The sequence below is a fragment of the Falco cherrug genome, chromosome 8, assembly GCF_023634085.1.
Source record: "Falco cherrug isolate bFalChe1 chromosome 8, bFalChe1.pri, whole genome shotgun sequence".
Taxonomy (NCBI): Eukaryota; Metazoa; Chordata; class Aves; order Falconiformes; family Falconidae; genus Falco; species Falco cherrug.
The window spans coordinates 29,607,437-29,751,615 of NC_073704.1; the positions used below are offsets into that span (position 1 = coordinate 29,607,437).

Sequence of the window (144,179 nt, forward strand, 5' to 3'; positions counted from 1 at the left end):
GAAACAAAAATATCCTGACAACTTGAAAGAAAAATGAGTGACTTATTAGACCAATTGATAAAGCTGGAAAGAATAGACAAGCTTCCAGGCATGCAGGTGCTTCTTTGGATCTGAAATAGAAACGGCAAACTTCAAAGCTAAATCCAGGTTAGGAACAATTGTGCTGAGTTAGGACATCTGCTTTGCTTCAAATGTTTATTAATTTCTTTTTTAAAGGCTATAAATGATGACCTGGGAAATAAATTTATAATAATATAGCCCAGTAAATGGATTATTATTTCTAAAGCAGGCTTCAATTAGAAAGGGATCTAAGGAGTAAAACTTACCCCAGCAAATCTGCACAAAATCACATTGACTTTCCATAAGATTTACAAACCTGTTTGCTTACATTGCTTTAGAAAATATTAATTGGATTCCTAAGTCACTTAGATGCTTTAGAAGATTTTACTTTCACTGAAAAAGGCAATAAACAAGTCAGGATACTGCCAAGGAGTGGATATAGATGGGTCCTTTTTGCTTATGCAAACCCTACTGTGGCTGCAGAGCCAGCTATGCTGGGCACTGGTGTATTTGCCCGAACAGACCTGGTAACAAGCTCAAAATTTAAGATCTGATATAAGCACAGACAACAGACAACGCCACGCAACACTAAGCAATGCTCTGAGGTGGCTCAGCTGTAACACATCTCTTACGCTAGTCCTGGTGATGATGTAAATATTGTTTTCTAAGTCTGTCATTTGTATTACTGAAACTTTTCACTAGAGAGGGTAGGGAAGGTGAAGCAGAAAAGTAATTTTCTGTTATTGGCCATTCAGGAATTTCCAAGCTGTTACTTTTTCAATTATCTACAACAGTTTCCTTGTTTTTAGAATGAGTGCATGATATCATATCCTGAGCCCTTCCCTTTTCTTCCAGCTTTCCAAGGCACTAGGAGGAGTCCAGCTACAGTCATCGTATGAATTGGTCTGTAATACTGCAGTGGGAGCTGCTTCTGCCATCGTCCGCTTACCTGCCTTATTCACACTCCTGAAGAAATTGCTGCTGCAGGACGAACAACCCTTTAAGCACAGTGAGTATCTGCTAAGAAAGCAAAATATCTATCTAGCTTGTGAAGTTGCATTGGAAAAAGTTGCATCGCTGCTCTATGTATTTACATGTATGTGCAGCTAGGGACACAAGTACAAATGAAAGGAGAACTTGCTGTCATTATCCATCACCGAAGTGACAAGGCAAAGGAGATTCCTGCCCCGGCTGGGGTGAGAAAAGGGATAGCAGTAATGTAGGAGGCTCTTGGAGTGCAGAGACTGGATTAAAGGTGTGGGGCGGGTCTAGGAAAGGGCGAAGGTGCATGCACTGTGTGAGGCCATGTACCCATTTGCTGTGGACAGACAGGAAAAAACAGCTGCTAAAAATGCACACAGAAGCAGCTGTGTGTGAGCACATGGCATTGTGTTAGTGCTGGATGGCAAGTACCTCTTGTTTATTCTTAATCTTGCTTGACTTGCTTGAATGCAATAGTACTAGCTAGTAATAAGCAAAATAAAAGGAGAATAAAAGAACTAGTTTTCTGCACTAATCTCCACTCATCCCTAAAGCATACAGGCCGAGTAAACATTAACAGTGAGTCACTGCTTCTTTTTAGTACAACTATATAACCCATGGTGGTGTTATTGTTACTTCTGCACTTCTCTGTCTTGGTCTTTGGCTCTGAAACAGAGCTAATGGCTCTGCCATTCTTGTTGGAGGGCCTAAGGTTTTGTCTAGATGTCTCTTCAATGTTAATTTATTAGAAACTGGTTAACTGTATTAACATTTATGGTTATATTTATAGTGTATAAATAACTTACTATGATCCAGAATTCACACCATAAAAATGTTACAATGAAAGCAATTAATTGACTTGCATTTATATCTACCAAATTATATTGTGGAAGTTATTTATTAAGCTAGGAACTTGATTTTAAAATAATAGAACACCTGAATTTTCCTGTGCATGTTGCTCTGGTGGCATACCAAACACCAACTTCATTTCAAAGTTGTAAAAGACTTACAACCATGCTTTACATAAAGGCCTCACTCTGTTTTGAATGGAACCAACAGAAATCAGTGGTGATATTTTTGTGAATATTCAAGATAACAACAACTGGCTTCAGAAACGTGCAAATTAGTTTTGTCCTTTCCCCAAATGGTCTTTGGTGAGGCAAGCAACTGTACAGGAAACACATAACCTTTGAATGTCATTGATCACACTACTTGATCCATTTTTTCTTTGCTCACTGAGGTTTTGAGCATCTCATTCATAGGGTCACAGCACAATGTTAGTAAAAATCATTTTTTGTTATCTGTTAAACTGCATTGTGAGGTAAAAACCCTTCAGTTAAAAGTTGCTGGACCCTTTTCTGTTGTTGATGTAGTTAATTTTATGACAGAACAAATCTGCCATTTCCTACAATATAGTTATTACAAGAGTAGCAGGATGCTAAAGATGTGCTGGTGCGCTGCTTAGTCTAGCCCCAGTAAGCACTGAGATTGCTGTGCTAGAGGTGACCCTTAGCCCACCGGCTCCAGGGTGCTGCCTCTGACAGCAACCTGTACTAGGTGCTTCTGATGCAGTTGCAATTAAGTCCAGAGTCAAATAGACTTCACAGGAGGGTTTTTTTAAACGCCTCTCAGCTATTAGTTGACTTGTACTGTGCAACATGAGGGTTTTTTAACTCTCTCATCTCATAGAGCATCATGGTGGATATTCACATCTCCATGTAAATGTTTGTTTCCTGAATTCACTGAGATCTTGTTTCCAACAATGTCATGTGGCAATGAGTTCAGTAAAAACTGGGTTTTTAAAAAAACATTATTTCCTTTCTCCAGATTTAAAACTGCTGCCTTTCACTTCAATTAGATGTAAATTTGCTTATACATCATAGAAGAGAAAAACTCACCTTAGTCTTTTAATTGTGTGCTTTACTGAAGAATGACAATGCAATTTTATTCTTAGTTATAGTTTGTCTGTCTAGAGTATGGCTATGCTTTTTTTTCAGTTTATAAACTCATTTCAAGGGCTTCACCCACAGTTTTAGAATCATAGCATCATAGAATAGTTTGGGTTGGAAGGGATCTTTAAAAGTCATCTAGTCCAACCCCCCTGCAATAAGCCGGGACATCTTCAACTAGATCAGGGTGCTCAGAGCCCCATCCAACCTGACCCTGAATGTTTCCGGGGATGGGGCATCCACAGCTTCTCTGGGAAACCTGTTCTAGTGTTTCATCACCCTCATCATAAATAATTTCTTCCTTACATCTCGTCTGAATCTACCATCTTTTAGTTTAAAACCATTACCCTTGTCCTATTTCAATAGGCTCCACTAAAATGTCCACCCCCATCTTTCTTGTAAGCCCCCTTTAAGTATTGAAAGGCTGCAACAAGGTCTCCCTGGAGCTTTCTCTTATCCAGGCTGAACAATCCTAAATTTCTCAGTCTTTCCTCATCGGAGAGGTGTTCCATTCCTCTGATCATTTTTGTGGCCCTCCTGTGGACCTGCTCCAACAAGCCCATGTCTGTCCTGTGCTGACAGATCCAGAGCTGGATGCAGTACTGCAGGTGGGGTCTCCCCAGAGCAGAGCAGAGGGGCAGAATCACCTACCTTGACCTGCTGGCCATGCTTCCTTTGATGCAACCCAGGCTTTCTGGGCTGCGAGCACACATTGTTGACTCATGTCCAGCTTTTTATCAACCAGAACTTCCAGGTCCTTGGCAGGGCTGCTCTCAATCCCTCCATCCCCCAGCCTGTATTAATATCAGAGGTTGCTCCAACCCAGGTGCAGGACGTTGCACTTGGCCCTGTTGAACCTCACAAAGTTCATATGGGCCAACTTCTGGAGCTTGTCCAGGTCCCTCTGGATGACATCCCATCCCTCAGGTGTGTGAACCCCACCACTCATCTTGGTGTCATTTGAAAACCTGCTCATGGTGCACTCGATGTCACTATGTTATTGATGAAGATACTAAACAGTACTAGTCCCAATACAGACACCGATCTCCATCTGGAAATTGACCCATTGACCACTACTTTTTGGATGCAAACTTCCAACCAGTTCCTCATCCACTGAACAGTCCATCCATCAGATCAGTATCTCTCCAATTTAGAGAGAAGGATGTTGTGGGGTACCATGTCAAAGGCCTTACAGAAATCCAGATAGACGATGTCCATAGCTCTTCCCTTGTCCACTGATGTAGTCACCCCATCACAGAAGGCCACACCTTGGTCAGGCAGGACTCGCCCTTGGTGAAGCTGGCTGTCTCGAATCACCTCCCTGTCCTCCATGTGCCTTAGTATAGCTTCTAGGAGGATCTGTGCCATGATCTTCCCAGGCACAGAGGTGAGGTTGACAGGTCAGTACTTCCCAGGCTCCTCCTTTCTACCTTTTCTAAAAACAGGTGCAGTGTGTCCCTTTTTCCAGTCACCAGGGACTTCACCTGACTGCCATGACTTTTCAAATATCATGGAGAGGGGCTTGGCAACTACATCAGCCAATTTCCTCAGGACTCTGGGATGCATCACGTTAGGTCCCATAGGCTCCTCAGGTGGTCACAAACCTGATCTTCTCTTACAGTGAGAGGGACTTTGCTCCTCCAGTCCCCGTCTTGCAGTCCATCCATTTAAGAGGTGTGGGAAATTGCCAGTGAAGACTGAGAAGGAAATGTTGCATACCTCAGCCTTCTCCTTGTCTGTTGTTACCAGTTTGCCAGTCTTGCTCATTGAGGCGGGTGCGCTTTCTTTGACCTTCCTTTTCTGGCTGACATACCTGTAGAAGCCTTTATTATTTCTTCATTGCATCCCTTGCCAAGTTCAGCTCCACCTGTGCCTTGGTCTTCCTGACCCCATCCCTACACAACCGGGCAATGTCCCTATACTCTTCCCAGGATACCTGTCCCTGCTTCCACTGCCCGTGCATTTCCCTCTTGCCCTTTAGTTTCACCAGCAGGTCTTGACTCATCCATGTTGGCCTCTTGCCTTGCTTTCTTGTTTTCTTACACCTAGGGATTGAGAGCTTTTGTACTCTGGAAAAGGTGCTTAAAGATCTGCCAGCTCTGTTCTGCTCCCTTGTCCCTGAGGGCAGTTTCCCTGGGGCCCTGTTGACTAATTCCTTGAATAGCTGAAAGTTTGCTTTCCCAAAATTCAGGGTCCTGACTTTACTCTTCACCTGACCCATATCCCACAGACTGCCAACTCCGGCAGTGCATGATCACTTCAGCCCAGGCTGCCTCCAAGCTTGATGTCACTGATTAGCTCACTTGCGTTGGTGACCAACAGGTCCTATAGTTAATTATTTTGTTGTCATGCTTAAAAACTTCAAAGATGAAAGAGATGTGAGTTTCCTCTATAGAAACCACCTAGCTCTGCTTTTGTATCCTGTTTATGTATGTGTTTAATAATAACTTTTCCACCACCTTTCATCCAAGAGATGTTAGGTGTACGGCAAAAGTTTAATTAATTAATCTCACAAAGAACTTGTGAGGTAGGTTCCCTCATTTTACAGGTGAGACAGAGAGTGACAGTTAAATTAAGTGACTTGCTTAATATCACACAGTGAGCCAGTGCTAATGCTGAAAATAGAGTTAATGTCTTCTGGTTCTTTGCCCTGTGTTTTAATCATCAAACCAGACTAAGCTGAATGAACCCCTTAAATTATTAAAATAATTGTTCTCAATTTCTTGTTAGACTATGATGTTTCAATCAACTAAGCAGCTGAAACACTTGCAAAAGCTTTCCTTGCTTAGGACTTTTTTAGTCTTTCCTGTTCAGACATTGCTTCAGATATCAGCTGAGTATGTTTGTTTACAGTAATCCTGACCTTCCAAAATAGACTGAAGCAGAATAAGGAACGCAGTTACAACTCACAGCCATCTCTTTGCTGTCAATGTAGCAATGCCTTTTTTCACACTCCCAACAGCCATTCCACTTAATACCCATAGCTTTAATTAATGAAGCATAGTAAAGTTATTGCCCCACAGAAGCAGAATATCAACTGCTGGTTATGCTGTCATGACTAAATGAAAATGTAGCCGAAAGCACAAAAGAGCAATTGTGTCTTAAGAAATCTCTGCTTAGAAGTATGGCTGTGAACTATACGCTGTGTCATGTCTGAATAAACTGGTACATAAAGAGGTGCGACCCTTGAAAACGTGTACAAGAATGGTACCTGTGTTCAGGCTAACGGTATGCTCCAGCAGCTTTATAGCTTTTCTGAGTATAGTCCACATATTTGTTTATGCTGATAGGACATATATAAATTTTTCCAACACTCACCACCATACCTGTTTGATAGTGTTTTCAGTATAGGAAAGAATAAATGGCCTAGAAAATATGTACATAGGCATAAGACTGAAAGAGGCTCAGAAGAGGAAATGAAGAAATAATATTACCATGGCTTGCTCCCTGTTAAACCTGGGTGTAGACCCAGCTGTTTGTTATGCAGCCTTACACAATGCTTTGTATCATATAGTATTTTTGGTGTGTGTGAGACAAGCAGCACAAGGCTGTAGTCAGCTCCAATATTTTTATAAAGACTTTTGCCATATCTAATGACTAGGGAATTGCTGTGCAAGCAGCCTTCCAACTTAATTGCAATTTAACTACAAAATACCTTAAAAATTCAACTGCTTCGTTGCTGAATGCAAATAAGCTCCTAGGTGGTAAAATCAGTCAGTAAGCACTGGCATGCTGTATTTATGGAAACAACTCTGAAGTCATTTAAGATGTTGTAATTGTAAAGAAAGAAGTCACATCTTGCCTACTGAACTGGGGGCTAGACAGAAGGTTCCAGGTAACGAGCCAAGGAGAGATGTTTCGAGAAGACCACCGTTTTCTCTGCAGGGTCAATACTTCTAATTTACCATGCTGTTTCCCTTTGGGGTTTATCTTCTCTTCAAAATGTTAACTATGAGCATATTTTACACTTTGCCACTAGGACTGTGTCATCAGTGGTCAAGTGTCCAATATTGGTCAGAGTACTGCTCCAACTTCACTTCCATTCTGTTAGAGGCTAAGGTGTTTTTCTCACAGACTTGAGAAAATGGCCTGACACCAAGTGATGAGCAGTTTGCAAGACAGTGCTGTGTCTGTGCCCATCTATCAGGGCTAAAGATGCTGCCTTTCAGTGGAGTTTTTGAAAACCAGGCAGGATTTGTCCAGCACCAAGTGGACAAAGAAGATACTTCTGTGATTTTCATAGACTTTGAAACCAAACCCAAGAAAGCAATGCAAATAATTGAAAATATTTCTGTGCCTCTTCAGTTGTGTCTCCTTTTATTCATAGTTTCTATTATTAACTCATCAAATGGGTAATGGTAATCAAGTTTGAGAAGTTGAACATTTTAATCAAACATTAAATAATACTTACGAAAAACAGGGTTTGAAATTATAATGTGCCTAGGTGTTCTCTTCCAGATTGGGAATAGAAAGAAGGCTTTGTGGTCTGTGTGTCTGATCAAAACTAACCAAAACAGCACAAATTAAATACATGCTCACACAGTTCATGGGCAGAGAATTGTTTTCACCAATGATTCACCTGACAGGTATGAAGAATGAGCTGGCTTGAGAAAATCAGAAATTGCTTGTGGATAATCTGAATGACAGTGGAGGATGCATAGTACAGTATCACATTTAGGAAGAGATCTGATAAAATAAGGGCCTTGAATTCTGGATGTAGATGTTATGTAGAAGTCATACTTGTTTCATCTATTACTGAAGAGAACAGAAAACAAGAGAGCCTTTATGACTAAATAGACATCATGTTATTTTACATAATTATTTAAGATCCTACTTTCAGTGGAAAACCTCAGCGTGTCCTGCCTACCTTAGTAATCGCATTACTAATCACTGCTCTTTAACAGGTCTATTGCAGCCTCGTTCTGTTGATTCAGCACAGAAAGAAAACATTTTAGGAATGTCTGTTATTCAAGCAGTGGGATTATAGGCATGGTAACAGTACATGTTTGTGAAAGGTATATGCTGTCTGCCTTCATTCCCCATTTGACAGTGAGAGAGAAACTGAGGTACAGCCATAGTGCTACTCTGAAGTTAATATAATGAATATATTATTATGGAGATTTGATTCGCAGAATTGAGAAAGCATTTGTGGTAATATGGTGCTTATACATTACAGCCAGAAAATGAAACAGAAAAGAAAGTGAAAAGAAATGCATAATGAGGGAGTTGGCCAGTTTAGTTCCATTTATGCAAGCACAACGAAAGGGAAAAAGCTAAGGAATGCCACAAGTAATAAAAAAGTCCAATATCATTTACCTTAAATTGTATTAATTATAAAAGGTGGAGTTAGTAATGCAGGCAAGGTACATTTTTTCCAACATTCCTTATTATGTGTTAATCATGGCACTTGTAAGGATCCAAGAATCTTGGATCACGCAACTTGCAAAATAGCACTAGTGTGTTTCTTGCTGGAATTAGGTATAGCAAGGCAAGTACAAGCTGAAACTGTAAATATGAGGAAGGGCTTTTCTGTTCAATAAATCAAGCAGTTTCTGCTGAAACTAGTTTTGCTTGAGGACTAATTTGAGGTTCCAAGTGTCTTTCAGTGCTGACAGCTGAAGAAGGTAGCTCTGGGCCAGATTGTAATGTTCACTCCTTGCTCTAATGGGCGGATGTGTTTAATTAACCTTTGTTTCTGCAGAAGCAGACATTCTAGCAAGCTGCAGGAATGCTAAAGGAGGGAAATCTAAACAACACTGAACCTAGGCACATTCTGTATATCTAGTACTAGGCAGAGAATGTTAATATAGCCAAATACTGTTTCCTAGGAGATAGGTTTGTATAAGCAACTTCTGTAAAAGAAATTTAACATGGTTCCCCCTGTAGGGCTCCACCCTTCCCATTAATTTCACAAGACCCAGCTATGATCCCGTGTCCTTGGGACTCTTGTGCCTGGTTAAAGATTGGACACAGTCCTCCCAATGAGGGTCACAAAAGCATGTATTCAAGGTGGAAATGTTCTTAGCATTGTTTGGGTAGAGTTGGACCTGACAGTCTTGCTGCCTGTTCCATGCACAGCGGTGATTTCTCCAGATACCATAGCTTGGGCAGATCCTTCCCAGAGTTTCCCGTAAAGTGCACATCTTAGGGATTATAGCTTATTCTTCAGAAGGCATATGGCAAGTCTAATGCAAAGCAGATATCCCTTGCATAAGTTGCTGAGGGCACTGTTTTTCACTTGAAAAACGAAAGCACTGTAGATTTCAAGTAATACAAATACAGCAAACTCCCGGCCACAAGGTCCCTTGGCCCTAATCTTTCACTAACAAACGACCAACTTTGCATGAGTGTTTTGAAAGCATGCAAATCAGAGCTTATCTTCCCTGACCTTCATCAACTCCCTGCCACAATAGCATCATTGTTTGGTATCTCCTCCCCTTAGTAAGCTGCACCCTCCATTCCTCTCGCTTCCTTTCCAGCCCAAATCTTTCCATCTGAGAGACTTTTTAAAGCTCTGCTTTGCCATCTAGTTTTGTTACTACTGTGATCTAAATGCCAACCTCCTTCAGTCCTGGTTGTGTCAGTCTCAGTTAGCCAAGACCCTGTTTTTACTCAAAAGGTGCCATTTAAACTTGAGTGATGGACATTCTTTCTACTCTTGTAGTTTTACAAACAGGGTGTATTTCAGAAACGTTTAGGTTACAGCATTTTTCTTACTGAAACTACACAGTAGCAACACAGTATCTCAATTATAAACAGTACTTTTCCCACCTCAGCACTGCGATGCAGAATTCTTCCCTTCATAGTACCGTGCAGCCATTTCCACACTGCCACAGTACACAGAAACTAGTGTTCAGGCTGCAATTAAGTTAGCGAATTGCTAATCCCATGCTTTGTCCACTGGGTTACTGTTCCAGAATGGAGAGGTGTACACAAATGATGTAACCAAGGAAAAATAAAACTGGCTACAGTTGTCAGGATCGTAAATTCAGTATAATTCTTCAGCTTGTTCATACTGGCCTCTGTATGTTTCTAGTAAGGACTGATGACTCCAAATACCATAAGCTGTGTTAAATTCTTGGGTGATGACAATTTCCTTTATAATGTTGCCCAGTGTGTGAGATTATAGAGATAGGATTGTGTAGGCCTGCTACAAGCAGAATGTCTTATTGCAGAAAGAAGGTTTGCACAGACTAAGGAGAATCTTTATGTCCAGAATGTGGACATAATAGACAATGATTTCCAAAAGCTCTTAGCATTGGCCAAACTCACAGCACAGTCCATGGATGTAGTCAGGCTGAGCTGACAGAGATTACTTTTGAAAATTCTTCACCAGCATGGTTCAACATGCAGCCCACTGACCAAACCTGGTGTGCAGGATCTTCTGTCTGGCCTGAACCATCTTTTTTATGGAAATTCCAAGGAGAGAGCTGCTGCCTCATCCCAAAGAGAAGGAATGGTGGGAGGATGATTCTTAACCATGCTTCTGAGAACAGCACCCTGATACAGATAAGTTGTTGCTGTGCTTCTGTCTGAATGAGTTTGTGAGTGCTTGGGCTTGTGAAAGAAAATACCCCTACATAGCCTGCTTCATTGTCTCCTTGTTGGGCAGGTAAGAACAGCAGCACTCCTCCACCACTGCCACTCTCATTTGCTGCTTGTTGGGGGCAGGGGGCAGATAGGACACACCGTAGGGAGCAAGGGACAGTAGTGTTCTGCTGCAGCCTATTGCTCCACTCAGCCTCCCCCTCAAACCTGCTTCACTGCCCAAGTATGAATGTATGAATAGTAGGAGGTATGAAATCACAGTCCTGAGTTGTTATTGATTGTCATCTCGATAGCCTGGCCTTAAACTGGGGTCTGACTCATACAGCCTCTGGGGCTTGACTAGCCCATTAATATACTTAACATTGCTGTAGGTGTCACTCACTGAGAAGGAATATATGTCAATACATTTGTATTCTTTTGTATTTGTGTGTGTCTCTTCTTTGGCCATCTGCATGTGATGCATGACTCAATTTCCCTGCACAACTGTGTAATTATGGAAATAATTTCAGTAAGAGTGAATTCTGTGTGCATACAAGGATACAGGATTTATGGGTTAATCATGCAGGCTTTTTATTCAAGTGAATACATTCAGCAGAAGTCCTATCTTCCTTCAGAACAGGAAACATAGTGCTGATGGGGACTGAAAAGATGTTGCTGTCCTTAGAGTTGACAGCAAAGCTCGTTCACTAGTGGGAATAGGCACCATTCTGAGCTAATACAAAGATTAAAAGCCAATGGAAAGAATTACAGTATCATCTTAATTTTAACATAATCTAAGTATGAATTATCAGAACTGAGAGCTCTCCCTTAAATACAAGTTTAAACAATGTCTTTATCTTCAGGGAGACTCGTTTAATTGAGATTGATGTAAATCTCAGCTGAAACTTCTGGAAACTTGAGGAAGAGTGCTCCCGGATGAGTCCATGGCTTGGTTTCAGCACATGCAGCCAGTACGTACAGTACAGGGGAAAGCTACATCAACTTTCAGTCAAGCTGAAAGGGTACCTCTTCTGGTTTTGATAGATGGCAGTTAATTACATTTTTCCTCTTTGGAAGAGGTATACACTTCTTTCTTTTGTTAGCTTGTCTGATAATGGCAGGGGATTTTTCTGAGGGTAATCTTGGAACAAAACAGCAGCTCTAGGCACTCTGTCAGAAGCCAAATACAAGGGAAGGGTGGAGTGAAGTTGCTATTTGCTAATAAGAATAGTCTACAAGAAAGTTTCCTTATCTCTCTTCAATACTTGTTCTTCAGAAAGTAACTATGATGAAAAGGCAGGAGCTATTCTTCTCTGCCATAAATTCTTTTCCGATAAGTCTTTTGGAAGAAATCACAATGCTATCTTCATTCAAATCCTTCCTAAGATGCATTTCTTCCATAAAGTGTTTCTATGCTAATCCACTAGGCGTTGCTATTTACATTTTTAAAAGAAACAGATTACTAAACCTGGACTGATTGTAGATTAAGAATTCCTAAATGCATGCATGTCCCATAGGAAAGCATAGTCCATGGGAAGAATCTATTGCCTCCTGGCAGTAGTTCTTTGTATTGTGTTTTTATTTCTTATTGTTGATTGTAATCTTTACAGGGAAGGGGCGTTTGTCTTTATGCACCTTTAAGGCATCATATATGTCTGTAACTTTATGCAAATTAGTGAAGATCAAGAAAGAAACAAGAAGTAATTTTACAATACAAATTAGCTTTGCCTTGAATAGCAGTTAAATTCTACTCCGTCATCCCAGTGTAAATCCAGACTTGGTGCTGAAGTCACTGCAACGTAATATTGTCATAGCTCTTGATGCAAAGAAGACTGAAAGGGAAAGGAGGCCAGTAATGCTGCATCTAATAGATTCATTCCCATTATCTTAGACTATGCAAACATTAAATAACCCCATTTGTCTCTTCAGGACATGTTGGCTCTATGCTGCTTTGTGCTATAGGCTGCTAATACAACTCAGAAATGTGTATCTGCTATTTAACAGTGTATGAAGCAGTGGTTCCTAAACCAGGTGCTATATTAGTGAGGTCACAAGTTTCAAATGAGGTCACAAGATACATGAAATTAAATTTGATCACATATTTATGCTAGTATTGGGAGTTGCATTAAATTCTTGCTCTACCATAGCAGTTTCTTGCAGTGAAAAAATTGGGGAACTGCTATGTTGTATTCTATGAAAAACTGGGTGGAGAGACTATTTCCTCTGAGTCATCGGTGGGAAAAGTCCATTATTACAGGGGTGAAACATGTGAACATGACAGCTGAAACTGAAAAAATCCCTACAACTCTGAACAAATTCAAATAAGTTGATACAGAATATTTCAAATCCAAAGGTGTCAACTCCATTGCTTTCCATAACTGTAATTAATTTATACGTCCAAAATATTATGTTGTTATAATAATTATCGTAACAAAGTTAATTATAAATCAGTCCTTCACAACCAAAATACACTCACTGCTACGTAAAACATGACAGTAATTTATGCATGATATAATGAGAAGATGAGAAGAAAGGAAAAAGATTGTTACATCCATCAGAAATAGATGGACCCTTTTTTTTTTTTTTTTTTTTTTTTTAGCAGTGTGTACATATCTGTGCTGGAATCTGGCAAGGAAGCCCTGCCAGTAAGGGCAGGGGATGTTGTAGAGTTAGCAAGCCCAGGAGCCAGGAAGGAAGGCAATGCTTCCTGATACTCATTAGCAAACTCAGAGGAAGGACAGCATCCTGCCTAGTCATGCTAAATCAACTAGAGAGACCCTGTTAACAAAGCAAATCCCTTACCCATCCTTGTTTAAGCAGAAGGATATTCAGACTTAGTTAGGAAAGAGAAGCCATGATTTTGTACATGGGTGTGCAAAGCACCCATTGAACTTCACTCCTGTACTGTGACTTCCTAATTTGTTCAAGGGAACTGTAAAATTAAGAACCTGAGGGCTGACGTCTCTTTGTTTTGCCTCCCTTTATCAAGCATACTTGGTCAGTTTTCACCTTTTTACGCTATGCCTCGCCTTCAGTATTTATGCCATGTCCCATTAAAATCCTCAGCTGGGAACTTCATTCTTTCGGCTGCACAGCTACTGCATAACATTTGTCAATCTGGGAATTTCAAATAGTGTGACTTAGTGTGATTGAAAAGCAAATGGTTTGTCTTTATACACAGAACTGCCATATCCCCTAAACCAATGCAATTCGATTCTGACCTGGAAAGGGACATCAGAGTTCAGTCTCTCATGCCCTCATGGTGCTTCACTTCTTGTAGTTACCAGTATACAAACAGAACAGGAAGTGTTTGTAATACTAATATTTTCAAGAACCAACCACTGTTAACCACATAGTTTATGGTTTTAACTGTTTACTAATGGATTTGGTTGTCTCACAGCATTTAGACAAATTGACACAAATGGCAGCTTAGATGACAGTTTTAAAGCTGTCATCCTTATGGGGCGATTCCACACACAAGTTACTATCAGCAAAATTGCAAAAACACTTGTAAAACCTTTGTTAAATAACTTAAATTGAAATTAGCATGTGCTCAAACCAATGTAAACAACAAGCCATACAGACCAGAATATATTAAAAACAAAAACAAGAAAAAACCCAAAATAAACCAACAACAAAAACCTTAGGAAGGGGAAGCATACAAAGAAGAATGCTGATGTTAGGCTAAATTCTCAGGCTATGTTTCATTACTGTAACCATTTATGAAGGACTTTCAAGCCAGTTGTGATATTTCTCCCCTTTGTGTTTATAACTCTGATATATCCTTAACTGTCATGTTCCTAGCTAAACTTTTCCTCTTGAAAGTTTCTTAGTCAACATTATTTCTAGTCAGATTTGAATCAGCAAAGCAGAACATTTCCTGTCCTTGGGAGGACAAATCTATACTGGATATTAGGAGCCTGTGTCAGCGCTAACAGGATGCAGGCCAGGAAGCTATGCATTTTATTAACAGGAACTAGAGCAAGAGTAGCAAAGTTTTTGCAGGATTAGAATGAAATGTTTGTACGTGGAACAGAGTAAGACGTGGAATTGAAAAATGTTTTATATAACTAAAATAAGGCTACCAGCAAAGTAGTTTGCTAGATTGGGAAATTATCAGGAGTTTACGAGGCAAAGCTTAAGCTCAAAAACTAGATTTCAATGAAAGTTCTAGCCGCCTAACTAACTGGAATCATGTCTCTGGCATGCTGAAAAAGGCCACTGTGGTGAATTGAGAGTCCAAATGAGTTACAGCCTGGAGCAACAAGCCATTGACACTCTACTAACAAATGAATAGTAAAAAATTTGGAAGTTAACAAAAATTAAGCTAGAATTAGCATTGATCAACAAGAATAAAAATTGACTCAACTTCTCAGGCTGGAACACAAAGCATGCTTCTCGGGGACTTAACTGTGCACATGGGCCAAAATGCAAATAGGAAGTAGCTCTGTGGTGTGGATTTAAAATAAGACCAGGAGTAGACACAAGTGTGGTACCATCTAATGTATTATAGCTGTCTGCTGGTCAGCATTTCCTGATCTGGACTAGCATGGATTCATACCTCTTCTGGCAGCGACCCGAGAGTTTCCTCACAATCCAAACCTGTGACAGAGCAAACTTGGTTGTTTCATATTTGCTAGGTGAAGTAGGAATGTGTGTCAAAAAAAAGTGACAAACATTTTATGTGTCAGCTTTACAGGCTGCTCTTCCTGTTAATTACAGCTTTCCACTGAATGAAGTCTCTGACAGGGATAGGTGAGCATCACGCTCCATTAGCTGGTTGGAAAAGCATAAAAAGCCTTATTTCTTCCATAAGAAGGAACGCATATTTAGCTTCAGGGATATAGAAACTTTCTTGAGAAATAAATCCACAGCTTTTTTCATTGCTGATTTGTGACCTAGAGATCTGTAAAATCATGAAGTATCCTCCTTTATGACAGCTGCAGATTTATTACAGCTAATGTGGCAAGGGAAGCAGCCCTTTTATTATAAGCTTTTAAATGGGAGGAGATGAAAGTTATTGATTAAATTGATGCTGTAGGTGCAGCAACCAAAGACAAAGCATGGCAATCACACCTACTTGTTTTCACACTTGCGGGTTTTGGGAACTGACAGGAAAGATTACTTTTGATTTATACCTATTTCTGAGAAGTAAGGCCTGATGATAATCATCAGGTAGTTCACCTGTCTCATGCAACAGCTATGTCAAAAGTCAACAGTTATACTACAAGGCAGAATGAACTTGTGTGTGGAGTCACCCCATGAGCACAGCTTCAAACCAAGCTGGAAAATTCTGGGGATGAGACAGTGTGTTTCCCACAGCCACTGATTTTCTTTTAACTAGAATAAACTCCTGTATCTGAGGTCTCTTAAGGCCCTCTGCAATGATTGGGCATATCCTTTAATGATAGGAAATGATTCCTATCTTTTAATGCAGATTCTTCTAACACAGGTAAGAGTCCTAAGTGAACCTTTTATGTCTGTTTGCAAAATAATGTCCCATCAGAAGTTTTTAATTTTCTTCATGCTGCAGTCTTTACCTGCTTCTACTTTTTAACTGCATTGTTTGAATGACAAGAATTAAGAAACAAGAATTCCATGAAGATACATAGAACCTTAACGGCAGAAGAGCTAGCTATGGCTTAGTGTACTGAAAATTTTTGTAAGAATCACAGCTCTCTCTGGGCAAGGAATTCTAAAAAGAAATATAAAGATGAGCTATTTTTATCCAGTTATTAAAGATGACCCCCAAAGTTTAAGGAAAACTGAACTCTACAGGCAGAGTTGCGCTCTATGATTCAGACTGTATTTAGAAATGGCAGCTTAGACCTATCTCTGTTAATACCATACAGCAAAGTAAGACAGTACGAATCGGCTAAGTGGAAAAGGAACTGAGTTTTACCATCTTTTCCTGAACTGAAAATTTCCCAAATTATCCCCAGAAAACCCTTGAAGCTGTTTTAAGAAAAGCCACAAGGAAACTGTTACTGAGCCTTCAGTGCTGAGAAGTCAAAGAAGCCCAGCTGATCCAAACAAAGGATTCTTTACATGCTAATGAAAAGAGAGATTCAGCAGGTGGATGCATTGCTTAGACTGTGAAAAACTGAAAAGGCAGAACAACATGAAGCTGAATCTAGCACAGACGTGACATGACTATTGCATTTTGCATTTGACATAACGGGTATCTTCAGCCATAATGGCCATATCCATTGCATTTCTGCTTTCCAAAGAGCATGAAGGACTGCCCTTCCTGGGAAGGAAGTGGCAGCTGCCACAAGACTATAATAATATCTCAGGCTTATTCTATATAAAGATCTTTTCTAAATTTACAAGGAAATAACTTGTTAATGCATTTGTCAAGAAAACAGAAATTGCTAAATGTTATGGAGCTTCCATTTACTTTTCCCTTTCCCAGCTATGTATCTGCCTTTTAGGTATCCTAAGTGTCTTACATCCTAAATTAATGATAACTGTTAAATGGAAGAGCTAAGATCATGATCTACCACCCTCTTAAGACTTTTGACAAAAGGACTGGGCAGACTTTGGGGAAAGTAGTGTCTTAAGCCACTAGAGTAAGATCTCTGTGATCCCTTCTCTGAACGTAATCTATGCAAGCCAATGAGTTCAGTGGGAAGCTGATAAGAAATGACTTAGGAAGAGGGTATCTTGTAAATCTTGTCCTTCTCCATGAAGAGGGAAGGACGGAAGGAGTACCAGTCTTTTCTTTGAAATCACAGGAAGAAGATTAATCCTTTGTATGTGAGGTCTTAGGGTTTTCCAGAAATAAATCATAATGAAATAACAAAAGTTGGGGATTGAAAAGAAGGTTAGGCTGTGGGCTTCCAGTGTCTGATGGAGTCCCATACATACACTTTGGTCAAGGTACATTACTTTTGCAGACTGAGGACCCCACAAACAAGTACAGCTCTTCCAAAGCTTTTTCAAAGCAATAGGAGGCTTAATGTAAATTGCATCACAAGATAAAATATATTTATGGTTAATTTACAATTTATTTATTAATGTGTTAACAGGTTAAATATTAATTACCTATTAATAAGTTGAATGGTGAATTGCTGCTACTGACATACTTAGCTTTTAGGAAATAGTCTTTTCTAAAAAGCTAATCTCTGACTCTTTTGACAGATCCTAAGTATGTGTTACTGTTCACTGAAAAGATAAAAGACAATACAGAAGCCAGAATGTTATAGGATACAATGGATGTTTATTTTGAAATAACTTTCCTTAATCCTCTAATGTAAAGCATATCGTACTCTTACCGATTTAACATGAAAAAAAAAAAGGAGAGGCTGTTTGCAGATTGTATTAGGTTATCAACCACAAGTAGCACATCTTTTCTAGAGAAGAATGTTGTGTAAACTAGCCTATGAACATTCAGCTGAATACTGAAATTTTTTTTCAAACGCAGCAATATCACACAACCTATTATGTTCTTAACGAGCTCTATAACTAACAATAATGTCATAATGATAGTTACATTAGCATATTCATAGACATAGAAACTTCCTCATAAACTTCACTGGTGGGACAAGTTCCTACAGGTTTCCTACAATACCTACTTTACTCCTTTTCTGAGGCTTTCACCTCTGGGTTGAAATATAGTGACTAATGAAAAATGAAGTGTTATATTGTGGAAGTTCAGGGAGTAAAGAATCTGTAGCAAAGTGCAGCTGAAGATGAATTTTGGCTGACAAATTTTGTAGCCATTCCTTTCACCATCCAAACCACTTCATACAGAACTTGGATTTCCAGAATAGATTTTCTATTCAAACTCACATTCAGACCTTCTTTAACTTGACATTTCCCAGCCTGATACTGCAAAGTTATGTGGTAGGGGCAAGAAAAGTCTCATTTTTTAGCCCCTGAGTCATATCTGAGTTTATTCTAGAAGGTGTGCCATTGATGAATAGGTAAAATACTATCATAACAATAACTAACTTTATTACAAAGTTCAGGTCCCAAGATCCCTCTAATAAAATGTGAAGTGCTTGAGAAAAAAAAATTTCTGTAGCCACTTAAATGGTAGAGGGGCATCAAAGCTCCCAAATGTTTGCAACAGATGTTGCAATTATACATGGAAAAGAGAAAACTGCACGCATAACAATGAAGATAGCAGACTAAACATGAAAGGCTTTTATGGCATAAGAATATGTTTGCATAAAAAAATGCTACGATTTAATTTGCAGAAAGACATTTTAATCTCATTCTAAGTTACATCAACTTAATTAGGGATTGTAAACAGTAGTACTTTAAGATTATATAATTTTAATTGACAAATCTTCTTCTTTCTGAAGTATTGCTCCCACCCTGCTGGAACGCTAGTTGCTATCAGAGACAGTAATTTTTTTTTGTTAATTTAATGTATTTGTCAGTAATTTCATCTGGAAAATTTGATTAAAAAATCAGAGACACAAGATCTGTTAGCATGAATTTTTTTCAGCCATGCACAAATCACCCTCCAACAGCAGCTATTCAACAAGGTAGCACTGTTCAACTCGGTAAGCTGAATTCTCAGTAATGTTAGCTGCCTTATTATTCTGGCAAAATCTCCTGCCTTATCTATTTCCAGAATAATTGCAGTTTTTACACAATGGTTTGATAATGATAATCACATTCAACTTTATCTGTAAGACACTAAAGTACACTTTCTACCCTACAAGTAACTGGTAAAGCTTTAGTTAATGTATCTGCTTCAGCAGTGCAGTTCAGCAAATGTGGGCCAGCTGGAGGGAGTCCAAAGAAGAGAGTGACTGGCAACTAGGAAACATGACCTATAACAAACAACTGAAAAAAACAGGTGTTATTTGAAGGAAGAAAAGAATTCTGAGGAGTGAAAAAATAACGATTTTTGAATATTTAGCAGATTGATGCAAAAAGGAAAAAAATAAATATCTGATTGCTATGTCCCATATGCACCTAATTAATACGCTTAAACTGCAGTAAGTGACATTTAAGCTAAATGATTGATTTTTTTCTTATGACAATTTAAATAAACTGTTATGATGTTCACACAATCTTAATTAAATTACATTAATTAAATGGTATTAAAAAATTACATGCAAAAAATTATATATGTGTAACTGATCTTGCCTTTGGGCTATGGTGTAATGCTATTTGACCTCTTATGACTCTCTGTAGACCCTTATTTCTTTTGATTCTTGGCTATCAAGATATTTACAATAAACTTAGCTCCTTCTGCAAAGACTCCAAGAACAGGCCCTAAATCTGTCATGGTGTTGATAATCATGATGATCAGAAGCGTAGCACTTGTAAAACTGGGATGTGAAATCCCTTACCTCGCAAAATGTCAGTCAGAATCTCCTTAAAAATGACCTTGTGATATGATCCTGACAAATCCCAGCTGTATCTGAAATGGAAAGGTTATTTAATAGTGAAGTTTATTTTACTTCCTGCTGTCTGTAACAAAAATAAAGTGCATGATATAGTCAAAACACTATAAACTCCTACAAGGCCCAAACCACAGTCATATTTCATTTACTATTGTTTGTTTCTGATATATTTTAGATTACTTCTTTATTGGTTTTGAATGCTGAAATCCCTAAATCATGGTGAGATCAGCTTCATTCTCTTAAGTATAGAAACAGTTGGTATAATGTAGTTCTTGTTAGACTATCCATGCCCAAAGAGAAAATAATCTTTGACTAAATTATTTTTTAGACAAACTCCGTTTGAGTACACACTATGTACATGTACTTCTGACAAGCTATCTGAGCCTAGATTAACTCTAGCATCTGAACTCTACACATACAAAAAAAAATATTTTGAGAACAAAAAGGACATCACAGCATTCTAGAAAATCCAGTGGGTTTCCTTCTCTTTTTTCCAACTAGCTTTCTTCCGTCGTCCCGTTTTATGCTAGTATTTATTTTGATTGAAAAATTGTTTAAAAAGTAGGTTTAAAAAAATACAGTATCTTTGGATTAAATAAATTAATAAAAACTTACAGGTCTGGTTACCGTCACTGAACCATTGCTTTGTGCTGCACAGGTGCTGTGAGGGACTGGGTGTGTGTAACTATGAATTCCTTCAGAAAGGGACAGCCCCCCCTGCTGCTTTAACCTCTTCTTACGTCACTGGCTCAGCCCCCACGCTGGAGATGTGGCAGGACCACTTCTCCACTGACTCCGATTTCTTTGTGGTTATTACCAGCAACAGTTTCTGTTCAGTCTCTTGTAAAATGAAGCTGTTCAGTCTCTTGTAAAATGAAGCTGGGTAAAAGTTGTGAATTAGGTACCTGTCCTGCAGCTGTCCCTCGTCAGCATTGAGATGTCAGCAGAGAAGAGAATCTGCCTCTTATTTCTGTTATTGCCAGTGACTGCAAATGACATCACTAAATCTGCAAAGACTGACTTCCTAGGTAGCCCTGATTCCCTTGCAATTCAAGATCCTCCCAAGTTCCTGATCAGTTTATATGCCTTTCTTTTTACCCCTGAGAATATTACATGATCTCTGCAGGAACAGAGTGGAGGTGGAATTCCTTCTGTCCATCACTGGCAGCCTCTGAGGCCTTATAGTTCCTCAAATAATTTTTTCCTGAACTGGATCCTTACCTTGTTCCTCCCGTAGTCACTTGTGTGAAAAAAATAGGCCAGAGATGCTATAAAACTGTCAAAGAAGAACTGGATATGCAGATGGTGGTTTTACACAAACACTGTACAGGCGTAAATGACAAAACACGGAGACCAAGGCACCTGCTAGTCCCATGTGTCATGAAATGATCAGAAAGATGAAGGAGTTAACAATGTTGGCTTCTCTCCCTTCAGCAGTGGTGGATATGGTAATCCAAGGGACTAGATCAATAGAACCCATAAAGTTTACACAGCTCCGCTTTTCCCTGCAGAACCTGGGCTAGGTTTGGTGGTCTACAACCCATCTTACTAGGAATGGGTCTATTACCATCTTTTCCATATAATTCCTCGTCTACATCTCCCTTGATTTTCTTTGTCAGTTACTTCCACAATAATAATAATGAAAAAAAAAAGGTTAAAAATCGAATAGAGATATATATCTGGGTTTTAAACGTTGCTTGTTACTAGTTTCTAGAACTAATTTCAGTTAATTCTTGTTTCAGCTAACCATCTTTCCAGAATACGTTTCTAAAATAAAACCGCTCAGGAGAGAAGTATGAGTCCTAATCTTTGCAAAGAAAAATATTTGCTGCTCAGTCATCCCACCACACTTACTGTTGTTCATGACTCTGGCAGTGACAGTGCCCTGTTACATTCTTAGTGGGCTAGAAACTAGATGCATGCATCAGAAATACTGTTCCTGTCTCTAAGAATTTGCAGTTTAAAACATATTATAGCATGATAAAGCAACAGCTAGAGGTAAATTTTTTCATCTCTACTGAAATCTTACTTGTTTAGAAAGTGAATGTTTACTGTCTGCAAAGCACTTAGGATAAAATACATGCAATATAAATGACAATGAAAACAAATTTTCTCCCCTAAATTGTTCTATAGAATTTTTCTTCATAAAGTACTGAAGCAAAAATACATCTGTAACCATGGAGATTATACCAGGCAACATGAATAATAATTCAAAATGTGGCATCAGACAAATGTTCTTGTCATCATGGCTATTACTACAAAGAAGTAAGTTTCCCCTAAACAATTTGCAGAAGCAGGATAGACGTTAATTTCTCAAGCCTCTTTTTTGCAAGGGGGAAGGGGAAGTGTCAGCACTGTGGTATGAGCAGCAGACTAGTATTGTGTTCAGTTTGAAAAGACCCAGCTTCCCAGGCTCTTGCTAGTTTCAACTCACAGATATGATTTGCTGAAAATACATATCTTCTGTGACTAGTTACATCAGAGCAACTAGTCCACCTCATTGCCTGCCCAACATAAAATATGGCCATGGAGACATACAGTTACAGAATAAATAGTAAACTATTCTCATTAATTTTTACTTTTTGTTTTTTAGCATTACATTCAAATGCCCAAAATCCATCTTAAAAACAATACATGCATAATCTTGGAAATACCAAGATTTGGGTAATTTGTTAGCTATGAAACAACATTCCTTCACATTTGGTGATATTTCTTTCTCTGCTTATTCCTTCTCTGCATAGATGGCATCAAACAGTAAATAGCGCTGGCTGCCAGGTTCTAATGCAGGATGCATATTGATGTGGTTCTTTAATCTGGTACAATCTATAACACAGAGGGGAAGAATTACTGCAATTGGGATCTTTCCTAATAAACAAACCCAAAAAGAGAAAGTCACTTTGCCACCTAAGGGGTTAACTAAAAATCTGGTGTTTTGAGTTAGGAGGAGAAACTGAAGATGATGCAAGGATGATGTCAATCCTGTTTACTTACAATGTATGAAACTTAGTTTTCTTCAAGACAGGAGAAATTCAGAAACTATTTCCTTTTTATGCAGTCCTGAAGTACTCAGCTGTTCCTCAGAGAGCCACATACCTACTTTTTTTTTCTGCCTCTGTAACTTTTTTCCAATTCCTGGCATTTTTTGCCAACCCTGAAATTACAGATTATACTAAATCTCTTTCCAATTCTTCTTCCTCCTCCATTTTATTTTGTTTTGGCAACAGGTCATTGTTCCACCTACCACTTTTATAACGCTGGATTGGTTTTTTTGGTTTATTTTTTTTTCATTTATTTCAAGTGACAGGCCTTTTTTATGCTCTTCAAAATACAATTACACCTAGCCATCAATGGATAGAGGTAGAAGGTAATTAATTATTTCCCTTTCTCTTCTGTAGAAGGCTACAAAGAAGCCCAATATAAAAGCAGCCGTTAACACAGCTACTTAACCTAGTGCTTCTGTCCCAGGAGCTCTGACCACCGGGGATCATCGGCAGTAATGCCTTCCACCATCCCCCAAAGCTGGTGTTTCCAGGCAAAGTGCTGGTTTTCTAGAAGGAAGAATTTTACCCAATGTGTTCACTCAAACTTCAGGATGCAGAATTTAAACAGGTTAACATTTAAATCTGGAAAAATTAACCACATTAAAGCAGCAAAAAACCGGTGTGTTTTCCTTTGCAACTGGCAAGACAGCTATGCCTGACTGTGCTATTACTGACGTTAGATTCAGCCAGAGATAATTTGATTTGGGGACTGGTAACGGTTTGAATAAAGAATTGCAGTAAATACAGCAACACAAGAAGCAGGGACATTTCCATTCCTTTGCCTTCTGATCTTAGAGTTATTAGTTTCTGCATCCATCAGTAGAATTTGCACTAACAAATATCATGTATTTAAGATAGAGTCTTTCTAACTTCCTCTGAGTCGAAGCGGAGCCTGTAGGGGTTACGGGCCCAGGCCCCCGCCGGGGCTCTCTGCAGGCCTTGGGGGGGCCCAACGCCCAGACCCCTTTCGCAGACACCTGCGGCGGGGCGGGCAGCCTCCTCCTGCTGGTCTGTGGCTGCTCCCTCAGCAGGACCGGCCCGCACACACCGCCACACACCCGCCCCACAACCGCCGTGCCCCGGCCGGCCGCCCCCACACCGAGCAGCGCCCCCGCGGCCGCCCCCGCCCCGCCCGCCTCAGCCCCGCCTGCCGCCCCCGCGCCCCGCCTCCCCAGCCGATTGGCCCGAGAGCACCACGTGACCGCCGGGCGGGCGGGGGAGGCGGTGCCGGGGCGGGCGCGCGCTCGCGCGGAGCCGGGGCCGGCGGGAGCGGCGCCGACGAGGGCGGAAGTGCGCGGCGGGGGCGCGCGGGCGGCGGCACCCCAATGAGAGCGCGGGGGGCGGTGGCGGCGGCGGTTAAAGCGGAGCCGGGTGGCAGGCTGGAGCCGCAGCGCGGAGCCGGGTCTTAGCCCCCAGGTGAGAGGGAGCGTGTCTTGGAGCGGGCCCGGCGCGCCCCGGGCTCCGTGGGAGCTTGGCTGTCCCGGCCCCGCTCCCTCGGTGGGGCGAGGTGGGAGCCGCTGGGTCCTGGCCGCGGCCTGAGCGGGCCTGGGCCCGCCGGGCGGGGGCTGTGGCTGAGCTCCCGCGTTCCTGCTTCTTCCCCTCCCACCCCGTTTTGTGGGGAGGGAGCGGGGGTGTCACACGGGGAGCGGGGCGGGCAGAGCCCGGCGGCTTCTAGCCCGGGGACGCGGCTCCGCGGCCACCGGAAAGCTCTGGGGGTGCGGGGAGGGCAGAGCCTCGCGTGTGGCCGGTGTCCCTCGGGCCCGAGGTGGGGCTGGGCTGCCATGCAGCCCCCCTTAGGGGTTTGGCAGCTGGTGCTGCGTCCCGATGGCGCTGGGGCTGAGATGGAGTCGTCGGAGCTGGGTGATTGCTGTGACTTGTATCTACAAGTGGGGCTCGGGGGAGCGAAGGGGTGAGAGGCTGGCCTTGACTGTTGGCTTCTCTGGCTTCTTTTGGCTGCCCTTGGATAAGTGATAACGCTTCATCTGTGCAAGATTAAATGGAGTATTTGGGATACTGTTGGTCTCAGCTGAACCAGAAGTTTCTGAGGGATCTTGTTTTATCAGGCCGGGTTGTCTCCGTGCTGCTCTTGGTTCTCCCGGCAGCCTTACTGACACGGATCTTGTAGGAGGAGAAAGGTGGTGTCTGAGCGCGACCTTACCTGGCGAAGGGCAGGGAGAGAGGCTGTCTGGCGGAGCAGCCCAGTCATGCTTCCTGAACGGCTGGTGGAGGCCTCACTTGCTCTTTCTGCTGGAGTCCTGTTGACTCAGTCCTGATCTTGGAACAGGGGATTGGGTCTTGACAACCTCAGAGTATTTTCATTTGGAAAAGGGAGCAGGGAGACTGTATCTGCACTAGGACCAGCCTTGCCTTTTTCCAGGCTTAAGTTTGCAGTGGTAGCTTTTTGTTTGTTCAACTGTCTAAACATTACTTCTCTAGTTCTGAGATCCTTGTTTCTCTTATGAGGGGCAGGGAAGTGCCTGCCTGTTCAAGGGCATCCTCAGAGCTCTGATTTTTCAGGAAAAACTGGCTTTTTTTTTTTATGCCTTCACTGTCTGTGCCCCCCCCCCAAGTTATCAAAGCTGAGAGAAGGAACTGACAACTGGGAACCAGACTCATGTTCAGCCTTCATGCAAATAACCTGCAAGAACCACAACTTTTTTGCAGAGAAATTAATAGCAACAGTTTACTTGGCAATAGCACCTTTACACTTACTCACTTACAGGAGACTTGTTAAAATAGTTTTATCTACTACTTTAATCACTTCTAGCCCCTGTACACTGAACTTAGACTTTTGCTTATGATTGGATGGTATCAGTTTACCTTGGTAAGTTTTTGCGTTTACTTTCAGTGTTAACTATTTAATGAGTAGGAAAGCTTTTAAACTACTCCTGTAAATAAGTTTCCTATATTAGATTTATAGCAGTAAATTGTTTGTTGTAGACTTTCTGGAGTAGGCCAACTTGATTGTTTTACATGCCTGGAGAAATGTGAAGCTGACCTGTTCTCACTGGAGTTATGTATGTGCTGCCAAGGAATGTCTAGTTTAAAGATTTAGCTGGAATGTGTTACAAAAACTCTTAACTGAACGCTTAATTTGATCAGACAATACCCTTTCTTGGTCACCCTTTAAGACTTTCAAAATTTGTCTCTCATTGTCAGTGCAGTGGTACTGGATATCTGGATAGAGGAGTAGTTGAGCAGTTGAGACATTTAGATCAAATCAAGGTAGTAATGATGAGACACTGCCTAGACAAATTGGATGTGTCTGCTGAAATCCTGGATGATATATAGATTCTGTGATCTAATGACTCTTTTCAAGGCTTTAAGTTTTTTCAGCTGCAACTTAATTGATTAAGCATCAACTGTTACTGACCCAATGCTGGATAAAATGGCTTGCTTCTCTAGGAAGTGTTGGTGTCCAGGCTATGTGAGCAACAGAACTGTCCTGTGAACAGAGCAGAAATGGCCAAGTGCTGTAGCAGAACAACCCCTAACATCATGGTTTGGGAATCTGGTTCATAGTTTGTTTTTGTCCAGTTGCATTGTAAACTGTTCGGTTTCTGTGCTGATACTTCCACTTCAAGTTTAACTTGATGATTTCATATTAACTGGATTTAAGCTCCACATGATTAAGTGAATTGCTTTCTATGACACAATGAAGTCATCTGAATTAATAGCCTCTTAGAGGTACTGAAGGAGCTTGTTTCTCATGACAGCTGTGCAGGCAGTAAGCACTCAAGGGAAGGCAAGTGCATAGTGGTATCAAGACAAAGGGTGTCTAAGGTCAGTAGGTGTCTTGTGCCTGGAACAAACAACTAGGGATGGCAGTAGTGGTCCCTGGGGGTTTGAGTGAAAGGCAATGGCTGGGGAGGTCACAGATGTAGATAAATGTGGGTGCTTGCTGCTTTTCATACCATGTGCGCCTGACTTCTGCATGATTGAATTATGAAAGGTGTGGATCCTAACTATCAGCCAGGTTAGAGAGCAACTATATTCTCAAACTCTGACTTGGAAGTACTATCCTGCTGAAAAGAACTGAAGCTTTTTAATGTTTTCTTTCTTCATCCACATTCCACCCCCATGTTTCTGGTAACTATTCTCCACCACCATTGAGCAGTGATAATGTTCCATTGCCTGGAGTGGCAAAGTTGGCAAACAATCTTGTCTGTTCCATTCTCCTAATGGTAACAATCAATTTTGTGGCTTTTGTGCTGTGATACCTGCCTCTTGATAAGAGGCTCAGGGAGTGGATAATTAAAAAGTACTTGATAATAGCTGCCAAGGAGCAATCATTTTGTTGGTAGCTCCTTTTAGCCCATTAAACAGGACTAACTTTCATCCATGCCTGCCCCAGAAATATCAAGTTGTCTTGTCATTTAAGCAAGATAAGTCTATATAACTCGTGCTTTGTCTCTTCATGTTCTTCCAAATACTGCTTTAATAATAATATTAGAGGATCTGTTTTGTCTTTTGTGCTTGAGATGTGCAAATGTGTTTTTCAAGACCTGTCAAAATGAAAGTCATGAAGTCATGTAATGAGAATGTTATTTAGGCTGCTGTGTAAGTAGCTACTTGAGTCTTTTATGGTGACAAAGTACTTGGAACAGTCACTTTCAACTGTTTATGACACACTGAGCATATAACATTCCTAATGTTTGCTGAAGTGGTTCAGAAAGTAGCAAATACTGGTTAATTACAGGAATATGAGACTTAATGGAAATGCAGTCCTGACTGGGAATTTTTGCAAGATCACAAGTCAAAAGACTGAAAAATCAGTCCTGGGATTATAAGCATTTGTTAAAGCCTTAATCCTGTCAACTGTTACTTTGTGAATTAGTGTTGCTGTCAGTTGATGTAATTAGCATGAAATTTCAGTCTGCTAAAAGTGCAATGGAACTGGAGTTTTTAATATGTTGTCCTTAAACTTGAAACGTGGCAGAACTAATCTGAAGCCAAAGCATAGAACTGGAAAGCTGAGAATGTGCTGAGTTAAGCAGGTGCTGTGATTTCTCTGGTTTCCAAGTCTTTTGGTATGTATCTTTACCTGTAGTGGGAAAGATCATTCTTTGTGAAAGTACTGGAGACCTAGATTCAGCCCCAACTTCGGGCATGGGTTTGTTTGTGTAGATGGACATGTCAAATCTAAATTGGCAATATTCTTTAATACTGATGACAAGGTTTTAGTTTTTGTAAACTTGTGATTTAAGCCACTAGCTTAACAAAAAAAATCCCATTTTACAGATAGAACTATAATGGAGTACTGCATTATAGGGTTATACTCAAAACATGACAAAGTGCTTCGAAAGCTCAGTTGTAGGAGTGACCTGGACTCTGTTGCAGAACACTGACTAGAGGGGTTTTTTTAAGGGGTTGGTTTACAAGGTGGTGCTACCCTGTTCAGCAGGACACTTGGGTACCACTCTAAAGCATACATTTAATGAGTGAAGTGTTCTTAGATAAAGCTGCATGGCAGTTACTTCAGCTTTTCAGAAGAGAGGTGTTTTTGTGAACTGGGGGAGCTGTTCCCTGATTAGAATAAACTAATTCTGAAGTATGTAGTGGTCTAATTCAGCTTTTCGGCTAAACTGCCACTGTGGTAAGAAACTCCTCCCCATGATGGTACTCTTCTGCTATTTAGTGTTCTTGGCTTACTGTGTGATCCCATTTTGGGTAGGTAAGGTATTCTCATTAGTGTAGTTACCAAGAAATCTCACTAACTGACTTGTATATCAGCCTTCTGCTCTTATCTACCATATCATAAAATAGACTAGCCAAGCAGTTTAAGTGGTCTCTCAAAGGACAGGAATGTGTGTTTGAAAATGGTGCTATTTCTCATTCTATTTTCATTTTCAAAACACATTTTAGGAAGCAATTCAATTTTTTTTAAACAATTCTGCAGGCTCATTGAGAATTTACTTGAAGGCAAACTAAAATCGAAGGAGGCGCTGAGTTGAATCTGTTCTGGAGCTGTAATGGAAGGAAACTAATTCAAAATTATTAGACATCAGTAGGCTGACCAGTGGTGCTACTGTACATCTTTATATTAATTTAGATTGTAAAATGGTGATCAAGCAGTGATCTTGTCCAACTCTTTAAGTAGTCACAATGGTATTCTAATAGTAGCCATCATCTGATAAGCATGCTTCCTAGTATACTCTTGTAAATAAATATTAGTTAAGATTTCTAATTAAGTGTTAGTTTTGAAGGACTACCTGCAAGTTGTCAACCAGGCTGATCACTTTCAGATTCCCACAAATACAATTTGCAGCAACTGTATTGCTGGGGCACAGACTTGAATCATAGCGTCTCTGAGGCTGGAAGACACTTGTGGAGACTGTAGCTCAGCCCACCTGCTGACTGTGCTAATCCTGACCCATAAACTGGCTTGTCTACCATTCCTAGGTAGAGCTTCATACATTTCTGCTTTTTCTCATGGGAAGAGTAACCCTCTTGCCTTGCCTTCCTGGCATGCCTGCCCTAAAGAGCCTGCAGCCATCCACTGTAGCACTTTTAACCGTGACAGCTATCCCAGATCATCTCTGTGATCCCAATGAGGTTATGACCCCTGCAGCTACATGCAGACTCCAAATGTCTCCTGTTTGCTTCCCTTGTGGCATGGATTAGTGTACAGAAGCACCCTGTTGTGCTCACTTCCTAGGGAAGGACACGAGAGCTGTGAGATGAGCCAGCTGTGTATCAGAATAGTAGTTTTTTCTTATTCTGACACCTGTGGAGAGGGGAATGTCTCAAAGAGCACACAAGGATAAATGTATAGTTTGTATTCTGCATTGCTTCTGTATTTTCATGTGACCTGGCACTTGCTAGGTCATAAAGGGAAGTATCCTGACCTAAATGTGTCCTAACTTCTGTGTGTTGGAAGTCAAGTGATTCTGAGTTAAGTCTGCCACCCAAAACCAGAGTTATCAACAAGAATGTTATTGTGCTGCTCTGCCTTCTGCAGTACTCTGGAGGCTCTGTGGTCAGAGAGCACGTGTTTGGCTGTAATTGCTTTTATAGTGGTAGGCAGAGCATTTTCCATGAGGGAGACCAAGGATAACACTTCTCCCACAAGGGAAACTCTCCACAGCTTTTCATTATCTTTACACGTTAGAATAGGGGTACCAAAACTGCATGTGATCCCTGTACTGGTGGTAATCCAGTTTCTGCTTAAAGATGGAAATACTGTTTTTGGCTTTGATATATAATATATGAATACAGTAGAGAAAAATAGATGCCTTTTTGTTATTGAAAACATCTGTTCTTAGTCCAGTAGAGAAGTAGCCTCTTATATGTGCAGAATATCTTAGTATGGTATTTATTTTTCATGACTGGGGAAACTGGGATGAAGAAATGTGGTTAAGGTGACTTAACACAGAAGCTGAATTATGGATAACCAGTAATTACCTGAAGTACTAAATGTCACTGTTGTTGCTTTGTGTGATGCAAATGCATTGATTGAAAGGTAGGGAAAAAAGCTTAGTGCTTGGCACTTCTGTGGTGTGTCTGATTGAAGGCGCTTAGTGACTCATTGTATAAATCTGTGAACCCTTCAGTTAAATGCTTAGAACAGTGGAAGTATTTTCAGAGGCTACAGGGAGATGATTGCCCAGTACCCTTGGGGAGTGGGACTCATGGTTAAGAGTAAACTCGGAGTAGAAGTTTATTACTTGCTTCTGCTCATCATAACAGTAGTTTGTTTCCCCAAATGGAGATGTGAACATGAGACTAACTTTGCTTTAGGAGCAAGGATTGTAATTGTGTGGGTGGATACAGTTGCTTTTGCTGGTACTAAGCCAAGCTAAATAGTGTTTGGACTCTTAATTTGTCCAGGCATCCAGTTCACCAGGGAAACTGAAGACATCATGATCAAGCAAGATCCATGTTCTGGGACAGCAGTGATAGCAGCTCATGACCTGTCTGTCTGCAGTGTCTTGTGCCATATTTGCAAGACCATTGAATTACCTCTGACATCTCAAGGACTGGGTAGGGATGAGGGGTGGGAACTTGACTGGGTTGCACTTCATGAGAACTGAAGAATTAATTTCTGCAATCTGTAGCATGTATATTTGTTGGAATTTTCTATATCAGTGTTGGTGGCAACTTTCTTGTGGATTATATAGCTGCAGGTTATCCACTGAAGTAACTGAAACCATGTTGTAACCTTGTACTGATGTAGGATATGAATCTTAGCTTTTGAACTAGTGTGCTACTTAAGACATTGTGTAAGCTCTTTGTCTTGTCTGTTCTACTTGTTATACTCCCAGGATCTGATTAAAGATTGGTAGTAGATGAATGATCTGGAGCATGTATGTCACTGTCTCTTAGCAGTGGTTTGGTGGATTTGGTGTATGCTGTGTGTTGGGTATGAGCATGCTTCTGCATGGATGAGCTTTCAAAGGAAACGTAGCTGAAATATGCTTTGCAACTCAGTGGGAGTGAGGATGTTGTGCAACTCCACCTGAGTGTCACTTTTCTGGTATGAGCCTAATTGAGTAGTGTGAGAAATGGTATAATAATTCACCTTAAGTAATTAGGCAACCAGACAGTTATCACCACAGTGACAAACTCTTAGCATAATACTGATTAATGGTGTTAACTTGGTCTTTGTGCTTATAGAAGACTTCTGTCAGGTTTCCTAGCAAGTTCTTTCTAGGATAAGAACAATATGGTAGATCATTCTCTTCTGTAGTCTCTACAGTGTGTCTTCTGGGTGTTAATACTAGACCTGGAGGCTCATGAAAGTACTTGGGGAGGTCTGGCTGCAGAAGGATGTAGAAGAGGTGTGTTTTGCTGTAATGACACTAGTGGCTATAATTCCCACTTCATGTAACACCATCTTGTTGAAATAAGAGTATGTTCTGCTTGGTGCTATGTACAGCCTACCAGTTGCTCTGCACTGAGTAATATGGAAAATGGGATGGTGACTTCTTTTTACTGATAAAACTCTATATTAAACTACAATGCTTCTGTAAGCTATCTGTGAAACAGTGAGGCAATTTTTATAACTGTATTGATCTGTAACTACCTTTATCTGAATACTAACTGTTGTGCTAGAGTTTAGGGGAACTGTGATGGACTGGGGCCTTCCTGAGGTACCTCACCTCTTGGGAGAAACTTCTCTTTAGGATGGTGCTGCATATGCCCCCACTGCAGGAGTGTGTAATGCTTGTGAGCCTGATGCACCTGTCTCCTCTGGCAAAGAGCAGTGATGCTGCTAGTTAGGGGAGCAGCATGTTTTATGCTTTAGTTCATTGCTGTTGACATGGAACAGATACCTGTGTGACAGGGTGGTACAACAACATGGCAGAGCTGGTGGGTTGCACCCAATGAAGCAAGTAGATGCAAGCCTATTATTAGAATCTGAAAGGACAGGTGTAGCATCAAAACTGCAGCTCTACTATGCTGTTAATATGGTAGATGTAGATACTTTTTAAAAGTAGTATTAAAAGTACTACCTTATAAAGTATCTGTAGAAAACAGTATGAAAAGCCTTTGAAGACTGGAACAGGTAAGAAACCAATTAAACATGGCCTCAGTTGCTGCACCGCTTCTGTGGACTTAAATGGACACTTTCACTTTAGTTCAGAGTGCAAAAATGGAGTAACCCAGCTTTACAAGGCAGAGTATTCTAAACAGTGCTTCAAATTGTCTTACAAAGGTTCTCAAGTGTGGTAGCATCTTAATCATCAAAGATGCCTGTTGTGCAAGTTCCTTACTGCTCTAAAAGGATGACTGTTCTCACTGGCAATGTTGTGGGGACCAATCTTCTTGGGTGCTTATCAGGAGGGATAATTCTAGATCTCTCTGCCTTATTGCTGTTGTCTTTGTTTTGTGTTTCTGTCACTGGAGGTGATGCTGCATGCAGGACAAATCTAGGCTTCCAGATAGTGATGATCCATCTGAAGGCATAGAGGCACAGTATCATTTTGGATCTCTCTGTGCCTTGGTAGAGTTTTAAGTTGCATTTTCTGACACTGTACCAGCATGAATACAAACTGAGCAATGTTACAGTTGACTTCACACAGATTTCTATGGTAGTCTTCCTGGAAAGCTGATGCATGGTGGAGTATTGGCAGTTTTCCCACCATTACATGGTCTCTTTGTTGGGGTTTTTTTTCTGATCCCCGTTAGGATCTATAAGGAATTCTGTAGGGGAAACTGCCAGTTTATCTCCTTCCCCCACAAGGAAGTCTGGGTAGAGATGCCCTGCCTCATGACTGTAGAAGTACAGCACTTGTAGACTATTTTCATGTGTCATATCCTAGAGGAGTTGACTTTGTGAATAGTATGGTTCAGTAGATAAAGTGGAACAGCAGTGGAGACAACCATTAGCTTCCGTCTTGCAGGTATTTCCAGTGCTCTTTATGCATTGAGTATAGAACATTGTATAAACGCACTTGGCTTAGCATCATCTGACCTCTTAGAACCACTTGCATAGGTGACTAGCGGATTGCAGTTGTCCAGATGCATTACTACACAACCAAATAGCTGCATTTCCACTTACGGGGCCCAGTAAGCTTTTTAATCTCTATTTTAAGATAAGGTATATGTTTTCTTCAAGCAGGAATCAACTTGGTATCATAGCATAGTCTTAGCTTGGTAGCAAATTAGAAAGGCTTTTGTGTAATTCTGTCCTCTTATCATAATAGTCTCTTTAATGCTGCCTTCCATGATTCCTCCCTTTCTTGGTTGAATAGTCTCTGTATCTATAAAGACTAAGGGGAAACACAGGCACTGCTTTATTGGCCTAGGAAATGGAGATGCCTACCTAAATGCTCTGTATCTGTGACAAATAGAATAATTGTAATGAAATGGATGTTTTATACAGATCTGTGTAAAGGTGCCCCAAGACCAAAATGAAGCAGCAGAAATAAGGCTTGCATTCTAGTGTCTGTATGCAGTCTCTAAGATGACTTGGAAGGCTTCGTGGCCTGCATATGACTGCAGTATTGCAGGACAGTACTGTGTTGGGGTGCCTACATGCAATAATAATCTTTGTACAGTTCTTACCTGTCTAAGTGTTAACTTTATATCATGACCTTTGCAATCTTATTTAGTCAAAGATAGATACAAATAATTTTTTTGGGTGCTGCAGTACCTTAAAAGTACTATTTAAGGCTAGTCCTTTTTTCTCTCACTTAGCTACTGATCAGAAACAAGTTACTGGGCTATCTTTCTTCCACTAAGGGAATTTTAAAAAACCAAAACCCTAACAGATATTTAAGTCCCTTAGGAACAGGGATATGTATACATTCCCCTGTATTTCAATTTGGCATAAGATCTGGCTTTAGTTTAAAGGGTTGCTTTAAACTGCTACCCTTCTGATGCTCAAACTGAGTTTTCCTGTGACTAGATCTTTGAAGGCTGCATTCAAATATGCAGCCTTGCTGTAAACTTAGTTAGGATTTGGTTCCAGGTTTTCTTTGGATGTCAAGATTATTACCTTGAAATTACTGCTCACAAGTAAGACTGTTTATTTGTAATAAATAATCTAGAGTGGTCCTTTACTGAATAATGTGAGAGGGCATGTATTTAGGAATTTTAACTAGTAAGTAAACGCCTGCTGCTGTCAGATTTGTTTTCTGAGTTATAATGATGTGTCTTTCTGAAAACTCATAAGCAAGTTGGGCTATGCTTGGCAAGGATGGGGGGGAGATGTGCTGAATACAGGTATTTCATAGTTAAAATAGGTCACTATTCTGTGATGGCTACATCTGAAGATAGCCATAAAAAGTGGGGTTGTCCAAGTCTAGCTATAGACTGTTGCAAAGAACAGTGTGCCAGACTCTGTAAGTTGCTAGAGTAATAAAGGTCAGTTAAAGTAGCAATGCTCCTGAGAGTCTGTTTCTTCATGATCTATTCTACACAACTGCACATGTCAGGAAAATACTTGAAGTCTTTGTATAGTAAGTCTATTCTTCTAAAGATCTCTTGGTCTTATTGAACAGTTTTAGTCTAAGTGGAGAGCTGAAGACATCTGTGCATGCAAATGTGTGGAACAGTGAAAAGTAAAGTGGTATGAGGATTACTAGCAGGGATTCTTAATCTTAACTGTCTGACATCCAGTGGCTGGATATCTGATGCTGTTGATAGTGTTAGAATACACTAGTGTAATTTCTGAGTCCCAGTGTGGAATGCTTGCTTCCCTGTGCACACATGCAGGGAGGACTCCTGATCAGAATGAATTATAAATACATGCTTTTATTCTGCATGTGTATGCTCCAGACAAGCAAGTCTTAGGGACTTGCCTGCAGTGCAAGTTCATCATACAGGCTGCAGTATTTCTTCTGGAAACTAACACTTCAGATGTTAATGAAATACAATTCCTGAATTAAAACTTCCTTGGTCTGTGCTTATCCTTTCCCCAGTCTGGTAGAAGATGGGGAATAGTCATGGTCTGGCTCTAGGTTCTGGCTTAACCTTGAACTGCTGCAACACTGCAGACCTGCTTGTCTTGGGTTTGCTTCTTGTGTCTGTTCTAGTAGTGTATGTATGGCTGCTGCTAGAGAGTAGTTGTGATGGCCAGTGTCTTTAAATGTACATAGAATTCTGTTTTTTGGATGGGATTAGTAACTAATTCTAACTGATGGAAACTAGTGTAATGATACACTGAAAGTTACAAGCAAATAATGTATTCTGCAGTTTTTCCCGTAACACTGAAAGGTATGGCTGTTGATGCCTTCCGACAACTCTATAAGGAATATACCCTTCACATGTAGAGAGTAAGGGAGTTCCTTGCCCTAAATTCTTCCTCTTCCTCCTGATGTTGTAAGTATTAAGTTTAGCAAATCCATTTCTAGCATTCTGTTTAGTGCCCTTATCCTTGCAACTGCAGGTCTACTAACAGGTTTTGCATGGAGAGAGAAAATGCCTGATTAGCAAAAGCAAATCTCAGGTTTGGGGTTTCATACCAGTGCTGAGCCCAGACACTACAGCAGGTTGTCAGCTGTACCAGCACACTTGTCAAGGGAGCATAGTGTGAGCAGGATCAGGGAACTTCCCTGTTTCTGCAGCAATGTAAGCAGCATTTTGGCTGCTATAGTTCCACCTTCTTTGGCATCAGTTGTGCAAATTGGCTTTCTTCCCTCACATCAGCACTGGCACTGAGGCATGTGGCCTTGCAGATGTGACTGGCAGACCCAGTCAGCCAGGCTGAATAGCTCTCCTGCAGGAGGAGATGGGCTTGAACAGCCAGGGCCAAGGGAGTGAGGGCAGTGATAGCAGCACTGGGTGATACAAATGGGGGCTGTGAAATTGCTGCCCCCATCTCTTCTGCAAGACATTTCAAGCTGGATGAGTTCCTTGACCTTATTAAGCATGGCCCAGAAAAATCTTTAACCACAGCTGAGAAGGTAGAAACACCCAGCAGTACATGGGGAAGGATATCCCTAGCAGGAATTTCTGCCAAACATATAATCATCTCTTTAACTTGAAAACCAATAACTGGAGACATGCTGAGAGGTAAGATAATAGCACAGCAAAAGAAGATAGAGTAGCATTTTTATTTTTAGCCTGCATATTCTAAAACTTTCAGTAGCATTAAATATGCTACTTAATCTCAAATGAATGGTTTTTTTATATAGTTGAATTACCAGTTCAAGCACTTACAGTCCATTGAAAGCTAATGGAATTTCAGTACTTAAATATTTTCTGGATAACCTCAGAACAGCTGAGGAGCTCTTACAGTTCATAGCTCAGTGAGATTGTTAATTAGTTTTGTGACCCAGGGAATTTCTGTGACTGCATTCTTGTTGGCATATGACAGAACCAAACACCTCAAAGTCTCTAATTCATATTCTGATAAATGAGGATTGTTAAAATACTGTTGCAAAACCTTGCTCTTTCTGTGCTTGCTTTTGATGACATCATATTTAAGTCTTTAATAGGTTGAATACTCAGATTTTCCTTTTAAAGTAGGTATCTTAAGAGTCTGACAAAGCTGCTCTGTCAAGCTATTGGGCTAAGGGTTTCTAGAATCCCATTTTAAAATGCAAAGAGTGGCTGCTTTCAGTGGCAGAACAGCAGTGAAAAGAAATGTCCAAAGATATCAGCTGCACAGCAAGAGAACAAGGGCTGATCTCAGCAATTTTGAGCTTAGAGCTTTATTTCAGTTTTTAATCGCAAAGTGAATTGGAAGAACTAGAAGCAATTTCAGTTAAAGACTTTGGAGGGGTCTAGAATTTTTTTATTATAGTAACAGAATAGTTACTGGAAAACAGGTAAACTTAGTGAAGTTTCTTATGTGTGTTTTTTCTTCTATGTATTTGCATCGGCTGTAGCAGAATAGGTTCTTTTTTGTGAAGTGGCAAGAGCTTTTTCCTTTCTGTAAGTGACTGTACAACTGTGAGGCCTTAAGGCAGGTGAAGTAAAAAGGGATGTGAAAATGCAATCTGGTTTGCACTAAATGTAGTTATTCAGTAATGGGTCTCTGAACCTTGGCATTAGGTAAACTAGTCCCGTTTGTTAACAATATTTGAAGAGTTTAACTCTTATGGCTAAGAGAAGGTGGAGAAATAGCACCCTAGTGGTTATGTTTGGAGGTCATGGAGCTGTTTATAAACAAGTGCCTTGAAGTGCTCAGTTTCAAGGGACCAGCCAAGAATGACACAACATTGTGCAGGTTTCTCTTCAGCAGAAAGCCTTAGTTAACCTGGAAAAGTTATAATCTGAACAGGTAAGAAAAGGGAAGGCTGAAACTGTTGGTAAGTTTAGGGTTAAATTTCTTATATTGAGGGTAGCATAGTTTGATTAGTTCTGAAGATATTTACTTGACCACAGAAGTCTAAATCTTTTTGGTCTTTAGCAGCTACTGTGTATGGCCTGATTTACAGGTCTTGCTGTGCTTTATGTGGCTGGCCTGTCTGCTGGTGTAACCTTCGTCTGAAGAGCATCTTTCACTAGCCCAACAAAATTCACATTGTGCATATGGCTTTGTGTAACCTATTATAAAACAAATCTGGAGTTACTAAAAGATAGGATTAAGCCATTGACCTGAAGCAGATGATGCACATAATTACTTCTAATATCTTAAAGATGAAAGACGGCCTGAAAAAGCTGTGACTTGGGCTCTGTCTAGCACTCTGTTTTAAAGCAGAATGAACTGTAACCAGGAGAACACCACCACCACCCACCTCTGATCTTTCAAAAAACACTATCTGGTTTTTATGGCTTATAACACCACGCAAAATTGAACATGATGTCATTAAACCTGAGGGTAAAGTGCCAGATTGAAATTAAATGGGTGGACACACTGCTGTAGACTGGATTGCTTCTCATCCTCTCAGAGGAGGCTTGCTGTTTGGATACAGTTTACTTTCCAGTAAGTTAAAAGCAATATGGGAGAGGAGGGAATACTTATCACATAATTAGGTGTCTTGTCTGGACACTTAATTCGGAGCAGGCTTTTCAGCAGATGTTAAGACTCTTGGCCTTAAATTTACATTCCCTTAAACTGAAGGCAACATAATAATGTTTTGAAAGCAACTGCAGTCATCACAGGTTCTTCTAGACATTGCTACTTTTTTGAGAGGTAGTTGAATTTCCCAAGACTTCTTTTCTGTACGAAACAGATGAGTTAATGTTGGTGTCTTGATTGTCTCAAGGATGCTTAATCTACAGAATGAGATGAAAATTCACCCTTCTCTAATCGGGTGATGGAGAGGTTCTACTTGTGTTAATTTATTTTTTTTTTAACCTCAAGGAACTGTTACATGTGAGCTTTGAACCATGGTGTGTAAATGGCAGCACAAGGAACAGATGGAAATGCAAGTAATCAAACAGTTGGCTTCAGTGTATTCCTATTAAAATCTTACTGTGCCCCTTTTGGAACCAGTGTTCTATTGTGCTGTTAGCCTGGTCTGTAAGCACTGATACTGCCTGTGTCAATTCTGTGCTATGCTGCTTCAGCCTTGCCTTGTTCTGTGCTGCCTGGCTCTTCTGGGGCTGGAGGGGGCTGTGCTCCCTCTGTTGCCATCAAAGAGACTCCTTGTATGAAGCATCTGGGATTTCCTGAGGGTACACAACATGGGAGCTGTGTTGTGAGCAGACCTCTGCATTCAGGGGGTTCATAAAGTGTTGATAATCTAAAAGATTCAAGTGGCACTTGTAACAGCTCTGCAGGGAAGGTCAAGTACTGTGGCCATTAAGAGCCAGGCTAGCTTTAGATGCAATAAACCCATAAACTTGTATGCTGTTGGGTGGGTTTTTTTAATACTATACTTGGGTTACAAGCCAGGTAATACTGTAAGGCTGACCTTGCAGTTTCTGCTGGTGTGGTGGGGTGGAGAAGGAAGGATTTAAATATTCTTTCCACTTATCTCTACAATGACCTTGTAGTGAACAGTCAGGTTGGTCCATATTTTACCTAAAAGGCAGCTATTCCTTTATTATGACCTGGTAAAGTTGTGGTATCCATATTGACAGGAGGCAGAAGGTTGCTCTCTCTTTGTCTTGGCTGTTAGTAAAAAAATGTTCTCATTGCAGTTGCATAGCACAGTGGACTTAGGGCAACATCACAGGCAGCAGCACTAAGTTTGTGTTGCCAGAAAAATACTTAATTTCAAAGCTTTCTGTTAGATAACATAGCATTTAAAACAATCTTAGGATGTTTGGGTTTAACATTAAACTATTTCTTTAACAGTAATTACATTGAAAAGTTGCTAAGGGTCACTTGGCTTCTCCAGAAAGCAGCTTATCTACTACTGTCAAAGCCGGGCTACTCTTGAACTAGGACAAAATAAACTTCTCTAACTTAAGAGCAAGCCGTGTTAGTTTGGAGACTTCAGTGTTCCAATAATACCTCAGTGTGTAGTCAATCTGTAGCTCTCCTGACTTGGGTGTCTATGTCCAAGCAAGCTGAATTCTAGTTTATGATCTGTAGAACATGTGGACCACAAGCAAAATGCCTTTTGGCAACAATTTCTGGAGTTCAGATGCTACCTGTTTTGTGTTTTCGTAGGTTTTTTTTTCCATGCTCCTGTGGCAGGGACTTCAGTTCTTTTTCCCCTCTGGCTTGCCTTTCTGGTGACTAAGAACAACAACAAAAAAAATAATTGCAAAAAACCTTGTAATAGTCTTCTGGTTTGGAATCTCTGGGGTAATGGCTGAATTCACTGTCCCAAACATAAATGTGTTTTGCTTCTCAGAGATTCTCCCTGTACAGCACAGAGTTGTCACATCCCTATATTTAAGGGATTTTATATTAAATTTCTATACTAAGGAGTGTCCTGAATGAGGGAGCTTATGTATAACATACTATAGAAGATTACCAGAAGAAAAATACTTGTTTTCATTGACTGGTGTTTATTCCAGAATAACACTTAAAAGATTAACTTGTGTTCCTGTACTAAATGTATGTAGCAAACGGTTGTGAGTAAAATGCTCTGCATGCAAAAATACTACTGCTCAGATGGCTGAAAGTGCTGTCCTGAGGGTACTTCTTGGTTGTTGGCATGTTTGTACTTGTATGCAGTAGTCATAAGAACTTAGTTTGATTTGTTGCTTTTCAGAACATCAAGTCATGACAAGGGGGGGTGGGGCTGGAATCTTCACCATCAGTGTATCCCAGGGCAGGTTACGCAGCATGGTTATAGAATTGTCAGCCTCAAAATGCAGGGCATATAAACTGGATTGCTTGGAGCAAACTGCTGTAAGGGGGAGGTTTGGACTAGACAGCATCCAAAGGTCCTTTCCAGGCTAAATACTCTTATGGTGTGTTTGTAGGTTGACAATCCCTTAAATTCCCAGTTAATTTTTAGGGGAACTAGTTATCCTGAAGCTTTTTTCCAATATAGTACTCCAGCTTCTACTGTAGGCTGTGTATTTCCATCCAGTAGAACTTGATAGTGTACTGTGGTAGTTCCATTGTCTTTCTGGAGCAATTGTGCCCAGCCTAATTTGAGACTCCTGGTAGGCCTGTTGCTTCTGTGCTTCTGGAATAATGGGTGCTGCTATAAACCAAGGCTGGTATAGCCACTTCTCATAGCAGTGTTTGCTGAATGGTCTGCTGTTCTCTTTTTAGCACTCTGCCAGGATATGAACAGCTGAGGCCCTTAGTTGTCATGCCATGAGGACACAAGTGTTGCTATCCTAGCATCTCCCTTATAGTTGTCATGTGTCTGGATTACACGTCTTTGTTTTTTTTCCCTGTGTGTGAATCCTGACTGGTGTTGTGTCTTTTTGTATTGGTTACTCTGCTTTTCTCTCCAATGCGCTGTTCTTAGAGATGCTACTTGTGTTGGTCACAACTACTGTGTCCAGCTACTCTTAAAAAAAAGTTGTTTTTAAGAAGTCTCTAGCATTAATTGTTTTGCATAACACAAAACCAAAGGCTTGTTAACTATACTTGTTTATTGAAGCTTATTATTTTATGGCTTTGAAACATCACAAGAAGAATGAGAACAGAGAATTTATTGCAGTAAAGCACAATTTTTTTTTTTCTTCCAAAAGCAAACTAGATTTGCAGCATCAGAAGGCAGGAAGAATATAAAATAAATGTTAACGCCATGTCATAAGACTTTCTGCTGGAAGCTTTTGCAACTTGTTCCTGCCAGAATTTACTGCGCTTTTTCTTAGTTTATGTAGAAAAGAGATCAAAAGTAATCTTGCTACCTGTAAGCAGATCTAAGGTATAGCTCTGCTTCCATGTTGACACTAAGCTGCATCAACATTAAAGAAATGCTTTAGAAAGGTGTAAAGCCTTATAACAAGAACAATAAAAACCATTTCATTTCATGTTATTGAAAGAAATTAGTTTTTTATTCTTTGGGAACTGCTCTAAGTGGTAGTTGTGTAAGGTGGGCTTACAGATAAGAACAACTTGTTCATCTAGTAGCTGTTTTAAGAAATCTTTTGTTTCTTTAAACTTTTATGAATGGTACTGTTGTCACAAATGGAAGGGATTTGTTCTTATACCTTGTTCCTACTCATACTTTAGACATCAGGGATGCGATCTGCTTGCCAGTGCATTGAAATGGCCCATTCCTCAGGCTTGCTGGGCAGAGTTTTAATCTGGTCTTTCAGCACTAGGGAGATGCTTTACCTGTGTGTCACCAATGTCATGGATGGTGATTGTTTCTTCTGTCTGCAGATCTAATTGGTTGCCTGGCACTTCATCTGTGGCAACTGGGACGATGGCTGCCAGTAAGAGCAAGAACCAGAGTTCCTTGGCCCTCCATAAAGTGATAATGGTTGGCAGTGGAGGTGTGGGCAAATCTGCACTCACTCTTCAATTTATGTATGATGAGGTAAGTAGCTTATTGGTTTGGTTTCTCTAAAGCACCAATGGATACAGTTTACCAAACTTCTGTAGTAGGACAGGGGAACTAAATGTAACGAGCAAAAGACCTGATGACCTGACTGGCAGGAGAATATAAGAATCAGGGAGGGGTGCCCTCTGATAACTTCTTTAGCGAAGGGTGACAAAACTGATGCTTGTTAGTTAGTCTTCAGAAGGTATGCATCATGTGCATGTGCTTGTCGGAGTGTACAAAAGCTATCACCAGTTGGCACTGAACTTTAATTTTGTTCCTCTTTTTTAGGTCAGTTAAAGTTGAAGTCAGAAGTAAGCATTACAGCTCATTCTGAGCTAGATGATGAAGTGGGCATGTTCAGAGCATGAATTATTCTGTGCTGGTATACAGAAAGCTAGACCAGATGATCTAGACTAGTATGTGAAGGAATACATGAATCTGTAATTTAGAAGTTAATGTTTATATACAGGCTGTCCGCACATACTACAGTAATTGAGTATCTGAACAGGTGGCATACTTGTTAGTGAAGGCCAGCCAGCTTAATCAGGCTCATGGCACAGCCTTTTGTGGTACTTCGAGGCTGAGAGAAAGGAGGTGGAAAGGTTAGTTCTGTACTGACAGCCCGTCTGACACTGGTACCTTACAAGTTGAACTGGCAGTGGCTTTTTGGATCTGATCAATATTGAATGGACTACAGTATGTCCCTGTGTAATTATAGAGCAGGTTTTCATGTTCAGCAGCTGGATGCTGTCATCTACACCTGTTGAAGTTTCAGTTACCTGTGTGCTCCAATACTTTTACTTGAAGTGGGAGATCTGGATAATGCCACCAGGTTGCTGGTAGCTTATACTGCATCCTTGTCTCTTAAGTTATGCTGAAACTGCTGAATGGTGTTTTATGTAGCAAGACAGTTTCTCTTGACTAGGCAGACTGGCTCTTTGATGTATTAAGTGCTTAAATAATTTGCTTTTTATAGTAAAACTTAAAAAAAGAGGTGGTGGAACTTAGTAGCTGACTGTATTATGAGAAGGTTTGGGGGAGTTTAAATGTCTACATCCAGCCTTTTCCACTTCAGTGACTAATAATGAGACCATTTGACAGTAATTCTAAACACTAATCCCTTACCTTCAGTTTGTAGAAGACTATGAACCTACCAAGGCTGACAGCTACAGAAAGAAAGTAGTTCTGGATGGTGAAGAAGTTCAAATAGACATTCTGGACACAGCAGGACAGGAAGATTATGCAGCCATCAGAGATAACTATTTTCGCAGTGGGGAAGGATTTCTTCTAGTCTTCTCAATAACAGAGCATGAATCCTTCACAGCAACAGCAGAGTTTCGGTAAGTAGCTCTTCTCCCAGGCAGAGGGAAGTATCTGCTTCCTTTGTTGCTCTGACAGCTCCTCTTAGAGCACTTGTAGCTTTTATCCTTTGTTCGTTACCATTTGGTGGCATAAGAGTGTCAACCTAACTATTTGCTCTTAGTAACTGGTAACTTAAACCATGGTATCCAGCCTATGGCTGTGGCTGTCTTCATGCCTGCAACTTAGGAGTACATTACTCCAGCAGCAACTTCAGGCAACTAACAGATTCTTGGACTCTTAAAACCTTCATATTCAAGCCAATTTTCAGTCTTTGTGGATGTGAAGTTTAATTATCTTAGAGCAGTACTTCTGGAATTAAGTCTACCTTTTGGCCAAGTTTCAGACACTCTATTGCTTTCTGCTAGAAGCAGGTGCTCTAAGGAAAGGAAGGATTAGTCTATGCTCTCAGGTGTGGATTGGTGCCAAACAAATGTTGGCAGTCAAACAGTACTATTGTAGGCAGATGTATTCCTAGAAAGATGCACAGTAGTACTAAATGCTTCCATTTTTGTTCTTGGGATTAATAGTTCTAATGTAAAAATCAGCACCAGACCGAGCATGGAAACTCCTTGTGTAGTACAAAAGAAAAACAAGATGTTTAAACCATTACCTGTATTCTGGTCTCAGAATTCATGTAGCCAAGTTCTTCAGGGCAAGTGTTCTAACTTTTACTTCGTGAAAGCTGTTGTCTCAGTGTAGGAGGTAACCCAGAGACTCCCTAGGACAGCTGTACAACTTGAAGTAAAATTTGCTAAAACATGAAGTGTTAGCAGTTCCTTATGTTTGTCAGAATAAAATTTATCAGTCTGGATTATGTTAGTTTTGCTTCAGTGGTACAAGGTTAAGATACTAATTGGTGATACAAGAGCTGGTGCTAAGGTAGACACATTTTTCTAGGGTTTTCTTAAAGCTATGGCAAAACCCCCTTGCACTCCAAGACTTTGGTCCAGGTTCTTGATACCTTACACTGTTCCAACAGTAGTAGGAGACTGCATAATCTTTTAAGAGGTATAAAAATGTTGTTACTCTGTCACATAATTCTTCTGTGACTTCGTTAGATTTCAGAAGGCTGGCAGTTGTGGAGCTGTTCTGCTCAGTTTGGTCTAATGGGGACACTGGAAGGAGCTACACGGTTGAACTGTTGTAGGACTGAAAAACTGAGTGCTTGAACTGTTCCTGGTATAAGATGGAGGAAAAAATCGGATAGTGTTCAAAAAAAGGAAGAAAATAAGACACTTGGAAGGACCCAGCCAAACCTAGGGTTTTGGCTTGTGTGCTTAAGTGAAATATGAGGTTAAATCCAAGGCTTAAGACTTTGGATGAAAAGGAGCAGGAGTGTTTTGGCTTGGCAGTTTGTGGTTTTTGTCAGACTTCTGTAACTAGGTTAACTGTGTGTTGGTTCAAGATTCCAGCACAACAAAACAATGAAAAAGAAATGCTAGTCCTAAAGATGAGCAAGAAGGACATAAAAGCTTTGATATGGAGAATCTCCTACTTCTCAGTGGTTCAGAAGTAAAGAAATAGTGGAACTAGTTAAATGGAGTACTTAAGCTGATGTGCAAGAACCAGCCCCTTGGAAAACTCCTCCCCAGGAAGAAGGGGGCAGTGGGTAGTATGAGTCACCAGCATCACGGACTAAAGTGCAGACTTGTAATATGGATCCTCCAACTTCCAGAAATCTTAAAACTACAGAAAAAGTAGAATACTGAGTGAACTATGGGTTTGTCTTTAAACCCTAGATCTCCTGCTGATGGTATGCATTCAGTGTTTGCTTTTGGTGCCTCTGTAATCTGAATGTGTGAAGGTACATCTGAATGCAACAGCAGATTGTCTGCTTCAGTGTTAACGTTGCTTTATGTTCTCATGTATTCTACGTACATTCAGTTATTTTGTGGATGGACAGTGCAGGCATCTGAAATGGTGTGGTAACTTAGTGGGACAAGGGGTTATAGCACCATGCTCATGCCTAGTTTGGTTCTTGCTTATAACAAACTGAAGCAATCTAAAAATAGCTGTACACTGTTACAGTTCTTTCAGTGTCTTAGATGGACAGTAGCATGTGTCAGTATGTTTTCAACCAAGGTTTTACTCGCAGACTTTGAGACTGACATGCAGCATCACTCTGTCTCCTGGATGCTGATAGGTTCTTTTAGAATGACAAAGTATAGCTAGGTTAATGCTGATGGCTCAAGTATTTTCTTGGAGTCTTTGAAGGAGGAAGGTGGCTAGCATTTTAGTTCAGCACTATTTAGTAACATTCTCCTCTGTTTAGGTAGCCATTAAGAATGATCTCTGCCAGCTGTTTATGCTATTCCCAACCTACTACCTTGGCAAAGCCTTGATATTGAGATGCAATGTAGACTAGAAGTTGAAGATGGTGATTGAATGCCAAGGTGAAACTTGGTGAACATGGCACTTGTGCTCTTATCTTCATTCAGATGTGAACAACTGTTATAAGCTGCTCTGCTACCATACAGCTCTTTACTAGAGCCTGGTTAGTAAACTTACTAACTAAACTGTGAAACTGCCTTCCTGGAAGTGTGAGGCTCTTATTAGTGTGAAACTCATAGTGTTAGTGTTACACACCATAAAATTATTCCAAGTTTATGTTCAACTGTTGGGAAATACACTCTTGCAAACACTAGTAATTTGCAGACCACTTGATCCACTCCTGGTAAGGGTGGGGTTTTTGTTGCTATTGCTAACAGATATTTTTATTTTGAATATCTAATGCATTAGGGAACAGATCCTGCGTGTGAAGGCTGAAGAAGATAAAATCCCTTTACTGGTAGTGGGAAACAAATCTGACTTGGAAGAACGCAGACAAGTGCCTGTAGAAGAAGCTAGAAGTAAGGCAGAAGAGTGGGGTGTGCAGTACGTAGAAACCTCTGCCAAAACTAGAGCAAATGTAGATAAGGTAAGACAAATGTCAACTGCTCAATTAAATTGTTACTACTTGTTTAGTAGCTGAGCGACTAATTTTTTTCTCCTGCAGGACAAACAAATCCACAGTTGGGCTTCTGAAAGCCTAGATAATAAAAAATGAATGAATTCACTGGAATGTGTACACTTAAGGAAGTAGCTAGATTAGAGGAGCCGGAGACCTGGTACAAGTTAATGCTGTTGCCTTGTAACTGGAAGGCTGTTGGTTCAGGTACAAACAACAGTACACTGGCTAAAAGGGTTTAAGGATTCCATGAAGTATGTTATTTTGTTCAGTCTGTGTCCTATTAGAACAGCAATAAATAGCAAGTGACAGACTTAAAACTGTTCCCCCTACCCTACAGAGTTACATATGTTGTGGCTAATGTTAAAGATTTCATTATTGTCTTGACAGAAAACTATTTTGAATTATGGGAACTTGTCTTGCTCTATCCCTGTCCTTTTTTGATTTGTTTGTGCTGGTCTAGGGCAGTAATTTGCACCATGTTTCTGCTGCTGGCTTTTTGCATAAGCAGTGGTGGCGAGTTAGTACAGGAGATGAATTATGACTATGGAGTGTTTGCCTAGTAGTAGGGAAAAACGAGTTTCAAGCCTCCCCTTCATTCTGTGCGTGCTGGGAGGTTTCTTGAAGAAGAGGGTGCCTTTTTACTTATTCATCCACAGAAGATGACCTGAAACTATAGTTGGGCCCTCTAAGGATCCAAGAGTGTGGTTTGGTAACCTGCATGTGTTAAAAAGTTGCAAATTATAAGTAGCTTTATCTTTGGACAAAGAACACTTGCAGCTAGCTGTTCTTATAGACAGCTTCCTGTTTTGTCTGTATTAGTTTGCAAATGGAAATGCTGTTGGGGCATAAGTGACCTAGTAGGACTCTTATTTCTTTCATTATTGGTTAACAATGCATATGAAACTTCTGAGTTGAGACCTTTTGATTATAAAGGACATGGAATAATTTGAATTTCATAAAGATCTGTTTTGACTTGTAGAATGTTACTAGAAAGCCGCTGTTAGATCCAGAAGCGGGATGATGTAGTAAAGCATAAATACCTAGGTTTGCTTTTGCCTACAAGCAGTCTCATGTGGCTAGCAAATGCCTAGCCTGTTTTGTACTTAAATTAGCTTTCTGATCAGTTTGAATTAACAGCAATGTAGCTGTCTGGAGTGTACTAGCGTGGTGTTCCAGACTTGTTCTTGTAGGTCTTCTCTAGCTAGCTTGTGTGACACGACACACTGGTTATCCTTTATGTAAGCACTGTTTTGTGTATATTAAGACAAGTTATCAGCCATTGTGCACTGGCACTGTAGCATAATTTAAAAAGAGCTTAGAAGGGGTTTCAATGAAACTACTCTGTTTCTGATCATAGTATGACTTTGTTTCCAAGTATCAAAACCTTGTGTAGTTCCCCATGTAAAAAAAAAATAATCACCAAAACAACAAACCAAAAAGCCTAACTCTATGGAGTGACACTGTGCTCTTGTTCTGCAATCCTAAAAATAACTTTTCCCAATAAGTCTCTACAGTAAAACTATTATGTTTTAAGTGGTATGTACCTAGGCATCAGGTGTACAGGGATGAAATCGGCTAGAATTTTGGAGAAAAGTCAGGAAGTCATTACTCTGTTTCTTATAACAGTCTGAGAACTTTGTGCCTGACAGTGTCACTTGAATGCTGCAACTTTTTAGTTGTAAACCAGGCAGAATATTACTGAGCAGAGTGTATTTGTAATTACATGTAAAGGACTGGAGTAAACGCTTTGCGTAGCTAACAAGTGATTTGCCTGGAAATATGTTAGGCACAGGCAGATGTTCTCATGAACTGTAAATGCTACTTTTGTGCAAGTCACATTCAATAAAAAGCTCTTAAAGCAGGGCTGTTGGATGATTTGATAGCCAGGTAAGATTGTGCTATTTGCCACTGCTTGGCATGCTACATAATTCTGTTGAGTTTGTCACTAGAATCTGTCTAGACTCACTTCTGCTGTATTAGGTGCAGTCTGGTGCTACATCTTTATTTGTTGCTGAATACAGTAGTTTATCTCCTTTCCGGTGGCAGATCTCGTTTAATTTTTCTCTATTTTTCCCTCCTAGGTATTCTTTGATTTAATGAGAGAAATCAGAGCAAAGAAAATGTCAGAAAACAAAGACAAGAACGGCAAGAAAAGTGGCAAGAACAAGAAAAGCTTTAAAGAAAGATGTTGCTTACTGTGATGCTTGGGAACTGTTTCTACAGGTGCAATGGATAAGATACCACTAAGGATATAGGGCTGGATTCATGAAAGGAAGTCTGTATTGACTCCCTTAATCTTTTGCTTCGCATATCACACCTTCAAAATGTGAAAACAGAACTTTGAAACTATTTCTGGTATCCAACAAAACTTATGCCTACTTAAACTGAAATGCGCTCTGTCTTCCCAGTGTCTTTCAAAACTAGAAACAGTTTCAGAACTACAATCCTTCTGCTTGGTTGTACAAAGTACTTTCATATTAACTTCCTAGTTTACTCTAATGTTCCTCCGAATATGTTACTCTTGAACCTCTACTGGCCTTAACAAGCACAGCTGTTCAGGTTCAAACACTTGTTTTTCTACTGTTGCTGCCCTTCTTGATGTTGCAAACTGCAGAAAAGCTAGATGACATCTGGTAAAGGGTTTGAGTCTTTCCATGTTCTGCTAGTTGTCACTGATATTTCTTACGCTGAAATCTGCTGGCTTCTCACACTCCATGTAAGAAGTAACAACTAACACTGGAGTGTCAACTTAAGCTTCCTTCCATGTTCTGTTTAGTCAATACAGCATTCATGAATCAAGCCTGTGGACTCAATTCAGACTCATTTAGGCAATGCAAAAATTGATATTTAAATCCTGGCTGGATGCATTCCCCACTGGCCTGTCCTCTCATCCTTAAATTAATGGTATGGGGTGAGAAAATGACTGTAAGCCTTTATTCAAAAGGAATAATATTGTCACAGTGTCCTTGAAATACTGTCCTGGGTTTCTTCCATGTATTGTGGCTAGACTTGGTTACACTATATTTGTCATCCTTCCCCTCCCTGGTACTGGAATAGTGAAAATCAGTGATTTGATTGGTTTTGTTTGTTGGAACACTTGTGATCATGTTGAAAAGTGGGAACATCTGCATCTGTCTCTTGTCTTGCTGCAGATGAAAAATCTTGAGTAAGGATGGGTCACATCACACAAACATGACTTGGAATAAGTGAGGCATACATGCTACCTCTCTTTATGATTAGCTGGCTAGTGAGTTGTGTGGTGTCAAAAAGCAAAGTTAAGCAGTTGCCACATCTGTTACTCACTGCTAGTTTTATACGTATGTTTCTGATGCACAGCAACCTAGCACATGGGGATGCATGTTAAGTTTTGCTGTCAGTTATGCAATGGTGGTCATGTTTATCAATAAAACCCTGCCTAGAAATGGAGAAGTCAGTCCTTAGAAGGTGGTCTTGTCAGCTGAATGAACTGAGCTTTCTAATGCAGTTTAAATGCAGCTGCCAAAAACCCACTTCTGTCACTGTGGAAAGTAACTGTCTCTTCTGATGGTGGAGTCTCTCAATGAATTATGGTTATCTTCTCTTTTTGAAGGAGTAGAGAGACTTGAGTGACTATTTTGCTTGGTAAGTGGATGCTTGAGACAGTTACTTGCTGGAAAAAAATATGCTATGTGATTGTTCAAAAAAGCACACTGCAGTACTAAATTAACATAGTGTTTCTTGAGGTGAAGGAGTAGCAAATACTGTTCAGTACTTAGTATTGTAATTTGAGGTTGAAAAACATTTTAACATGTACTAGATTGCTCTTGTGCATTCCACCTCTGAACTCTGAAAAAATGTGTTGGACATCAGAACCTCTGGCCTGAGGTTTCACAGGGACTTATCACAAATTCATTGTCTTCCATAACTATTCAATTTGTCAGGCAACTCATTGGATTGGGGAAACTGTACTAAATAAAAGGTGCTGTAATCTTCATTCTTGTCAAGTTAAATTCCTTCTTTGTTAATGTTGTCTTGATTGCACAAAAAGTGGTTAACTAATTCAGAAGCACTTCTCTGTGAACAGTGTAATTAATCGGTATTACAAAGCCAAGGACAACAAGTTTTGAAGGAAAGGCTGGGATTCTGCAGGCTCACAGAACTTGTCACTTGAGCTCTGGTACCAATGTCTAAAGCCTAGGCACCTAATGGGGCACTTGGAGCTGTAACACTTCAGTGAAGTTTCCTTTTGAACTTCCATGGATTAAGTCCATTTCTGAGTGCATATTGTGCATACAGCAAATGAATGTCTCCTGGAGGAAGGCAACTCACTTAGGTTTGGTTTTCATTGAGACCTAAAGGTTAAGTCCTTAATTAACCTAAAGGATAAACAACAGTTGAGTTCACATTACAAGCTTATCTAGGTCAAGCCCCTCTGAGGCAGATTGTAAAATGTTTCTAACAAAACCAAATAAGCTTTCCTTGCTATATGAATAATGAACTCTGTGAAGCTCACAGTGGGCAGCTCAGCTGTATTGGCTCAAGAGGCTTGCATGCCTTGACCTTTGATCTCTTTAGTCTTAAAGTACCTGACAGTGTTTGATAGGACACATGAACAGATTCAGGTAGGACACTCAGAACAGTGGGTCTCCCGCTGGTGTTCTCACCGTCTGTGTGCTGTTCTCACTCAGGTTTGTGGTGGTTTTTTTTGTTTTCTCTGATAAACTCCCCCACTGAGGTAGACTTGGAAGAAGGTGCTTGCTGCTGTGTGGTTTGATGCTGCATCTCTTCAGTATGCTGTGCTAGTCACTTTTTCCAGAAAGACTAAGCAGCAGCTCTTCAGTATTTTTTTGTACTTGTGACAAACTTCAGCTTAACTTTCCAGTTACAGCTGAAAAGATGATAAACAGACAGCTACCTTGGCTACTTCATAATGGTAGGCAACAAGCAGTCTGACTTGTACCAGGAAGGCAGTAAAACTGTTCGCCTGGATGGGAATCCTGTTGCCTCCACCTTGTATGGTGGAAGTGCTTGAATGCATGTCTTTAAGGTCAGTATGATTTGAGGGTTCTTGATTGACTTCCAGGTATGCTTCACTGGACATCAACATCAGGTGGGTTGACTGGAGTGAATAAAAAAAAAGTGGTACAGAGCAATGCATCCTTTGGATTTGAGGGTTTCTAATTGAAATGAGTGCTTGTGGATTTGGTACATCAAACAAGGAGGACTTTGGCAAGAGGGGGTGTGGCGTGGGTGCCTGCTAGCCATGCTGTGTAGCTAAGGCAACTGAAGGTTGTATTGAAGCTGATATTGTAGCAAACATTGCATATTAGGTAATCAAAGACAAAGTCTTCATCTGTATAATGGGCTCTTAAATATTTCTGGAGCCTGGCTGTAGGCAGGTAACTGGATACTTGGAGCTTGAGGTCATATAAGACTTGACTATTCACTTGCACTTAAGCGTTCAAATATTAATCTTGTGTAATGGTTTAATATTAAGTCGAGGAGCTGTTTACTGCTATATGCAGTCTTCCATATGTGGTTTAGCTGTGGGTATTCAAGTGCTCCACTCTTCCTTCTGATCTGTGCTAACATGTGAGACAAGCCCCTGTTACAGTGGGGACAAAGTCATATGAAAAAAGCAGGTAACCTCTGGGAGTGCAAAGGCAGACTTGACTCTTCTGTTTTTTGAGGAGCATCTCCCCAGGTGGGAGTACAGATGCAGCATGAAGTGCATCTTCAGTGACTTGTGCCATGCGTTCTATACGGGCTAATGTGCCTCTACTGCATTTTTTAGGTGAACACTTGGTTTAGTGAAGGGAAAGGTGTATGCATGCATTTACTGGGCATTAAACCTCTGTAAGGTGTTAATAGCCATCTGAAGTTCCAGTTGAATCCTATCTGGCTAACATAATGCTTAAGAATACTTTAGGGCTAAGGCACAAAGCTGTGATCTGGGCAGCAGTAAGAGCTGGGGGGGAAACACATAACTAAATGCTCACAAAGATTTTTTTTTTTAAAGCTTTCCAAAGCATTAACCCAGTACTTGAGGATGATATGTCTACCAATTCTTGTTCAAATAAAGGATACTCCTTATCAGTTCAACTCAGAGATTATGTAGACAGAAGCTTTCTTTAATTGCTATAAGCATATGTTGCAATGTTCATCTCCTGTTGACTTCATAGTTGGGAAAAGGAACAAAAAAAAAAAGTATGATTTTCACTGTAATCTCCACACTTCATGGGAATGGCAGGTGTTCCTCTTGGGAGGCAAAGTGTTATCTCCAACACCAAGAGACAGGTTTAGTGTAGAGGAAGTGATTGTGATAGCAAGATTTCATAAAGCTGCCTTTAAACTATGTATACTATACTATACAATGTAAATTCTTTTTTTTCTTTCATAGCTTCAGAGCTTTGTCTCTAACTTGCACAAACACTTTTAATGTCTATAAAACTGGTTACTTTTCATTATCATGCTAATACAACTGATTTGTATTACTATTGATAATAAAAAAAAAAACAGGCATAATACTTGTTTGTTACTGATTTTTACAGCATTCTAAAAGCATGTCTAATCCCCAGATTCTTGAACCAGGCAACTTCCGACTTTCAGTGTCTGGAACTAACCTTTCTATCAAACCTGACATGCGATTATATTACAGACCGTGGGAAAGGAGGGGGAGAAGATATGACTGAGGACTTCATCCCATCGTTGGTTTTCTGGAGATGGTCTACGTCATGGGTCAGGACTCGACTGGTACAGCAGTTTGGTTCACTCATAGTTAATTTTCCACAACCAAATCGGATCACACAGCTTGTATCAACTGTGTACATTGATGGTTGCTTTCCTCTTTCTTCAGTCAGTCTTGCGGCTCAAATAACAGAATAAGCAACACTGTGTGGAAACATTGATCCTTGTCTTCTGAGTGTGCCAGACTCCATTCTCAGTGTTGGTTTGCAATGAACAAACTGCAGCAGAGAAGCTGAGATGCCTCCAAGGCAGGATGGTTCAAGATAAACTCACTGCATGGTTATGCCACTTAATTTGGAGTGGCATAGAAGTGGGATTCACAGTAAACTTTTGAGCGCAGTCTCTGCTGCCATTGCTGTGGAAGTCGGATGTGGAACGTCCTCTAACTGATGACTTCTGGCTAAGGATTGCAGCGATTTGTATGACCTTGTTTACCTGGTGCTTGCCCTGTGTTTGGTGGCCGTGGTGGTTTATGTAGCTCTCCTTTCCAGGGAAGCAGTAGTTTAAATATTCTGCAGCAGAGAAAGGCTGGCATGAAGTGCTGTGTAGGAGGCGGGAGAGGGTTCTGAGCACAGCTGGATTACATATCTGGAGCCAAAGCCTAGGATGGCACCTCTTCAGATACTGTGGGTGCTTGTGAGGAACAGGCCTTCCTCAAGTTGCAGCAGGATGAAACTGGAGAATGATTGCATGTGTGTAGCTTGGCTTCTGCCTTCATGCTTACATGTGTTCTGCCCCAGCCAGAACGCGAACTAGTGTGGTTCTGTGTGCTACGTGCTCTTGAGGTTTCATCTGGGATGGTACGGGCACCTGTTCCTGAGAACTGTTGGCTCCATCTTGTGGCTTTAAGGGTTAGAAGCTCTACCAATGGAGAGGGGCTGTTCAGCGCGCTCAGACGAGCGTACACGTAGCTGCTATTAATCTGCTACCTGAATTACACGTAGAAATCCATGCTAACTAGATTCTTCTGCGCTTGTTGCTCTGCCATATGATTCTGTCATGCAGTAGGAGCCCTTGTTCTACATTAAAATTTTCCTTTTTGCATGCAAATGCTAATGTTAGTTGTTGCCTAAACGTTAAGAGTGTGCAGCAGAACTCCCAATTTCTCATGAGGATAGTAGCTTTACAATTTCTATGGCATTAAACCAGTTTGCATTGCAAGTGTAAGTTTGTTCTGCTCACTGAGCACTGATTTGCATGCCACAAAGAATACTTATTGTTCCATGGGACTGTGTAGTACTTCACAAAACATTCTGCTTCTACGGGTGACTAAAGATGCTGGGTTTTCTTTGAAATATAAAGCCTTAAGGGGGGGAGGGGGGGAGAATCCTATTAAAATCTTTTTTGTGTTCCCTGCCCCTCAGTCTCTTTCCCCCTGTGCACCCCCACCCTAAACTGCTTAGTGTCTGTTGTGGAAATAGGATCTTTTAGGGAAACACCAAAAAATGGTCCCTTAAGCCTTGTAACTGTAAAGGGGGCTGGAGGTAAAATGCTGAGGTGAGGCTGGGACCATATGCTCTGCACTTGCCTTCCTGATGAAGTCGATTAGTCTCCAGAGTTTACAGTCAAAGTTCCCTTCAATGAGCTTTGTTACTTGGCTTTCAGGAAGAATCATGTTTTTGATATAATCAGACTTTGAGTTTATTTTTAAAGTCTAGCATTCAGGGTAGCGGAGGCTGTATGCGTGTTGGCTTCGTAGACCAAATACCAGGATTCCAGGGCAAACTTGTGCATACATGTAGCATTGAAAGACAAGGAAAGTTACTCCCTTACTGTTTAATAGTGCTCTGTTCTTGTTTTAAAAGGAAAACACATACAACAAACTGAACTTGCTGTTTGGATGAGTGTTCCTCAACCTGTGGTCTGTAAGAGTGCTCTGTAATGTGATTACCCTCCCCACAAAATGATGGCATTACATTTCTATATGTGTAAACAAGGAAAACAACTGTGGACTGGGGGAAGGAGTAATTATATAAAAAAATAGCCAAATTCTTTCTTGCTTCTAAATGAAAACATCATGGCAACGTTGCTCAAGATAGCCTACAGTTTCGCTCCTAAAAGTGTGTGTGGCTCTTCAGTTTTAGAAAGGCTAATGAGAACCTGAGAGAGATGGTCCTGGTCACACAGACCTCCCTGACGGAAGAATCCTTGCCCAAGAATGACAGGATTCAGGAATCAGAAGTTAAAACTTTGTTTCCCACTTGAAATATGGAGCTATGAAAGCCAAAACCTACTGGGTTGCTGAACAAATGCCTGCAGGGTGGACTAGGCGTTTGGTTTTAGATATAGCTGTTCTAGTTGGTGCCCTGGTCACAGGTATGGAAGAACCTCTTTCACGCTGGGGTCTCTTATTTTCATTTCTTTATAGACCTGCTTGGTTCTTTGTCCTTGGATGTTCATCTTTATTCCTAGGGTTTCAAATATTCCTAGTTTACTCAAGTTCAGACAGCTTAAATAAACGTGAGCCCTTCTTTCCTTTCACTCCTTTTGACTGTACTCCAATTAGGTGCAGAGCAGTGCCACTGGATGACAGGTACTCTTGTCCCCAGGTATGGTCAGTTGCCCTGTTCCAGCTCTGAAGACTGCAGGACAACAGGGTGAATCAAGGCTATAGGAAAACAGCTACCCACAGAAGGATTATGAGCACTAGGAGAGCTGAACACTTCAGACTTTGCTAATGAAAGCTGCTTCCTACCCGAGGAACAGCAGCAGAGTATGTGATTCACCTACTCCTGCAGCCAGGTTAGAGCTTTCATATGTGATACCTTGAACAAATCCTTTTGAGCAATGATGGTAGCGCAGCAAACAGCTGAGCAGAGGGTAATATTGTGCCTGTTCCAGTTGTTGTGAATTGCCTCCCCCCACCGCTGCTCCCCCTCCCTGAACAGTGTGGAGGGAGGAGGGCAGGCAGAGCTGCTCCTGTGTGGGAATAAAGGCCACATTTGCAGCTTTGCCTCAGGAGCTTGAAAACCATAAGTCAGGCCTCCAAAACTACAATTTGGTTTAGAAATAATGAGATGCTTTAGAAAATGAACTTGGTGTTCTCTTTCACAGTCCTTTTTTTTCCAAGCCTTTTGAGTACACTTGCTTCATGTTTGCAAGCTTTCTTTCTTCAACTATGATAGTAGAAGCATTTTTTTTTTTGAATGAAAACAAAGATGTTCTTATGCTTGCTGATTCTAGCACCTGGGGCATAAATTTTAAGGTGTTGTGGCATTTGGAGAGGAGTGGAGGCAGGATGCACAAAATATTCAACTTTTAAGCCCTGTTTCTGCTGGGTCACCATCCTCTGCAGTAGGAATCTGAAGGACTGCAAAAGCTGAAGCATACGGACCCCCTGCTGGTGGTCCCAGCGTCTATCTTGGCAGCTTGCCAGGAGCCCAAGGGATGCACTTAATTTTCTTTATTCATTAGCATATTTTTAATCAAATCCATCAAACCACAATGTTTCCACATGTCTCTCCCATGGCAGATGAATGAAAATAGGTCAGTGCTCAAGTGCACCTTTAACATGTGGCAGTTCTGCAGTTCACTACTAGAGCTGCAGTTGGAGGACAGCAAATAACCTGTCCTCTGCACCTGGTGAAAACTTGTGATGAAGATGACTTCACTTCTCTCCTGAAAGAGGAAAGCATGTGGAGTTTGTCCATGATGCAGACTGCTTTCCATCCATTACCCAGTTCAGAGGGCAGGAATAGCTGCATCTGAATCCTGTCCAGATTAGCTTCACGTTTACAGCATTTGTTGAATGTTAATTTCTAGCGAACAATCAAGCAGGTGCAATGTCCAGGTCTGAATTCCCTGGCCCTAATGAAGTTTCAAGATTGCTTACATCTACTTTAATAACAGACTTTTTACATTCTTGTCACCTGTAACCTACCTTCATATACCTCATGCTGCCAACCCATCTCTAGCCAGTCAAGGAAAATGTTGCAGTGTTGAGATCATGTTCACACTTGCAGCTGAGACGTGTCTTGCCTTGTTTCTTATCTCCGAATTGTTCATAACAAGAGCTGAGTAAAAATTACTCTTCATGTTTTTTACATGAGCTTTCAAAGTTGGTTCTGGGTGGGGTGAATATTGCATCAACACCAAGTTAAAACTTATCTTTTGTTGTTCTTTTTTTGGAAAGAAATAGGAATATAGGTTCCAGAGGAGCAGTCTTCTCCATGAGACAAAAATCAGGTAAAGTCTAAGGCATTAAATAGGTGTGGAGTATTTGAAATGAGTCTATGACAAAAGGATGCATGCTTTACTTTTCTCTTTCTTTCTCCCTAAAAAAACCCAAAACCCTGGACTTTGAGTTAAATCAATTAATGAAGACCTATCCTGAATACAGAAACTGGAATAGGTTCACAGCCTGTTCCTAGCTGTGCAAAAACGAGGGAAGTGGTGAAAACCTCTGCAGCATCCAGGTCTGTTTCCAAGCAGCCCCACCTCTCCGGGGAACCCTTTCCAGCAGACGACGCTGTCACCCCAGACAGGCTGCAGCAAATGATGCAAGTGCAGAGCAACCCCTGCTTCCCTCTGCTGCTGCCAGATTTTCCCTTTTGGTCATCATGGGCTCCTTTGTGGTTCCTCTTGCTTTGGGAGCTAACCTAAGGGATGAGGGTAGGAAAGGTCTTTGCAAGATTGCTAATTTTGGCTTTTCAGTTAAAGGTGCTAGGCATTTCCTGCTAGGAAGGCCTTTTGCATGTATTTGTGTCAGAAGCCCAAACCCAGAATTTACCCTCTAAAGCTTGGAAGTGCATAGTGAAATGAAGTCTTCTCTGCTGTGCACCAGGTGGTCTCTGCTAAACAACAAAGCATCCTAGCCACGGGATTGGGACCTGTTTACTTCTTCCTTGTTGCCTGACTCTAATAGTTCACCAGAGCAGTTATGTTATAGGCAAATACTCTGCTTCTGTTTACTTTTTTTATTCATTCAGCTCTTCCACTTCTGCTGTAAGAACAGTGTCTATTGACTGCTATCAATCACTTGTTTACTTTCAAGCCTTAATACATACTGTTGTTTGCCTTGTCTAAATCCACCCTTACTTACACCTGTGTTCTTTTATTGTTCTTTAAAAGCTACTGTTACACAGATTCAGTCCTGTTATTCAGAAGTTACAGCAGGACTAATTTTGCTACAGGCTCAATCGTACAAGTTTTGTGCCTTATCACTTGGCAAGTTTGTGATCTCTCTGCTCCCCTGTACTGCCCACTCTTTGGGCAGACCTGGATCTGTACAGCATTTACAGCACAGGGGTTTGGGCTCTGGGGGAGCTCCATCTGCTGTTGCTTTCTGGACTGCTAGTGTGGCAATGGCAGCAATGTTTCAGTTCGGGGAAAACGGACTTACAAAAGGCCTTGGGTATCACTGCGATGGAGTGTTGCAATGCCTGTTCTTGGCAGCCACCATAAACTCCAGGTCTTTGCCTTTTGTAGTGAAGCTTCCTGCACCATGCGCTGCCTCAAAACATCAGCCACCAAAACCAAGAGGCAGCTTCACTGCCTGAGCAAAGCGATGGGGAGCACAGCCTCTTAAATCTGCCTTGCCTGGGGGCCGAGGATCCCTTGGGCTTCACAATTTAGGCTCTTGGCTGTCTTCCAGGAACAAAGAGTGGGTCCATTCTTGCAGGGGAAAGGCAGGGTGGTTGGCAGTGCAGTGCTGTTTTGTATACACTACACTCAGCACTCAAAAGGCTAGTGCCGAACACAGGGAATTTCACATGGCTCAATTCCCACCTGCCCCTGGGAGTGCGTGTCTCCTCTCTCAGCAGAGTGCACTTACCAGGGTATGCTCTGTGGCAGGGTGGGGACTGCCTCTGTCCTCTTAAAGCTGGTCTTATGTGAACTGGGTAGTTCCAGATGTTTTGGCTAGCAGGGTGGGAAGCAAGGAGGCCTGGCCTTGTGGCTCTCTGAACTGTCTACTTGGGAACATGAACCCACATCTCTCTTTCAGTCATGCACTGACTCAGCTGGAGGCTTGGCGAGCGCTCCTGTCCCAGCATCACCCCACAGCCTGCTCCTTCTGAGGTCAGCCCTGCCTCCCCTGCTTCCTGGGACTCCTGTCAGGCAGGGAAATGGACTGAGCCCAGCTCTTCTTTCGTGAACCGTTGGACTGCTGACTAAATTAAGGTACGAATACAAATAGCCTACACCCATCCCCTCCACCCACCTTCAGTTCTTTTAGAAAAAGGGAAGAAAAAATTATATTTGTTGCTGCATTTTTGGACACCTGATCTGGAAGGTGGGCAGACTGAAAACACCTGCTGCACTGAGTCTTTAGGGAAGAAAGTCAGAGATGTTCATCTAGTCATTGTAAAGGACTGAAGTCTGAGGTGGATGCTACAGGCTTTACAAGGCTCAGAGGCTTTTGGCTTGCCCCTAAAGCCAGTGACAGGCACCCGGGCATCTTGATTTCATCATGGAAGTCACTATTACTTCAGATGCCTGAGGCTTCTTTGTCTTTTGCTGTGACATAATTGATTTTAACATATAAAGACAATTAATGTGAGAAGGGATTCAGCATCTGTTAAAACCACAGCTTTTACAGATTTGAAGTTGCACTAGTGGAAGTTGAATAAGGCAAAGCAGCGTATTCTGTCTCCTTGAGCTTTTTTCTGGTTTGTACTGGGAGTGGACATACAACAAACTTTTCCCCAAAGTGGAAACTGTGCAACAAACTCATTTCTCATGAGGCTTGTCCAAGTAGTTCATTATGCTATGGTCAATTGACTTTGTTGCCATCCAGGAAATGCAGGTAAATAGCATGTGATCGTGATGGTGAAATGAAAATATTCTTTTCCATTGTGACTGTGTGCTATTGGCATCTCTAGTGTCCATTTTGTGGAAAAGGAAATGCTGTCACCCAAGGAACACCTAAGAAAATGAAGCAAGAGCCCTTAGAAATGCAGCGTGAGCCATCATACCTACTGCTTGCTTTTCACGTCATGATGAGGAAACTATCTTTCCTTCCCCAGTATAAGGGTACTGTGGTGCCTAAATAATTGATTATCTTAAATTTCTCTGAACCCTGACATCTGGAAAGAGCTGTGACTGTACGAAATACAGCCTATTGCTAATTCTTTATACAGCCCTAGCACCTCTCACCCTGAAGGACCAGAACCCTTGAACTCTGGACCATGACTACCTTCCCATTCCCCCCAAAAGGCCACAGTAAACGAGGTCTTCTTAGAGAAGTCCAGCTGTGTGATAGCAGCTGCTGCCTTATGCTCCTCTAAAGGGAAAGTGGGGCCTGTTTTGGGGTGTGATGGGACCAAGTGGCTGCAAGCCTTGCATTTTCTCTGTCTCAGTGCCCTACGCTGCTCTTAGAGAGGTGGCCCTGCAGAAGAGGGTCCCAGAGGAACGTACAGCAGCCAAATACAGCCTCTACTGAAAGGAAAATTCATGCACGATTTAGAGCGAGTGCCACTTTGCAATAACCTCTAGTAAAGAGGAGCTGTGGAGAATAAAACAACTAATTGGGTCTGTGTCGTGGTGCTTTAGTACCCATGCTGAAATTCGGCCAAGGAAATGAAGCTCACACCTTTCACTGTTGCACACAAATAAACCAATATTTCCAAGGGATCTTTCACAACCAGCATCGGTGAGGATAATGTCCAAACCTGAATGCACCTGGCTCCGGTGTGGGATCATTGGTGATTGTTTTGTTGGTTTTGGGTTTTTTTTAATATTCCATTTTCAGCTGGAAATTACTGATGTGACCAAAGTCCGATTCCCTTCAGCAGTTTCTCCCTTCCTCCCCCCACCTTTTCGCACTCCCTGAGGTCTGACCATCTGGAAATCCTCCTCCACCTCTTCATCATGTGTGAATTTCCACCTAGGGCTGAAAGTGTCACTGTACTAAAGTGTGATGCATTAACACATTGAGGCAGAAAGCAGAGGGGAGTTGGGGATTATAACACTTCATGACCCACTCCGCAGTCGCTCTATGATTTAATCATCTTTATCAGCTTGTATCCTTTTCTTTGAATCCTTGTATTTTCCCTGTATCCTTTATTAAAATATTCCCACAATTAAAAAAAACACCTCTGCACAAACAAGTAAAGTGCAGTACCTTTTCTTGAGACTAGGACCAACTGAAAATGGCAAATGTCTCAAGAAGAACACACCTCACAAGCAAGCTGGGGGAGCTAGATTGCTCTTCCACAATGGAGCTCGCTAACTATCCATATCTCATACTGCAAACTGGGCGTTCTTTCCTGCCAACCCTCATGCACATGATCTAAGCAATTATAATTTTTAGTTTTAAATATATATACACACAAAAGCATAAGCAGTAATAACGTTACCTTGTACAGAAATGAAACCAAGCCCTGCAAACTATGTGCCGAGTTGGTTTGTACTTTTAGTGGAGCGGAATGGAAAATTCACTAGTTTGGAAGTCAGTTAGCTGCCTAGCCTTCTTCTAACTAAATACTGAGGCTTATTATGCTTCAAATAAATAAATATATATATATTTCTTTTGTGGCTTGCTTGCTGTAATCATCTTGGATGTAATAATGTTACTAGCCTCAGGGCTATATTTATTAAGATTTTAATTTAAAATCTTTTTGTCCTTCAGCATTTAAACAGAGGAAAACCCCATCTGGAGTAGCCAAAAAAAAAAAAAAAAAAAAGTTTCATCCTTTTCTTTTTCATGCGTTCCCCTCCCCTAGGCCCTCTCTCTCATCTTTTAAGCAAAAGAACTAGAACAATGCACTTTCCTGTTGTAGCTCTGCACCCTCCCAACACTTCAGTACCTGTGTAGGTTTGGTAGACTCAATGTCTGCTAAATATGATCCATGTGCTCCTGTTCTTGCTGTCTCCAGAGCAGTGGTTTGTTTTCTTATCCTTATATAATAGTACCAGTGTATTTCACAGTAATATTTCCACGTACTATGATTTATTCTTAATAATGCTCTCAGTAAGGATCTAAACCACAGCAATAAATGTCGGGGTGGGTGGGATTATTACTCAGAAATGGCAAAGGGCTGCAAAGAAGTTTTAGGGTTATTCTTTGTTAATAAGCTGCCCCACTTCTGAGGAGATCATGGCAGCGAACAACAAAACAAAAAGACCAGCTTTGTAAACTGGGGAGCGAAAACTCCCAAAATCTTAAAAACTCCTTGAAGGGACATCTCAGTCAAGGAGACAGCCTGAGCTGTCACAGTGTATGTGCTTTTTCAGGTGTTTTGGAAGAAATGGCAGATGCTAGCACCCAAGTCGTATAGAGCTTGCAATCTGTTTTGTTTCAGTCCCACAGCATATTGAAGCTGTTCCCTCACGAGGGGTCAGGCAGCGCTGACTTACAAATGGTAAATACTGAGCAGGGCAGAAGGTGATTCAGAAATTTTTGTTAATAACCCTCTCGTGTGATTTAGCAGTACTGGAATGTCAGTGGTGGGTAGTAGCAGAGGACCTTGCTTGTGGCTAATGTTAATGTAGCAAATGTGGAGGGTGAGACAGCCTGGACGTACTTGCTAGAGGCCCGCAACTGCTAAAGAGCACTGGGCAAGTTACTGTAAATCATGTGGGCTGACTCTCAGCTGGGATAAATTTGTAGAGCTCCACTAACTGTGACAGTGCAACTGCTCTGCCCCGGTGGAAGGTCCTACTTGCTTGAACTGGGGGACTCTGGTGCTGTCACAGGAGCCCCTTGCCCCTGGCCCTAGCAGGGAGTGCATCAGCCAACCACATCACAATCATCTTTGAAGACCCACTCTGACGTTCTTGTGCAAACAGCCAAACTGCACAACAGTTTGGGTTTGATAGAACAAAAGACTCAGGGAAACAAAACTGGGCAATTTAAGCATGAACAGATTGAAAATTACTTTTAACATAGAGCATGCTGATGGTGTCAAGCTCCATGAAGAGGATGAAATCCCGCGTGCTGCTTTTCTCCATTTCATTTCAAAGCAACTTACAGAGGGTTGAATGCTGTCATCCTTAACTTACAGCTAGTGAAAATGGGGTAAAGAGGAAGAAATTCAGGCCTTAACCACAGGTCTTCTGGCTGCAGCCTGTCCCACAGGCAGTAAGTATAGACACTTCTCTGCATTTTAGTGTTTGCTTGTAGGAAAGAGAAAGTAGCTCGTGTTCAGGTACTCATCAGGTGCTACTGATTGTGCATCATGAGATGGCTCAAGCTTCTGTACCCCATTTCTCCCATGGCATTGCAAAGGTACCTACCATTTTTTGCTTCTGAACTCCATTTAAAATAGGAGCGAAACCTCTCCATATTGTCTTCGCTCCATGAAAAACACTGATTTTCTCAGGACAGCTGATTTTAACATTGTTCCATCCTACCATTCATTTTCCTGATCTATGAGATGTGTCAGTCACAGCTGGATGTATAAAAGAAATGCACCAGTCAACTTCTAAATGCATTGCCTTGGTAAGTAGCATTCAAATTACTAGAAGTCAAGTTTTAACTATTTTGTTTACCACTTAAATGCAGATTTTATTTTTACTCATATTGCTACTTTGCAAGACTTTTGGTGTGAACTTAAACAAACATGAAAATCATGTTCTTTAGCAGTATGTTAAAAGTGCTTATACATTAAAAGTGCTCACCACAAAGCAGACACTTCTTTGTTGGGCAACCAGCATAGCTTTTTCATGTTGCCTGTGTGTCCTCACCCGCCCCAACCTATTTAGGTCAATACAAGTAACTTCAGAGGAAGTCACTGCCTGGTTATAAGGCTACGGCTTTGGACTGCAGAGGACAGCCTGGGCGAGGAAAATAAGAGCATTTCTGGGCCATCAACAAGGAGCAGATAGCTTTTGAATATCAGACGGGGGTATCCACCCGATGGTGTTTGGTCCCTTTGCTTTGGAAACTGAAGCAGATCGCTGAGCTCAGTCCCTTTGCCAAAGGGCACGCTGCTTTGTGTGAAGACCTGCCTGAGGTGAGGTACTTGACTGCATCGCTTCACAGCGCAGGAGATCCACCTGCATTCCCTACAGTGAACCTGGGACCTTGGATGCAAACCTTTCCAGAGCGTGAAGAGGTCATTGAAGAGGAGTGATCGGCCAACATGCTGCCTGTGAGGCACTGCAAGGTAGCTGAGCTGAAGGGAGCGGGACTACAGCCATGTTAAAGCAGGTGCAGCGGGAGTGGGAGGCTGAGGCTGTGAGTATACCCCCTGCAACCCCCTACCACTGCCTCCCCCGTGTCCCCATCCTGCCTGACAATTGTGCAAGGAGCTGGCTTTCAGTAGGTGCTCTTCAAAACCTGTTGAGGGTTCTGTTTTATTTCTCTGTGACTCATCTTCCAGATTCTCGTTGTACCTGCTTTAGATGAGGAGTTCCCACTTTGGTCAGGTCCTTTGTTTCTGCCAGCTCTACCCCCTGTTTCCAAGTGTTCAGAGCATGACCCTTTTCTTAGAGAGAGCAAATCTCTGTTAACAGACAATTTGCAGTTAAAAAAGCATGGGCAGGAGCAAAGAAGCCAGATTAACCTCTTAGTGGATTTTTTTTTCATGAGTTAGGTCTACCTTTGCCAGTTCAGAAAATGTCCAGGTCATTCAGAACAGCATTTACCTACTTGATTTTCAATAGGACTTTCCCTTCTACAGATTTATGGTGCTTTTGAAACATCCGCTGTTTCTGTTGCAGTTGTTTAAAAAGTAATGATGCGTAGTGAGGAATCAGCTTGATTGCAGATACATAATTGCATCTGACGCAAAAGAATGGCATGAACACAAATTCCAGATAGAGCACGGTGCTCCCAAACTGCCCCTGTAACTGTGTGTCTCAGTTTCTCTATAGTTCCAGCAAGATGACAATGGCCACCTTGTAAAAAACCTCTTTCAGATACAAGGCAGAAGTGTATACTTCAAGGTCTAGCCTTGAAACTTCTGTGGGATAGCAATGCTCTTCTGAAGTGCCATTTAAAACAGATTGCATTCCACTACGTGCAAAAATCCCCCATAGAGATGCAGCTATATGAGCAAAAAAAAAGTGCTTTTGCCAGTATAGCCTATTTTATTTGGGAAATGCTTGCAGAAAAAAGATGCTTGTGCTAGTAAAACTTATATTTGCTGATAAACAAATGAGAAGCATTTCTAGTGCAAACCAGGCCTCTTATATGTGAAGCTTTATTCAGTTCAGCCATCAGTACAGTAAAGAAAATCCTTCCTCAAAGGGATTAGTAAGGTTACCTAGTAGATATTATTAATGGTTTAAGAACATAAAAGGTGCTTTAGCGATAGGTGAGGGGCTAGATCCTTTGCTAGTGTAAATTGTTTGTGGTCCCACTGAGGGCATCATGGAAACACAGAACAGCGAGGGAGCTGCTGTGTGCCATCACTGTCTGCTCGGTTTCTAGAGCTTCTCACTGACTCAGGAAGGTGCGGAGCTGCACTGGCTGGCCTCTCCAAAAGCGTGACTTCTGCATCTGTCGCCCTTGAGGAAAATGTGCATAAGCAAATACCTAGTTTATGGAGAAAGACTTGCAGCGGTTTGATGCCTCGGAAACATGCCGACTTACAATGGCTGAGGATCTCAGTTTATACTGATTTCATTATAATGGTAGCTTTATAACCATCAGATTCCAGTCATGAGCTTGATGTTTCTACAGAAAATACCCTCTGACACGTTACCTTCTCACAGCAGGGCTCCCTGGCTAACCCTGTGCTTGCCCATTAAGAACAAACCCCAGCCATTTCCTTCCCAGTTTTCCCCTGCATTTAATGTATGGAAAAGCATGACCCTGAATCAGATGAATAGCAGCCGGTTTGAGAAGGTGTGTGTGAAAACGTATCCTCACACAGATGAGCTCAGAAAAAATAGAATAGAGGGGAGGAGGGGGGAGAGCGGAGCCGGGGGAGTGTGAAGCTGCCCTTTCCCCGACAGTTCAGCCACTACGTACAAGCAACAAGTCTATGCCCACGGGAAAGAACTGAAAACTGAAGAGATCTTAAAATTAACAGAGCTTTATGGCTCAATCAATAGGCCATGCTCCCTGAGCAAGATTAGAAATCAAATGGCACATTTGTTTCTGTTAACCCTCTTTGCTCTCCCTGTAGGCTCCTCTGCCTGAAAGCAGCTAAGGTTTGATTAAGTTCTTCTCTAGAAGGAAGCCAGAGAAAAGTCCATTGTGTGAGAGCTGCCTCCAGGATGCTGTGTTGGACACACTTTAAATAACAATAGAGGTTATTAGTGTATCAGTTTGTTAGTAATTGCTAGAGAAGATAAATCTTTCCAATATTTGAATATGCAAAATGACTTTGGCTAACCAAAAAAATAAAAGGGGGACACACACACACACACACACGACACAACCTGAAACATGCCACTGCAGTGAGTAACAGGGATGATTAAAAAAATCACTGTAGGTAAAAAAGAAAACTTCTACCTTGTTTTACCACTAGAAATACCTTTCCCGATTTGTTATCCCCACTGAAGACATGATGTTTTCCCTCTGTGGCATTTCATTCTCAGCGGGGCAATGAAACAGTTATTTTCAAAGGGAGAGGGACTGTGTTTGCACCTATTTCTTGTTTGACAGTGACCTCTATGAACCAGTCATCACTGCTCTGCCTGTTGTTTTCTTGTTAGCTCTTCGCTGTCAAATTAATTACTGTGAAGTACTAAGCTTGTTGAATTCACGTGCTCTTATTAGCTCACAGGATGTCAGAGTGATTGGATTTTTAGCATTATTTCTTTTTTTACATTCCAGGCTTTCCATTCAAAACCTGTTACTGGCAGGGAGGAAATACTGTATCTAATTCTGATCTCCCATCAGGGTAGCTCCAGTGATACTGAGGATTTGACTTACAGTGCTGTATATGCAGTTAGACCGTGTTTATATTAAAACCAAGGCGAACAATCAGATTGGGATTGAAAGGTGATTTGGAAGCACAGTGCTAGGTGTCTTTCCTTTTGCAGTAGAGAACAAGAAAGAAAATATTTATGATGAGAATAGCATTTATCCTTTCCATGCTTAAAGGACAGTAATGGGCTGATCCTCCAGTTGACCCTCTGTGCTCCTGCGTCACTTGTATTAGTGACAACTTACAGCTCACGTGTTGGCAGTCCAGGAACATATGAGAAGTTTTATTTGTCTAAAAACTGAAATGAGCAGAGGGGGCTTCTTTGCTGTCACAGCTGGAATTTGCGTGTCCAGCATCTGCCCCTTGAAAACCACCGTTGAGCTCAATGGAAAAGATGAAGGTCTTAAGATTTAATTTCGTTCTTGGAAATAGACTTTGTTTTGTTAAAAAAGCCCCCCCCCCCCCCCCCCAAAAAAAAAAAAAAAAAAAATAACTCGAGCAGCTGGCGGCTGCATTGCCTGGGCCCGCTCCTGGGCTGCGGGAGGCTCAGCCCGAGGCGCTCCTTTGCCCGGCGCCGAGCACGGGCTTCCCCCGGCGCCTCCGGCCCGTCCCCTCCCGCCCGGCGCTTCCCCCCGGCCCGGGGCAGCTGCGGCCCGGCCCCCGCCCGTTACTGCAGCGCGGGGCTCCCGCGGCCGCTGCCCGGGCCCGGCGGGCCGGCCCTGCCCCTGCCCCCGCCGCTTCCCCGCCCGGCCCCGCCGCCCTTCCCCGCGCGGCCCAGAGGGGGCGCCCTCTGCCCAGCCTTGCCCGCGGCGGCGGCGCGCAGGGCCGCGGGGCAGCGCGCAGCGGCCGGGGGACGCGCAGGTGAGCTGCGCCGCTGCGCTGCCCCGCCGCGCCTGCCCGGCCTCGGGCGCGCCCGCGGGGGGGGGGGGTGGGTGGGTGCGGCGGGCGGCGTACCGCCGGGCGGGGGGCGCAGCCTGGCTCGCGGGGACGCCTCGGTGCCGCGGCGGTCGACCCCGGGCTCGGCAGTTGAGGGGAGGTGGACGGGAGCCTCTCCTGACCCCTGCGTGGGGTGGGGGGGAGATCGCAGCCCCCCCCCGCCTTTCGCTTCGGAGACCCCCCCCAGAGCCCGAGGCTGCCCCGCGGGGGACAGCCCGCTCCCGGGGGCGGGCAGGACCGACACCGCTGCCTGCTCCCCTCCGCGGCTGCGGCAGCGCGGCGTTCCCGTTATCTCCCCTGCCGGCTCCCCCCGCCGCCGCCCCGGCCGCCCCCCCGCCGCGCTGCCTCCGCCAGGCTCCGCGCCCGCGTCCCTCCTGCCCCACGGAAAACACACACACTCCCGGCACCCGCCCCGATTACCCGGCCCATTCAAACAAACAAACAGAAACCCGCCCCGTCGCAAAGCCAACCCGACGGTAAACTTTCTAATGACTTCTTCTTTCAAGTGCTTAAAAGGCAAGGAACACCGGGCGGGGGGGGGGGGGCATCCATCTCCCGGCCGGGGCGGGAGCGGGGGCCGGGGCTGCCGCCGCTCGGGGTCCGTCCGTCCCGCCGGGGCCGGGGGCCGGGCCGGGGCCGCGGCCGGTGCGCGGTGGGTGTGTTTGCAGGAACCGGGAGGGAGGGAGGGGACGGGGGGAGTTAAAGAAACAGCATAGTTAATATTTCCACATCAGGAAGTTACTGTAATAGCCCAGGGGGCAAAAGACTTAACTTAATCTCCTAAATAGTGAGGAACCCATGGCGTCTCTGTTATAGGTTGGAGCTCCCACGTGGTTTTAACTCCTGTATAAAAGTTTCAGTAGAAAGTGCCACAATGTCGTGATTTTGCAGGGGGGGAAAATTAGCAGGAGGAGATCAGAGGAAGATAAGCGAGGAGAGAGCCGCTTCCCCGAGACCTTCCACTGCGGATCCGAGAAGGAACATCAGACGCGTTAAAAAAAAAAAAAAAAACAACCAAACCAACAACAACAAAAAACCCAAACCCAAACCAAACAAACAACAAAACAAAACACAGCGTTCAAGCCAGCACAAGGCGAGCGAAAGATCAAAAAGACGCGGGGGGAGAGAGAGAGAGGAGAGAGAGGGAGGCAGATTAACTGGAGCAGCAGCAGCGGCAGCAGCAACAACAACAAAAATCACACTTAAAATAATAATAACAATAATAATAATAAAACCCAAACCACCAACAAGAGAGATATTGTTTAAAAAGAGCGAGCGAGGGAGCGAGCTGAAGAGCTGGTCTGACCGAGTGGATCTGTGCAGCTTCTCCTGGGATCGCCGGGATCGAGCCGCGGCCCCGCTCCGCGGCCGCGCAGCGCACGGTGCCCTGCCGGCGGGCGGGGGTCGCGCCGGGCGCCGCCGTCGCATCCGCGCCGGACTCCGGACCCTCCGCGCCGCTTCGAAAATAAAAGCATCTCGCTAATCATAAGCGGGGCGGTGGGGGGCGAAGACTCGCAACTGTGGAGCTGCCAGCCACGTACCCCCTCCCCGCCGCCCCCGGCCCCCTCCCCAGCTATGCTCCGGGTCAACTTTGATGGCACGTTGAGAAGCAGCGGGCGCTGACGGGGGACAACCGAGCGGCGCGGAGCCGACCTGCTCAGAGACCTGCACCCACGGCCTGTGGATTGTTGTCTTGCGGGGGCGGAGTGGGCGGGGGGGTACAAGTGGCATTTCTCCCCCCCCCCCTCCTTCCAGGCTATAAATTGGATTGTATATAAATCTGCTTCGTTTATCTCCCTGACCCCCCTCAATGACGCTGGACTAAAGAGCTCCTCTCCGCGGCCCGCCCGGACCTGCCGAAGCGAGCGATGGACCAGGAGCGGCTGCGCCCGGGGATGCCCCTCTGAAGCGGCGCGGGGCACCGGGGCAGCGCGGCGCCGCCTCCCCCCTGCTCCCCGGCTCCCCTCGCACCTCCGGCTCGCTTCCCGCTCCCCCTCCCTCCTCCCCGGGCTCCGCAGCCACCCCCTCACCTGCTGCCGTCCCCCTCCCCCGTGGAGCCGGGCTCTCCGTGCACGCCAAGCCTGCTGCCCCCCCCACCCCCCCCCTCCAACTTCGCCCTCGGTGCCTGCGTGTGCAGCCTCCCCCCTCCGCCTCCCCGGCGGCACACGCCGCTTCCCCGGGCGCCCCCTCCCTCCGCCGCGGCTCCCCCCCTGCGCGGAGCGGTTGCGGCCCCCCAGCTTGGCTGCCACCGCCCCCTCCGCGCCGCGGAGCGCACGGAGCGGCGCTGCCTGCAGACGGGCTCCCTGCGGCGCTTCGGGGCGGCCCCCAGCTCGGCCCCCCGCTCCTCCGCCATGGACGGGGCGGCTCGCCGGGGGGTGCTGGCCGCGCTGCTGGCCTGCGGGCTGCTCCTGCTGGGCGCCGCGGCCACCCCGACCCCGCCGGCCCCCGCCGGCAGCGCCCCGCAGGACACATGCACCTCCTGCGGCTTCCGGCGGCCCGAGGAGCCGGGCAAGGTGGACGGGGATTTCCTGGAGGCGGTGAAGAGGCACATCCTGAGCCGGCTGCAGATGCGGGACCGGCCCAACATCACGCACGCCGTGCCCAAGGCGGCCATGGTCACGGCGCTGCGCAAGCTGCACGCCGGCAAGGTGCGGGAGGACGGCCGCGTGGAGATCCCCAGCCTGGACGGGCAGGCGAGCGCCGGGCCCCCGGCCCACGACCCCGTCTCCGAGATCATCAGCTTCGCCGAGACAGGTGGGCGCCGCCCGGCCCCGCGCCCCCGCCGCCCGCGCCCTCTCCCCTGCCCGGGCTGCCTCAGCCCCCGGCCCCGCCGCTCTGCCCGCCTCACCCCCGGCGGTCCCCCTGCCCGACCCCGGCAGTCCCCCCGCTCGCCCTGCCTGCCCTCCTGCGCGCCTTCGCCGTCCCCCCGCCTGACCCCGGCCCGCTCCCCTGCCCGGCCCCGCTGCCGGTCCCCTGCCCGCTGCGGGCACCTGGCTGCCGGGGCACCCGCCGCACCCGCGCCCCCTCACCCCGAGCGCCCGGCCCTGGCCCTGCCCGCGCCTCCCCGTCCCCTCGGCGTGTGCGCCCCGGGGCCGGGGGCTCTCCCCGGGCTGCGCCCTGCGGCTCCCTGCGGAGCCCCGCCGTGCCCCGGCTTCCCTCGGGCCCTCCTGCCCTTCCAGCTGCACCGCGGCTCGCCTCCCTCCCTGGCGTCCCACCGGCCTCCTCCACCTGTCCCACTCCATCCCTCGCATCCCTCGCATCCCTCGCCTCTGCTGCCTGCCCTGCACGTTCATCTGGCTGGCTGCGTGTGGCTGTCTGTTGAGGCTTGCATTTGCCCGTCCTCCCTTTCCATTCATTTCCCATTTATTTAGCTTTCGTTCGGAGTGTTGGGCTTGTCTGTTTGTCCACTGCATGCAGCCTCCTCCCGAGTGTGTCTGTCTCCTCTCTGTCCGTCAGTCCACTTACTAGCTGTGCCATCCATCCCCACCGTACCAGCCATCTCAGTTCTGTCCAGCCATTGCAGTTATGTGTCGCTGAATCCCTTCAGCGTAGCTTTCCAGCAGTTTATCCAGGCAACCACTGTGCCTGTGAACTTTGCACATCTGGCTGTAACACCATCACTCTGCAAATTAGCTCTCTCCCGTCTATCTGCCCATCTCTCCTTTCCTTCATTGCTCTGTCACTCAGTTCATTTTCCCCTCTCTCTATCTTCCTGTGGCATCTATACATAATTTGTCCACAAAATAAATCTTTTTCTATCCTGTATACTGCCCACTCATCTTCTTTATCTACCCTCCCACTTACCAAAGGCATATACATTTACAGTATCTATGGGATCTGTTGCATTATACATACGCTTGTTACATTCACATACAAAATTTATGGGCGCACACAATCTCACACAACACGAGCGATGTGGATCGGTGTAGCAGCACCGTACTGTTCTTTTTCTGTCACTGTCACCACAGTTTATAAAGAAGTTGCGTATTTACTAACACGCGAAAGGCTTTCCTAGCGTACATTTTTGGGTTTATTATTTTTTAATAGGCTGTTGTTGGGAGATCTGGGGTGGGCTTGTGCTCCCATTTGGTATTCAATCAATCGCTGGCTTTTGTTAACACTTCCAAAATCGACTTTATGTAAAACGTAGGCAAACACAGTGAAAATTTTTGTCACTGAAATATTACAAGGTACTGAATGGGCCCTGGAGGCACATTTGAAAGGCATCTAGGGTAACAAATGAAGACACCGACTACGCAAAAAATCCCATTCAGAGATTGCCAAAAATAATAAAGATTCTTAGGAAAAGAAAAGGAAGAGAAATCTACATTTGGCTCTGCACAGAAAGAAGTGAAACAGATAAGGGCAGATGAGAAACTGCCTTTCCAGCAATAATTTTAAATAACGATTGAGAGGCTTTGATTCGGGGACCAGGATTACAGTCTCCGCCATAAAGGCCAGCTTGCACATTTATCACCTACGCCAAATTTAGTTAGGACTTGTAGTGCAAAATTGCAGGAGGGCCACTGGTATTTCTGAAACATTCCGTGCAGCAGGCTTTTCTGTTTACAACTAAGGGGTTATGTCAGACATTTGGTGACATTTGGTTTGCCGTGACAATTTTGCTCCTTTAGTTCTGCTGTTATTGAAAATCGTATTGGGAACAGTCAGTAACAGCGTTACAGCGAAAGCGACCGGTTCCTTGCCTCGCCTTGGATGAGAGTTTATCGTTTTGGGAGGCAGGGGGGGAAGGCAGAGACCGAAACGATTAATGATAGCAGATATTCTACCGGGCTGAGTGGGGGTTAGCTCGATCTGTTGGATGAGCAGGCACATTACTGAAATATTTTCCCCTCTGTCTTGTGAATCCTCTCTCTCAAACCGTGATGAGAATACATGAAAAATTGAAACAATATCCCTGGTTTGGCATTGGCGTTGCAGTGGTTATTGAAAGGGCTCTCCCCGTGAGAACTGGCAGGTAGCTGAAAGTTACAACTATTCTTAAACGGACGAGCTAGCAGAGTTCTAGTGCCAGTCTTTTCAAGGTGCTGCTATGGCGTCTTTAAAGCTGGCTGGCCGGCAAGAAAACCGTATTCTGGAGAGCTCTGATGGGTGACTGTGGATCTGAGACCTCTGACTACGGCCCGATGGTGAAGGTTGCTGTGGGAAGTCCCTTTTTAATTCACTTTGATTGCAAACTGGGGATATCTGATTCAGTGCGTGCCTTCTGGCCGGCACAGCCCCGTCGCCGCTCCCTCGATCTGCTGTGCTCTAGTGTTGTCCCTGAATCCAGAATGGCACACAAGCTAACGTTTCCTTTTTGACTTAATCTTGCTGATCTCTCCTTATCTTGCAGACGATCTGGCCTCATCTAGAGTCCGCCTCTATTTCTTCATCTCGAATGAAGGGAACCAGAACTTGTTTGTCGTTCAAGCCAGCCTGTGGCTTTACTTGAAGCTGCTTCCATATGTCTTAGAGAAAGGCAGCAGGCGAAAAGTAAGAGTCAAAGTCTATTTCCAAGACCCGGACACTAGCAACAAGTGGAATGTGGTTGAAAAGAAAGTTGATCTCAAAAGAAGTGGTTGGCACACTTTTCCCATGACAGAGGCGATCCAGGCTCTGTTTGAGAGAGGAGAAAGGAGACTGAACTTGGATGTTCAATGTGAGGGCTGTGAAGAGTATTCAGTGCTGCCAATTTATGTGGACCCCGGGGAGGAATCCCACCGGCCTTTTTTAGTGGTGCAAGCCCGCCTCGCCGATAACAAACACAGGATCCGGAAAAGAGGCCTGGAGTGCGATGGCAGGACCAATCTATGTTGCAGGCAACAGTTTTACATTGACTTTAGACTCATTGGGTGGAATGACTGGATCATAGCACCATCAGGTTACTATGGGAATTACTGTGAAGGGAGCTGCCCGGCCTACTTGGCCGGCGTCCCGGGGTCGGCTTCCTCCTTTCACACCGCCGTCGTGAATCAGTACCGAATGCGGGGGCTGAACCCGGGCACCGTGAACTCCTGTTGCATTCCAACCAAACTTAGCACAATGTCAATGCTGTACTTTGATGATGAATACAACATTGTGAAAAGGGACGTTCCCAATATGATTGTGGAAGAATGCGGTTGTGCTTGATTTAAGGTGTGTTTTTTTTGGGGGGGAGAGAGAGAGAGAGGACGAGAGAGAGAGAGAGAGAGAGAAACATTACCGTACGAGATGGTGTTGGAGGAAGTTTCACTGTGTATCCAGGCATCAGTGTTGGAAAGTCACTGTGGAAAAGTTTGACAAAAAAAAGAAAAAAAAAAAAAAGAAAAAAAAATAATTTCACTTTGGTGTCAGGACAGTGGCAGTTTGTGGATCTTGGACACTTATATATTACTACCACTTATAAGTTAATGCTATGAAATATCTTAGACACACACACACACACACACAGACACACGAAACGTGGGCACGCACACAAACACGCGCTCAGACGCACACACACAGACACACACACACACAGACACGAGGCAGCTCGCAAAAGGGACATGAGCACAGAAAGTCAGTGACCAGTGACGACGGACCTAAATGCCTGCCAGTACGAGTGAACGGCTGAGCAGCTGTTTCCCCGCCTGCCGGCGAAGCCAGACCGAAATGAGCTCCCTTTGCTCAGGCAAAAGCACAGACTGCGAGAACACGACATATTCTTGCACACAGGTGTCGAAATGACCAAATTTAGAAAATAAAATAAAAAAAAATAAAAAAAAAGAAGAAAGAAAAAGTCGACTGTCACCTCTTAGGTCTAATAGAAAGCTGCAGGACACCTGCCTTGGGAGGTGATCACTTCCTCTTAACTTAAATTTATCTAAATGTAAACATCACGGATACCCACATCTTCCTACAGCACTTCCAGTAAGGAACCTCGTGGTACCATCAGGGAGAGAGAGAAAAGGGGACAGACGCATAAGCAACTGCTGTATTTCTAACACCCGACTATTGCAAAGTCACAAGCTGGGCTGGTGTGACCCAATGCTTTAACTGCCCACTAGCAACCCCTGGATGGCTACACACGCCGTGTCTTGGGAAAGGGGATCCGACACTGTATCTGGACTGTGTTGACCGTTGGCATCTCTCACTGTTCGAAGAACAAAAAGTCGAAGTTGCAATCTGTGTTCTTCAACGGGGGACTCGGCAAGGACGCGTCACGTAGAGGATGAGCAAACAAGCAACTGCCACCACGGCTAAACCAATGAACCCTAAAGAGGAGTGACAGTAACAGAGTGGAGACATTCTGAAAAATGCAGTGCATTTAATAACAGGCGAGGAACATTTTAACAAGTCTTGGAAAGGAGGGGAGAGGAGAGTGCTTTCAATTTCCTTACCAGGAGGTGTCAAGGATGGCCATAAAGATCAGAAAATAATGATACAGCATAGCACTTGCAAACTGCTTGAATGCACGTATAATAGCACTTGCAAATTTCAATGCCTTGAAAAGTGGTACTTGATAGTGCACTTATCTTTGCTCACTATCTAGGTAAACAGGTGCCGCATGAGCTATGCAATTTAAAGTGTTGACCCATACTAGACAAAACTGGACTTATGATATGACTTTTTTATATTTTTTTATACTTGAAATTAAATCTTTTGCTTCTTTTTTAAAGCGAATGATTGCTTTTAATGTTTGCACTGATTTAGTTGCATGATTAGTCAAAAAACTGCCATTTGAAAAAAAATGTTATTTTTATAGCAGCAAAAAATGAATACAGTTAAATGTATTATACATAAATTTTGGAACCAAAGAGGCCAACATATTAGTTATAATTTTTATGAGATGGCAAAGCCATCATATATCATGTAGTCATACTGAGCAATCCCTCACGAGGCCTACCAATTGTTTCAGGGTACAAAATGGATTCTGTTTGTTCTATTCAGTGTCTTTTCTATACCATACGCACATGGAATGTAGAGTGAAAAAAAATGACTATTGTAGAATACTTTACAATATGTGCATCCTTTAAATCCAATTTTTATGTTTATTTAATAAAGTTTCTTTTAGGTTCTGTTCCATAATAATTTAAACCAAACAATTTTCACTTAGATTTGCTGTTGAAGTATTTTACATTTGTGTACAGTTTAAATAAATAAAAAAGATTGAAAACTGGATGTGCTTTTTTCTTTTTTTTTTTTTTTTTTCAGTGTGTAACATCTGGAGAAACTTGCTTACTTTCAGGACTGAATGGGGCTGCAGACAGTGAACTGTCGCATTAGACTGTAGTCGTATTAGTCATTGCAGAAAGTCTTGTCTGAGAGCTCAGCTGCGATCCTAAAAATGTTACACTCTAGTTTTATTGCCGTCTATACATGGAAGCATCTGCTTCTTTCTATCTGCATCAGTGCGAGGTCTCTGGGCGCAGGAGCGCGCTGTTCCGCATACCTGTAGGTCATTTACAGCGAGTTCCTGGTTCACCTGCCGTGTAGGAATGTAACTTCTTGTCTAGGTCACTCCCTGATTGGTTGCAAGAGGTAAAAAAAATATTGTGGAAAGCACTTCCAGGAAAAAGAGGTCAATACTAAGTCTGGGGAACCTTTTTTTTCACCAAGGCGAGAGGTTTTTGAGTGAAATACATCCCCTGTACTGACAGCCCCCCCAGATGTTGACAAATGCTCATAGAAATTCTTGTCAGCTGCACATATATCCAGATATTGATTTCATTGATCATCACAGATAAATTCTTCCTCCCAGAGACCTGAGCAAATGCCATCTGAAGCTGACAGAAGGACCTCTGTTGACTTGGCAAACGTTAGATCTGACCCTGAGACCTGGAAAGTGTTGAAGAAGCAAGTTCATGCAACTCGTGATGGGTTCTAGTTACAATGCACGTTCGAGTGTAGCTCTGCCCGCTACTCCCCAAAGCCAGGCACTGGTGTTAAACAGCTTTGTTTTGGGAGACCTCTTGGAGCACTTTGCTGTGGCTCTGTCAACAGCCTGCCTGTGCAGCACTTTGTCCCCCAGATCAAATTTTTTGAACATTTCATAGCTTTCTCACCACCTTAAACACCACCTTTATTGTCAACACCACCACTCGCTGTTCTTGCTCCATCTCTTAGCAGCTTTCTCCCCTGTTGTTGTTCACTGGGTCAACTGTGCTACTGCCGAGTTCGATAAATTCCCCTTGAATTCAGTGACAAATACACATCCCTTCAGTCTGAAGGCACATTTGACCTCATATGACACCATCATTACACGTAAGACCGGGCTGCACTTTAAAAAACAGGGTGTATTAAGAAGTCTTGCCCATTGAAATGCAAGGCCCTGGAGGCTGGATCTGTTTAGGTTTCGTTCTTAATTGCGAGTGTTTGGTTTCTGGGGTTGAAGTCAAGCCCTGTGTCTGACTGTGGGACTCCTGTGCTCTCCCAGGAGAAGAACAGGGCGTCTTGGCGTGGGATTTGGACCTGCAGCCCTGGGGAGCAGGGAGCTGCCGGCAGCCAGGGTGCCACGAGCTTGGGCTGGCCACGAGCAGGGGGCAGGAATGGGCTGTGCGCTGCATCCCACCGCAAACCCAGGGTCCTGAACTTTTTCGCAGAGGCCAGCAAAGAACAACCCTTTGCTTAGTAAAAAGCTTTCACAGCTCGATTGTCCTGCCTTCCCTGCTCCCCCTTTTACAGCTATGACATTCATGGGGCAGAAACAGATACACAAACCAGAGCATGAATCAGTATGATGTGAGGAGCATCAGCCAGCAGTGGGAAGAGCTGGATTGTAGTCCAGGTTCCCAGGTCCTTTTATTTCGTGTGAAACAGTCTCTGGAAATTGATCCGAGCAGAACATGCTTTGAGTTTTCTGCAGCGTGGAGTCACTCACTGCTCTGGGAGTGCTGCAGATAGTGAGGTATTCCTGAGTCCTGGTGCCAATAGCAACCTGTCACACAGATTTCCAAGGCTAAAATGAAATGAAATTTAAAAGGTCTTTAATTTTGTGGGATCAATCTGGAACAGTTCGGGCTTGATTTTTCAGAGGTGTGACAAAGGCTACTGCTCTTGCCAGGTTTTTGCAGGGGGCTGCAGGAATACCACTTTTTGCAGCTTCCACCTCCTGCATTTTTGAAAGCAGGCAAAATGAAAAATGAGACTTCCAAGCTTGATGGCTGCTTTTTGAAAATGTTGGGGTTTATTTTCCCATCTGTCATTCCCATCCTTGTAGAACTGAGCATCCAGGTTCATTGCCTTATGCCAGGTTAGGTACTGTATCTCAAGAAACAGCTGGGAGAGGTTCATAGCACCCCCCACCCCAAGGTGTGTCTCTCTTGTTGCTGATAGGCTTTGAATTTGGTCCTTTAAATGCTAAATCAGTGTCTGCTATCATGCAGCAGAATCAATCTCTGTGGCTGGAAAATGTTCATCCTTTGAAATATTCTAACACAGGCAAAACCCCGGTCCTATGCCTGGACCTCCCACTACTGTTAACGAGGATGGTGTGAACAGGGTGACTGTCACGATGTGGTGCAACAGAGCTCTTGGTGGATTAACTCTGCATACATCACGTATTTCCACACATAATAGACACCTGCTCCAAAATTGCCAGCTCTCACCTTCTTTGCTTTGTTAATTGTGAGAGGTGAAGTCAGCAGCTGAAATTAATTGCTGCACTCCCCCTGCCATGGCAGAAGGGCGGAAATCCCTCCCTGAATGAATCCTTCTTAAGAATAATTTTTGTTTGGGGTGGCTTCTACTGTGAAGAGTTGAAGAACATTTTGCAAAATGGATCAGAAATAACAAATTTTTGTCTAAGAAGAGAGTCTGTTTCTGTTAATACTGGTGTTGGTATACAGTAGTTTTCCTAAAGTTGGCAGATATAATTCAGGCTAGCACCAATGTGTCTGAAGACACATCTGAATCTGGATTTCTTGAAATCCTGACTGGGGCTGGGACTCACCCGACAGGTGAGTGCTCATTCTCACTATTGAAAAAATATACATTTTTCCTTCTTTAGAATCAGCAGCTAAAAGGTTTAGTAAAACCCACAGATGCTGAGTGACAGATCAGAACAAGAGGAGAAGACACCTAACCTGGTCACAAACACAAGGAGAATCTCCCTGCATACACTGGAATTTGGCCAGAAATCAGCAATCCGCATGGGTAGAAAATACCCCAGCAGCTTTCATTTGTTTGTCCAGACAATACCCTCGAACCAAAAGATGGATTTACCTGGCTGCTTGTAATGGTAGGGGCCAGTTTTATTTGGGTAACTTCATTGATTTCAGGGGAATTGTTTCTGATTTGTACTAAAATAAGTGGGAGCAGATTTAGGTTCTTTAATGTTCTTCCAGTTTAGCTCTTGGAATAACTTATATTTCATTATTATATGTTTATGTAATTAGTGCAATTATATCAAATTATATAATTGGTACAATTACTTGGACTCATGTAACCGCTGCATCTAGCATTCCATGCTGTAAAATCTTTTACTCTGGGAAAAAAAAAAAAAAAGTCAGTATTACATGGGAATCTTAATTTGTTTTTAAATTCCAGTATCAAATTTAGAGCCTGACCACATGCAAGGAACTTCTGGTTCACGTCAGTGGAGCCTCACCGAGCAGTCAGCTTGCAGCCCTCATCATAGATATTGGGTTTTTAATCTGATTTGGCCAATTCTATTCAACAGAGGCCCTCCTTGAATGTGTGCAGCTCTAATCAGTGCTTCTTGTACGAAGCAGAGATGTCAGGTTTTTCAACAAACGTCATATAACCTGAGAGATCTCTGAAGCTATCAGAGACCTGAGATACACATACAGCTTCCTTATACTTGATCAGATTTACCATCTTTGTGATCTGCCGCTGAGAATTTTAATCTGTTACTCTTATTAAATACATTGACTGCCTCTTTGTAGTCCTTGAAACTGTTTTGTGGGTTTTTTTTTCCCTGCTATAATTTGCTTTCAGGGTATGTTGCTACGAAAGCTTGGAAATAGAGGGGTCAGAAGAGTCTGTTGTGGGTAAAGTCGAAGTAAGCACGTCCAGCAAAACAGAAAAACAGGCAAGAAGAAAACCTGAGGGGTGTATTGCTTTCTCTAGGTCAGGCGTCACCATCAGGGAAGACCCTGGATGACAGCTGTGGCTGTTGGCCACCTGATGGACCTCTCCTAAGGCAAAGACTAGCCCTCCCAGGTGCTGAGCATTTCGAGCTCTTGCCTGGCCCAAATGCAATCATTGAATCCAGCTGCAAAGTGCGGAGACCCCAGGTGAGGCACATTGCTGCCTAATGACAGCTCTGCAGAGCCTGGCCGCTGCCGGCTGCTTCTCACTTTGGACTTGTTCTTGGAGAGGGTCCATCTCCCGGTGTGTCCTCCTGCAGACTGGCCTTTGAAATTGGGCCGGGAGAGGCAGCTGCAGCCCTAAAATGGCTGTGCTGTAGCAGGCTGCAGCTAGTGCTGCCTTCCTCCAGCTGGTAAGTGTGCTCAGTGCCTGTTATTTTTATCTTGAGCTTTTGCTTTGTTTTTGAGGATAATTGCACATTATTGCTGCAATATGTTATAATAAGTGCTATGAAGATGACTATTGTATCCAAGGGGAAAGAAGATGTGGCTGGGGAGCGAACTTAAACCTATGTGTCAGCAAAACAAACACGCTGTGTTTGGGCTGTGTCAGTCAAGTGGTACCAAAGTGGCATTTAGGCTTTGCCCAAGCGGAGGCTGCAGGGCTGATCTTGTCCCTTGTTGCTTTGTTGGATGGAGTGGCTTGTGCCTGTTCCCACAGAAGAGTTTGTCATGAGCTGTGGAAAAGCTGCAGTGGCCGTGCTTTCCTGCGGCTGGAGCTCAGCTCCTCGCTTGGGCGATGGGGGAGCCGGTCGTGGGCAGTGCAGCAGGAGTGAGGTAGGAGAGGTGGATGCTGGAGCAGAATCTGTTTGAGAATAAAGGTGTATAGATGCTACCAGCTCTGACTCCTGTGAGCTGGAGCAAACTGGGCTCTTGGACTTTTGGAGTACCCCCCTGCCCCATCTAATCTCCTACTTGCTATGTTCTCTGTAATCAGGTTTGGTTTCTTATGTCTTGGTTTTGGGCCAGGTTTTGGAACTGACCTACAGCTGTGGGACTCCAAGCTTAAATAAAATAATTCAAGACCCTGTAAATTAAGGCCTTGGGCTCTTGTGAAAGGAAACAAACAACTCTTATCTGTCTTAATGAGAGTCGTATATGTGTGTTTTGTATCCAATTGTATGAATTATCTTTAGCAGTGATACTTTGTAAGACCATGTAATTTATGAGGTGGTTATCTGTGACTCATAAGTATTTATTTATGTCTTATAGGCATTGTGTATGTTTGGCTTGATTGGGGTGGCATGTTTGCATGGGTGAGCGTGCGTTTTATGTGTAAACACACAGAGACAAGAAACGCAAGGCTTTCTCTGAGCAAATCAACTCCTGCCATATTAATGCTTCTGCAGTAAAATGTATTTAGGGGGATCCTGATGATAGATTGGAAGTAATACAGTGTAGCTACCCACTGTTTTGAGTGGATTTCTTGACTTCTGGGTACTTCATCCTAAGTATGTTGTCTTGCATCAAGTATGTGGTATGTCTGTACACTTGCAACGGCTGAAGGGAAGGCAGCCTGTTCTCAGATGTGGCTGGGCTCCAGCCAACCTTGTGTTCAAGCGAGTGCAGCAAACCGCTTCTGCTCAACCTGTGTTTTGAAATTGTTCAGAAGCTGGTTTGGTCTTTAGCACAGTTCGGAGCAACCTTGAGGCTGCCTTTAGGATAGCTGCCGGCATCCCCAGTGCTGCTGTGGAAGCTGAGAAAGAGCCAGAATACCCTGGGGCCCTGGCCAGGCGTTTTGCAGGGGCCGTGCTCCCGGTGCTGCCAGCTGCTGGGCGGCACCTGGGCAGGCTGGAGCCCACCTAAGTCTCTGTGCTGAGTGTTTCTTATTAATGATGTGATAGACACAGAGACTTAGGGTTTAAGCTGGCTCTGTTTATGTTAGCTGCACACCACAGCAGTCGAACCACTACATTAACAGTGTGTGACAATGAATCAAGCCCTGTATTTCATTTTATGGGTGGGTTTCCCTTACTTTGTTCTCATTTTTCCCCCTGCCCCTCCCCTTGACGATTGTAGATGTGAATCTTGAAGAATGTTGCTTCCAGACCATATTCCCTTGAACTGGGTTACTGCATCAAGCAGGGAAAGTAAAGCTATGTTTAAGTTTTACCCCAAATGAAAGCTTTTTCTGCTCTGTGTGCCACAAATAGACTTTTAATTATGGGACGTACGTGCTGTTAGTGAACCCCAGGATTTGATTCCATACTTTGTCTGTCAAGCGTGTGCACGTGCCAGCTCTTGCAGTAATCTTTTTCTTCACCATCACTAGTTGCAGTCCACCGTTACCAGATATAAGAACGAAAGGAATGGCAAACCAGTCCATGTGCAGTTGGCCACCAGTTTTGTGTCTGTGGCAGACATTCTTGTGATGATTTTGAACATTGCAACAATTCAGATGTGCTCTGTGACTTGCTGGGCTTAAAAATCTGTTGGTGTTAATGCAGGGCCAGATTCAGTTACTCACACCTGTGGAAAATGGATTCAAAATCCTACCAAATCGGAATTCCCCAGTCAATTACAGTCATAAACAGGCTGCAAGGCTGCGCAGAGCAAAGCCTGTAGTACTTTTGGTGCAATAGCAGGGCCTAGCCAAAGATGCTGCAACTCCATGAGCTTCCGTTCAGTTGCACCTATTGGTACCAGGTGCGTGTTGATCCCGTTGGCTTGCAGACAGACCCCTCGCTTTCGATCCACTGGTGGCTGGGCTCCCGCTGCTGTGCTCTGCGTAGCTCCGTAGCTGGTGATGGTAGCTATTGTTCTTTTCTGCAATATGTTCACGGCATCAGGCATTATGACTCATGTCATAATACCGTTGTGAGCCGTTTGTTTAATAATACGGCATCCGTATCGTGTCACTCTAGAAATGTTCTTAACTCTTTCTATTATTAACTTCTGTTTTGAAGTGTTTATGCTTGTAATTTAGCTTTTCACGTTCTCACTGGATGTAAGCTAGTGCAAGAGGAAAAGGTTCGTAAACACATCTGAGAGAATCTGACAATTTATTGGCTGGGCCTGGTCAGAAAAACAAGAAGTGTATTTGTTTAAGGCTTTTTTTTGTTTGTTTTTGTTAGTAATAGACAGTAATACAGGCTTCAACAACACCTAGAAAGGAAAATGCTGGTGCTACTTTTTTCTTCCCCCCAACCCCCCACTTCGGACTAGTCAGATTTAAATGTTAATGTTATCTTTTAATTTGACAAAGCAGGATGCTGAAACGAGGTAACTTGCCTTTTTCTTGTCAACCAATTTAGTAATTTGTTAGGGTGCTTTTTTCTTTCAGGCAGGGGTGTATCTACCTAGCTAGAGATATTTGAAGCCATTTTTGCATCCCTGGCACCATGCAGAAAATGAAGGACTTCCTTGGGTCTTCTGTCCTCTGGCAGGAGAGAGGAGCAGGATCCAGCAAATATTTGATTCCACAGATCTTCTGTGGAAGCTGTTGAAGGGAGTTGGAGAACATCTGAAAGGTTCTTTGTTGCTGTTGTTCTGTTGTTGTTTTAGTGGTTTGTATTCCTTCCCCCCCCCCCCTTTCCGTCTGATCAGCTTAGCTTCTGGCAAAGTTTTTCTACAGTGACAACCCAGAGGTGCCTTTCTGGAAAACAGAAGAGTTCTGGAACATAAATGTAGCTCTCTTCTATTCTGCTGGGACGTCTGCAGTGACCCTTTATTGGGGCTCTGAGTAAATCTTGCCATAATTGATAGAAACAGCTTTAAAAGAAAAGCAAAACAGATCATGAAGAAAAGAAAGAGCTGATAAAGCTCCTAGCATCAAGAGTGTGCATGTTGAAACACTCTCTAATTATATATTTATCCAATCCAGTTAATACTACAGAGCTTGCAAAAAAAGCCCCATAATTAGGGGTTATGAAAATGTCTACATAGCAATAATATGGCACCTAAATATAGCATCTTTCCTCCTGAAGCACTTTACATCATTTGAGAACCATGGACTCAATTCACAGCTGGCATTCACAGGTGCAACCTTATTGATTCTGATGGAATAGTGCCATTTTTACCAGGGATGAATTTTGTCATAAATGGAAGTTTTATCTATCCTACGGGCTTGTAGGGCTGCCCATCACAATAGTATCTGCATATCTTTCATATCAAATTAGCTGGCAATAGCAAAACCTTTAGCAGACTTCATGGAGTCTCAGCCACATCTGCCTTCTCATGCTGCAGCAGTCTTTGCTCAGGCTAAATTTATTTGTATTGTATATTAGAGGACAGGGAGAGAAGAAAGGCTGATAGCAGCAAAGATGTATGAAGCTCTTTAGGTGGGTAAGGATGGCTGTGACCGTGGGTTTTGTATAATGTTTCTGCTGGAAGCAGATTTCACAGTTGTAGTTTCTGGATTGAATGTGTCAGGGCTTTGGGATTCGTGTTGCTCAGAGCATACCTGGAAGCTCAGACGTGTTCTTGAACATCTCTGGACCCAAATTATGTATTGGTCATGGTACCCATTGTCGCTGGGGTGAAAGAGTAGTGCCATGCAGAATTTTATAACTGAATTTAAGACTGCTTCATACACCTTGAAAAATTTTAAGTGAACTTTGTCCAAACTGGGATTTGGCCAAGTCACCAGGGCTAAGGCTAAACATTGGAAAGTACTGCTAGATTTCCCAGCATTGGAAGAGGCCCTGGAGATTTTGGTCTACCTTCTGCTTCAGGGTTTTCCTAGAAAGCTAAGGACAAACCTTCTAGCTACTTTGTACTGCCATTAACATGGGAAAGAGTGTTTCCTGAGGGTGAGTTCAGAGTTGTACTGGGAGCTCAAAAGGAAAGGGAAAAAGAGATGGTTTATACTTCAGCCATATTTGCCACTACCTGGAATAGCACAAGCAATTCTGGATGGCTCATCTCAAACACAGCAGGCTCTGGAATAGCTGGGAGGAAGATAAAAATGCTGAGCTGAATGGCTTCCATGTGAGGAACAATTAAGTTCCTCAGCCTGAAGAAGAGGTGTTGGAGGGGTAGGGGTGAATTCTGCAAGGCAGCAGTCAGAAGGTGGGCAGGGATTGCTTGTTCTGTGGCAGTAAGTCAATTAAGATCATTAAATGAACCAGAAGTCATGCTCAAAGCAAACAAAGGAGATGTGTCCACTACCAATTGCATAGAGAACAAGGAATTCGCTGCCAAAGGTGGCTGTGGAGGCTAAAAGTTTGTTAGGGTTCAAAGGATGACTGGGACAAGTTTGTGTAGAGAAATGCATGGAGGATTACTAAGTAGCTAGAAACCACGCTGGCTTAGGAAATACCTTGATCTGAAAATAGCCGGAGGCTAACAGAAATGTGAGGGAAATGGCATAAGTAGTTGCCTTGCTTCTACTGTTTTCTGGCTGGCTGATGGCTACAGGAGGCTGGATGTTGGGCTAGATGGACCGGTGCAGCCGTTTGCCTGCTCGTACTTGGTGTGACCACTCTGCTCCGCACGTTGCTGCGGCAGGCGTGTGGCTGCTCCAGCGGTGCTGTCTGCTCCGCTTCTCCTCCGGTCCGGAATGGGGAACTTGGTCTCGTGTTGCCTGTGAAGCTCTGGGTTCAGATCCTCAGAGAAATGCATCTGGATGGTGTGTTGTGCTGGAATACCAGCTTAGTATGAATGGAAAGGAGAGACTGTGGAGTATGGAAAGTCAGCCCCGTTTCCTGTAATAACTGATTTTCCTTTGAGGCCTCTTCTCTGAAGCTTTACAAGACAGACCTTGCATAGCTCTGAAAGGATTGAGGAGCTGTAAAGTCTTATTGTGAAAGAGAATAAATTATATTGAGCAACTCCTACACAAACACATACAGGAGAAAAAAATTTCATCTCCTCCCATAATATCAGATTGTTGATATTCCCTGCATAGAACTGTAGGGAATAAACAAATGCATTCATTAACATTTACCCAGTAAGGTGAACTGAGGACAGAATATCAGTCCAGATATCCAGGCTTATCTCTGAATTTCCTGGATTTTATGGGTTTAAGTCTGACTCTGAACAGGTCTTAAGGGCATTTTCTTGGTGGATTAGAAGGGTCTGTGTTTGGACAGCCCCATCTATAGTACCTATGGGATTGTACAAAGCCCTAGTTTTACTATTTGTATCTGTTTTAAAATCCTGCTATTCATTTGCCGGAGTCAAACAGCTTTCAAACTGGAATTAGAGTTGGGTACATAGCATGAGGAGAGTACACATCTGGAAAGAGCTCGAAAGACTCAACCATTTTGCAGACAATGTTGGAAAACAAACAAAACCCTCTCTGAAAATGTGGTCTGCAGATGGGTCTTTATATTCTCTTCTCCGTTATTTTAACGGGAAAAAATCATCTTTAACGGAAAGGCATTCAGCACAATTACAACAGGAAAATGACTTGATGGGAGTAATTTTCCAGGATACCTTTCTGTTTGGGTCAGGGCACAACTATGCCAAGAGACTCATGGGGTGGCTGCAGCGTCAGAAATGCCATCACCTTCATCGGTGTCTTCTGCTGAAGCGGCACTGGAAGAGCTTGTGAATTTGCTGGGGGTATTTCTCCAGCAGCGGTTGCCGGTATGGGGCTCCGCTGCCGGCTTGCCCAATTTGCCACAGAAAGCGTCGCGTGGCTCGGGCGGCCAATCCCAGCTCCAAAGATGGTGTGCTTGTTGCAAGCTCGTGCCAAGCCATCTGTAAGATTTGTCAGATAAATGTGACTAGCGAAGTGGCACTCGTGAGCAGATGAAGGGAAATTCCCTAGGGGATTCTTTATTCGCTCGTCATTAGCAGGAGAGGCAGTGGGAAAATTCATTGTTTAGCTGTTCAAAACACTGGCGAACATTTTGTACCGAATAATCTTTAAGTGGTGGGGGTGTCGAATGTGTCTTGAGCAGCCTGGTCTGTGTGCTGGAGGCAGAGTATCATGTTGTGCATGTCGGGCTTACCTTGGTGAAGAAGGATAAGGATAACAGAGTTCTTTAGTTTTGTATTTTGCCTTGAAACCACCTTCCCTCCCTGGGGTAGCCTTATTCAAAGTGAGCTGAGGCATGGAGCAGCCTGGAGGTTCATTGCTGCCGTTCACCTGTGAGTATCCCTGATCTTAAATGGAAAATAAAATCTGCCCCCACTGTGAGAAAGTCCTTCCCGCTCGCTAAATTGAACCTGCTCAGCAGTTCTCCAGTGGCAGCTTCGTAGCGAGGACTAAATCTTGCTTGCTCTAGTCATGAGGCTGGCTTAGGTGTGATGACTTGCAAAGAAAACTTACTGAGCTCTGCCACTGATGTTTGGTGAGCTACAGTGGGCCCGCAGCCGATGCTGCTGAGAAACAGGTCACCGGTCTCACACGTTCTCTGTACAGCTCTTTTGGTGCAACTCACTTTGCTGCTCCAAAGGCAGCTTTTAGATTATTCACTTCCAAGGCTAAGCTCCCACAACTGCCTGCCCTGGGCAAGATGTTTTAGGCAAAGCCCTTGGTTCTTTGTTATTTTTGTAGTGGGACGGGGAGGTTTTACAGCATCTCAGTTTATGTGCTGACAAGGGCATGTGTGGCAAGGAGTATCCTACTCCCATTGCTATCAGACTGTTACTCATTCAAATCCCACTTTATACTTAGGTTTAAACTGAAGTTTGGAAATTAATGGAAACATCATCCTCTTCAAAACCACAACATTCTAGTTGCACTGGTTGAGGTATTTTTCTCCCAGGGAGGGTTGTAGGAAGGAATTAAGCTGACATTTGGGGAATAGGGGAGATTGCAGGATTCCCAGTTCCCTACACTTCACCATGGGCTGGAGAGCACTACAGGTCTCTTCCCCAGGGAGGCTAACTTGGGGAGAGAGGCTTTATCCTACTGAATCTCATAAAACCATTTGCCCAAGGTCTTGCTGGTATAGGACACTGTGAAAAATTTGGACGTTGTCTCCCACCACTTCTTCACATAAGTCAAGATGAAAACCAAACCAACCAATCCAGAAAACCATCGTCCCATAGAAAGGGTCCCAAATCCACATTCAACAGCTTTGGTACATGGGCAGACTTTCAAAAGCTTACCCCCTCAGCAGTTCCACTAAGGTTGACGGAGACATAAAGCAGTATCTGACTTCAGATGGTAGTACGTAAAATGTAAGGCTGTGTCAGTGAACCTTTATCAGTGAATAGGTTGTTTGCCAGATGCAGCAGGTTTCGTCACTGAAAAGGTATTTGTGAGTTTGGGTTGAATGCACTGGATAGCTAGAAAAATGAGGATATTCCAACAACAGCTCCAGACCTTGCTTCAGCTTTCACATAAATAGATGAACTTCTGTTGACTCCAATACAATGTTGCTTGCTCGCATGAGATCGGCCTTTTTTTTAATACAGGAAAAAGTCACATCACAAGAGACCTTTGATGTTTTAATGTGTCCTGGCATATCGATGGATACATCCAGTGGAGAACAACAATCTGGGACACTTGGTCTGCGTTTGTGCTTTGCTGGAGATTTGCTATGTAACCTCGAGCAAATCTATTAATCTCCCAGTACCTCAATTCCCCAAATGCAAAATGGAGATAATAAAACATAACTCCCTTAGCAGGGTAAACACATTAAAAAATGCACTTAAAAGCAGTTGGGTACTAGGTTAATGGAGACCTATATCTTGTGGGGAAGATTTGTTGTATTATAAATAATACGTCTTCACAATTATTCCATTTAGTCTGCCTTGAAGCCTTCAAAGACATACCACGCAAATGTTTACTGGCAGCGTGTTTCCCCCCTTTTATTGGCCAACAACATGTTTAGACCAGACTTTGCTGTGGCAAAGTATTTCAGCGCATTGCACATGGCAAATGGCTCTTTTACTGTAAAAGTAGATTTATTTTTTTTCCAGAGAATACCCCAAATAATGCTGTACTCAGCAAAAGCCCGTGCACCTGGATTCACTGTCTCTGAGCAGATTTTCCTTGCAAAATGTTCAGTATGCTTCCGCCTAGAGCTTTTGACTGAAATGGAGAATGAGGGAGATCTGATAGGTACTAAGTACAAACTTTTAAAGGGCAAGTTAGCTTTGCAGACCACCTGAAAGGACCTGGGTATGTCTCAAGTCAGCTAAGCAGTGCCGGTGCCAAGGTGTCCTGGACAAAAAGGCCAGTGTTGCAGAGCATGGTTGTATTAATTGGGGTACAAAGTGGGGGTCTGGGGGGACTCCCACTACGATGTTAGTGCACAGAAGCTGTTCAAGCCATTAAACTACGCACTGTTTTAGCAGTGTTACTGAGCTTCCCTGGGGTCTGTAATAACTCGTCACATTACTGAGGATAGCATAGAAATATTGTGCATGTATGCCTTGAACCTGGAGTGTTGAGGCTTATGTAAGGAGAGGGGGAAAGAGCTACACAAAGACTGAAATGAAGGGTTGATTCTTATCCCGCTTGTGCTCATTTTACATTGGTTTAGCCTCTGCTGGAGTCATTACTCTTTAACGTCGATGTAATGGGTTCAGAAGCAGGCCTCTGTGTGTTTATGAAAGATCTTTGCTTGCCTGAGAGAAGTGTGTATGAAGGTATTTTGAAGAAAGCAGCAGCCTGGAGTTGGCATTTGCTTCAGTTCAGATAAGATTTTAACTTTTTTATTGCCCCCCCCCCCCCCCCCCCCCCCTTTCATGCTGTGAAAAGCCAGCATGCTGTAAAGAAGAATGAAAGCTTTGTTTCTGTGGTTGGGGCATCAAATAGAGAATTGCATTTGCACAGGTGCCTTTCCCATGGGGATGTTCCTCAAGAACTGACAATGGCAGAGGTGTGCAGTCACACCCTCTGCTGCAGGCTGCTGGAGATGGGGAGCTGGACTTGCTAGAGTGTGAGACCTTTCATGCTCCTGCTTCCAGGAACAGAGGGTGAGGGGAAAGCAATAAAACTGGTAACTCTGGTGACAGAGATAATCCCAGATCCGTTTTTGCTGCACAGCTCAGGAGGTGTCCTACAGCCAGCTAAGAAGGGTTGGGTACCAGCGGGGTTTGCTTTTAACCTCTGGCCTGCAGCGCAGCAACTACTGAATTAAGGGTTTTGTTGGTGTCTGCTGCTTTGACTGCGATGTAACGCTTTTGGGTGAAAGGCATCATGGAAGAACAGCCATGGCACAAATATATGAAAAACCCTAAGAAGAATACCCTGAGACAAGGATTAGCTGGGAGAAGTAGATTTGCAGATGGGGCTTCCATGTCAAGCATTAGCACCTGACAATCCTCCTGATCTGATGTGAACAGAAACCACAGCAATGTTTATTTTAATCTCTGGCAAACATCTATGCGTTGGGTAAGAATGAAGAGTTGATCTCATGCTTGGGAGGAGTTTGGGAAGAGTGAGTACGTGCTACTCGGCTGTACTGCAGGCAGTGCTGGCCAGTTGCTCCGAAAGGTGATGCTGGGCATGGTGGGAGTGCTCCTGGTCTCTCGCAGGCTGCGTGTGCTGCAGCGAGCGCAGCTCTGAGCCTCTCTGCAGCCTGACCTGTGCTCTGCGTGGGCTGTGTTAGAGGAACCTGGGAGAGGGCTGAGGTTTGGTTGCATCTGACCCCCAAATAGGATCCTATCACCGAGAAGGTAGTACTGACTTGTGGGCACCCACGTGTGCCGCTAGGATAGCGCTTCTGCCTATAGAGCTTATTAATGTTTGTTCCACAGCAAAACCAAAGCAGCCTAACAACTGTTCTCTAATAAAGGAAAGAGGGATATTTGCTTTATCTCCGTACTCCACTGTGGAGAGGCCCATGGAGAGACACTAGGTAGAAGTAGATACCTCAACCCTGGGGATTTATCTCCCAGTCGTGGTAAACTGGAGGTCAATTTTTTTGTGTTGTATGACTGCTACTGTTGCTGCTATACGCCCTAACGAAAGGTATTTGTTTTTCCTCTGTATCTTGGGTATCCTACTGCATCTCAGTGCCTACAGTCTACAGGGTAACAAAATCTCTGTTTTATTGGAAAATATTACAAATTACTGTAGATATACCTTTGATGATATTGTGCTTGTACTTTCTACTGCGGTTCAGCTTACCTCCGTTAGTAGCGTCTCATCCTTTCTCCAAATTGCTTACAAATACGCATTGGTTTTAACTGTGTTTGGGACACAAAAATATATAATGCAGGGTCATTTATTCTTCTATCTTGTGATCATCTGTTACCTAGAGAAGCAGACAACAAAGAAAAAAGTGGTAGCACCAATCTACTATGTGTCACTGTATGTATGTATAGCACCTAGCGCAGTTGGGAGTATATATTATCAACACTGCTATGGTGTGAAGGGACCTTATTGCTCTAGGCACTGCACAGGCAGACAACAAAATATGGTGCCTTCCCGAAGAGCTTGTGAACAAAATGTAGTTAATGATCAATTGATCTTTGCAGCAGAATCCTGTACTGCAGGGACTGGTGGATCAAAGCTGCATACATAAAAATTGACACATAGTTATCCTACTGACATTATAAGAGGTTTTCGGAGAAGGCTGCGTTTTAGATTATTTGGGAAGCCTCTGCAAGTTTCTTCCCAAAGGATCTAGAATGGTGAAGTTAAGGTCTAGCTAAAGGCCAAAGGATCAGACAGAAAGGACGGCCTAAAATGACTGGTGAGAGAGCAAACAAGGATTGCTCCAGGGAAAGCTAAGAAGGTATTTCTACCCATGCTGAGCTCCTGTACCCATAAAACCAAGCCAGGCAGAGGCTGAGGCTTTTGCTTGATGCAGCAGCGGCTGCTGGGGCAGTTATCCTGCTAGACCTGCATGCAGGTATTGTGCTCCCCACCCCGCAGCTCGGAGGGGTGATGAAGGCCCAGGGGATCCTTCTTCCTAGAAACTGGAAGTGGGGGAGGCAGGGTAGAAAGAAGGGGATAAGAAGATGCAGTAGAAGTGATTAAAGAGGTCCAGCATCATAGGGACTGCAGAAGGACTTAAGGAAGAGAAATGTTGATCTACTGTTGTGCAGGTGTTGATGACTGCTCAAGGCTGAGGATGGGAAGACTGAAGTTCACGTTTCCTAAGGAAAGGTGCTCCAAGACTCAAACTTCTACCTTTCAGACCAGCAGAGTGAAGGAGGGGTTTGCAAGATGATGAAACCACACTGTATCTTTGTTTGTTGTTTTTGTTTGGGTATTTTTCTTGCAGGGGGCAGGGAGCCACAGTGGCATGGAAAGAGATGCTTGGAGGCAAGGTTGAAGGAGTGTCAAAAACTCACAGAAAAAAATCTGAAATTGTGAGGAGTAAGATTCGTTTGCCTTGGAGGAGCAAAAGTGACCCTAGAGGAAATAGCAAAGCAAGAGATCAAGTTTAGAGACAAAAATTAAAATCCCAGTCATAATAATGTAGACAGGAGGCTTTTGGAGATGCGGTGGAGGTGGCCAGCATCTAAGGAAAGGAGTGCAGTGGAGGTGTGACCACGACAAAGAAATTGAGTTAAAGCAGGAAACACAGCTTGTTTGGTATTTTGCTTTTTTCTCCTCCCCCAGATTTTTACACACAGCTTTTGTAAAGACTGTAAAGTATTTTGAAAGACATTGTTGGGAAACGGTAGTAATTTCAATAGGTAAGGAAAGAGCTCAATGTATTTGGTGGTGATTTCAACTATTTGTTCCATGGCAGAATTTGGGGAAGAGTTGTAAAACCTCAACCTGTATTTCTCATTTTACCGTGAATGTATGAATTTCTTTGTATGAGTAGGACAGAACTTAACACTTAAATAGACATAGAAAGCATGGAATGAAGACTAAAAATGCAGATTAAATAGATTCAATATGAATCAAATGGATTCAGATGTGAAATCTGCAAATGCAATCTACTGCAGTGTAAATCAGGTTTATTCCAAGTTCCCAAGTCTGAACGGCACCTGAAAAAGCTTAGGCTAAGGAGAAACGTGCATCTGTACAAAGCCTCTTGCCAGCGTTTAAAAATTAATTTTAAGTTAAATTAGTTCAGCTTTTAGTTATAAACAATAGATGTACGTTAGAGTGGAAACTGCACTAGGGTTTCTGGAATTCCAGGAGAGCGCACACACCACAAGCCCACCACTTACGGTATGAAAATCAGTGCACCGGTGGCATAGGATGGTATTAATTTTTTGATTTTTGTCATGCGATACCCCATGGTAAGAACTGCCAATGAGGGGAATCAAGAGAAGACTCCCTCTAGCCCTTGGAGTGCGGAAGGTTAGTGGTGAAGTGTTTATATTTTAGCATTTCAGGGAACTGAGCTTTCAATACCTTACAGGTTGTTGGTCTATAAATGGATGAGTTTCCTTGTCATTCTTTCCTTTCCTCTACTCATGGTGTGTAAAACCATGACTAGAAACATCACCTGCATCTGGGAATTGCTTTTTAGCCTCCGCTGTGGGCTGTGGAGGCTCAGGTCTTTCCCCTGCAAAGTCAAGAGCTGATAAACCTCTGCAGGGTCATTGCTGCTGCTCAGGTGCCAGACTTTGGCTGTTCTCATGAGCGCAGGTGCCCGTTCTTCTTGCTTTAGGGGATGCTCTATTTGCACAGCCTTAATCAGCAGCATGTTATGGTTTTGGCCAGTGCAGCTTATGGCGGTGACATAGTATATTTATTTTTAATGTGGAATCGGCCCGTGCCTGATTGAACAATGTACAAATAAAAGATATGGAAATCAAAACTGGTTTGGCTTGCTGGCCAGCATAGACAAGAATAAAAAAAGAACAGCTGAACAGTTCCAGCAGGTAATTCTCAGTCTTTGGTGGGTGCTTAATTAAACTTCCACATGTCAGAGGAGGAGAGAGCAAGACTTTTCGTAGCAGTATTGCATGCATTTTGGGAATGACAATTGTGACTTGGAAACATTAATTCTCATACAAGATGTTCTTCTTTGACATTCTGGTTTTATGAATAATAAAATCTTTATAATCTGGTCAACAACTTTCAGTATTCATTTCAGGAAAAGCTGATTTTTTTTCCCCCCATATTGTTCTGTAGATGGGGATTACAGGGAGCCTGCAGGATCATGAACAGTGTAGAGCAGGGGCGTGAACAAAATAGAAAGTGGGACGTAGTTCTCTGCTATAATCAGCCTTGCTCAAAACTTCAGGTGAAATAAAAGGCCAGCGATAGCCACTTTCACAGGTCTGACCCTATTGAAAAGCCTCCAAGAAAGAAGTATCTTGCTATTTCTTGCTATGTGGGTAGGCTGCTTTCAGTATCTATCTTGGGGAAAGATTTCACTTGATGACAGAATTATTATTAAAACATGTATTTGGTTGCTGGGAGTTACTCCAGACTTGAAATTAAATAGATAATAGGCTTTGTGTCACTGATAAAGTAACAAAATTTGCATATATTATGTCTGAAATAAATGGAAAAAACAAAGGGAATGCCTTGTAAATGTTTTAAAGACCTTTTCTACTATACTTTTGGAAACAAGTGAAAAATGAAACATTTCTCAGTGCTTGTCCGAGTGCAGTGACATCATGCGTCTTAAAGGGTTTAACTGCAACAAAACAGATAGTCGAACTGCTCTGTCTCTGCTGGGGTAGAGAACTTCTTGGGTCCTAAATGTGGTTGTGAACAGTACCCATGGGATACTCTAGGGATCCTGAACCGACAAGTGTTTGAGGCACAAATCTAGACTAAGTAATTAAATCTCATTTTCATGTTTTTTATACCTATTTTTCTGTTTCAAAGGTACATAATAATGCAATGTGGTTGGAGTAGTGAGATCACTCCTCTCCCCAAGAAAAAAAAAAAGATGATGCAAGTATATTAATCATATTAGTTGTAGCACAGAGGGCAGCTATCTTCCCCACTGCTTATTTCATGACACAAATAATTTTTCTGGTTGTCTGCAGGGAGGATTAAAAAGTCTACTGTTAAAGAGCAAGGAAGATATGGATATTTTGATTTTGTCTTTCCTGCTATTACTGACCCCCCCCCCGCCAAGATAAAATGTTAGCAGCAAATTTATCTCTGTTATGTCTTCCTTCCAAGTCAGCTTAGGTCTCTGCTTCAGACTGTTTAGTATTTGATAATTCCCATTTAAGTCAAAGCTCCCGTCAGCTTCTGACTGTAATAGCTGTCAAGGTGTAAAATACAGAGCCTCCGTGCAAGCACTGCTTTATTGGGAAGTAATTCATGGTATAGGCCTTCAGCTGTGATTCCAATTCAAACTGATAAAATGAGAAATGGCTACAGTGAAGACTAAGCCATCGTTATCTTTCAAAAATTGAGAATCTTGCAAGCGGTTTCTCTTGCTAGAGGCAAGGGTGGGTGAAGGCTCTGACCAAGCTAAATTCATTGCAGAACTCAAAGGAATTATTAGAGAAAATTGTTAGAAGTTTTGTTTTTCCAGGCATTGCTATAATAGATTTTGTCTCAGAATAGAAAATGGAGGTCATACTGAGCAAAGGAAAACGTTTCTTTCTTTTTTGTGGTCAAAAGTGGAAGCCTTCCAAATTTAGGAAAATACAGTAATAAATCTGCAGCCACCTAGAATTATGTGGTGTTACAAGTGAAGACAGCTCCAAACTTCATTCCTGCTGCAGGAATGAAACTCTGTTCCCCCACCTCGAACCCACTGCTGCCTGAGTTCGTCTCCACCAGCCACTTGTACCAGCGCTCCATGGCAGAGCTGGGCTGCCTGAGCCCCTGCGTTCCGGGGCATTGCTGCCCACAGCAGATCATCTTTACAAATGAGTATTGCCCGTATTGTAATTAACATCTGGGGCTGTCAAATTTAGAGGTCCCACAGGACTGGGTGGCAGCTCGTGGGCTCCTGAATCCCTAGCTATGGCAAGCAGCCATGTCAGTGAACTTCAGGAGGGCAGCTGGTCTGATTCCTCACCTCTGTTGCTCTCCAGAAACTATCCAGGTCCTTCATCGGTCTGATGGTTAAGCAGCTGCTGCTTCACTTGGTGAGGTCCCTCTCCTCAATGCTGTGCTCAGGCCTGGGAGAGCACCTTTGCTCTCTGGCAGCCTCTGCTTTACATTTATCTCTTGCATGCTTAATACTGTCAATTCATTGCATATTTTACTTTCTTTTCCCCTCTTGCTTGGGGATTTTCTGCCCATTTTTCTCTGTGTTGCCAAGTGGTTCTGTGTTGTAGCTCATTAACTGCCAGTGTGTTAGTGTTGCATATGGTAAAAAAAAAAAGTGTAGCTGGCAACATGGTATGACCTCCGCAAAAGAAAAAGATGTGAAACCCCACTGAATTCAGCCCCGAAGCAGCTCCCGGGGGACTGTCTGGGGCAGGGACCCTAATGGGGATGGTTAATTAGGGATGCCGTGTTGCTGGGGAGCCTGATGCACAGGGCTGAGGTCAAGCAAACTTTTGGCTGTGTATTGAATGTCATGCTTTGCCACCAGGGATTTTAAATGTTGAGGTTAAACATTGTCACTGGAAGCTCTGTGGGAAATGGGGGTCTCCCGAGGGAGCAAAACAGGTAACGAGAGTGGAAAGCCAGCTCTGCTCCTGAGCTGTTGTGAGAGGGAAGGTGGGGGGGGATGATGATTGTTTGCTGCTTAGGAGAAAACAAGCCCCCCGTAACAGGGGTGTTTTTCCTCTGCGGGGAGAGGAGCAGAAGCCTGCGGAGGAGAGGGGCTGGAGGAGGAGGAGGGGGAGGTGGGGTGAGCGGGGCCCAGCCTGGCAGGCGGTGGATGTGCCAGCGCCTCGGGTTGTCGTTTGCACCTCGGTCACGTGTGTGGAAAACATTGCCGCTGTTGTAGCTGGGTACCGCTCGCTGCGCGTGGGTGCAAATGGCAAGGCGAGATGTGGGACGGAGCAGAGCTGGGCCCAGCTGCTTCTGTTTATGCTCTGCGGGAGGGAAGCAGACGCACAGAGCGACTGTGGCTTGCCGAAAGTCAGCTGGGGGCTGGTGTCCACGGGGAGGCTGGTGGGGACCAGAGGCATTCTGGAGCCTTCCTGCTTGTTCTCCCCAGCCCGTGGTCAGACCCTGCCGCCTGGCCACCGGGCTTGCTTCACTTGTGGCTCTCTGCTCATCCTCAGCAGTCCAACCCTCATCACTCCTTGCTGTCCTCTTGAGGCCCCGGCAGAGTTCAGATTCACTCTTTCCTCTTTTCCATCTCTAAAACAATAGTAAAAATCTTGAAAAAGGGATGAGCATTGTACATGCATGCAGCTGTGTTTAGGGAGGGGGACATCTGAGACTGAGAAGTGGCAATGAAGGGAGGTGGCCCAGAGCCCCATGTGATGGTGTCCCATTTGCACCAGCAGTTCTTGTGAAGCCATTGAGGCTTTGTTGAATTGCATTACAAGTTCCAATTCCACTGCATTTTTGTTTTCAAGCCTCCCTCCACATCCCTGAGGACCATAAACCTTTTTTTTTTTTTTTTTAAAATAAATTCTCACATAGTCAGTGGGTGCAGAAGCTGTGGTCTGAAGATGGTTGTGAAGGTGTCATGGTGGAAGCACGGTGCACCTGGAACTGACATGCAAGGAAAAGGAGGGGAAGAGGACCCGGTTTCTTGGTTCTGCCTCTCTTCCTTCCAAATTTGAATAGGACACATGGCTTCTGACACATGTTGTCTAACCAGCTTGGGTTTATGTGCTACTGCAGTCAGGAAATTAATCAGGAAAAAAGATAAGGGAACGTTATGCTATTCAGAGTAAATCGCTGCATTGCACAATGCTGCTCCCATTGCCTAGGTAAAGCTGTTTAAAAAAATGGGCTGGCTTGAGGGCTTCCTTCTGATTGTCTAATTAAACTTCCAACCTTTGCAATTATGAAAATAACCATGTGGTTAGAACTATATGCTATAGGTAACTCTTGAATTAGCTAGAACGAGACTAAGACGTTTGCCTCGAGATCTTATTCTGAGATTTCTCTTCTTACGCACGTCGATATTTTCTTTTCTAAAGATACTATTTCAACGTAGAGTAGTGCAAACTCATGAACACGACTGCTGTGATGGCTGAAACTAGAGGTCCACGTTGCAACATCCCATTTGCAACAACGCCCAGTTGAAAAATGCCTCTGAGGAAAGTGCAAGAAAGCTGATAACAGACACAAACCAGTTGGGTCTCTGTAGCCCCAGCAATTAGCTTCCATCTTAAAACCTTTCATTCAGTCATAGCCAAGCAATTGGAAGATAATGCCTTGTGGCAGAGAGTTCCACTGATTAACTGTGTGCTGTGTTAATGCTTTCTCTTAACTGTTTTCATACTTTCTGGCCTGCAGATATGCTTCCTGTGCTATTATATGAGAAGGTAAATTGTAAGTTAGTTATTTCTTTTTTTGTGTGTGTCTGGGAACATTATGGCTAATATTTGTATTATTGAAAATTTTTAGTACAGGTAATTAGTTTATTATTCCCAAATACTGTCCTATCTATCTCACTTCAGTCAATCAAAGTCAGTAAATTCCCTTAGGATGGGTATGTATCCTAGTCTCATACAATTTTCTGTTTTCACCCAGACCTATAAATACTGGAAGCAGCTGTCTGGCTGATCTCCTGGGGTACAATCCTTCTCAGGTGAAGACAACTCCATCTTTCACAGTATACCTGTGCACTGTGCGAGCAGCATGCTCTGCCTGCCACAGCCATGAAGATTTTAATTACTGCAAGGCTGCAGATGCAGATATTAAAAATCTGATCTTTAAAAGAATTGTCACTTCTCTCTTAACCCCCTGGTTCATCACTGTGGATGACTGTGTTAGATGAAGGACTGGTAGCAGAGGCTGCGTTGTCCTCCAGTACATCGGAAATGGCCTTAATGCCACTCAAAGTGTTTCTTGTCAGGCTCTGTTAGCACCTTATCCTCAGCTCTTGTTGATATAAGTGATCACATGCCTTTGTTAGCTTGCTTGTGCCTTATAATGTCATCTTTTTTTCTCCTGTTTTATCTGATCCTCCTTATAAAAACAGAGCTACATGATGCACAGCTGGATGCACTTTGAGAAATCTGCCGCTGTCGCCTGAGTACTACCTGTTCGTGTGATCCGAGGGGAGTGCTGAGCTGAAGAATAGAATATGTCTTTTGTGATTGATCTGTCAGGCGGGTTTGATAGCGTGGAAAAAGTAGTAGGTGTTGTATGTACAGAAATGTTTGGGCTTGGACTCTGTTTTCAGTCTGAAATATGAAGTGTGGTTGAAATTTGAAGGGAGAGAGGGACTTTGCATAAGCAAGCGCTAAGTGCAGCTGAGTGGCTTGTCTGGTGCGTTCAAGTGATTTTTCAGTTTCTAATGGCGCTGGTTGCAGTGGGGACTGCAGCGTGGTAGCCCGTGGAGGTACTGACAGAAGCAGGGATCTGGTGGTGAAGGTGCGATACATGTGGTATTCAGCCATCACTCAATGCTTCACATTCTTGTGAGAAATCTGCTTTAATCTGGGTCTGGTTCCAACTGGCAGTGCATAACAACAAGGCTTTCCAGCCTTCTCCTCCCCCGGGGTTTTAGTCCTTAAAGATGCAGGTTCTGATAGCATGTTTTTCTTTCCAAGCCAAAATTTAGTTAAAAAATTGACAAGTGCTTACACCCAGCAAAATATTTAACCTTACTGCCAGGCTGGAATTAGCCTTTGAGTTGTTTTCTGCTATTTCATTGTTAGCAGCACTACAGTGATTAGTGGCATAACTACTTCACTCCCGTTGTCTTTGCGTCCAAGACCTCCATGAGGTCACCCTGTTGTCACTGTGGCTTTTCTGAGATCATTCTCTAGTAAGATTTTCAGCTATTTCTTTGCCTTGTAATTTAAAGGACCACCTTCTCATGCGGTCCCAGGAAGCTATAGGTGAGAGATCACAGCTTCTTGGGACACAGGTGTGGTCCTTGCTTTCCACTCTCAGGATGCCCAACTTCCACGCAATGGTGGTGGCTGCCAGAACCTGTTCTGTGACAGAGCAGGGCTACGTATGGATCACAGTATGCCTCCCACGATTTATCTCAGGGTGACCTTTAGCATTTTGACACCATTTTTCATATATCTGGCAGAGTGAAGATCATGTAGACTAGTGATTATGTGTCTAGATGTGCACTCCAGTGCATGCTGTTTATGCCTCTAGCCACTGAAATGGCCTGTTGTCAGGCTTTATTATATGAAGTGTACAATATTGAGTAAAAATAGGTTTTATATGCAAAGTCAATGCCTCAGTATCTTTAAATGAGGCTAACTCAAGGAAAACCACTTTCTCTCTAGCCAGAGCAATCAAACCAGGCTTGCTTTGCTCCAAAAGGCCAGTTTCTCATGTCCTTTTGCAGTTGGTGTGGTCTATGATTTTTGTCCCCTCAGTGGTTCTATAATTTTTTTTGTTTGTTTGTGGTTGTTTTTCTGTTGGTGGTGTTTTTTTTTTTTTTCCTTTTTTGTGGCCAGTACAAAATAGGTCTTTCCCTTCCCTGAAGAATTCTGAATTGTCACTGTCTTTCATCAGTCCCTCTTAAGATATTTATCTGTAGCACTGTAAATGCAGTCTCAGTGTCTTTAAAACCCTGTCTAGTATCAAGAAGCTCTTGGTAAGCTGAATGTCAGAGCAAGGCTGTCCTGTACGGGCAGCTCCAAGTAGACCCGTGGCATCACAGCCCAGTCTATCCAAGGGTGATGGGATCAGTTTTTGGAAGGTTTTACAGGACCCCTTTATTTAGTGTCTCACGTTGCAGAGCTACAGTGAGCATCAGAGTGCTCCACTTGCAAGTGCTGCATATGACCCCATACACCAAGCATCAGCCCTGGTACAGCTGGGCTCTGACAGCGCAAGGATTTTGGTATTTTGCAGTTTGCAAATTACGTGGATATTCAATTCTTTGCTGGTTCAGGACCTAAAAATCAGGGGAGGTCGTAGTGGACTGAGTTTCTAGGCAGAGAGACTCCGTGTGACCTCTGCACAGTCCTCATGAGCCTCTAGATATTTTTGCACATGCTGCTTGTCTTTTTCCAAAGAAAAAGGCACCGGTTGTCTAAAGCACACTTGATTTGGGTTATTTTTCCATTTACTTTAATCGTATTCTCAAGCCATTTAACAGACAAATGTGTAATGCTTGGGGCAGACCCAGTTTGCCTGTGGGAGAAATAGTTATTTTAAATAAAAACAGTCTGATTTTTCTGGAGGTGATGAAGACCCGCAATTCTGATTGACTAGTTCACCAATAGATAAAAATCAAAATATCATCAAACTTATCTATTTACAAATTGTCCAGGAGCAGATTGTGAAATTGTCAGGTTTGTCATGTAAAGTTATTCACTAATTTCTTCAGGGAATAATTAGATCATTAGACAAATATGCCATAGGCAATCTGTGTGGGAACTTGTGTAATTAACCAATCCAAAATGAGTGATAAATTGTATATTGGTAATTTTCACACTTAGCAATTTAAGATGTGTTAAGTAGTTTTGTCATCAAGTTAAGGAACAGAAACAATACATTGTGACTTATATAACTAATTAGCATTCCCGGTTTTACAAACACAAACAATTTGGAATTTACCTTGGGTGACAGTTTGCTCATGTGAGGTAGGAGAATATTCATGAGTGCAGAACTTTGCACTCACTTTTTGCAAATGCTTGAACGTTAAAGAGGTCATAAATCTGGTTAATCAGAAATTTGCCTTTCAATTCTAACAAATGTTCATGGTATGTTACTAAGAAAAAAAAATCTCTCTTTTTTCCTGATATTGGCTCAGCTTCTTGTAAAATCCTCTTGACAGCACTTGCTGAATCAGAATGGTGTTGTACTAAGGAATGGGCCCATGCACGTTTTGTAAAGTACTGGGTGATTCCTTTGTTCACAGAATTGCTGAATTTATGGTGCAATATGACTTTCATTTAAAATGGACTAAGTGGGGAGGGAGGGGAAAGTTGGGAATGGAAGAATATAGTAATTTGGAAAGGTTCAGTTGGGAATGGATGGAAGCTATCAGGAGAGATTAACTGAGACAGGAGGGGCTCAAGGCTGGTTATCAAGTGGAAAGGCTGCGATCAGTGTCGTATGGGAGAGGTATAGCCAGGAGAGGTGTCGCACCATAAAGTGGTGGAGGTCTGGGGTGAATATCAAAAAAGAAAAAACCCTCTGGATGCTGCAATGCATTTCATATCTTGGTATAGCCACCTAAAAAGGTGGGATATGTGACGGTAACCTGGGGAAAACAAAGGATCTTGCTGAAGGTTTTATATATATATATATATATATATATATATATATATGGATGCATTTTATAAATATACATATATGTATGCACTCATACCATGCAAAGGAAGATGGAGTAGATGACCTCATGGTCATCTTCCATACCTGAACGTGAGGTCTGCAAAACTCACAACTCTGCAAGTGTTTCAGGGACAAACTCTTCTCTTGCTCTTTCCTTCTCTGCAGCATCTTTTAGGTACAGAGTGAGCTCATCAGTATAATATTAGGTCAAGCACTACGTAACACTGTGTATGCAACACGGCTGTGCTGTGTGCAATCCAGGGCTACTGATGATATCAAGGTCTCTGGGAAGAACAAGCAGCTGTCTGCTTTTATACATTATGCTGATACTACAGGAACTGTGAATGTAGCAAACTCTGGTTTGCTCAGAACGCATAATTAAACACAGAGACAAATTAGTGACACTGTCCAATTGCATTAATCCACCAAAAAAATATCCACAGACCTACCTGACTTGAACCTTTTAAAGATCAGTGGGTTGGATTGTCTTTTTCAGCTTGAAAAAGTTGTGTGAGCATGCCAGGAAGCTTTTAGAATGAAAAGCATTGTGTATAGCTCATTAAAAATAAAATAAATAAAAAAATGAAAAATCCACGGCACCACTGGAGAGTCAGCAGAGGGAGCGCGAGTTAGGAAGCCCCTCTTTTAATATCGGAATGGCTACAATGCGGGAGGAGAGAAGTAAACAAAAAGACATGTGTGAGCTAGAATTGTGGGAAAGAAATAGACCTAAAATAAAATCTTGATGATAAAGTTAAGGTAGCAGCAGCAACACACCTTGATGAAAGCTGTGATACCCCTACCCTTGGAGGCATGTTAGCTTCATTGAATACATGCTAGAAAATGTAATAAATTTCTTCAGGTTGCCTAAGCACTTCCAACTCCTGTGATTTTAATTATTATTCTTGCAATATTTTGTGCTCATGCCCTCTGGTCCATCAAATCATAGTTACATTAAACCCCTTTGCTTTTCTATATTTTTGCCTCTTGAGTTTCTCCTGAAATTATATGGTGTCTCAATATTACAGAGATGGTTATGAAGTCAAGCTTAAATTGTGATCTGAGTGCATTTAATGTGTGAAAAAGCCATAAAGCAAATGCCAAGATTCTCAGGGCTTGAAAAATCACCGTAGTGCTTAAACACTTTTAGCCAGCGATGTCAGTGCTACTTAAAATGACATGTAATGAGTGTATTTTGGGGCAGTTCCACAGAATCTATTTTACCTTTGTACCTTCTAAGGTTCATATTTTCAGTTACGAGGAAAATATGTAATAAAAAAAGCCTGAAATGGTATTTTCACATTTGTGTTTAATTTGTCTGTTCCAAGAATATACACTTATTCCCTAGAGCTGTCCGTTTTTTTTTGGGGTTTTTTTTTTTTTGGTTTTTTTTTTTTCTCCTTGGTTGGTTCAGGACTTTTCCTTCAGCCATGGGTATAGCTGATCAAGCCTGAGACTGACAGTTTTCTTGACTATGTTTTAGAAGGATGACCAGGAGTGGCCTTAAAATTTTAACCAAGTTGTAGTTTTAATTAAGGAAAAACTGTTTCTCGATTCTAGAGGTAAGAAGCAATGCCATACTAGCTGCATGATATTTTAAATAATTAAATGTGATTTTGTCTTGTCTGGAGCTTCAGAAATACACAGCATGACTTTTTTTTTTTTTACTTCCCAACAAATCTGCATCTATGTTGAAGATCAAAATGAAGATAAGCGGTTGTATAGGAGATACTTGTGGGCTACTTACATATTTTTGCTCAATTTTGAATACTGTTCTTTATCTGTACAGTAATTTACTTTGAAGTACATGCTCAGAAAGAAATGCTCCTTGAGATTAAGGGGGAAATGATGCTGAAAATCTTGTTAGGGTGTTTTGTTTTGTTTTTTAAAAAACAAACACCCCCCCAAAGTATCTAAGGTCCACTCTACTTTTGACTGCTAAAGATCATCATTTGTAGGACACAGAGTTGTGGCTTTTAACTGTATCTGTCTGGTATGGGCTATTGTGCTAGTAACTCTTCATGCATTTTCAGTTTGTTTCTCTCCAGTATTATGTTACCCAGTTTATTTTCAGTGTGGTGTGTGTGGTTTTTTTTTTTTGTTTTTTTTTCTTCCCTCCCCTCTCCCCTTCCTAAACTTCTGTCAATGTGTTATGGTAATGCAGCTCTGCTTTCCGCTCGTGAGGTGCCTGCATTCATTGGTGGGTGATACGAATAAGTAAAACCTGTCTCTTAGTGCGCATTCACAAGAGTGTTGAACTGAGATTACACTGACATCTGAAATTCTGGCAGTTTGTAACTCGAAGTGCTTACACTTTGTAAATCTCAATCGCGTCCTTAATGTAGATTTTGTTTCATTTCTTCCTAAAGAGTAAAAAATGTAAATTTAGAAAAGACTGTCACTCTCCCCCTTGGTCTTTGAGTGATTTAAGTCATTCCTTTGTCAACCGATCTAATGTGTTTTTGCAGTGATAATGTCTGCTTAGTCTCCAACATCTGTGTGCTGGACAGAAACCGAGATTCCTAGATGTGTCTTGGGTGCACCATATCTTCACCATAGCACAATGGCATGTAGGTAAAATGCATGGCTTTATGCAACAAGTACAAATGAGACTTATTTGAACTGAGCATTGTTTGAAAGCTGTGATGAAATAAACTAGCATCAGGCACAGGCTTATTTGATTTTATCAAAACTGTCCTCTTACTTGAAGAAATGGGAAGTGGAGTGAGTCTGTGGTGCTGTAACTGGCTTTGGTGCTGCCAGATCCTGGGGAAGGTCAGATGTGGGTGAGAGCAGCGTGACTCAGGGCTCTTGCTGGTATGGGCTGAGTCACAGCGCCGAGTTCGTGCATTGCTTGCAAAATCTGAGTTCTGTGACTATGGTCTTTCCTAAGAAAAGACTGAACCATGTCCTGGATGAGTAGAGCAGAGACCTGTGAAGAACAGAACCTTTTCTCCTGATGTGTCTGAACAGAGATCACTTGCTGGTGGGTGTCCCCATTGGGACTGCAGGGCACTTTGGGTTTGTTCTCGGGTTGAGTTCTGAATACAGCCTTAGCTCTCAAAACTGAGCATGATCTATTTCATCATCTCTGTGCCTTCTCCAGAGATACCTGCCACCGTCTTGCCCACCCCTATGTGCATGCATTTAAAGACCTCTTTATCAGCTGAAGTAGCCTCCCTGTTACTGTGTACTGCATGCTGCTTGTGAATATGACTTTTTTTTTTTTTTTTATTTATTTAGAGAAGGGGAAACCAGAGTCAGCTCCATGCCTCTGACCATGAAAGAGCCCAGAGGCCAAGCGGGTACCTGAGATACGGTTGTAACAAACAGAAGATTGGGTTTTTTCCTGCCTTGTTGTTCAGTGAGGCTTGAGGGTCTTTCTCTGGTCTACACCTTGGAAAAAAAGACTGTTCCCCAGCAAAGAGCTGATGAGCCTCAACATGTCAAACCCATGACTACCATTTGCCTTTATACAGCATCACCTGCTAAGTGAGGAAGGGAAAGTTCCAGCTACAAAATTATATGGTTATAGAAATACAAAATACTTCTTACAAAATAAGAATAACATGCCAAAATAAACCACCACTCGGTAGTGGAGAAATGGAGCAGCTGCTCTTGGGCAAGATGAGGGGTGTAACTGTAGATGCCAGAAGCCAGCCTCCGTGCCGGAGAGCAGCAATGGAGCAAGATGGTTTCTGTTGCGCAAAGTCTATGGTCTTTAAGTAAGTATAGGGCTCTGCTACCCGATCCCATGCCTTCCTGAGGAGAAGTTATGGGATGTGGCTGTGCTTGCTCTGCAGGCTCTCTGAGCTGGCTGGTTTCATGACACTGGTGATGCTGGAGGCCCCTGGACGGGGAGGAGAGAGGGGCCATTGGTGGTGGGGTCCAAACCCTACCTGCAGCAATGGCTTGCAACAGTGTGGCTGTGGGTGTCCGAGGTGTACAGGAGCAGTTAGGACAGGCTTGGGTTGCTGGTGGGGTCCAGGCTCTCTGCTTGCTGTGGTGGGGATTGGTCTCTGCTGGTGTCCTTAGTGACTGCCCAGCTTTGCTTAGTCACTTCATTGTTTTAATTGCTTTTTTCCTTTTTTCACATAGGAAATTAAGTAAGTAGCAATGACGACAATTTAAATGCAGCAGTCACAGACAGTGTCTCCCTGTAAAAGATTGCTTTGGGTCAGTTGAAATGGATTTAATTCTTCTTCTGAATAAAAAATTATCACAAGTAAAAGTCACTTCTGGCCAAACCAGTGTCTTTCATTTCTTGTTATCTGAGCCTTTATTCATGCTTATTTTTTTTAAAAAGTGACATTTCAAATTGAACCTCATTTTGCTGTTTAAGTCCCCACCCCCACCCCCACCCCTCCCACCCTGAACTTTTTTTTTAAAAGCCTGCGGGAAACAGTTTGACTTGTAGAAGTTGTTGCTTTCAATTCTTTCAATATACAGATCCAAGTCTGACATGCAATATCAAACCCTGTTGATCTGAAATAAATTGATAAATAAAATAGTTGTCAAGAATGTTGCCAAGCCTTTCTCATGTAGACTTCTGAGTGCCAGCTGCATTTTGTTCTTATTTTTAAGATTTCTCCATACTGTAACAGGTTTAAGTCTTAAAAATGAGGACTGACATCTTGAAGACCAGCATCATCATCTCTAGAAGCCTAGGCCAAAAGACAATAGTTGCAAGATCACTGACTTGTGTAACAATACATTTTCTTGTATTTGAATAATAAAAATGCCGCAATTACTTTTAATTAACTTAAGCAACCCAAAATTTCAAGGATGCTCTACTTTTCTTTCCCAAATGAGAGGTTAAGTGGGCCAGCAGAATTTCACTTACTTGGCAGCGTTTTGCTTCTAAGCCACTTCAGGTCACCTTACTGGCTGAACCTTCTGTTGTGTTTGGAGCCAATGGTGGGTGGATAATCTGATCCTCTTGACCAGGGGCTCTTGTGGTGATGCCACCAGCACACCCACAGTCCTTCCCAAGGAGACCAGGTGGGAGGAGTGCTTGTTGTGTTTTTGCAACGTGCAGCCGGAGCAAAGACCTGTGAGCTGTGCTCTCAGTTTTGGTGTCTTTGGGCCCTACTGCCTGTTTTTGTAAAAATGTCTGAGAGTGACAGAACCTCCTCAATCTCTGCATTGTTTTATCGTCAAGACTTGCACCTTGGCATAAGTGGTTCTATCACTTGATCAGACCACGCAAGCTATGCCTTATGTTTTCAGGTGCAAAGTTTAACAATGCAAGAGGGAATAGTAATGGCAAGGTGCTTGGCTAGTTTGAACAAAAAAGCATTGTCTTTGCTGAATATGTAGTACGATCTCTGGCCTCGGCTGAGCAAGTGCAGTTATCTTTGGAAGCCCCATTGGTGCCTGTAGTCACCCACAGAATTATGAATGTTTTGCCAGCACAATCCCTTCTGCTGCAGAAAGCTGGGAGGGGAGATGGAGCTACAGTGTAGGTACATCAGCACTCTCTGCTGCTTACGCTGAAGAAAGCTGCTCGTGGTTGACTGGCAGGCCTGATCTGTGGGGCAGCCAGCTGCGGGCATCTCTCTGCCAGTCTCTGTTCAGAAGGGATCATGTTGTGCCTATCCTTCCTACTGGATAGGTGCAAGTGAAACCCTAGGTACAGTATTTAGCCTGTCTGGAATATCAGCCTCAAGGGCCATGGCAGAGTCTGAAAATAGGTAGAGCATGTAGCTGTTTGTTGATTTTAAAAAGAAAAAGGGGGAGCAAAAAACCCCACCCTTGCTCGTAATTACTTATTTTTTGGCACTTCTTTCAGTCTGAGTTGGAACGGTGCTGCTTCATTGATCCACGTGAAGATTGTTGAGCCATATAAAGACCCTGCTGTCATACTCCTGTCAGATATTCTGTCATGTGTTCCTGCCCAACTAATAAAATGTCATGCACAACACAGCCTTTCCTACACAGAATAGCCTCGGGCAAACGCACTCTACTAGTGCCTAACAGCCCATGGGATCTAATCTCCGCTCCCCTACCTACTGTTCATAACCTTTCTGTGCACTTCCAGACTTTTCAGACTAATCCTTTTGCATATAATCGTAGCAAGTAAGAATTTAGGAAGGGACCACCAGCCAGGGCTGGGTCTGGGTATCCAGCTGTCTGCTATGGTAAACCTACATTTCAGTTGCTTTTCCACATTGTTTTTAGGCAGTAAAGTGTCTGTGACTGAATCACAGGGCAGGGTTTCATGCGGTGTTGCCTATTTGCCTCTAAGCCTTTAGTTGAACCTTCTATGGACCGTGCTTCCAGATTTTGGAAGACCCTCTCTGTGTGATCCCTGAAGGTGAAAGCAATGGAGCTTTATCACACCTGGTTGTCCTCCTTGGATGACAGACTGTTCTGAAAGCCAAGACCCAAGGAGCAGCTAGCAGAGGGTTACCTGACACTCGGTAGTTTCCAAATAACTGTGGGTTTCTGCAGTCTGCCAGAGCTGGTTGATGCACCTGGAGAGCAGCACGCCTTTCCTGAGCTGCAGTGGGAGAGGCTTCTTCTGTAGATGTGATGGTTTGGCATTTTCCATAGGATGGTCCACTTAGGGGTATGTTTGCCAAAAGTCCTGTGAGGTCCTGGAATAATTACTATTATGGAGATCATTTTAGAGAGAAGCAGGTGCTGTGAGGTGACATTTGAGGTTGGGTGGAGTTGAGATGCCTGATTAATTGCTATAATTAATTAAATCCACCTCTGAAAGAGAAGAGAGGTGGAGACGCTGGCTGAGGGGGCATGGGAGTGCAGCAAGTGCAGCATTGCAAACTCTGCTCCGGTGAGCTCCAAAATGTTGGAGCTTGCTTGATGTTAGTGTGTCCTTCCAGAGGCAAATCAGTCTCCCAAATCCAATGGTTATCAGGCCTGGATACCTCATGAGATGACATTAAGCTTCATATCCTTTTGTACATGTGAACCCAACCTAGTGTAGTACTAGCTGTAGGCAATTGAGTTAAGTCAGTGGGTGCCTGGTGGCTTCTGCAGGAGCCTCCATTGTGGCATACACATTACAAACCAAACTCTCTGTTGCGACCTGTGGAGGTCATCAGAGCCTGAAGACACCGAGCTTCTGCTCTCGTCTCATGTGAGAAACTCAGCCCTGCAGGTCAGGCTGGGCGGAGGTGGCCTGGCAGTGAAGGTGCCCACAGAGAAAGAGATCACATTTTTCATCAGCTCTGCCAAAACGATTCCTTTCACACTATGATGATTCTCTGAAGTATTAGAGAGATGCAAATTAGGTGATCTGTGTGTATGTGACTTTTGCTCTAAAGCCATACCAGGAGCAGCACAGATATGGTCAACTCTGCTGGTGAGCTGAATGCAGCTCCTCTGGTGGTATGAGCCTTGGCTACCTGCCCTGCTCTCCCTCAGGCACAGAAGAGCTACCTTGTGATTAAGGCAGGACTGGGACCCAGGAGTTCAGGTCCTAACTCCCAGCTCTGCCCCAGATCGATTCCGTGGTCTGGGGGTAACCACTCTGAGGAGTGACCTGCTGGTGTGGTTGCTCCCAGAACTATTTCAGTCTAGGAGAGCCGTGCTAGCTAAAAGCATTTGCTTGAGCGGGTGTCAGTGGATGGACCAGTGATGCTGGTGCAAGCAGCTCAGCTGGCTGGGCTGGAGGAGAGGTGGGACATAGCTGGCAGCAAGTTGAGGCACACCTGGATTTGGGAGGACTCAGGGTCAGGTTTGCAGATAGGGGGATGCTGCTTCCTTTCTCTCCCCTCCCATAGATAAACAAGCAAATCCCCTAAGCTGTTAGTTATTTCAGTGAATTACACCTGGGATTAACCTGTGTTGTTGGCTTCACTTATCTTTGTGCAAGGCAAGCGGGAGTGCTGAGGCCATCCACAGGAGCTGGGAATGAAGGACTGCTGCGCCATGTGGCATATTCCACGGGCAATGAAAGAGGAAGAATTTGTATTATTCCTTGCAAATGTAGCAACTCTGAAAGTACCAGGAAGCTCCCTTCAGTTTCTCGGTATGCTGTAATCCCTTGGAGGTGTTTGCGATAGCAGCTTTGATCGTGTAGTACCTCTGACCTCTACAGACTGGGGTGCTGGAATGGATTCAGCCTGAGATGGCTCCTCTGGTCGAGGGGAGAGGTCAGACAGCCTGGGGACAGGGGGAGGAAAAATGTTCACTGGGACAACCAACGTCTGGACTGATATGCTTTCTTTAGTCTTGGACAAGGTTCAGCAGGTTTAGCTTCTCCTGAGACAAACGCTCCTTAGGAAAATAAGTTCAACCACGGGAAAGTGCCCAGACATCACATTTTCAAAACAGAATGTTTCCATTCGCTTTCATGCGTTCACAACGTTTTAATCAGGCTGTCTGAAACTGTAACTGTGCTGTTACAGCAGGAGACTCGGGACTCTCTAATCTTACTGTATAATCCCCATGTTTGCTCTAGGTATATCTTAGGAAACAGCCAGAGGCTGGGGTCACTTTTGTGAATCGCTTGCTGGTCTAAATGACAGATGTGATAAATGAAGATATAACAGACATCAGAAAAGGGTGGAGCAGGATATTACAGCTTGAGGATTCGTGGTTTCTGAGTTTAGATGCACCTATATTTTATTGGGCCCTCTGTTTATACCAACATGGGAGGCTAGATTCTCATGCCGTGTGAACGACTAGCTCGGTGCAGGGCCTGCTCTTTGATGTTTGTAGGCAAAGGGATTTCTCAGGAGCACTTTGAATGAGGTGAGGGGCTGATGTGTGCTGACTAGAGCTTGGAAAGCTGTTCCAAGCATGAGAGAAGGTGTGGGAGATGGTGCAGAAATACCTCTGTGATGAGGGAATGAAGGGGAATGCAAGGTCAGTGCTGCAGGACTCGCTGGGGGGTGGGTCGGGTCACATGCGGGACCGTGGGCAAATCCATTAACTGCTCCGCGCTTAAGCTTTACTGTTGTAAAGCGGGGCTGGTAATGCAATATCCTTGGCTCCTGTGGTAACTCACAGTTGATAACAGAGATGTCCAGAGTAAACACAGCTAAGCCTGGATCTAGGTATGCATTTGGGTTTGTGCTGTTCTTTCTTTTTTTTGATACTTTTAAAAATCCTGCCGAAGTCAAGGGGCTATGAGAAACCAGCCTTTTTACCAGCATCCTGAGGCTGGAAACCCAGCAGAAGACCAGATATTGTGGTATTCTTCATTAAGTACCTCCTTGAGGGGTTAAAGTAGCCTGTGAAAATGTGTTATCACAAGCAGTGGAGTGCCTTATAGCCTTTTGGGAAAAGGAAAGATATGGTATCTCTACACTTCAAGATCCATTCGTAGTGGCAGCCACGTAGATTGCACCCCCTTCCCCACAGCTCTCCGCTCCCTGTAGTACCTGAGCACTTCAGATCTTGCAGGTAACTCCCTTTGCTCCACAGAAGGAGAGTTTCCCAAGTAATGCAAGTTCAGTACTGGCTGGAAGAGACTCTTACGTACAGCAGCTTGTACATCTTCAGCCCTGGACCTACATAGGTCAAAACTCAAACACTGGTTGATCAGACATATATGTTCTGTTGTCCATGTGGCCATAGAGGGAAAAATAATTTCAAACACTTGTATCCATGTAGACAGTTTTTGTACTGACTGCTTTACTTGCTGCTGGGATACTGTATGGGTTTGTGCACGCTGGGCTATATGCTATCCTTTCCTGGTAGTTCCTGTCCCGAAACGAGCACTGCTTCAGATTACCATTTCCCATGGAGTTCCAAGCAATAAATGCAGGGAACTTGTTTTCAGGCAATGGAAATTTTAAACGCGAGTTCAGAAGTTTGTAGGGTAATAGATCCTGTCCTGTCAGATTCGATACCAGAGGGTATAAAATATGTCAGATAATTCATCAGCTGTTGGGATTAGATAACATAATTTAATTAAGGTACAGTTTTGTTGAAAAACACGCATTAAGACAAGAGTAATGCCATTACCGAATGCCGTGTAGCAACACGTAGATGTCTTTTGCTGGAACAATGGAAGAATAAACAGACATCAAAATGGATAAATCTTTTCACATATTGCTAAAGAAGAACAATAATTTATGGCAAAACCTAGCTTTTTTTTCCCTCCACTTCTAAATCCTTCATAATCTGGTCCTTGCTTCTATTTGCAACTTGTTGATGTTTGCCAAATTGCTTCTGAATAATTTTCAGCTGATGAGTTGCTGGTGAGGCTGCTGCTCTGTAACTAGCCGGTGTTTGTTCATGATGTGCTTGACTGGCTGCTGCAGTCAGTCTGCACTCTCTTTCTTTCTGGGTGGATGGCTTAAACTTTTTGAGCACAGAGGAATAATGGAGCAATACACACTTAAACTGCGTCATTTGATAATTTATATTAAAGTAATGAAATCTTCAGGTTTGGGACTGCTTTCATAGGCAGTGATCCAGGCAATCCGAGAAGGGACTAGTATGACTGGACTGGTAGCAGCAGACAGTTTGCATTGACTTTCCCTTCCCTCTTCCCCAGTTTTTTGTATTATTTAACTTTACAGAAAAAAAAAAAAAAAAGTAATTGAGCTTCTGGTTCTTGTTCATAGTGGGGTGCAAGATGTCTAAGTATGATGGCTGGCCTTTCTGCTGGGTTCCTGCATGGATTTGGGTTGGTTGCTGCCTTCCTGCCTGTACCATTAAAGCAGTGCTGTCTGGTCCCCTCCGGCTGCAGGGCTGGTCCTGTCTTCGTGGCCTTGTCTTGGAAGGGGTTGAGGTGGCCTGAGACAGACTGAACTAATGGTGGGGTGCAGTGGACAATTAGGGTGCTTATGCTTGAACTTGGTCCCTGGCCTCCTTTGACACTGTAGGTATAACCTATGTGACTTATCCTTGACGTACTGCTAAGGAATCGATTCTTTCTAATCTTGGAGAAGTATTACTGGGGGGCTGGGGAGGAACAACAACATCTTTATTTAGGAATTGGTTTTAACAACAGACTTTTTTTTTTTTTTCTTTTAACGGGCAAAAGCAATTAGGTAAACCAGAAAACATTATATATGCACTAAAGGTAGCCTGCAGGATACCCTGAAAGCAGATGTTCAATAACAATAAACGGGAAGGCAAGTGCAACTGCTGGGCTAGTGGAAAACCTTGAGCTGGCTTAAGGAGAGGAGAAAGGCTACATAGGATCTCTTAGCCTGGAGGTCACCCCTGTATTGTCACGAGTAGCAGACTAATGCGTGTGAAGAATAAGCTCACTTATATTTGTGGTTTTACCAGAGGGGGTTGTAAAATTACACTTGATAAAGCTTGAAAATGTTTCTACATTTATGGCACTCCTGATTTGGTGAAAGGAACCACCCAACAAATAACTGATGACCGATTTTTTGCCACCTTGTGCAAAAATATGTCTAAGTGCGTGATTTCAGCAGACTTCCCTACCACTGCAAGTGAGATAAACATCAATATTGCAGGCTTGGGGTAAGGGAGAAACTTTGCTCGGAAGCAAGAGAAGAGGAAGGAGGAAAATGATCGTTTAAGTATATTTTAATGGGACATAACTGTATCTGCGTGGATTTTATCTTGCCTTTGTATTGATTTATGTCCTTTGCTTTGTTTAACTTTGTTCTTAAGAGGAACAAGGCAGTGATTCATCACCAATATGCAAGGATACCTCACTTTGCATTTGTATGGTATTGTCTGTCCAAGTGGCTCAAAGGCCTTAGCAGACTTTAAGGGCTGTGTCTTCAGCTGGTAATAGCAGTGTTACGCTGACACCATCTGAAAATCTGATCCTATCTCAGTTCCCTTTTTGTCTGTGTACTTCAAATTGACATACCATAATATTACAGATAGAAAACTGTCCTTCCCCAAGCCCAACAGCAGCATGATTTTGCTCATGGATGACTTCTCTAACATCAGCTTTTAGAGCTGTGGAAGCACCTGTTTCTCTGTTCTACGGGAGTTCCTCATTCCTATAGTTTTACATATCTGTACTGAAATGCCCTATTTGAATGACTCCGGGTTAGAAACTGATGTGAATTATTTTGTATAACAGCCCTGCATTTACTGTTATTTCCTGTCTATCAACCCTGGGAGGGGGATGTCTCATGCATTTTATGATGGTTTATCTTGTACATCATAATTTTTTGTCACTGAAAGTTTCAATACTGGATGTGTATTCAGCTGCAGAGAACTGCTCAGGCCTCTCTTCTGTAATTGCTTTCTGTACCATAGCTATTTATACATTAGTTGACAAATGTGTGCTGCTGATAGTTATACTGTTACAACTTTCTAATGTCAAAATCACATCAGATCAAGTGCTGCAAAAACGGTACTTCTCTGCAAGTAGCTGTATTGATCTTGTCACCTCCACAAAGAATGTATATCCTTCATATATGTGGAAAATATGTGTGTACATATGTGGAAAATCGTATATTTGTGTGTGTTCATATATAATTTTTTTCAATTAAATCATATTGACAGGTGTTGATTCCAATCGTAACCTGAATTTTTTTATTAGCAGAACCTCTACCCGGTTTATTGGGCTTTTTGTTTGTTTTCATTCAGCCTGTGCTACTCTGATTAATCTATGGGTTCATCAGCTACCCTACTTGAATATTTATCTCTTTGTGTACTTATTTATCCTTATCTTTGGGATCTTCTGGAATGAGTCTGATGTTCCAAACTTTAAAAATATAGTAACAAAAGAGCATTAATAGGATACGTGTTTTGCAGGTAGCTATATTTAGCATTTTTAGTTACAAATTATCTGGGCCTATTCACTAACAAATATTGATCAATGTTTTTAATGATAAATATTCTTCTTTGCCAATAGAAAAAATTGGAAATCTTCACTGCTAATGGAAAGTACTTAGTCTGTGTAGTTCACATACATAAGAACAAACTGTAGGAACTTTATAGGCTGGTTGCTACAGGGAGATGGTAAAATTGTCAGTAACACTGCAGAAATGGTTTTAACTTGTTTTTAGGAAGAAGCATTGGCTTCATGGCCTCCTAATCAGCTCCTCATAAAGAACTTCAAACTTTCCTTCAGACCTTTTGCATCTAGCTCTTTCGTCCCACCCAGCCTATCCTTGCCTTTTGAAGCAAAACTTCTTTAGTACTGCTGGCTGTGGAGCTGCCTGCACGGATGCTGAACAAATTTGGGTCAAAATAGTCCTTCTGGTGACTGCCAATATGTAGTTTGGTAACTAGTTCATTTTGAACCCTCAGAAACATAGTAAATACAAAATAGAGATTCTTCATGTAAAGTTTCTCATGCATAAGTGTTGTGTGAAAAATTATCTGCAATTTTCAGAAATATCTTATTTCAAACTGTTGGGGCTCCCAGCAAACTGGAGTCATGTGTAATGCAGTTTTTATTTCTGCACATTAAACAAATATTCAAGGATTAAATCATCATGCTCCCTGATGTGGTTTGGTGGTCTAAAACAAACATGGACTAATATTCCTCCACCTGGGCTTTTACATTTCCCTGAAGTCTTATATAAGCCGTGTAATACAACGGGATGCTGTGTCACTTATTCCAAAGGTATCATCACCAGTGGAGACGTGCCAGGTGACTTCATCCTCCCACTCAGTTTTGCCTCTGTCTCACGGTTGTGTTTCAGGGAGGGAGCATACCAGTCTGTTGTCCTTGTGCACCTCGCTGAATTTTCTTTCCATGTTTCCTACTGTGGAGTGCTTGAGGATTACTTGCCCTTTTAGGAAAGTTGAAAGGCCTCCTTTCATAGCTGCTTAATTCCTATCATAAATATACTCTTTTTATTTTCCTCTGACGCCTCAGTCTTTCTTTTCTGCTCCTCCTAAGAAGGATTCCTTGGTATTTGCTTTTCTAAATATTGGATATTTCTAGCTGGGTAGAAATGTCTCCTGATTCTTTTTCCTTGTGGTCACAAATCTGTTTCTTGTATCTCCAGTTCTTGTACCATCTGTCCTTCCCCTTGCAGCATGTGTGGCTGTAATTTGGGTAACTTATTGTCCAAGAAGTCTTTGTTTTCTCAGATGCTGTGCATTAATGATGTTTGAGTTTTAGACTGTGTGCATCCTTCCTTTTAACGGACCAGGAGCACATTTGGACCACTATCAGACTGGAAAACCTGAGCACAGCCAAGGCGCTACTAGAAACTCTTCCCTGCTCATCTGCTGTTTTCTTGCAGGGAACAGTGAGCCTCTCCTGCCCAGGCTGTCCCCCCACACTGGTAGTTAACTGCAGCCCCTTCCCCAGAAAGTCAGATAAGCTTCGTTTCAAAGATTCAGTGACATCATTTTGCAGAAGTGCTGGGTGAAGCATAAGTTCATTTCCCTCGGCACCACTTCTTAATGCATTTTTGTTCATCAATGCGTACAACTAATGCGAAGAGGCAATTCAGTCTCAGCAGTCATTCTGCTGAGGGTGAAATACTGATAGGTACTTCATTTAATAAAATAATAATGCTGTGCAGCTGTACACTGTCTCTCCCACAAGGATCTCTAGGTACCTGAAAGAGTATTAAATAATTAAGCCTGACAATACCCCTGTATTTCATTAGTTCCATTTCACAGGTGGATTAGCAGAGGTTAAGTGACTTGACCAAGGTCAGGATCAGACCTTATTCCTGTGAGAGAAGCCTGTTTGGGGGATAGTTTGTATGTGGGTGGATCAGCTGGTCCCATGTCGGGTCTCTGTGACAGCCTGGGGTCTGTGCACGGAGGCAGAGCCAAAGCCCGTGGCAGAGCGGGGAGGGAACCGGGAAATCCTGGCTCTGTTTTATTAATTTGTTTCCAAATGTCCAGGCCTAGGATAATCCATACTAAATGCGGTGACAGGACTGAAGGGTTTGATTTGCTGAAGCCACAGAAATATATAACCTGGAGCCCAAGAGACCTGTAAGCGTTTGTTTCATATCCACTGACATCTCCTGTCCAGTCAGCTCAGCAAGTCATATTTTTGTACAGTTATTTTGCGCCATCTGTATCGAAAATGGCAACCTGGCCAATTACAATGGATTTTAAGTTTATTCTGAGAGAGTCTTAAAATGGAAAGAATCCAGCAGTGAGCCAGGGGGAGGAAATACCGTGTCTTTCCCAAGGAAAGCCAGGGTTTGATCCTGCAGGCAGCTGAAACATGCCAAATTAGTTGGGTGCTGAGTGTTCAGCACCTTTTCAGAGATGCTCAGGACTTTGCAGAGTCAAAGCTCTGAGCTATAAGGTTAAGCATGAACATTAATGAAATGTTATCTCTCTACCAGATGGAACTAAGTGACAAGTACTCTGGCTGTCAAGCGCAGAAAATTGTGAATCTGTCGCACATCCCCTGACAACAGCAAGGCAATCTTCTTAAAACTGGCTTATGCAATAGGAATTGCACTGCAGCGGGGTATCTCGTTCACATGGTCAGAAAGCTGACCTTTGGTGGGAACTATTCGCCCATGGGTGTGTGTGTGTTTACTTTTTGTAGGATGCATCTAGCTTTCTGATCAGCTGCCACCTTGCCAATAACCCACTTGAGGATGTTTTTTCAATGCTAAAATAGCTACAAGCTAAGGCTCAACTTGCATAAAAATTACATGTATACTTGAAATCTTTACAACTGATGATTCCAGATAAGAGCAGATACTCCATTCTGATCAGCCTTCGGCTGAAAGGTGTAACCACTACGAGTCTTTTGCTGTCAATGAAACATCTTCCCTGTCTACCAAGATACAACAAAAACATTATGTTGCCATATCAGAGCGCAGCAGAACTTTCCTGGAGCCTTAAGGGATTGCCTCATATTTTACAGACTTAACTAACTGCTGATAAATGAACAACATCATATTTTTTTTATATGTGCATACTCTACATGAATGATCATGTAGATTCATTTAATCCACAACTGAAATACTTTCTGTATAGAAGTGGAATGCAGAGCATAAGGGGAATGTATAGATGTACACTTACGTATTTGAGGTGGGAACTGAGATGAAAAGTGGAGTTAGGAAAATAAAACAAGCTTTCAAAGTGATCTCAAAATCTGACTGCATCTCTTTGGTCTAACCTTGTAGCTGCAAGCTGATAGCAACTAAAATGAGGTTGTTCAGAGGAAACTGAAGTTCCTGTGGAAGATTGGCTTCTTGTGGTTTTCAGAATAAATTTACCCTTGCCATATACTTGACCTGCTGCTTCAGTTCTCACCTGCTCTTGGAAAATGCCCTTGTCCGTTCTTTCAAAGAAGGGCTCATTTCATCATAAAGTTTAGATGAATGGTTGAAGCAGATCTTTTTGTATAAAATATTCATTATGAACAAACTGTGAACTTGTGAATATGCATGATTCCCCTTTAATCTGTTTTTTGAGAAACATTTCCTTTCAAAACTACAAAAAAAAATAATGGCAAAAATGGGTCTGCTCAAACTGACCAACAAGACTTAAGTATCAGTTGCTGAAAAATCTGTGCACAAGCTGCCTACAGGCATGATTATTTTTCATGTAAAGAATTTGTGAGGCGACTTTGAAGAAAACCACAAACGTGACTGTGGACAACTCACAACGGACTGAAACTTGCTCAGTAAGTTATGTGTTTCATTCTAACAAGAAAACAGTCTCCAACTAATGGATGTTACATGGTTAAGATAAGAGAAAGAAGTGTGGGAAAAGAGGGTTGAAAAACTTGGAGATGTACCAAAAAACTCCTACCATACCTGGGAAGCGTGGGTGTGAGTTTCCTTTCCTGAGAGCAGAAGGGGAAGTGGTCAGCTGGTTCATGCTTGGATGGTGCATTTAGGTGGTGGCAGAGGTCAGCTACATACTTGAGATGTGGACATTTCTTCATCAGGTGGTTGCTGGGATGTTTTCAGAGATTTCTACCACTTAAAACAATGATAGCCTGTGGGATATCCCTGCTGCTATTCAGAGTATCCACAAAGTTGTATGGAAGCATTGGGCTGCAGCCTCTCCTGTCTTCTCCTCATTAGGGCAACGCATATTTGGGTAGGTAATCCTCTGTCCCAGCAGTAGATTTCCTTAGGATATTTGTGTAGGAAGTGACTGTGGGGAAGGGGACATGCACCCACCCCACCCTCAATTTTATATCGCACAAAGCAACTCTAGGAGCCACAGGGGAGGCAAGAGTCACCATATTTGCACAATCAGACTTAAGCTGATAGGTGTATCTGTTTCATGCTGGTCAGGAATGGAGTTTGGGGCGAAATATTAGGAAACTTGTGCTGAGTTCAGCTCACAAGAGTGTTTAGCCACGGTTGTTCCAGGTAGTGGTTATAACAAGGAGGGCTTTCCAGGGATTTGGTTAAGACAAAACAAGTGTATTGGTGCTTTTTAGAAGGTTAAGTCCCTGTCTGAGGTGGCCAAGCCTTGGAGATGTTGACCTTCAAGTTAATACAGTATTTTGAGGTCTGTGGCTCATAGGCACATGGAAACAATCTTTCAGAAAATAATGGAGAGAGGATTACAATCCTCTTCTGTAAATGAGCTCCACTCATGCTGCTTAATTCTTCTCCCCTAACATGTATTTTATTGCATGACAAGGGTATGGTGCTTCTCTAGATGCTGACCTGCTGGAAAAGCTCTCTCACTTCTTTAGGTGGTAGTTTCAGCTGAGGTAGTGGAGTGAAATATTCTGCTTATGCAACTGCTCCTAGTAATAAAACCTATGGCTTAAATGTACACATTTACATTAATGAAAGAAGGTTGCGTTGCAAGTAGTGGCAGCTTCCACATTGGTCATACCTCACCACAGTCCCAGTTCAGCAAGTTTTAATTGGTGAGACTTCAGCTTTCTCACAGACAACTTCCAAACCATTTCATTAATTTCAGTAGAAGTTTATGCTGTCAGGAGATACTGAGCTCTCAAGGAGGTACAACCCTGAACAGAACAGTCTTCTGAATGTTTAGCTTGCAGCTTAGGTAAGCACAGGCTAGGAGATAAGTGCTCTGATGGGATAGGACCAGAGATCAGTGAGAACAAAGTTTTGTTTTCCTTTTCCACAGCAAATATGTAATTAAAAAAGACAACCAAATCAGCTGACAAAGTCTGTGACTGTGGGCAGCATGGGTCAAGTAAATCGTGTGGGAAATCAAAATATCCCTTTGACTTCTGAGTGCTAAGCAGCCCTACCCCATTTCTGAAAGGCTTGGGAAGCTTTCTGGGGTGAAGTCCTTCACAGTTAGGGAAAAGGATCATAGGAACAGGTCTCCAGCCTGCTTGCCAGATTCAGGGTGTACCTCTTGTCCCCACCACACCCATGTACTCTTGCCTTAAACTTCTGTGTCATGCTTGTGATGAAGTGGGTGTCAGAGCTGGGGGAGGCAGGGATGTGCTGAAAAGCCACGCGTGTTTGTTAAGTAGATATTCAAGGGATAGAAATCTCAATTTAAATAGGAAGGGAAAAGAGGCGGCACCCTGAGCACGCTGTAACAAGGGGAGGAGGTTAGAGGAAAAAAGGAAGACTTTTCCTTCCAGGGTTCATCCACTCTTCTTCAGAGCATGACCAGGAGCCTTGCATTCAAAAGCTGTCCAAGCTGTCAAGGACTGCTGAAGCTTCATGTTACTGGGTTTTTGAGATGGCTCCTGTTGCTTAGTTTTGAATTGCAGCCAGTGCTGGGGTAGGTCGTGCAGTTGCAGCATGCACATCATTTTTGAGCAGAACATCGACATGCGCTGGAGAAATCCAGGCAGAGTGGAAGCTGGCTTGGGCACCCGCGCTTGCATCTCTGGGCTCATGAAAGTGAAAAATGAAATATTTGACTATCACAAACAGCTCCAACACAGTGATCTTCAAAAATGTGTTGCAGGAGCACTGCTTCACTGCTGGCTGTGGGGAAAGGAGACTGCACTTCTGGAAGCACCCCATACTTTCCTTCCTCTCCCACTTGCATATTGACCCAGCTTAACTCTCTCTGGCAGGGTCAGGAAGCACATAAGTTCAGAAAGGCTGCCTGCCAACTTTCATTTTTCATAGTTTAGTCATTCATGATTTTCTGTGGAAGAAACGCCCTATTTGGTTAGGAGGTAAACTTATTTTGGCAGGGAGGTAAATTCGCAATTCTCACTGTCAAATTATGGCTAAAAAGAAAGAGAAACCATTTTTGCATTCCAAGAATTAAACTCGTTAATGTATGTAGCATTACATTTTAGCAAAGTAATCACAGCTGAGCATCCAAAATGTTGTCTTGGATGCTTGAAAAATTTACTGAAAGTAGAAACGGAAAGGGCTCTGCAATGTCCTTTATAAGAGAAGCTGCTAGTAATTCTCATATTGGGTCAGCAATTCAAGATGTTGAAATTTTTTATTTATATATAATAGATACATGCATATGTATGTGTGTGTGAGTATAGGGAAAAAAATCTCATGATGAAAATTTTCAGTAGTTTTCCATATTTCAAGCCATACTGCTGCCTCAAATTGAGCATTTATAATATCCATTATCTGAAATTCAGGCTTCTGAAGGGCGCATATATATACATAATGTGGTGATTCTATGATATAAATATAAAAATATACAGAAGTAATGTGTGGCTTTTTTTAAAAAAAAAAGGGGGGGAGGAGGGGCAGAAAGCCCAGCTCCTGGTTCCTTATGCTGCTTTTTGGACTTCCTCTGTGACTCTGTGCGAGTTCTTACACTGAAAAGAGGTCTCAGCTTTTGAGCCCCTTAGTCTTTGGAAACAAGGCACTGAGTATTGTATGGGTACTTTTTTGGCTTTAAATAGAAACGTGTAATACGCAGTGCACACAAACCAGCAAATATGAAGTTTTGTGAGGGCTGATTTCCAAGAGGATTTTCAGATACCAAGTTGTTGGGGGAATGTTCTCACTGATGCTCAGTGTTTGTGGACCTGAGAAGATCTACCTAAAACCTACTTTGGAGCAGTTGTTTGAGTTAGGGATATGTGAGAACTCCTTAGGTTTCTGTATGTATGTGTATATATGTGTGAATTATTTATCAGGGAAGTTGAAATGGATGCTTCATTTTTGTTTAGTGTAATTAAGCCCCTAATATTAATATATAATCAAACATATTGCTTGGGGGTTGACTCTTCTGATTCTTAGCCTCAGCCCGAAGATATTGTCTCTTTCTTTCCTCCTTTTTTCTCATTAGTAGCTTAGATAGGCATGAAAAATCTTTTGAGCTTAAATAAGAGATCTTTGTTGTTGTTGTTCTTGTATAGTTCAAAAGCAGTTAATTTTTAAGACCTCAATCTTGGCACATGGCCACTCTCAGCTGGCAAATACACCCTTGCTATTTTTGCTGTGTGTGATTTTTAGTTCATCTGGAAGCTGCTGCCAAACAACTTTAGTCTAATTCTCCTGCCCCTTGCCTCTTCCTATTGCTCTCCAAGTGCTCTCATGTGCTTCCACCCAGTTAATGAACCATCTGTAAAATGAAGGAGTAGCTCAGTCCTTGATGTCTCTGCTGAATCCCCAGGCCGTAATGGCAACTGTGGTGGCTGGTGACTCGCACAGCAATGACAGAGCCAGCTGGGGTGGTAGCGTTGCACTTGCCTCCGACCCACCCCGAGCAATCATCCTATGGATAGCGGAATTATAGGCACTGCAAAGCTGGTGTGTTTTGGAGCCACGCTCCCTGGGTGTAAGGTGATCTGCCTCTCCACCATTCCCCTCTGACATCCATCCATGCAGGCAATTGCATCATTACAACCACATCATTTTGTCTGGCATTCGGTCTGCAGCCTGGGAGAAGATTCTTGTAGCTTCAGGTGTATAAAAGTAGGGAAGTGTTTTGTGAGCGGCAGGTGGGAGTTGTTCAGTGGGAAGGTTAGATGAAATGGAAATTGGGAGAGAGTCTTCAGGCTGGTTAACCGAGGCAGGAAAATTTCTGTGGATTTTCCTTTCTGTTCTAGAGCAGTTTAGGAAATGAAGGCAAATACCATATCAAATTTGAAAGCACAGGGTTGGAATGAGCTACCTTTGGCAGAGTAAATACAAGAGTCTCGATTGGACAGTATGATTAAGCTGTTATTATTTCAAAAGGTCCTCTTTTAAAGCAAAGAGATATATATATATATAGAGAGAGAGTAGATCTAGTATAATTCTATAAACTCTCTTTGCTGGAAAGTTTCTGAATTAAACTTCCGTAGAAAATGTAAAAGGAGCTTGCAAACCTTTAGTCTTCTCCCCTTGTCTGTCCCCTTTTTTTATCAGTAACAGGGAAAATCTGCCTGGGAAAAGGTGCAGAGAATTTTTTTTTTTCCATCTGTAAAAGGAAACAGCATCTCTCTGAACAATTCCAATGGCTTATCCCTCTCCTGTATCATCACACTTATTATATGTAATGTTAAGATAGTATTTTGAAGATATAGTTCAATAGTGTAGCGTATCACAAATGTATTGTTTGTTTTCACCAGGAGTTTGGTGAACAATTGATTCATCCCTGTGTGTGAACTGCTAACATATCCCCTTCCAGAACTATTATCTGTGCATGGTCCACCCACACTTCCTGGCATGCTTGGCAATGCTTACAGTCAAAGGTGACTGGAGAGCCGAAGTCCCTTTGAGATGGAAATACTGTGTAGGTGAGAGAGACAATATTCGGGAAGGATAGGAAAGTAGCCTTTGAGTGACAGCGTACGCTTAAAAAAAAAAACAACAATAAAACTGTTGCAATGGGGTGAGTTGGATGTTAAAATAGTTTCTGATCCTTTGGAGGTATAAAAGCCCTAGGCAGGCCAGGGGGGTATGGAAATACAGGCACTTTCATGTTACGTTCATTATGTCTCCCTCACAAACACAGAAGGGTGAGTTTGTACGGGACTGGTAGTAGATTGAATTAAGCAGACAGCACTGGCAGCGTAGCCATAACTTGCTGAGAGTGACAAAGCTGAAACTGGCAACTGCGCATTAAACACACCAAGGTTTTTGATATGGTTTTGTTTAAGATAACAAGTGAGACATCTGCAGAAACTGATGTGAATTGTCTAGATTCCCAGACACTTTTTGCATCAGTTGAAGTTTGGGAGTGTGTCTGTCTGCACATGTGATCTTTGCTAGGAGTGTCTGGCACAACGTGATCGTCAGAAGCCACCTTCGCTCCATCTGCATTGGGGTCTTTGCTGATGTCATTGATTAGGAGGGGTTTTTTTGAGTTTAACAGGAGGATATGGAGAGGATGGAGTTTAGTCTTGCCTCATGTAAATCCTGAAGACTGCAAGTTGCTTGGTCCCTTCCCTGCATCCAAGACGGAAGGTTATGAAAATGATGTGGGTTGCAGTATTGCTGAAGCTCGGTTGATACTTGTATCTCTAATCGCCTTCTCATTGGACCCGTGTTCCGTGGTTCCTTTGCTTCCCTAGCTCTTGGCGGAGGTGGTAATGAGCTGGTTGCAGCTCAGTGCCGAGCAGGTGATAACAATGAGGATTGTTCAGGAAGAGTGGGTGGGACCTTCTGCCTGCCTCAGCTTGTATGATATATGTCCTATACGATTATATGACCTAAAGGCTTTCTCTCAGTCTGGAGGAGAGGAATCTAGCTGTTTGAAATCAGCTACATAGCCAGCTACTTACTTGCTTTTAGACAAGCATGAATTTGTGGATCTTCAGCTTTCTTGAACAGAAAACGTAGACAGAAAGTAAAAATGAAGGGAGACAAAGAAGTTCACAGTGGATCCATGCATATATTATGTAATTATTTTTTAAAAAAATGATTTGTGTCCATTTCTTCTCGTCTACCGGTGGCAAAACAAAATCTTGATGAAAAGCTACTGGAGGAAAAGTAATTAGAGTGACGAACTTGGAGATCAGAAAATGGGCAGGATGGGGCATGGATGGTAACAAGCAAACAAGGAGATGCAGAGTACTTTTGTCTTGGGAATTTTCTGATCTGCAATAATATCATATGGTCTGAGTAAGTCTGAATGAACTTTCAGTCAGGGCTGTTAAACTTGGCTGGCAGTGCGGGCTGCATGTTCAACAGGAGAGATTTATGAACTTAACTCATGAAGGTGGTTTAGACCTGTGTGCTGTTAACTGTAAAGGAGGCAGTAACCTTGGTATGAATCCTCTGCACCTGCTCAGTTGAAGGTCATGATGTGATAAAACCCGCAACGCTCCTGATTCCTGAAGAACCTGTAGCTCTCTAGGAAAAACGCATAGCTACTGCTATTTAATGCATGTGTTATCTTTGCATTCAGTACAACTGATCATACAGCTCACCCCTAACTGTCGATTGTACATCATGCATATGGTTTTGTTCAGTCTTAACCACTTTTACAGTGCTAATAAGATATAGGTTTCCAATTTTCCTTTTGTGGTTCTTCATTCAGTCTGCCTTTAAGACTGCCTTCCAGTATGAAAAGTCAGGCAGATGCATTTAAAATGTATTAGGCTGATGGCCTGAGCTTTAGGATTAGGATGCTTTTTTTTGTGTGTGTGTGTAATTGCACAAGGTGCTTTATTCATTTGCTGGTATTTATAGGGCTTCTGTTTTTCCTGTATGTATTGTGCTGTTGTAATTCTTTAAAACAAACAAACAATTATCGTTTTTCTGGTCTTATCTTTTACAGAGAATCTCCTCCTTGTGGATCAGAGATATATCTCTTCTTTTCACTGTTAAGAAGAACATGTCTTTCCCACTTTAATGCACCATAGCTAAGCTGATAATACTCATATGAGGCTTTAAGTGTTTGGAAGCATGTTACATACATTAAATCTTGCAAAATTCCAATCAAGTTAGTAAGTATTTTTTCCCACATTGTACAGATGAAGAAACACAGTCAAAGTAGTTAAGCTACTTGCCAAACCACACAGTGAGTTAAAGACTGAGACTTTGTGGTTCCCAATCCATGTTCAGACTAGTAAAGTATATTGAACCTCTGGGTTCTTTTTGTAATGTAATATAATATCCAAAAACTCTCTTTGATTTCTTCGTGTAGAGTGAAAATGTCATTGACAGAAAGACCATTTGATTTTCCTCAGCCTCGAGGAGAATGTGAATTTTTTTAGAACTGAATTTTCATCAGAAAATTGTATGCTGACTTTTATACGTCACAAATGCCATATGGACTCCTAAATATGGAGAGAGAATAATTATGAGCCCCTTTGTACTGACTCACTTCTCTGATTTTTTTTAACTGCATTTTAAGGATTCAAAAGCTGATTGCTAATGTGGTGTATTGCTTCTGTTAGATAATCTTAGCTTTTTAACTGAATATAGCCGTGCAGTGCCTTATGATTAATTACATGTACAACAGGTGTTGATCTTGTTGAACCGAGATTATGAAGTTCTCTGCTATCCAGGTGGTCTGTTTTAATATAAAAAGACCAGTAGCATAATGAGCAAGAAATGGAACTAACGAGCGGGGGGAAAATACTTGAATGCATTAATCACCTTTAATAAGCTTAGCCAGCTCAGCACAGCTAATCAGCTGGGAAGTCCTTGCTTTGAAGAAGCATCAATTGTTGTATACCCAGTAGGGTAAATAAAAGATAAGCCAAGAGCGGTGGGAAGGGTGTTTGTACATCTAAAAGCTTTCAAGATTTTCCAAATACAAGGCACCTGGTATGATGGTTTTAAAAATTATGTTAGTGAAAATGAAGATGCAGCTACCTTTTGGTAATGAAGAGATATGTCATTCAGATATCTCCAGATGCACTAGCATGGCAGTTATTATTGAAAAGTGGTGGTTATTTGCAATACAGCTCATTTTAATTTTCACACTTTGAAGGGAGCAATGGGCCTAACTTAAAGCTAGCCTTCTAATGACCCCTTGTTCATCAACTGTGAGCTCAGAAATTTTAGGCTAATATATTGCTTTTGCTTGAAAAGATGTGCCAGTAAGTCCCCTCCCCACACAGTATTTCCCATTTCATATACATCAGTTCTTTGTATTTCAAATTCTTTGACAGTGAATGAAGTAGCTGTCTAATGCTTAGTTAACAACCCTTTTAACATAGCATGTGTAATTTTTTTCTTTCCCTAATACCATAAATACTTTTTCTTCTCTTAACTCCTCGTTTTGCAACTCCTATCCATACAGTAGCAATAACTGTACTTATGCTGTTTTGTTGTAAGCCATTGAACAACTGCAGTGTACAGAGACATAACAGATGCACAGAACCTCTAATGATGGAATCCACCTTTTCTTGAGAACTTCAGCAGTGCCTCTGTGTTACTGATATTAGGAAAAACTGCTTTTGGTTCTGGAGTTTGCAGATTAGGACTATGCATATTTTAATGATATTGCAATCTTTCATGCATATACTCTCAGTGGCTTCTCCAGGACTGGAAAGGAAGGACAGGCAGCTCTCTCAGTGCCTGTGGCACTCAGGTTATGCATGTGACTTTTCACCCACAACTACCTAAATGCTTTCCCTTTTTCCTTCCTCCCCCATCCTGTGATTTTTTTTTTCTTTGGCAGCTAAGACACTTGGTGAGCTTGGAGGCTTTTCCCCCTCTGTTCTGCTCTTTTTTTTTTTTATTGGTGAGCAAATCCGCTTTAACTTTTTTTTTTTAATTGAAGAATATTTTCCTTGCTCTCCCATAACGCTCCAAACAGCTGAACAGACCTTCCACAGACTTTCCAGACCTATTTACCTTGGGGATAAAACTGAGCAAGCAAAGTTCCGACTTTTTGGCATTAAGTGAGAAAGTAGGATTGAAAGGAAAGCCTGTCTGTATTACACAGTCATCACCTGAGCTAGAAATCCTGACGTGCTGATATAAAGACATTGTTGGCCATTCTGAAGGATTTCCTTTGAAGGTAATTACATAGAATATTTTTAGACATAATGCAATCTGTCCAGTGTGGTGCTTTGAATTGGAGTAAGGTGTTGTCTGAAGTGTGACTGCAGATGTGCAGATGCACTGGGTTGCAGTGAGCCACTTGCACGCTTACCTGATATCTTGGTTTAACTTTTCCAGTATGGTGGGAATCTAACCATGTCTGTGATCACATCCAGGCAAAAGCAATTACTGTTATATTTTTCTCTCACAACTTCCATTCAATTACCAATAGTGGCTATATTGATCTTGGGGCATGTCTATACAAGAAACTCCACACAGATGAAGCAGGATATTGATGTTGTACCTGGGTGCCTGGGCACAACACTCCTGCAACTCACATGATCTGGTGCTTTTGTAACTGGGGGGTAGGTAATACCTAAAATACTGGGAGCATATGGGCATGTTCAGTAGCCACTTTTTACATAAAGCTCCTGGGGTTTTCACAGCTGCCTGGCACACAATTTGGCAGGACCCATGCTGAACTGACTGAGGGGAAGGTGATCTCACCCTCATAGTATTTTTGTGTTGATGTACCTCATTCTCCAGTAATGTTGTGATCCGATTGTCACATATTCCTTAACATGTTCAGACGAACATGCTCAGATTTGGCATGCCAGGCTGAGATGCGCAGCCAGGATGCTGGAGGGTGGGGAAAGCCTCCAGAAGTTGGAAGTTCACTGAAATGACCATGGTGTCATTGACTTAAACTGGAATCCTCACCAGGCTCCCCTTACTTACCATTCAGTAGTTTCCACAGTGCTGTGGCACAGTCCCGAGTCTGCAGGAAAGCCTAGCTGTCTCGGCCAGGGCTCTTCATCTGAGGATCACCTGGGGTGAGAGGGAAGCTGGGGGTAAGAGACATGTAAGAGACATGAGGAGCGGTCCTGTACTTGTGTTAAGGCATCTGTGCCAAGGACCCTGCAAGGAATGACCTCAGTGTGGTGACCACAGATGTTGCCTTCTTCAATTAGAAGAATTGGACTGTGTCCAAGCTGCTGATAAATGTTGAGTCTGAAAACGGCTGGTTCTTATTTTGGGATATCACCATCAAAGTCCTTGATTCATAATTACGATCCTTGAGGCTGGAGTACAGCAATTCACTTTTCCGCTTTGGGAGTGGGAAGGTAGGGGGAACAGCTGCTTTCCTCTTCCCTGCTCCTCTCCCAAAGGCGACAAACTCTTAGCAATTCTGGGTGCTTTCAGAAAGACACACAACCCACATGCTTGCTGTTGTTAACAATACTGGGACCAAACATTCCTATCTCCCTTAAACAGGAAAACTTACTTCTTATGTCATCTCACCATGGTTATGTCAAAGTCATATCAATTGGACTTTGCATTGAACCTCCTACCAGACTGCAGCGTTGTTCTAGAGCCTACGCTTGCTTGTATCCTGTTCAGATAGCGTGGAACAAAGATGCTAATAAACAGCACGCAGATAAAACATTTTTCAGAAACGTCTTTGTTCCAAGGCTTGACTCTGGTTTGGCTAGGAAAGGACAAGTTATCCATCCAGCACTTTCCCAGAAGAGAGATGCTGCAGTACTTGATAGTAGGTGGTAAAATAAGAGGAGAAATTGGTACAATTAGTTTTAATGGTCAAGTAGTATTACTGCAAATTCTCCAAAATAATTTCCTCTATCGTTCAGGGAATTTGTTCAGCAACACAATAAAGCTGAGGTTTGGTTGTTCCAAACAAGAGTCACTGGAGGTGGGGGAAGAGGTGGATAGGATGGGGTAACCCCTATCACCCTTCCCCTCAGAAGTCTCAGAAGCAAAAATGACCTGCAGTTATGGACATAAGTTTACCTCGTATTTCCCCGAGCAATGCTGTAATAATGAGTGTCGTACATTAAGGGAGCTGACCTTAAGCTACCTCCCTCACAGATTACTTTGCTTCCTGCAAGCTCACAGTGCTTGTGAGCATATGTGCATGCTGTCAAAGCATGATTTCAAGAGAGAAAATAAGGTTCTAATGATAATTTGGGTCTTGGCTGCACTCAGATTATTTCAGTAGTGAATCCTTTTTGTACCCAATTTTCATTAGATTTTTCTAACGCCCTTTTAGATACCTAAATTGTCACCTTTATTCTACACAGTAGATGTGCAATTTTAGAGCTGGCAGTATTTTTCTGATTTTGCAGTGTATTAAAAATCCCTTTCTCTTCCACATGTCCTGCCAAACCTGAAAGTCCTGCAGTTCGGTCAACATATAGATGTATAAAAGAGATTGCTGAAAACTTTCTTGAACCTCTGTACTGTTTTCAGAATGACTAGAGGTCAAGCTGACTGTGTCCTCACAAAGGAAGTTAAATAGTAAAACTTTCCTTAACCATACAAATAAAAGAGAACAAGGAACGAGGAAGCGAAGTTGTTCAGCAGTGATGCAATCAAAAAGTTTGTAGTCTCCCAACAAGTAAGTTGATACTTTGCCTCTAGATTTTAAATAAATATGATAATTTGAAGTGTGAAGGTAAAACCAAGACTTCTAATGAGAATGAATGTGTAGAGTGAAAATTGGCACATCTGAGGTGGAAGTACAACTGAAGAACGTAATGGACTCAAGATGCAGGTAGCAGATAGCCTGCATTCCAAAAAAAATTGAAAAATCTGGCAGTATACAGTGGAATTCCACCAGTGAGTATTTTCAGTGCATTTGTCAAGCTGATGTTGTGACTGTGGAATAGCAAAAGTATTAGCCATAGCCAGTCGGGAAATGTGGAAAAATTATTCAGGCAACTACAAACTTGTTAGTCTGGCCTGAGAATTATGCAACTCTTTGGAACAAATTATGAGCAAAAGTATTATTAAACAAGATTGTAAGTGGAGAATGTGATAAAAATGTAGTGTAGTTCTAACAAAAGATGATCATGCCAGACTAATCCTATAGTGTTCTTTGATGTGATAACTGATCTTATAAGCAAGCCAACTGTGCTACATCTAACGTACTTGTTTTTCAGTGAAGTGCAGTGCTACATAAAAAAAGTATTGATTGAGGAGAAGGTGGGGTTTGGTATCGTAAAACTAGCAAAGGGAAGAAAACATCATTGTTGGTTCCAGGTAGAGGAATAGTAGACAATTTCAAGGATTACAGGGTGAAAAAGAACCCCAAACCCCACGATGTTAGTGTGCCAATGAGATACATTGCTGTCAATGGGTTTGGAGGCATAGATGCATGAAGCATTGTTATACCTGCGACAGCCTAGGGCTTAAATGACCAGGAATTTATTATCATGTGGCACAAAGGGCGAGGTCATGATTTTGGGAACGCCAGCATCAGTTCATGTTGTAAACTGTGAGCTCATCAACTAGAAACTGAGTGAGAGAAGTAGTAGTAATTGTACTATCAGGGTGTACAACTACTACTGCAGGGCACAGCAGCTGAACAGAGGAGCATTGTGAACTACCTTGTGATCCGACCATGAAAAAGGCAAACAGAGTGCAGGCAACTATTTATAGTAGATACATGAGCTCTTAATGCTTATAAATAAGGCTTTGTATACACAAAATAAGATGTAACTTTAAGTCACCCATATTCAACAGAGTGGTTTACTGGAGCAGCTTCAAAGGAAGGTTATCATAGAGGACTGGGAAAATGGAGAGTCCATTTTATGAGTGGAGCTGAAAGAAGTTTGGCTTTTTCAGTAAAATGAAGGCAGAGAAGGGGCATAATTGTGGTCTATAAACAGTCGAGTGGATAAATAATAAAGGTGGGGAAAAAGGTTCCTCCAAAGAACAGTGTTGGTAGCAAAGTAAAACATTAATTTGGTCACAAATATGGTTCAATGGAAATCAAAGACTTCTAATATTCAACAAAACTGTGAAGTTCTGGAAAACTTTTCTAGAAGGACAATGAAGACAATCAACTTTTAAGGAGCAGTAAGACAAGTCTGTGAGTGAGGTTATATGTCATAGTTGTCCAGTTATGAAAAATTGTATTGGACGTTCCTGGTATTCCTACGCTCAAAGCGTGTGTCAAAGTTTTGCCATGAAGTGGTTTGCAGCCTGCTCTCGTGTGTAGCCCCAGCACACTCTAAAGGAATTGCTGTTTGCAGCTATGACTGTAGAAACACATCCTTTGCCAATGTTTTATTACTATGAAGTACAGCTCAATGTCCATTGACTGGATTGATAGTCTAAATTGCATAAAACTAATCATCTGCAGCACAGAACCAGAAATTGTCTTTGCTTGAAAGTGCATACAATGAGGCACTGATCTGTGAAGACAAGTTCAGATTTAGGTAAATTTAAATTAAGGCTCAGGAAACCTTTTTTGAAAACACAAGAGCAGGTTGTAGGCTGGTACATATTAGCAGACTGAAATCCATAATGGAGTTACACCAGTTCCCTTGTTTTAAGCTTGTTGGTGTGGCAACCTATGGCTGAAATTGTCCAAAAGGAGTTTTCTCAGCACGTGGCTCTTTGCCGCCCATCTAGCAATGCTTGCTGCCAACTTTCACTGTGTCAACAAATCTGAGGAGTTTGTGTGTGTGTGTTTGTTTTTGTTTGTTTAGAAATCTTTTGGTCCCCAAAGTGTAATGTTTTTACAAGGTGATCTTATTTTCAAAGAACTTAAAACACCTACTTTGTGCTTGTGGCTTCTGTGTTGGTTTAAGAAGTTGAATTTCACTTTTTACGGTGCACTAAGTGTGGTCTATGGACTCTTTAGGAGCAACTCCACAGAAAAATACGCTGTCATCCAACATCACTATAGTTTAGAAGACTCACCTTAAAATTTGGAGCCCGTAATCCCAGATGTGGCCTCTGAAATAGGTTTTATTACACTGATACAGTCACACTGGCTTCCCATTACTCCCAACTGGACGCACTTTGGAGGCTCAAGGGGGAGACTTGCGGATCTGCATTATGCAAATGCAATTCCCCAATTCCAGCAGTAGCAGCCGCATTAATTCCCAACGTGGCTGTTCGGGCTCGGCTGGGCTGAGCTCTGCCTCCCTGGCGTCATCGCTTTTTTCCATCCCCAAATAGGTGATGAGTAATTACTTGGTCTTGATTTATTATTCAGACCATAGTAGTTCTGTTACAAAGTAAACATTTTTGTTGGCTGAGTCCTAATGCAAAGACCGTTTCACAACCACCTCTTATTTTTAGGTTTTAATTGCTTCGCTTTGCTGTCAACTGATGACCCCCTCCCCCACGCCCCGAGCCCTCCTCCCCTCTCCCCCCCCTCCATGGTATGGGTTTTTTCCTGTTCCCACACTGCTAATGTGATGAGCAACAGTTGCAATATCACGGGGCCCTCTCTGAAGGAGAAGAAAAAAAAAGGAAAAAAAAAAAATCCCAAACACCACCTTGTTTGCTTTTAGAGCTCTCCCGCCTTTTCAGCGGAGGCTGTGTTAATCCTTGCACTGTGAAGGGAAACTCCTATGTAAATCAAACCAGTGCTCCATGCTCTCCTCCTTCCCCCCTCCAGCTCCCATATATTAAGTGATTGTTCTCTTCCCTTAGAAATGACAAATGATTGGTTGCTTTACTGTTGGCTTTCAGTATATTTTCTTTTACGGCCCTGGATTCTGGGGTTGAATCTTGCTTCTTTCTGTTGGCACGTCTGGTTGACATCCCTCCCAAACCTATTAAAAATAAACAAAATTATGTGTTAGTGTTACACTGAGCACGTGACTTTGTTTCTATTCCTTCATATTATGCCATGCATTCTTGTGAATTTATTTTGCACTGAGATGCTCAGAATAAACCAAGGCATTTCTAGATTTGAAGATGCAAAAACTAATGCAACTCAACCCAGAACAGACTGCAACTTTTTTTCTTCCTTCCCCCCCTGCCCCCAGTGCTGTTTCTTTTTTTTTTTTTTTTTTTGTGCTGCATAGCCTTTTCTGGTTTAGCCTGCACTCCAAGGCTAGATTTTGATGTCAATGATTAGTATTTCTAATCGGTTGAACAAGGACAATGTCCCTTCTGCTGCGCAGAGGACACAAAGGCCCAGGCACTGATTCTGATCCCCCTTGCAGCATTTTGGCTCCACTGGGCCCTTTCCCCCATGGCTGTAAATCAGGGGAAATTCCGCCCATCCCTTGGGCGAGCATGGTTAGAGATGAGAACTGGACGGTAGGGACCTTGGGTTCCTTCAGGTGGGCAACGCAGACGTGGTGCAAGGCGAAGACCACCGTGCCACCTCCCTGGCCACTACTCTTTGCTGTAGATGGGGGCTCTGGTGGTCTCCCTGTGGTGCTGGCTCAGCAGCTGCGGTTTTTCTGCTTTGGGGGAAATGACTCTGGATTTCCACCTGTAAAGCAGATTCCAGGGCTTTGTTCTGCCCTGACAAGGCAAGCTTTGCTGCTGGCAGCTCGTGCCCGCTCCGCTCCCGGCGGCATCTGAGGGGCAGAGGCTGAGGGCCCGGTCCAACTTTCTTTGATATTAGTGGGAGCTTGCAGTTCTTCTGTGCCCCCAGGATGGATCCGTGAAGTGGTCGTACAGGTTCAGGCTTCACTTCTTTTATTTTTCCTGAAACAGTTAGTAAGTTAATTTACATGAGATGTGCACCCTGGCAAATGCCATCTCCTAGCTATTGTTTCAGCTAAGCAGCTGTCATTTGCGTAACATTATGCATCCTTCATTGTACCATGCTAATTTTTTGAGGGGCAATTTTTCTACAATGAGCACTGCGGCTTCTAACAGAAACCTCTTTATGGCATTGGCCCCGGGGAGCTGCAAGCCCTGCCAAAGCAAACAAAGGCTTATTGCTCCAACTGGGCATGTCTGTGCCTTTAATACAGCGTGAAGTTCACAGAACACTGCATCCAATCTGCACATAGTTAACACCTGGTCCAATGCCTTCTGGCAATTAATCAAGATATCAATCAGTGATGACAAAAATTAATAAATAACCCATGCTTGCATATTGCACATTCTCAGAATGGGAGAATTTGCATTGACACTTACAGCCCATTTACATTTTTGACTGCATTTTCAGTATGTGATACTGTACAATACAGTAATTATTGATGCATATAACTAACTGGTACCTTGAGCACTTATGAAAGAGTACGAAAAACCACATTAGTCTATCTTGGTAGAAAAAGCTTTGACCTCATTGAATTACAGCCCTGAACTTTGATGTAGGGTCGTGAAACTCCTCTACTGCTAGCAGATACATCAATGGGGTTAGTCTAACTTTGCCTTCTTTCAAGAGTAGTGGAGTGGTTTGGGGTTGAATGTGGCTTATTCTTATCTTGTTAATTAATGGGACTGTTTTCCTATACCTTAAGCCAAATTCCACTCTTACACCTTATTTAACTCTGAGCAAGTACCCAAACTTCTTCCCTTTTGAAGTGACTTGGAAGTTAGCCACAACTTCAAAGGAAGGAAGATCTGTTCCTCTCTTCATTTAGAATCCATAAAAGTACTCTGGACCTCGTTTGATTTATCAAAACAGAGGCAGCACTTTGCAAATGTGGGTGCACAGTCGTTTCTACTGGCCATGTAAAGGCATTATCGAAGGAGTGGCTTGTCTTCCCTGAAAATAGAAATCCCTTGGCCAGAGATGAGCAAAGGTATCCTCACTTTTGTAAACACTGGTATTTGTTCTCTAGTGATGCAAAAAAATATTCCTGGTGAAGAATGAAGCAAGTATTTTTTGCTAACCTCCAGAGTCCGCACTACAATGGTCAGAAACGGTAATTATAAATCCCTGTCGCAAACAGTTGTTCTTTTTGCAGCTTGAAGGAGGCCATGGCTGTACGGACCTGGAGTTCAATGTTTGCTCTTGCTTTTAGGTCAGGGTTGAAGCTCATCTGTGGTGCAGGGGTGGGAAGTTTCTTGTGCTTTCACAGCGTGTTTCTGTCCTACCTGCTCTGTAGATGAGCAGCACTCTCCTTGGGTGTCAACCAGGGTAATTAAACATGCTGATGAATGTCATGGCTTCTTTGAGAGGGTCATGTGTGGCCAGGGAGAGCCAGGAGCAGGCAGGGAGGGGTTCTACCCTGTACTGACCTACTGCACTGCCTTGTTCTCTCTTGAGCAATATTCTGGCAATTGCACCAGACTGGGCAGTGGCTTTTCCAATGTGGGTAAACATAGCCTTGGAAATAGTAGTTTTGGTGGTCCCAGCTTAAGCGTGGAAATCGTGCCAGGACCTGTTAGAACTGGATAAACGTAGTTTCGCAATGGTCTGGCACATGAAACAAGAATGTTATTCTGTCACCTGAACCCAAACTCTGGTATCTCCAAAAGGTAGCTTCTGAAATACTTCTGGTTTGGCTCCTGAATTATTTGGAGTGTAACAGTTCCTATGAACTTCATGATTTAAATACTTTCCAGAACAAGGAGACAAGAACATTTAAATTAGCTTAGTAGAAAGGCATTTAACATAGAGAGTAATAAAAATACATCGCCTGTCACATGTGATCTTTATATGACCTTAGCCACAGAACAATAAATATTATATAACCACACTAAAAGCAGTTTTTAACATTATATATTTATATTTAATAAGTCGTGATTTTCTTTCCTTCAAGATGCAATTTTGATGAGACACTTTAAGTGTGATCTAAAGGCAAAAACTTTGTGACTGGTTATGTAAGGCTTCTAGTGGGGCATCATTTAAAGATTGTTTGAATGAAAACACGGTCACTTTGTTTTACTGTGTTCCTTACTAATGTAATAGAGCAGTAACTATACAGTCTGATTTTATACTGTTTCCTGTTTTGCAGTTTTTGTTTGTTTGCTTTTTTTGGGTTGGTTTTTTTGCTGTTGTGTTTGACTGTTGGGCAACTCTTCACCTAGATGCATAACATTAAGCTTGCTGAATGCTTCCTAGGATAAGCCATCAGTTGCTATCCCCAATTATCAGTTTAACTGTTAGATTTGCACTTACAGTCTATAAAAGAAAAATTATTGCAAGCTAGTTAGACTCTAATTGTAATTGTCCCTTTTAAATTAACTATGTGAGATTCAGATGGCTATGTAAAAAGGCAACAAAGGAAATCGAAGTATCCAGCTTTAGACTGGGTTTTAATTACATTAAAAAGCCAAATATTACAACTGTAAATTTTATTTTTTTTTTATTGGAGGAAAGCTTTGATTTTCTTTTTTTATGCACTATCCTTTCTTACTATGGATTTTGGAGGCAGTACCTATTGAGAACAGATTTGTATAAAGGAAAGGTTGACGATACTTTCTGTACAAATAAATACATATAACATACATATTCAAAATTAGAAATATTCAAATTTTAATTTTTTGACTTACGTACGCTTCTTTCAAATTTTCTAGAATTTTGTACTAGCCATATTTTAGATTTATGTTGTCTGTCCTTAGATGATGCCTATAAAAATGTAATATATAATGAGTTCATTAATCCAACTCAAGAGAAGACCAGGTTTCCCCCTTCTTCCCCCAACAAGTTATAACTGTTCTGTGCAATCAGCCTTTAGGCACTAGTCAGCTGAAATGGAAAAAATATTTAATAACAAGAGCTCAATAGCCTGCAGATCTCTGATGTCTGAGATGACTTCAACTCTTATGATGAGCTACACTTAACCTAAGAAATATGATTTAATTCCACTTCAAAAGTATACTGGAATCTTTGATATATGGTCTGTGGTCTATTAAGCTTGATCTTAGCCTGACCTTTTAAAGGAAGAAAAGTTTTGTTTCTTTTTAAAAAACATAACCAAACAAAACACATATCTCTATGTGAGATCCAGTGGTTGCAGCTTCAAAAAAGAAAAGCATTTAAATATGTGCTTTACTTAAGCACTTCCATTGTTTCATTGACTTCATAGTCTTAGATAGTTCTTTCTTGCCTGTTGGAAAATATTGACCTCAAACTTGCTCCTTGCATTGGAGTTCCCTGATTGACTTCGCAGCATCAGTTACTTGAACGAAGCCATCCAAACTACGCTCACCAGAAGGGGTCAAATATAATAACCCTGCATGTGGCTGAATTAAACTCTTAGCCATTTAATGCTCTCAAGTGCAAAGAGAGGAGCAGTAGCTATGCTGAAGGGTGTAAGCATTCTAGAAAGATTAATGGGGGGGGGGAAGTATTAGTATATAAGCTAGGTGATCAATAAGGTGTTGGACATGCTTTCTGTAAGGGATGTTTTGTAATATACTGAAAGTCCCTTCATTCGTCTTTAAAAGATTGTGGCTCTGAAGGACTGGGAGAAAGATCTGTTACATCTCTGAATTCAGTTTTCTATTTTAGAGGTAACTACACGTGTCTCTATCGTGCTAAAAAAAATAAATAAAAAAAATAGTTCTCATACTTTGTACTGATGGACTATCACAGCTGGTTACCTTGCTTCAACTCCCAGCTTACGTTAATTCACACCCAGTTGTCATGTGCCAGCTTTTTCTTTTGACTAAATAACACTTCTTCCTCTGTGATGCTTATCCCTGTGATCCATCTCTAAAGAGCAATTGTAACCTTCTCAGCCCTTGTTTTGGTGGGCTTGCCACACCATGCTGTTTCAGTGTCCTGCATGGCCATCCATACAGCTGTTCTACAAAACTTCTGTTCCAGTAATCTGAGACTGACACACAGTAAAAGGAAACATGATTGTGTAGGCCCTCTCCACTGCTTATCTCCTTGATCCCAGGTGGCTCTAAGGTGGAGTGAAGGGACTTGTCTGGTTGGAAGAACTATTATGTGGTATGAAGGTCATCGCAGAGATTATAATTACAAAGGAATGGGAGATTTGATCATCGACGATGTTGTTACAATTGAGTATGGGATGACCTCAAAGCTGCTTCGTGATTCCTGGTTGGGTAAAAAGTAATTGATAAGAGCTGAGAAAAAACCTGTTGTCATGGTGTATGTTGGCACTGGTGTAGGAGAGAGTTGTGGGGAGTTTACTTCCGAATGCTTCAACTGAAGGTCTCTCTGATAGTTTTCTCTGGATGTTCAACAGCATTGTGTGGTGCAGGGAGGTCAAGGTAATCTCAGGTTCTCCAAAGTGTAGCTAAATAGGTGTGTTAGAGCAGAGAGGGTTAAGCTTGGTTAGGTGCTTGTAGATACCTTGAGGAAGGGAAGATAGTGTAGGAAAGATGGGTGACGCATCGATCAAAAACCATACTTCAGGGCATACAGAAAAAAAGTATTTCAGGGTAATAATTCACCTAGAGAAACCAATGGGAAATGAGGAACTCACAAATCAGAGACATCTGCTAAAGATGCTGGTAAAGCAAAGAATTACAATAGAGGGTGGGATACAAACTGTAATTGAATTAAGAGGGAAAAGGGATGTGGCAATACATTATGTAAAGTCAAAGGCATGCGAGGTTAAGTTAAAATAAGTGAAACCCAGGCATGGCTAGAGAGGTTGGGAAGCAAAACTATGCGTGATGGTCTCCTGCAATAAGATGCAAGGTTTTGAATCCATACACTATGGATTGTATATGGACAAAATCCCTAACCTAGACCTTTGCAAATAAACCTGTTTCTTATTTATCGGACACCTACTAGGTAAAGGAAGGCTGCAAAATCCAACGCAGTTAAATGATAGCATGTTCCATCTGCTGCCACACATAGTATTTAAACATGCAAGAGGATCTAGTATATGGAAGTGGTTTCTTAACACTGTATGTGTGCTTTTTTAAAAAACAAAACAAAACAAAAAACCAGCACATTTTAAGGAACCTAAGTGGTTGTTCACTCAGTCTTATGGGAAATTCAGAAGTTTAGTCATAAAGTGACAATGCAGAACTCTTTTGAATTGGCTTCAATCTATAAAGGCAAAATAAGGAGAGTGACATAGTGATGCAAAAATAGAGAAAAACCTTATCAATTAAATGGAGTAGTTAAGCCAAAACTCTACCTTTAAAAGTAAAGGGAATAAAATCCTTTCAGGTACTGTGAAAAACACTTTAAAACATGTTTCAAAAGGCACGTATATTATTTTCTTGTCCCCACAGTCGGTCAGGAGAGAGAAAGCAAAGAATTCAATATGAAGTCTCATTTCATCATGGCTAAGCAGTAGAAGAAAAGTGTCTCAAATTTGGTTTAACTCCTGTGTTACTTAATATGCTAGTGGTCTGCAGTGTGTGTTTGGAAAGAGGGAGATAGCAGCATTTCCTAACTGACACAAATGTGGTGAGTAGTTTCTTTATATCCAGTGGTAAGGTGGGCAGCGATGTTTACATATGGATTTCTCTGCAATTTTTCTGCTTGGCACCTAAATCTTACACAGCAGCTTCTGCAGAACAAGACTGTGTTTTCTCTTTACCATGGTGAAACACAAAGCTTACTTGGGGCAGGTTTGTATCAGTTTGTTTTGGTGCTGGACAGGTTATAGATACTGCCTAGAATCCTGTTAACTTTCTTAAGCTAGGAGATATTGCTTGAAATATTTGTGATTCTATTGGAGCCAGGAGGTCACCAGTAAGTTAAAAATTTATATGAAACCCAAATTGTACAGGGACTTACTCTTCTATCAGTAAGGCTGAGGCAAAATTTTCTTCAATCATAAACAGCAACAGGTTCAAGACCTTTTATTAGTCACCTTTTAACTCAATTGATGTGGTTGGAAGTTGCATGAATGCTTTTTCTTCTTCTTTCAAATAAGTAACAAAATCTGAATTAGGCTGCAGTGATGAAATCTGAATCATTTCCTCCTCAGACTAAACTTGCTAAACTGGTACAATCTGGAGAATGATGTAATAAGGAAAAAACCTGTTGTTTGTCTCTTGATACCATTCTTGAAAAAAAAAAATCATTGCTACGTAATACAAATATAGTCATCACCTTTTATATCCTTTCACCATTGCTGATACTGGAACCCTTCCAAACAAGTAGCATTCCAAAATTGCCTATAGCCCTCTTCATAGTTTTACCTGCTTAATTATAGGTTAACACAGGCTTTTTCTTCTCTCCCCCGCCCCCGGTTTTAGATACAGCACTAAAGAGTTTAAAAGATTGTTTCGGCAAGCTATATAACAATATTTTCATTAATTGCTGTCATAGAAATATCTATCTTTAATCTCATTTCCAAATTGACTTAGAGCTTCATAGGATCTTGGCTAGACTTCCTCTAGTCACGTATGACTACACTTTTGATGCTAAAATAAGAAACTGAGGAATTTGAATTATTCATGGGAAACTCCATTTAGGACTCACAGCTAAAACTGACAGGAGTGTAAAAGTTCAGAGGTGGCGTTTTTTGGTGAGTTTTTTTTGTTTGTTTGTTTGCTTTAAATAAAAGAGAAAACAAATTGAACCAGCCGGGTAACCTGTGGTAAGCTATAAATTGTAGATGTGTTTGACGAAGATGATAGAGATGAGCCAATGTTGTATAAACTGAACACTCAAGTTCTTTAATTGCCTGGCACACATACTTTCCCAGAAATGTAATCAGCTTAAGGAATGCATTTGCTGTTTCTCTTCGGCAATTCTACCATGGTTGCCAAACTTATTTATTAGAAAATGGAGAGAGCTTGGGGCAAGGTAACTTATATTATTTTAAAACGTGAACCCAAAATGAAAATCTTCTGTAAGTCTTACACAATGACAATTTTTATTGTGCGAGTTTGTTATGTAACGCCAGCCTTACACTGGCATCGCGTAGCAGAAGTGATGGATTGCTGCAAAAGAGGAAAGGTAGTCTCCTGCATTTAGAGCCCAGCAGCAGGGGTCAGGAGATGCTAGTTCTGTTTCTTATCCTGCCTCTGATTTGATATATCACCATGGGAAAGTTTTTGAAAAAGACACTGGCCTTGATTCTGAAATAGGTGCTTTATGGGTAATCCTCTGAACAAACACTGCTTCTGTGCCTTTCTGACTCTAACAGAGACTCCTATTCAAATGGAGCTCATTGGATGAGCAGGGCGATGGTGAAGATACCCTCTTTGCACAGATGGAGGAAAAACTATAATACTTCCTTATGTAGCAGGGGAATTCATTTTAAAGTGTTCTGAGCTCTCGAATGGGAGAGGCTTGTAAAGTGACAATAATAGATTTTAACTAAGAGCAATCTCTGGTGTCGGAAATGTGAATAGACCTTATCAAGGTGCGTAAAATACCGTGTAGGGATTTCTTATGCAAAATATTCATAAGGAAAGATTTCTCAAGTATAATGAATTATAGGTAGCTGGAATATTGTATAAAGCCAGGATGATTCAAAACAGAAATAGCTGAACAATTAGAATAGATAAAATTATGGGAATAGATTGTGATAGGAAATGGTAAAGTGTCAGTCTTGGCTACAGTGAGAAACAGCAGTTTGTTACTAAATGACAAAATGGAGTGGATTTTTTTTTTTTTTGTGAATCCAGAACTCAGTTTTGCATCACAGTATGACGTCTTTCTTTTTTTATTATTGAGTTCTCCATGTCTTGCAAAGATAAAGGGAGTTTTAACTGAAGAAGAATTAAATTTTGGCCCCAAACTGGTAGAGCTTATGGTCAATTCATTTGAATAGATGAAGAACTGAAACATAAGAGCTTATTTGAGACATCCTTTGTGTGCTGTGTTATGAGAGTATTACCTGAGGATGGTTTACCTCCTGAAAGGCTGATTCATTCCAGCAACAGGTTCATGCAGTAGATGTTTTGTGTATACCAGGATCACCTGGTTGAACATTCAGCTAAATCCATGTACTTGCTTCATAAAACAGGAAATAATTCTGCTCATTCAGTCATGAATATCACATCTGCGAAGTCCTTCTCAGGAAAGGGTGATCAGCTAATCTGCATGTCGGAAGCCACTGAGTGATACCATAATGATTATACATATCTGTCTAGTATGTTACTGGTACCAGTCAAGGAGTTGTTAAGTTAGAGCACATTTTTCAGAGAAATATCAACCGTTACAGTTGTAGAGTTGTTCCAGTGGTTTAAAACTGATGCTGCTTTCCTAGGCTGAAGTTGTCTGACCCTTACGGGGCTGAGCAGCAAGCGTTCATCAAATGTGGAGTTTTTTGGGATGGCTTTTCATGCCAAAAAGTTTAAAATATTAATTTTCAAGAACCTATGGAGGAAGAGGTTGGGGAAAGAATGAAACAAGGGTAGAGATCACATCTTTCCTTCTTATCCCCGGTTTCTGTGAAGACTAGGGCACAGACCCAGGATTTAAGATACTCTGGTGCGATTCCCTGCTGGGTAAGAGTTAGAAGAGGAATTTGCAACTTGATCTTTTCACTGGCACCTTGAACTTCAGGCCACTGGCTACTCTGGGCACTCTGGTGCAGAATTGAACCCTTCACTGTGTATTCCAGAAAAACATGTAAAATCAATTGCTGAGTAGCTTGACGGTATATTAGCAACAACATATTTATTTTATTTTGTGCTCTAGAATATTATATCAATGGGCTCAGAGTCTTTTACATAATCTTCTCTGGTTCATTTTCTAGAGGGGGGCCAAAAAAAAAAAAAAAAAAAAAAAAAAAAAAGAGTAAAAAGTATTGTTATCATTGCTGCTGCATTTCCCATGGCCCCAAAACCCAGCTAATGACCAGCCTTGACAAGTTCATTTCCGTGGAAGACATTCTCTTACTTCCAATTCACTACCACCCACAGATGACACTTTACAAAATGTCACTGTTACATAATTGATAATCACTCAACAACTGAGAAAATGGAACTTGGAAAGAGGCAACATTTCTGTGTCCAGAGAGGAAATTCTCTTTCAGCTACTCCATCCCAGTGCGGATAAGGTGAGTATTCTCCTACAAGTTAGGAAGAAGATCACTTTTGCATGGATATGTCTTTCCAAACTGATGACTATTTAAAAAAAAAAAAAAGGGGGGGGGGGAATATTTAATCCTTATTTAATAAAATTATGATAATCGTAAATGTATCTTGCCTTCTGGAGAACAAAGACCTTAAAAAAAAAAATCTAAAGTGAGCACTCCCTTAGTGGGGATGCAATATGCTGAAGGGGAATCTTGACAAATTTTAATGGTATATTAAAGTTGGGACACTGGAGACAGGAAGTGTGAAAGATATGTTTTTCGCTCAGATATTATATATGGATAGTCCCACTGTAACTGGACAGTCATTGTGATTGTACAATCAATCCTATTGGATTCCTAGGTGAAGGGTGCAGTTTTTAATAACTGTGCCTCTTAAGGCTCAATCTTTTATCTTTGCACAGAATAACACATCTGGCTTTTCTCCCCCCAACCCCAATCTCTAGGTAAGACTGTTAAAAGCACATTAGAATGGAAGATGTCATTTATTTAGTCTATGATATACACACCTGATACCAATTAAAGCAGTGGCTCACCTGCTGCTGTTCACAGAATGCCTGATGGTAGCCTGAGAAGGCACCAATAGTTTTTGAAAAAGAAGGTGTGTATAAAATATTTCTAGTTGCCCTAAGACTAAGTCATTCATTGGTGTGTGATGAGCTGCAGTGTAAGCGGAAGAGAAGGGCCCCGGCTAGCACCCCAGAAGCACCAACGACAAGTACTGTTGTAATTAAGCAAGGTAGTTACATAGCATTTTTACACTGATATTTCAAAACTGGCAT

General features: G+C 42.6%; 2 protein-coding genes across 3 annotated transcripts; both read left to right on the forward strand.

The window, feature by feature from the left end:
- Positions 1–915: 915 nt before the first annotated feature.
- Positions 916–50,461, forward strand: RALB (RAS like proto-oncogene B). 2 transcript variants are annotated; one of them, XM_005432459.4, is made up of 5 exons: positions 916–1,069; positions 42,014–42,170; positions 43,308–43,516; positions 46,278–46,455; positions 48,570–50,461. In XM_005432459.4, the coding sequence occupies exons 2-5, from the start codon at positions 42,057–42,059 to the stop codon at positions 48,687–48,689; spliced, it is 621 nt and encodes a 206-aa protein (XP_005432516.3). In that variant the 5' UTR covers positions 916–1,069; positions 42,014–42,056; the 3' UTR covers positions 48,690–50,461. The 2 variants fall into 2 exon arrangements, with proteins under 2 accessions (XP_005432516.3, XP_055574452.1); XM_055718477.1 differs by lacking the exon at positions 916–1,069 and adding an exon at positions 24,183–24,342.
- An 18,185-nt stretch (positions 50,462–68,646) lies between these two features.
- INHBB (inhibin subunit beta B) lies at positions 68,647–76,049 on the forward strand. Its single transcript, XM_055719500.1, has 2 exons — positions 68,647–70,667; positions 73,270–76,049. Exons 1-2 carry the CDS (start codon positions 70,265–70,267, stop codon positions 74,043–74,045), a joined length of 1,179 nt encoding a protein of 392 aa, XP_055575475.1. The 5' UTR covers positions 68,647–70,264; the 3' UTR covers positions 74,046–76,049.
- The last annotated feature ends 68,130 nt before the right edge of the window (positions 76,050–144,179 follow it).

Bases quoted from the DNA above. Each gene is read 5' to 3' on its own strand.
- RALB (XM_005432459.4), top strand. From the start codon at position 42,057: ATGGCTGCCAGTAAGAGCAAGAACCAGAGTTCCTTGGCCCTCCATAAA. The intron at 43,517-46,277 runs GTAAGTAGCTCT...CTAATGCATTAG, and splicing joins ACAGCAACAGCAGAGTTTCG to GGAACAGATCCTGCGTGTGA. The intron at 46,456-48,569 runs GTAAGACAAATG...TTTCCCTCCTAG, and splicing joins CTAGAGCAAATGTAGATAAG to GTATTCTTTGATTTAATGAG.
- INHBB (XM_055719500.1), top strand. From the start codon at position 70,265: ATGGACGGGGCGGCTCGCCGGGGGGTGCTGGCCGCGCTGCTGGCCTGC. The intron at 70,668-73,269 runs GTGGGCGCCGCC...CTTATCTTGCAG, and splicing joins CATCAGCTTCGCCGAGACAG to ACGATCTGGCCTCATCTAGA.